The following is a 129,049-nucleotide window of genomic DNA, read 5'->3' as shown; positions in this document are numbered from 1 at the left end:
ATAAAGATTTGGATGGTTTGGATTTCCCAAATAATTTGATTGAATGTAGATCCGATACTCCAGAGAGTTGGGCTGTAATTCGAGTCCCATTCTAGTTTCACAACATGTGACACGTTCTTTGGCCATAGTCACAAAATTCTCCACAAATTTTTCAAAAAAATGGTAAAATCCTCTGAATTAGGGACTAGTCAATTAAATCAACGAATGAATTGGTGATTTCTAGATTGATCATGGAATATAATAGTATTTTTACCTTTTACCCTCAAAATTTTATTTTGTTTAACATTCAAATGTCAAAAACCATAAAGGTATTTAGGGAGGTTGAAAGATTATAGGTTTAGGAGAGAAATTTAAAAACTCATTTGTAATTCTTCAAAAAAAAATTTAAATACTTTATGAAATTATTTCAAAGCAACTGAATTGAATCATTGTTAAAATAATTACTGAATCCAAACTTTATTAATATGCTTCTAGCTTTACGGTAATAGATTTATATATTATAGATCTACTGTGTAAATGTCTTGTATTTTGTTGTGTTAGGCAAAACACAGAGTTGTTAGGGTGCAAGGGCAACACCTTAATCAGGGGAGGGGATTTTTTAAGAGATATGAAAGGGGAAATTGTGTAATATTTCTTTAAGAATTTTCTATTTCGATGAAATTTACGCGTGTTTAACAATTTCTGATTTTATAAATAGAGATCTCTACGACTGTAAAATATATGAGAAAATAGTAATTATTTTTATTTTATTCCACCTCTCACAAGTAGTATCTATTCCAAGTTTAAATCTAAGACACTGAAAGTCCTAGTGCCCAGTACCTTTACTCATTTATCCCGTTGAAACAACAACAATAGTTAGTAGTAAAGACAAGGCGACGGTTTTGGTAAAGAGACAATTGCTCGTGAATCAGTGCTACGTAGACATATTGTCGAATCACATAAATCCTTCGTTTGTTCGATTTTTATCTTTTTGTTGTTTAAATATTTTCACAAGATCCCCTTGATTGGTGATTTTCTTTGTTGGTAGAAGTAAGACACATCACCATCAAAACGCAGAGCCCAAAAAGAGAGAGAGAGAGGTGACCTCTTTGTTTCATTGGTTGGTATGGATAAGGCACATCACATCATCAGTGCTGCTCAGTACCACTCTATCATTCATCATCATGATGTAACGTAAACATCTCCAAGCAACCGCCTCACGTGCAAAAGAAAGCGTGCCGCCAGAGTTCGTAGAGAGAGAGAGAAAGAGAGAAGAAGATATTTTATTTATTTATTTTTTGGCTAAGAGCCAATAGAACCATATTACCTACTAATAAAAACGACATAATTATACACCTTTTCCAATAATAGACAACATTTTATGATAATCTTATTATTAAGCTCTAGTAAAATTTTAAAACTATAGGGGTATTACTGTAAATTCACTTATTGAAAAAAAATAATTCTCGCAACAGAGGAACAGTGGAAGAATGAAAGCTTGCTGTGAAGGGAAACCAGAAGAATCTCAAGCTAAAAATCTCTCATTTGTTCTCTCGATCTCTTTCTTTAATTCTTTAACCCACTAAAGAGAATGTTCGAGGAATTAGGGTTTCTGCAACTCGTTCGATCTCTGGTTCTCTTCCATCTGCAAACTTGATTCTCCATAAATACACGAAACGCTACAGAATCGAGTATCTGAATCTGCATTTATCACGTTAGAATCGAGAATTGAACTTGTTTATGCTCGAAATCTCTTCGAAGTTTAAGATCTTAATCTCACAGCACTGGTTTTGACTCTGTTGAAAGCATTTTGACTTCAAGAACGGTATGTTAAACTATTTGAGTGATTCCAGGAGAAAAAAATAATCAGTTTTTTTTGCTGTCTTTTACTGTTAAATTTTTTGATTTAATTAGGTCTGCTAAGAGTTCGAAGAGAATGTGTTTTGTGTGTGTTCAGCTATGAATTCTTAGATTGCTGAGGTTCTACAGTTTTATTCCAAGTGAAACTGTATGTTAAGGTTGTTGAATACTTGAATTTGGGTGTATTAAGGTTATGTTTCATGTTCAGGGACCTTGTTGAGATCACAGTGAGAGGTATTGTAGGGTTTTGTGAATGTTGAGTGCTCAAAGAATTAGGATTTTGTAAATTAGGGTTCTGTTACATTGGTGGTTGGTTGTTTGAGCTTTAAGAGATTGTGGCCTCGTTTTCAAGATCGGTGCAAAAGGAATTTAATGGCTTACTTGGTTAGTAGGCAAAAATGTTTTTTGGGTTATTTGTAAGAAGTATTACTTGAGCAGAACTTTAAAATTCCGAATTTTCAGTTTTTGGAGAACTTTGGTTTGATTTTGGTTGGTATGAAGAAATTGGGGTGAGAATAGATCTTTGTGTGGAGAATTTGGGTAGTGAAGATGTCTCCTTCTCCAGCATTAAGATGCTCTCCTCAAAGGGCACTCAGAGTAGAGAATCACAGGAGAGGGCGTAGTCTCGAAGGTGGATTAATCCTGAAAGAGAAAGACGATGATCTTGCTTTGTTCAACGAGTTGCAAACCAGAGAAAGAGACAACTTTTTGCTCCACTCGACCGATGATTTAGATGACTCCTTGTGTAAATTTCAAAACCCCGCTTCATTATGCAGTTTAAATCTTGAGATTTACAACATTTATGTCGTCCCGCTGACAATTATTTTTACTCTTTCTGAATTTGGCTTATATTCCACAGCAACAAAATTGAGATATTTTTCAGACTTCAAGCTTGCCATTCCAGTTCGAGGAGAAAACAGTGAACTGCTTAATGCAAGTGGCAGGAAAAAGGACTACGATTGGTGGGTCATGCTCCTAATCTCTTAAAACCTTTAACATAATATTCTTTAAGCATGGCTGATTCTGCAATAATTTTCCTATAATTCACAATTAAAAAAGAAAAGAAGCAATAGAATATCTTGAATGGTCGCTAAGAAAGAAAAAATTGCACATAAATATGCATCTTATCATACACTATTTTTTGCTAGTAGATGAAATATTTATCACAAAGCCCAAAGAAATTTTAGTGTCAGCGAATGGTTACCACGTAGATTTGATTTAATGAGAAATATAATTTTTTTTTCCTTTCCTCCAATGCTATTTTCATGCCATTAGAAATGATCTGTTCTTGCCTCAAATGACATAGTTGGTTTTGTTGAACTAAAGGCTATTGACTCCGCCCGATTCACCACTTTTTCCTTCATTGGACGATGAGCCTCCGCCTGTTAATGTTGGTCGAAGGGGTAGACCTCGAAGTCAACCCATTTCCATCTCAAAATCAGCCACAGTAAGTCATCACTTGCCCTTTATACAATTCATGGTTAATATGATCCTTCAAACTTCAAATTATAAAGTTTATCTGATACTAGTAATGTATATATGATGGAAGACTGAGAAGAGTTACAAGACCAGCAGAAGTAGTGCAAGCCCACAACGACTAAGCCGATCTCCTCGCTCTGGAAATAGTATATCTCAATCGAGGGGAAGGCCATCTTCGGCTCCTCATTCCAGTTCATCTCCGCTTTTAAGGCCAACTACACCATCACGTAGACCTTCTACTCCGCCAAATAAACCTTCAAATCATGCTCCGAGGTCTTCTACGCCGACTTCCCGGAGGATGAGCACGGGGTCAAGTGGTACTGTGGTCTCGCCTGGAAGAAGGGGAACCTCCCCTGTAAAGACAAGTCAGGGAAACTCTGCTACTACAAAATTGCTGGCATGGCAATCGAATATCCCGGGTTTCTCAATGGATGCACCTCCGAATCTCCGTACTTCTCTATCTGATCGTCCGGCATCTTATGTGAGAGGCTCATCACCAGCATCGAGGAGTGGGAAGGGTTCGTCCTCGAAATTTGGAAGGCAATCAATGTCACCAACTTCTTCTAGAAGTCCATGTTCACCATACAGTTTTGATCGGGATCAATATAGTTCCCAGAGTAAGGGATCTGTGCAATCATCTGGTGATGATGATATAGATTCTCTACAGACCTCCTCTATCAGTATCTCGAACCACTCAGTTGCGAGGAAAGTTGGAGCATTTTCAAATAGCAGAGCACCGGCTTTATCCAAGAAGCCATCGCGAACGCTGTCCTCAAGTTCTACTCCAAAAAGATCCTTCGATTCTGCACTTTGGCAAATGGTATGTTTCTCATTGTATAATGAATTCTGACTGCAATTACCATTTCTCTTACGATCAAATTTCGTTAAGTGGCTCACTGTAAGTTAGCAAAAACCCACAAAAGATGGCCCATTTTTGTTGATTTTTTTAGAACATGGCTTGGTCTATGCACCTCAATGCTGACCTCCAACCCTCAGTTTAAGCTAGGGGAATTCTCTAATCATTCCAAATTGTTAGAAGTTGATTCAATCACTTAAACAAACTTTGATGGCTTAAAAGCCTGCTGAAACTAACAATTTCGATCTCCTAGACATCCATAATCGCTTTGAAATAATAAAAAAATTTGGTGGTTAAAATACAAATATTCCTTCAAACAAAACATTAATTGATCCAAAAATTCCTCAGTCTCTGCTACAACCCCCTCCAAAAAAATAATAATAATAATAAAATAAATAATATATATGATAATTAAGGCATATTTACTTACCTTCTGGTTGTAACTAGTCGAACTTCAGGAATGTCCCTTTTCTTTCATTTTTTTGTAATGAGAAAGTGATTGGAATGAGGATCAATATGAGACTTGGGTTGTAACAACAAATGCAAATGGGAAAAGAGAAACATTACTTATTCTTCTTTTTTGATCTTTGTATATTCCAGGTTAGTTTGTTTTTCTAATACTATCCAAGTTCAGTTCAGTTCAGTTTGACAAATACCATGAAGTTCTTCCTTATTTATTATATAAATTTGCTGAGTTTTCGGTTTATTTTTTACACGAGTTGGAGACCCAGTCCATCAACATGCATATATAGTTTTACATACGCATACTCTTACCATTATGCTTGAATCTATGCCAGTTTTATCCTCACATCTTATGAAGGTTCTGTTTTTTTTGTATGTTTTAATGTAGGATCGAAAAAGTCCTCAAAATATGTTCAGGCCACTTTTGTCGAGTGTCCCCAGTACCACCTTCTACGTTAGAAAAGCAAGCTCTGCTCACCATCCTTTGATCTCTACAAATTCCTCAGTAACAACCAGCAGTAATGCGAGTTCTGAACAAGGTGGTAGTGTCGCACATGATACTGAGGGTAGTGACCATGGCCAAGATGATATGGCAATCGAAAAGGATAATGCACTATATTCCAATGCTCAAGATGAAATATTTATCCTTGATAATGTTGATGAGATAAATGAAGATCTTGGACATGAAATCCATGATGTAACAGGTGAAGTTGAGCCAAGTGAATCTGAAAAATTCAGCAGCCAGGATGCCACTACAGAAATAGTTTCAACTATTTCTAAATCCTTGTATGTTGAGGGTGACCTTTCAGGAATTGATTTTGTTAGAAATATGGCAATTTGTTCTCAATGTGGCAGGAAGTTGGATGTCATTGAGCCGATGGGAGGGAATGATGATATTTGTCCAGATTGCGTTGAGAAAGCTGGATGCATTTGTGTAGAAACTCCAGAGACCTCAGTAGTTGTCACCCATGACATTACAATTAACCCTCAGATGGAAGTTGAAGAACATGAATTGTTTGATGAATTGGCTCCCAAGGTTAGTGAACTAGAATTGCAGGAAAATACTAGTAGGAATGCAGCTATGCTTGTCAAACATGAAATGAATGTTGAACAAGACCAGACAATAGTTGGTTCCAAACAATGTGACAGTGACACCGTAGAGCCAAAATTGAAAAATCCCCATCCAAGCTTGAAGGTTGACGTTTCCGAAGGTGCGGGTATTTCCATACTATTGAACAGGTCAAGTAGTAGCAAGTGGACTGTTGTTCAAGGTAGGCCTTTTACTGCTACAAACATTCCTTCTTGTGATCCCTTGTTTGCAAGAGATACCATGAATAGTATGAGGAGCTCTACTGGACATGGTAGCGCCTCGACATCATCTTCTGTTGATTTGAGCTCGTTTAAACAAACAGGGGTTCATGTTCAACGGAAATTAGGTGGCAGGAAAGCTGAAAGCAGAGGATCGTCATTATCTGGAATTTCAAATCATGCATATCAAGCTTTGTTACTTGCTGAGATCACACAAGAACAAAACTTTGATTGTTCTGTTGGAAATCCAGAATACAAGGCCTTAGAAGAAACTCCTTTAGATGATAGAATACATGATAGAGATACCTCTTTTGTTGGGACAGATGTCCATGGGATTGATGAACTTGATCACACCGAGACATGTAGAGCAACAGATGCTTCTACCTTGGATTTATCTAGTCGTACACGAAGCATAAGGTTGGAGGATGCTTTAGTGGCAGAATTGCCAATCAACTTGGACTTTCTCATGTCTAGGAATGCTGAGGACCTCTCAAATAATGGGAGTAGTGTCTCAGATGTAGAAATACCAGTTATGACTCCAGATTTCTCTTACATAAAGGAAGACGATATTGTTGAGGTTCCCACTCATGGTTCTTCCGTTATAATATCAGGAGAACTTGAAAACGCTTGTGAAGGTTCCCTTGGCTCACAAAGTGATTGTGTAGACTCCCCAAATTCAAAAAGCATCATAGATGAACAGTATCCTTCGATTTCTACAACTTCAGAGAAGGATGCATCAGTTTCTGCTCCAGAATCCAGTGTCTCAAATCACACCCATGGCATCCTTGGTATGTCTTGCTCTATATGTTTTGCATTGACCTATTTTCTTACCCTTTAAAACTTAGATAATATTTGGCTTGAGAGCTGCTACTGGCACTCCAACTTTTTCCTATTACACCCCAATTTCTTAGATTACTTATCATATCAAAGTAGAGATTAAAAGCACACCATTCAAAAATTACAAAGGTTTAATTGAAATTATGATCTCAACATTACAAAACATTATAACACTCATTCAAACAATTTCAGTAGTTGTTTACAATTATGATTAGGCTCATAAAATCTTAAGCCAAAAAAATAGAAATCTAGCACAAAAAAGAAGAAGAGAGAACTTCTATTGGTACCCCAACTCTTACTTATTCTCAACCATTTACTTATTTTCTTTATTTTTAATTGCGGTGTAATAAGTGAAAGTTGGGGTGCCAATAGCAGCTCTCTTATGTTTGTGTGCTTCTGCTAAAACTTGGCTTCAGGATGTTAGAGTAATCTTTATCTTGTTATATGACTAATTCTTTGCTTTGCAGAGGAATCAATTGTAACAGTCCAGGGACCAGGACAACATAAGAGAAGCCTAACACTGGAAGAAGTAACTGATGTGACACTCTTCTGCCGCTCAATAGTTCACAACTTAGCTCACCAGGCAGCAGACATCGGGATGGAAAAGGAGAATTCCGCCTCCCTTAAGGGTTCCTCTCCAATAGTTACCATCTTTGGAAAATCCAGTTCTGACTGGAAGGATCCACGTGGCAGGAATTTCACGAAATCCACGCCTAAATCCCGAAAGACCAGACAAAGGCAGGCAGAAACAAACGTGAAGAACCCATCACCTAAAACTGAAATTGACGTGGAAACCCATGATGATTCCTTAAAACATGTTTCAGGGTTTCCAAGGAAGGTTGATAATGCAAGGCCACCTAAGCTGGAATCCAAGTGCAATTGCTCAGTGATGTAAGAATTCTTTATTCATCCACTGCATCCCTGCATAACTCGTTAACTCTTTCCTCCTTCAGCTTTTCCGAGGGTATGGAGTGTTTGTACTATAGAGATTTTTATGTTTTGCCATCATTTTCTCTGTTCCAATTTATTTGTAAGGAACATCACATTATTTTGATGACATAATCGTGTAAAGTTTTATTGTCTTTGAGAGATTCCACGAGAAGAATCAGAGGTTTGTGTCCACCTTTGCTGCAAGTACTCTTGTTATTCTTTCTACTCTGTTTCATCACTTAGTGAAAGGTGTGAGACTCAGAAGCTACTTTTAAATTTGAATAAATTTCTTCAATTTCTATCTTCCATTCCTGATTAGGAGGCTAGCATTGATGAAAATAGATAATATTATGACAGCAAAATTTTCAGTTTCGCCACAACATCTGCTGCTCTAGCTCATGGGAGCAACGTTAAATTTGTAAGTAAACAGTCACTTAGGTGGTGCTATATCGGTGAGAATCTACTTTTATCCTCAGAACTTGCAGTGGAACAGAAATGATTGTTGTTATACCTAGAGCATCCACGATTCGTGTCATTCTTGGGAAAATTATCGAAGGCTTATGGAGCCATTTTATCGATCAAAATGACTAGTTTTTGCAACTACTCATAAAACAAGGTTACTTGGGGCATTTTGGTCAATCTCCAAAATGCGGCACTTGTTGTAGGTCTGTTTCTTTTACTTATGTTGAAAGTGTGGAAATCTAATTTTATTGAGAATTCTTGGATGATTAATTACATAAATCCCAATAAGATATTTAAAGAGATTACGTAAATCAATATAAGGAAACTAACCCAATATAATTATTCCCACTTATTAGTATTTTCTAATGTAGAATATCCTAATTAATACTAACCCAATATAATTATTCCCACTTATTAGTACTTTCTAATGTAGAATATCTTAATTAATATTTCTACATATATTTTTCATTACTACCTTCCTTTTGTGATGAGATGCATTGTTAATGATATAATGTATCTCATGCATTATAATATGATTGCATCCATTTCTTTAACGGTAAATAAGTCTTTATCGTCATCAAGACTTATCCCAAAAGTTTGGAGTTGGCAGAACTGAGTTTGTTCTTCCGTTCAAGATTGTAAAGCAATGTCTTTTATCAATTCTATTAGATTTAGGGTGTGTTTGGAAACACTAATTCACTATGAGAGTTAGACTTCGGAGAGTTCAAACTCTCGAAAATTCCAATTCTTGAAAGTTGATGGTGAGAGTTAGTAGTATCTTAAGTGTTTGATTGCATACATGATTTTAAAACACGTTTTGACGTCTCATCTTGTCCACCAACGAGACTGAGTCATCTCGGATGAGTTTTCTGATTTATTCAAGTCATCTTGTTCAACAGTGACAGTGACTCGATGAGCCAATGGATTGACTTAAATCAACGACTTTTTTAGGATGATTTCACTATTTGAGATGACTTGTCTATCTGTATCGTTGGTGGCTGATACCAAGATGAACCATATGAGTCGTCTCAATCTTGGGCAAGTCTTCTCAATCTCAAACGAGATTTAAAACCATTATTGTGTACGATGGTTTTAAATCTCATTGGAGACCAAGACGACTCATCCGGTTCGTCTTGTTATTAACCACCAACAATACGGATAGACAACTCATCTCAAACAGTAAAAACATCCTCAAAAAGTCTTTGATGGTTTAAAAACTTGTTAGCAATCATGATTTATAATTTGGCCAAAAATTCGATCAATGGAAATACGACAAATTCAATAAATAGTTTTAAGATCTGTTAACAATTTAGAATACAACAAAAATTCGATCCGTGAAAATTTCGATTTTGGATTGCAAAAATCTAGTCTAAAATTTGGTCAAAAAATCGATAAATGGAAAATATTCGACATATGCTTCATACTTGTATTATCCATTTCATTTCAAAATTTTGAAAATAAAAAATTCGATCATATGACAATGATGACGATAATGAAATTGGTGATGGTAATAAGGTGATAATAATGAGGACATTGAGATTACTGTTCTATTGATTTTTAAAAGAAGACCAAAGTCAAGGGGATAAATCATCAATTTAGAAAATTAAGGTATAATCTCAAATAAATGTCGAGGGTCATGTCATTATTATTTTTTAAAGATAAAAGAGACATTTTTCATATAAAAATGTGAATTCCTCTAAAATTTTAAAGCATGGTCGCTTTAAAGTCAACTTGTGTTATACGTTACAACTTACAAGTTTACACTTTGCAACATATAACAAATTATAATAGTCATTTTTTTTTTCATCAAATTTTATAAAAATTCGTAAAAATCACGTTTATTTGAAAAAATTCACGAATTTTTCATTTTATTTTTCGAAAACGAAAAATTCGGGAATTTTTCAAGAATTGAATGAGAAATTACTAAACAAAGGTTAAAACCATATTTATAAGTCACGAAACGTGTAACGTAGCTAACATTCCATATCTACCCCTAGAATAATTTTTTAAGTACTAGCGTGTCCCGCTAGCAACGAAGGGTGGCATCTGGTAGCAAAGCATATTCTGGAAATCATTTGGACAAACGAAGCATATTCAGCTGAAGGTCCGCGCGAACTTGAGGAGAGACACACGAAACACCTTCATAATTTTGCCCTAAAATCCTTCTTGGTCGTTTACGAATCTCTTGACTTTTCTTCTTTGGATCTAAGAAAATTAAAAGTCAGAGAGATTCAAATTTCAAAGAGAATCACTGATAGATAAATTAGGGTTGAATTTCATAGAGAAAGATGGATGATCCATCGACATCTTCGATCCAACACGCTGTTTCTCCATCACCATCATCGATTCATTCTTCCGTTTTTACAAATTACGCTCTAATTTCGGCTCTCGTTTCTTTCGCCATCGCCCAATCTATCAAGTTCTTCACCACCTGGTACATTTCTCCGTCTTTTTCTCTTATTTTTTTTTATAGCGTGGATTGGATCTCTCGCGAACATATTTGCATTCTTGTATTATAGAGTTTGAGAATTAGTTAAACAGATAATATATACGAATTCTTTGCGTTATCTAAGTTGTTTAGAAATTGGATCTCATAAGAACATAGTTCAATTCTTGTATGAAAGAGTTTCAGAATCAATTAGACAGAAAAAAAAATTCACAGATTCTTCATATTTGTTTGAATGTCTGAAATGAAGGTTGTCTCTCGAGATTGTATAATAAACAACAACGAAGCATTATCCTAAAGATTTATGTCTAGACCTTCAATTTTAATTGGGCAATCATCTTCATATTTTTGCGTTATAAAATTTCATCTTGAGATTGTATACGGCTCATTAAGTATTTGCAGAGTTGGACTAATTTTATAATGTGTTGTATCGATATGTCTTGTGTTAGAACTTAGAAGTAATCAATACATATTGGTTTAAAAATTTGATGGACAAAGTCTTTATGATTCTAGGCTTTCTAAATTTAACTCTTTGTTAGTTGTGCAAAATTCCATATTGATCGATCGATCTTGCTAAGATTCCTATGTTTTAACTGGTTGGGATGTTTGGCCAAAGCAGGACTTGAGGGCCTCTTCTAAGGATTTCAAGATTTTAAATTTCATGGATTGATTAGGATTACTGGGCTAGAAATCATGCTTACTATTTTTACTCATTAGGGTTGGCTCCGTTCTCAGTTGATTGACATAAATAAGACAGTGCAACTTTGAGGTTGTGAGTTCAAGACCAGCTAACCCATAAAAATAAAATAAAAACTAAAATACTCATTAAACTTTTGTGAAACTTGCTTTGCACATACTTCTGCATACATGGATGAAGTGTTCTAAACTCCCTTCCCTATGAGTTTCTTATACATTTGTTTTGTTATTAATTTCTCCTAAGAGTTATAAACTTTGATAGATTTGCAGGTACAAGGAAAGACGATGGGATCTTAAGCAACTCTATGGATCTGGTGGAATGCCATCATCCCATTCTGCCACAGTCACCGCTCTAGCTATATCTACTGGGTTCCAAGAGGGCTTTGGAGGATCACTATTTGCAACTGCAATTGTCTTAGCCTGTGTTGTATGATCCCTCAATCTTTTATACAAGTTAAAATTTTCAAAAAATGTGTATCATATATATTATCTATAAAAGTTTGTGACTATATTGTTTGGTTTAATTTTATTCTCCCCCCAGCCCACCAAACAAAAAATGTGTATCATATATATTATCTATAAAAGTTTGTGGCTAAATTGTTTGGTTTAATTTTTCCCCACCCCCGACCCACACACACACTTGAAGCTCCATGTCTTGAATCATTGTGAGAGCTATTCCTTAAAGCCTTCTAGCAAGAAACTACGCTTTTTCTTAGTTGCTTAAGTTAACATTGTTGGCACGTGAATTTTCATATTCTAAAAATTTAACCATGGAATATATAGAAGTTTCCATGATTTGAGTTCCAATACATTATTAACTGTTAAAACTATCAATAAAAATAAAAATAAAACTGTTGAGACCTTCTTTGTTTACTTGTTTTGTGCAATTATTGTGTATTTAGAGTATTTGACCCATTTTCCAGCTTGTGATTAGATGTAAATGGGTTGTATATTATCCTTCTTTATTTGGTTCTGTTTCAGTATAATATTTTCTTTTGTATTTATTCAAAAGATAATGAAGACAAAAAAATTCAGTTATTGAGTTTATTTCTTTTTTGATTCTTGATTGCTAATTGTTCCATAATCCGTGGTTTGTGCATTAACAAATGTACACTGTACACCTTGTTTCAATAACTGACCTCAACAATTTGTTATGTTATTTCTGCTTCTAATAACAATGTAGTTGAATTTTTAAGGCTTATGCTTTTTACTGAAGGGTTTGACCACCTTGTGTCTCTCCAAGATGTACGTGCATCTTCTATATTTACCTCCTACGATAACAAGAATCACACTTCTAACCAGAATTGTTTGACCCATCCCACTCTCTAGAACCACTTAGTTGGAAGGCCCCTTTTTGGGATTCTATATAATATCATTAAAAAGATGGGGAGATGGGAGAGCATAGATTTCATCCACTACAACGCCCTCCTAAAGAGAGGATTTAATTTTGAGTTCCCAATTTATTCTCAAATCTCTACTCATGGATCACAAGTTGATTTGGAGGGGGTTTCTTTGATCCTCTGGTGATGTATTTAGTTATGTTTATTTTTTATGTACGTATTGATGTTAACCGATAATTTATATTTATAAACACAAAAATATAATAAACAATTTTTTTTACCATGCTTCACTATTATGCTTTATTCATTCAGGTTAGTTTTACTTCAAAAGTATTTTGAAGACTTTACTTTGCTCAGATTCTTAAAAATAGCTTTAAGTTGCTTCTTTTCATTGATTAAAAAAAAAGAGTTAGTTTGAGTGGTTCTTTGTCTTAAGAATTAAATTAATCTGATGTCACATTTTTTTGTCCTTTATAGTCAAGTTATTTAAGTATATAAAAGTCATTGGATTTTTTGTGTGTGTGTTACAGTTAATGAAGTGTTTTCACAACTTACAAGATGATTACATCCTGCTTCATTACTCTATTTTTAAAATCCTAGTGCTAGAGGTAATATGGTTATAGGGTTGTCCTCATCAATATAGAAGTTAATATATTGTACATGGCTTTGCAACTAATGTTGATGCATTGTTTTCGTCCCTTTTTTGTTGGTAACAAGAGATAATTGTATTAAATTGGGGTGGGGGAATTAAAAGACATGCTAGGGAAACACTAAAAAAAAACCCTATTTACATCACTCAATCAAGGAATGAGAAAAAAAGGTAGTTCACCCTCAAGTGAGATCCCTACTGTGCTTGATGATCTCTACGGTGCTTTCTCACTCATCCTGTTCCTCTAAAAATTAATGTTTTCCGTCTTTTATTTATAAAACCAGACTATTGGGGGCATGAAATTGTTCAATTGATGAAAGAGAACTCAATATTTGAAAATTTTATAGGCAACTTCTGTCTTTATGTTTATATTATTGCAGTCCTGTCTTATGTATTAATCTAATATTTTCAAAGTTAATGGATAACTACATAAACAGATGTTTACGTTCACGAATAATGTTTCTTATTCTTATATAATGCGTTCCTTGGCAGGTGATGTATGATGCGCTTGGTGTTAGATTACACGCTGGTCGCCAAGCAGAGGTGTGATTTTGGCTCTCATCCTTCTTCTCTATTTAAAATTTTGTTGTCTTTCCTTTTACATTCTCTATATGTTCTTATTTTATGACCATATAATATTTATCAAAAAAAATAAAATTAGGACCATATAAAGAAATGAGTGGACTGTTTTCTTGGTGTTTGCTGGAGCACGTTATAGTAGATCCCATTTGATTATGATTTTTATTTTTCAATTGTTATCATCTTCTGATTGGGTGTTATGCAGGTCTTGAATCAAATTGTATTTGAACTTCCAGCCGAACATCCTCTATCTGATACCAGACCACTGCGTGAGCTTCTTGGCCACACGCCTCCTCAGGTTTGTTTTCAATGCCTTAATAACTTTCATATTACATATTTATTGTATTTTTGAAATATCAATTATAAGTTTTCGTAGCAATATCTATTGTAGTAAATGGACAAGACTATATACTGCTCTCTAATTTAATATCGTGTCAATACATTAGTTTTTCTCCAGTGTTGGTGTCCATTTTCCATGAATCCGATCTTAAACAATTTAATTTAGTTAGTTTCAATGTTTTCCATTTGAAAATAAGCCTTACTTGATGAATTTTTTGTGGCAACTATTACAGGTTTTTGCTGGTGGGATTCTTGGATTTGTCACAGCGGTGATTGTCCACTTAATCAAGAAAGCTTTTACTCAAGCTTGATTCTTAACTAGATTGGTCAAGAAGGATTTTCATCCCTTGATCACCAATCACCATCACAAGATCTGTCAGTAATGAACACTTTCCATGCTTCTTTGTTGAACAATGTTTATAATTTGATTGGAGTGTTGGTTAGAATGAAATTTGTTGTTTACCTCAGAATTCCTAATAACCAATATCATGCCTTTATTGCAAACTGTTCCTTCTCCAACACTAATATTTTCCATCCAAACAGGCCCCAATCTGAAAATGGAAGGGTAATGCTGATTTATTTGTGAAGTTTTGATTAATTGATTTTTATATTGTGTAATATGAGATTTTGTTTAATATTATATTGTCAGGTGTTTGAATTTGTTAATAGGAGTAATACCTTTTAATTCAAGAGAAAACTCATATGATCATCAGAAATATTTGTCCCATGTATTGTTCATGCCAAATATTTCAGACTGATTTGTTGATTTTCATCAAAGAAAAAATCAGTTTGATTGGTTCCTGCAGAAGTCAGAATCCAAAACGGGTTAGAAGTCAAAACTGTTTTGAATTAGCTTTTGGATTCTGACTTCTACGATAATCTGGACAGAGTATGTTTTTATGATAATACCTATAATATACCAAGTTAAAAGCGAGCATAAACCCAAAATGGTTCTTGGGTTTTAAATTCGCAATCAAAATGTCTAATATTTTAAGTCATCCACATTGCAAATAAGAATTTCAGTTTCTCATTATTTCTGCCCAAGTTGATTAATAGATCAATGTTAATTGAATTGCAATTCTTATATAACTTGATATGATAATTGAGTGGTCTATTAATTCAATCAGATCCTACTAGATCTCTAATTCACTTTTGGAATTTTAAGAATATATTAATTTGAAAAATATATATTTATCCAATTATTAATTTGGGTGAACGATTCCATAAAGGATAGTCAAGTCTAATGAATACGCTTATGGCCAATTTAAAATGGAATTGAGCCATTCTGCAAGGCCATCCCTTGATATATGACTTCATGGAAACTGTTCATAAAAGATTATAAAGAACTATTAATTGTATAGTTGCACCTAAACCTTAAAATAATAATAATAATAATAAATAAATTGCCTATTTTTTATTTTTTAAATTCTTATTTTTAAATTAGCATTATGTGAAGAATTTAAAAAACCATCAAGACAAAATAAAATGAAGGAAAAAATGATTTGAAACAGTTTGGACAATTCTTTAAAAAGAACAAAATAAATAACAATGAGAAAGAGCACTGGTACCCAGCCCAAGGTTCTTGAAAGATAAATGGAGATTCACAAATATATGATTACATACGGCATAAATAAAGATATAGTTCAAAATAGACTTTAATGGTAAAATAGAATTCAAATTCTCAATCCGATTTTTATATTAAAACATTTTTTTTTTTTTTAATCATGCTTGAGTGACCTCAAGATTGTACCTTGCATCGCACCTCTTGATGCAAAAGTGTATAGGAACCATAAATGGTTTTTGACTTGTATCTCGATAAAAAAAAAATCTAAATCTTTTTGACTTGTATCTCCATAAAACAAGTTTGCCCTCCAATCAGGCATTTAGAATTAAGACTGTTTTCAACATGGGAATGCTTGGCCACAATCATAAATCTCACCCAGGTTGAACTCATGATTGACCACTCAGAGCCACCTTTCATATAGAAAGAAAGAACGCAACTGACAGAGATAATAAACGGCCAAACTTATATGAACAATAGCGTTGCCCAAGACATGAGTGTTCCAAGGTTTTTTTTAATACGAAGACCACAGCCTCACATAACTACCCACATCTTCCACACTTCATAAATTTTTAACTGCACATGAAGCTCCACAGATTCCAGCTAAAACTTACACGTGGTTGATCATATCCACTGTTGGTTGTTAAATGTACAACAGAAAGCAAATTGATTTGAGTCATAATCAAACCTGCAAAAATTTTAAAGAAATAAAACAGAATCATCAGAGTGAACATGATCTCTTGGTAGGAAGGAAAAATGCCCACGAAATTTTTTATGTTGGAATTACAATACTAGAACTCAGAACTAGCTTTCAGCCCATCGCATCGGGATAAAATTTACATTGTAAAGATGCTGAAACTAACATTATTATTATTTTTTTTTTTGGTAAGAAAACTAACATTTAACATTAAAATTTTCATGGATAAATATACCGATAAAGTTTTGCAGAGCTACATTCAGAAACCATCATTTAGATTGGGAATCTCTTCATACCCCTTTTATATTGGCCTTGAAGAAAGTTCCCTATCCACGCCCTGCCTGTACCCCCACCATGTATTGTAGACTCAATGACGAAGTGTAGCCTCATTGGATTCAAGAAAAAAAGAAAGAGCCAAAGCATCATGCCATTTTATTATATGGTGGAGTGCAATTAGGCTCTAACATGCTACAAGATGAGATGTTGAGATGGCAGAATGTGTGGGTTCCTGTGGGCCTGCTGCAACAGATGCCACATATAAAAGGAAACCCACCTACCCTGAGAAGAGTTCTGCAGTGTAGCTCCACAAAATCTGTCCCTCAAGCATATCCCATGCTACAAAGCAAAATCTTAACCTAGAATAGATGCACAAGTTGCATGTTATCTGATCAATTAGCTTCCAAAATAGGCATGAAGAATAGCAACACCATAAAAATAAAGAACCTATTATAAAGGACAATACACGTAGGGTACACTGGGCTGACTCTGTGTCTCACCTTTTGAATTAATATGGCCAACGGAAAATGCAGCTAAAACTTGCTTGATTGCAGGATCACACACAGAAACAAGGATTGGCAATTTTCTGTGATTCAGACAATTCAAAATGAATCCAATGGAAGAATATTTCTGAACACGCACCGCCCCCAAACACATGCACACCCGCACCCGAGAGAGAGAGAGAGAGATTACCTTTTATTTTAACCGAGGTGCATAAGGAGCAGGGCAGGGAGATATAGTGTGATCAGGCAATTGATTTATTAATTCAACTGTCATCTGAAGGCATGCATTTAGCATCTTCTTTTCTAACTTGACAAGCTGGGTAGCAACTCGTTTCTTTGGGTGTAAATTACAATCTGCCAACTGATTCATTACAAAATGGGAAATATCTCGTTAAGACTCAATATTAAAGTAGAAGGATAGGATCTGAAAAACTCAACTCATGTCAACATTACCAAAGTTTCGTCTTCGGACAAGGTAGTAGGGTAGCCAGCTAACCGAGCTATAAAATAATCAGAAAGTTGATCCAGAACCGCTCGTTCCATACATGGGCTCACCTGACAGCATGTAATAAATTTACTAGAAAGAGTTTATATGTCAAGAGAAACAAAAAAAGTTGGGTGGCATTTCAATTGCAGGTCGGGAGTTGGGCAACCACCCAACAGGTCCCTTTGTGTGTGTCACGTAGCACCCTTTTCAGCTCACTGGTCCATGAATGTTTGGTACATAATGGCTATACGATATAAATATTTTTTTAGAGTGGAGTGGATCTACGCTTCTTTTATTTTTTATTTTTTTTTGAAGTAATGGATCTACACTTATGAACATGGACTTAATAACATTTTAACGATGCAAGACCAAAATCTTATACATAATTAGCATGAGTTATGCCCATACTAATAATTACATGGAATTCATAAATTGAACTTACAGGACATATAGGGCCTTGAGAAGAAATAACTGATTGCATATCGGATGGATCTGAAACGTAACCTAACCGTATATAAGGAAGCATATCAAACACTGCTTCTTTTTCTTTTCCAGCATACACCTGTGGAAGGGCATATTGTGATGGTCATAGAAAATGGCGTAAGTTACAAATCATAAAAGAATTAATTTTCATACCTGAAAATTTTGTACGGTTAGTTTTCCATTTCTTTGGGCAACCATTCTCTTGTCCTGATATTGAGGATCTTCAGTGTTCAGGGATGCCTAGATTTAAAAGAGAAAAAAAGGAAAGGTAAGAACTTTAGTGGACACGAGCAGCCTTGAGATAGAAGACCAAGGAAGTCAGATTCCACCTCAACTACTATACGGTCATAAGGATTATCTTCATCAACAAAACCGTAGTTTAGAAGCAATCTTGAATTTGGCTGTGGCCCACACCTATATGACATACCAACTTTGAGACTTAGTAGCACAAATTATCACAGAATGCACTGACCAATCAGAAAACTACAAAACTATATCAAGTGAAGTAAATTGCGTACCAGACGACAATTGAATCCCCAGCCTTATAAGGACGATCAACCACAAGCTGAACAGCACCTTCCACAGCAGTGAGCATAGCCTTGCAGTTGCTTTTGTAAGCAAGCAGTGGGGGGCCTAGCGGAACTAAAGCAAATCTTCGCGCCAAACTGACTTTCTGATTCACCCAGGGTCAAATCATCAGTAATGATGCCTTCACAACCTAAAATAAAATCTGATGTTTGCACCAAGTAAAAGTATACTTAAGTTACAAGAAAAAGATAAACAGAAGCAGCATAACAAGGAAGAGTTAAGTGGACAGCGCAGCTAGCGCAATTGCAACTTTAAGTTCCTCCACAGTACCCAGATAATTAAAAATATGCTGTCAATGCTATCTCATGTTGCATTTGCCCGATACTCATTAACTGCTACATAATATCACACTAACAAGAATTGATGCTAACTCGTGCATAACTAGTAAAAAGAGACTGTGGTCACCACCTTATGAATACAGGCTATGGACCAGCAATTCACATAGCACACTGTGTTGGGTGAAAAAGAACAATGTCCCTCCGAGAGCGATAAATAGACCTCCTCATAACAACAATATTTATTATTGCTATCCAACATTGGACACAATAATTCTGCTGCGAATTGATGATAATATCAGGTCTAACTAGTATACCAAGTGATAAGCATTTTGGACATGATCATCAATGGTGTGTTAAATGAAGATCTTCTTGCATTATATGGCAGCCCTCCATCTCATTTGGCATCTAATATACCATGCAAAGCATAGTGAAGAGGTAACGTGTGTTTGAGAAACTAAAGAACTCTCTTGGGTTTTGTGTTAATTTCACATTTTAAGATGATCCAAGAAAATACACTAGTCGGGCCTTTGGATGATATACATGAAATGACACACTTAGAAGAGAACACTAAATCAGGATAGAATATTTCATATAAAGTTCCAGAAGAAATATTACCTGCAAATGTACGACACAAGACTGAACTGCAACAAAAGCTTGTTTGAAAATCTCAAATGAAAAGGCCTCGGTAGGTGTATCATATGGGTATTGCTACAAATACAAAATGCAAAATTAATAGTCATTTCAATCTTCACAATATAAAAAAGAAAAAAAGAAAAAAAAAGCAACTGAAGCTATATGAGAGAAAACCTTGAACAGTGACCCAGCCATAAACCAGACTGTATCAAGTTCATTATACTCTCTCTTGATTCCTTCACCCCTTTCGAGAACTTCCGCCTGAATTACATGCCAAACAACCATTTTCAGCATGCTGAATCTCTTAAACATTTTAAAACCAAATTTACATTTGTGAAGAATGGAACATATCTTGCATGAATTCAGCGTTCATTTCAAATCAACCTAAGCGACAATTACATAATATGGACAACAAATTATAGTTCAAGAAGCTATAGCAGCTACACTTACCTTTGTAGGGCTCCCAGTAAGGTAAGCCAGTTCAGTTTCTGACCATAGAAGTGGAGATTCCACTGCAAGTTGGCCCCTCCCTCGTTGGCGATCAAGCTCTCTAATAAATGGGTACCAGAAAGACTTCTTTCCCTGCTTCTTCTCATACATAAGATACAATGCCAAGCACGCCAATTCAGAAAGCTTGCTTGTCGTCAATAGTTCCGCTGCAGAAACAAACAATCATTCTTATAAGTTTACAACCAATCACAGCTTCTTCAAAAATTCGAAAACTGTAGTTTTTCTCTACGAGAATAAAGCAAGAATTTGAAACACATTATTAAAGGGAAACTGTACCAATCGTCTCGTTCCCCAAAACTCTCTCGAGTGTTACAACCAACGAATTCGGAACTGAGAACGCGACATCTCCTGCCTAAAAAGAAGCAATTTTTAAGAAAGTGAACAGAAATTCCACAATTAGACCCAAAAGAATGCAATTTTTAAGAAAGTACACAGAAAATCCTCAACTGAACCTAAAAAAGATGCAATTTTAAAGAAAGTTAACGGAGAATTTTCACGAAATTACCTCAAGATCTTCACTTGCTGCGATGTAGTGTATCGGACGATGTTTTTCATCATGCGAAGGTTTCTCCTTGAGAACAACCTTGCAAGGAGGAAGACCTTTGCTTTGCATCCAAGATTTCAAGTCTCCAAATTCCTCTACTTTCTTGGTCCCAATTGTATGAGGCTTCCCATCTTCCTTTCGTGATCCAGTAACTAAGGTATCGGCACTAGAAGCCAAACAGAGATTTCTACGACGAATCGATCGAAATGTAAAAGAATATCTAGGGTTTTGAATTGTTGAATGTGAAACCCTAGAAAAAACAGAGAGGGGACGAGGAAAGGGAGAGCGAATTGGAGACGAAATGGAGATGCATCTGTGCTGCATACACGCAGCATCCATGGCGCCTATTGTTTGGAAAATTAGGGTTAGGGTTTGAGGTGTGTCTGTGTTTAATGGACAACGTAGCTGTTGCAGAGAGAGACAGAGTTGCGTGTTTTGGATAAGAGAGTCAAAATGGTTTGAGCAGAAACAATTGCGAGTTTGTGAAGGTGACATCAGAATATCCGAAACAAAAATGTTTTTTACTAGACGCTACGTATGGTCTAGTAACATTTCGATATCACCCGAATTAAAGTGTTCGACGATCAAGAGTAGTGCTGGAGTAACTACACAAAAATTGCGATGATGTGGAGATTCTCACAGAACCATAGATTCCTTTCAAACGTATCTCGAGAAAAGGTATCTATGGTTCCACGCACATATCTATGTGAAATGCAATGTCTTGCGTAAGCACTTCAGAATTTTCCTTACTATATTAATAAAACCTTCGTGGGACCCACTTTCTCAGACGTCACATTAGTCTACTAAGATTTTTATAAGAAAAATTCCTTAATTGCCGTTTTACTAAGGAACCGTACACTTTCACTTTCACCTGAAGAAGTGCGATATGAAGTTCCAGTTTGATGTCACTTCATCATTATTCATAGTGTAGAAGATACCGTAAAGTTTAAATTATATAAGATAAAGATACAATGACTTTACCACGTCAGCCACGTACAAATCGCGTTTGTTTTCCCAGGTCGATTTATCATTAATCACATAAAAATAACGAGACTGGAACTTAAAATATGGCCAAAAGTTATCATTCTTCTAGGTATTTATTTTGTGGTGACTAATCGACTTATATCATTATTTTCAAGGGAAAATTATTTAGAAAATCAAAAAAACAAAATTTTAATTCATAACAAAATTAAATTTTTGTAAAATTACCGATAGAAATCGTTTTTGGCCATTTAAAGATCGAAAATATAAATTAAAAAATATTAAAATATTCAGATTTTTGACCTTTTAAAGATCAAAATAATTTTATATTATTTTATTAAGATTATTGGTCTTTGAAAGGTCGAAAATTTTCTTTCTCCTCTTCCGTATTTTTTATAATAAAAATTGAGATTTATGAATTTTTTTTTTCAAAATACATCATCACAGCCAGAATTTAGGGAATATAATTTAAATAAATAAACGTCTTTATACAATCTAAAGTCTGTTAATGTTGGGCATTTTAGACTCATTAGTATTTCTCTATCCTTTTGGCCCATTTAATCTATTCTACCATTGAAGTGTAGAAATATGGTTGATATGAGAGTCAGAAATCCATCGGGTTGTGGTTTTCCTTTGTCGTCTAATTCTGATTCTCCATTTTCATTTAATTTTACATGTTTTATTATTTCATCTCTTTCAGTTTGACTTAACATATTGTGCCACCAACCATATAGCTGTCCAGTAAATCCTCCTGCAACTGCAAGGGTCATATGTTCTACCGAAAGGTTGTATCTATGACAGGCGTTTCCAAAGACTATCATTTGAGATATAGTGTTCATTATTTGATAATCAGTTTGATTATCTATGTTCCATTCATATATTTCATTTCCATTATAATGTTTGGTTGGGTTTATTTTTTCCTCAAATTGGAGATCAACAGGTGTTGGTCTCCTATAATAATTCTTGTTTCTATTATAATAATTTGGCCTAGAATAAGAGGTTCTGAGATTTTTTTCTCTTTTTAGTTTATTTATTTGAAGTGTTTTTTCGTTATCACTGGATAATTGTGACTCAGATTCTGAAGAATCATTATTTTGTGAGTGAGTTTCTGAAATATTGTCTTTATTTTCAGTTAATACATTTATTTTTAAGTTTCCTTGAATTCTCTTTATTATTTCATCAATAAAATAAGTAAAAGTGTCAATTGGCGTTAAACCTTCTTGTAGATGAAAATGATTCTTTATTTTTGGTAATTTCTCAGGTTCTTTGGTTAATATTTTTTATGTTTGTCCTATGAGTGTTGGTCTTGACTTTTTATTGGCTATGGTTTCAAAGTGTTGTCCTAGCTGATTAAGATAAGTATTAGTATAATTGTTTTGTTCTATTATGTGAGATAAATCTTTTTGAGTACAGGGAATATCTTTCTGAAGTTGAGTTTCCAATTTAAGAGGAGTAGCAATAGAGCCCATAGTTTTTATTGATCTAAATGGGGGAAATATAAATTCTATTTTTTCATTTTTTTTACAGTTTCCCATGTTTGTATCTTTTGTTTTATCATATTTACAGAGAGCTTATCATTATTTTGAGCTTTTAACCATAAGAATAATGGAATATGGGCTTGTTTTTTATTCATTTCACCAAACCATTTTTCTTTAATGGCTTGTTGTTCTATTTTTGAAAAACTTTTAAAAAACCATTTGCTTAAAGGATTTTTTGTTATTTCTTCTTTTAAAAGTTCTCTATTTATGATAAAATTATTTTCTATTTCTATCACATTTACTTGTCTAGGAGGGCTTCCGAAATTAGATTCTGTGGGATTATATTCTGGTTCTGTTTGTTCTTTTTGTTTTGTATAGATGGGATACGATATATGAGTGGGAACTGTATTATATGTTTTGTTAGAGGTTTGATCAAACGATTTTCTTGAAGAAGAACTAGTAGAAGGTCTTGAAATCATATAATTCTTTTGACATATGTTTTCAAAGTTTATTTCAATTGTTCCATCTGGGTGTTCGGTTATGCTTTCAATTTGGTCTTCTTCTTTAGGGATGGGTTCTTGTGCTTCTTCTATTTTCCAAGAGTTATTTAGATCTATACTATCCCATTGAATTTGTTTTGGGGTTATCACTATGTTTCTAAAATTTGTTAGAAACAAGGTTGTTAAACCTTTTGTTTGACTTTGATAAGCAACATTTGGTATAAGTGACATCATAGATTTATAATAAATTCTGTAGATTATAGAAATATTTTCTGAATTAGGCATATTAAATCCTTTGGTTTGAACTTCTAGAGTTAAAGATTTTGTTATTGTTGGGTTTGTCAATATTACCGAGAAATTTGGGAAGCAGTTAAAGAAAACTGGTCCATCATTTAAAGGAGCTTGAATCATTCCTATTAATTGATCAGAGAATTTAAGATGTCTTCTATCTCTGACATGTGCTAAGGTGAAAGTATTAATGCCTGTTTTGTTAATGGGACTATGGCAACTTGTATTAGGCCGAAATGAATATAGTTATATTTTTTATTTTGAAGTTTTTCTAGCAGATTGTGAGGTAGTAAAGATATATTTTCTATTTTTGTTGATATTGGTAAGGATTGTTCTATAGTATTAATAATATAATCATTTTTTAGTTTTGACTTATCCTTATAAATTTCTTTTGTAGGAACTTTTGGAATTGTCCAATTTTTTATGGATTGTTCAATATTTTCATAAGATATTTCGTCATTTTGTTTGATAAAGATTGATCTTATTGTTTCAGGTTGAGAAGAAATATTTTCTATCTGTAATTTTCTTTTAAAAGGTTTTAAAATCATTTCCATTTAAAACTAAATTATAAAACTTGTTATCTAGTGACTGGTCAAGGTTTTACTACTCACCAGAAACAGAAGGTTTAAGAGATTTACTACTTGATTAGGAAACCTCGAGCCTAGATAAAGAAGTTTTATTTCTTTTAGTTTTTATAAAAACGATATTAAAGTCGTCAAAAGAAAATTAAACTTACAGGAAATGAATAGAAACAAAGATGAAATCTTAAAAATTTAAACACTGAATACATATAAAACATACCTTTACACTCACTTTTGAAACTTGGCTCTGATACCAATTTTCAGGATCGGAGAACAAATCTTGTTTTGTGAAAGATCTTTGTACTTTTGAAAGATTGGATTTTGAATATTTGATTTACTTTTGAAAGATTGGATTTTGAATATTTGATTTACTTTTGAAAGATTGGATTTTGAATATTTGATTTGGTTTGAGAATGGTAGGAGAAAGGCCAGAAAGTGGTCGGAGATAGGTCGGAGAGTGGTCAGAGAATAGTTTGAGATAGGTCAGAGAAAGGTCAGAGAGTAGTCGGAGAAAGGTCGGAGAGTAGTCGGAGATAGGTCGGAGAAAGGTCGGAGAAAGGTCAGAAAAAACTTGAGTCCCTTTGAAGAAATACATTGGCCCCTTTTAATGAGAAGGATATTCCTACAAAAGCCAGACCTATCCAAATGAATTCTCGATTTCTAGAATTATGTAAAGAAGAAATCCAAGATCTCCTCAATAAAAAATTAATAAGGAAATCAAAATCACCATGGAATTGTGCTGCTTTTTTATGTTGAAAACGCAGCAGAATTAGAAAGAGGGGCTCCCAGACTCGTAATAAACTATAAACCCCTTAACAAAGTACTACAATCAATTCGATATCCCGTTCCAAACAAACAAGACCTTATTGATCGCCTAATAGAAGCTAATGTCTTTTCAAAATTTGACCTAAAATCTGGTTTCTGGCAAATACAAATAAGAAATAATGATAGGTATAAAACAACATTTACTGTTCCATTTGGACACTATGAATGGAACGTAATGCCATTCGGACTAAAAAACTCCCCAAATGAATTTCAAAACATGATGAACGATATATTCTCAAAATTCTCAAAATTCATATTAGTCTATATAGACGATATCCTAATATTCTCTCACAACATAGACTCTCATTGGAAACATCTTTACATATTTAAAAAAGCAATCTTGCAAAATGGGTTAGTTCTTTCTTAAAGAAAAATCAACATTTTTCAAACAAAAATCCAATTTTTAGGATTCTCTTTAGAAAATAAAACTTATATTCCTATAAATCGCGTTATTCAACTTGCTGACAAATTTCCTGATGAAATTACAGATAAAAAATAATTACAAAGATTTTTAGGATGTCTTAATTATGTCCTCAATTTTATAAACAATCTAAAAGCAGAACGCAAAATTCTTTTCGATTTCTTAAAAACCCCAAAGAAAAATAGTCCCAAAAAGATATGGACTACAAATCATACGCTTGCAGTACAAAAAATTAAGCAAACCGTAAAGGTACTACCTTGTTTACATATCCAGAATCCTGAACTACCCAAGATAATTCAAACTGATGCATCCGAAATAGGATATGAGGAGTATTATTACAAAAAACAGAAAATGAAGAACAAATAGTAAGATTATCAATTACATATAATAACTTAAATATCCTCGTATTACGCATATAACAAAAACTCTCCATTTTTATCCCTTTAACCCATAGTTTCGAAACTTGGTTTGACATTTCGTCCATGGACGAGATCGAGATGTGTTGGATGAGTCAACTCATCTCAAAGGAGAAAATCCATTAAACTTGATTTATATTGATTGATTTATATATATTTAAATTAAAATAATTATAATTTTATAATAAAATAAGATAAATAAAAATATGTTTAGTCATAAAATCATATTTATTTATATAATAAATATTTAAAATATAAAAAAATTTATTTTAATTAAAATCTACAAGATTGTTCCAGACATCTCATTTATCTTATGAGATGAGATGGATGTTGAGACATCGTATATATCCGTATCGTTGTTAAAAGAGATCGAGATGATTTGGACAACTTGATCTCAAATCATGCTTTAAGTTCATGGATATCTATTTTTTTACCTTCATTTTCGACTAAAGATTTTATCTAATTTAACCACAAAACCTTAAGAATAAGATTAATGATAAATTGGCGTGATGAAACATACGCAGATGATATGGCATTGGTTGATCTTTTTTCCTTGCGTATCTCAAAGAATAAGATCAATGGTTCAATGCCCTTGCCACAACATCCACAAACAAAATCGTGTATATTTTGCCGTGTTGATTAATCACGATTCTAAGAAAATAATAATTTTTTAAGAATGTTGATATAAAGTCTTCACTCGATCAATGCTTGACTGACGTGTTATGAATATGGAATCATAGATCTGTTTTCTTGGGATACACAAATGCACATCGCTAGTCGAGTATTGACCGAGTCAAGACTTTCTAGTTAAAAAATCATTATTCAATTTTTTTTTAAAGTAAAAGATATTGAAAATAAGGGTATTTAGATATTTTTGATTAATCTATAAATGGGTGATTGACCATCTATGATTGACTAGATCGATATCCTTGACATTGGTCAACGACTTGGATCAGTTGAAGTAGAGGGGTTGGCGCTAGTTCCAAGTCCAACTTAACTCTAAGGTGCTGTTTGTTAAACTAAAAAAAATAAGTGCTGAATAGCATTAAGCGCTGAAACTTATAAGCGCTAAATTTAAGTGCTGAAAAAGTTGTTTGTTTAGATGCTGAATCATGTTTGTTACACATTGCTGAAACTGATAAATTGTCTTTGTTACCCTTACAATCATATTATACATTGTTTGTATGTTTCAAATGCTTATTTATTATCAAACACAATAAAATATATTATTTCTTATAAAATTAAAATACAATTTATTATTAAATAATAAATAATACTCAAATCTTCAATTTATAAATAATAATTTATATTTATAAAAGCCCACAAATTTCAAATTAAAAATAATAATGTCATACAAGTCATTAAAATTTGAAATCAACTTTAAAAAGAACTTAATTTTGGATGAATAATTTTCGATGGAAATAAAGGATGTGTAATTATAAAAGCACCCTATGAATTAATAAGGGCAACCCACACTATAACCATTTTTTATTTTGTTTTATATGGATTAAAGTTTTTGGAATGAGCAAAGTTTTAGTGAGGATGGTTTATATGGTTTAGAGATCATCCTCACAAAAAATCAGCCTATTTTGAAACTTCTAACTCGTTAAAAATAGTTTTCAAAAAAAAAAAAGGACAATTTACGATTCTTGAACTTATTTTGATAGGGTTAGAAGTTTCAAGATGTGCTGATTTTTTGTGAGGATGATCTCCTCATTGTAGAGATCATCCTCACCAAAAATCAACTCATTCCAAACTTTTAACCCATATAAGACAAAATAATTTAGCTATGGTGTGGGTTTATTAATTTGTGGGGTGTTTATATACTTATCCATGGGATATAAGAGGTAATATCCTTTTAAGAATAAGGGCATTCTTGTCCATGCTCAAAAAAATAAAGGGCATACTTGTCCGTATTGAAAAAAGCGAAGTGCTTACCGCTTCAGCACTTTTTTTCAGCATCAAAATAGTGCTGAATTTTTTTCACTTATTTTCAGCAATAAGCACAAGTAAACAAACGCGCTATTTTGATAAAAGTGCTGAATTTAATTTTTTTCAGCAATAAGCACTGAAAAATAGCGCAAACAAACACCGCCTAACTCTAACACTAACTCTAACTCTAACTCCAGGTTCCAGGCTGTATTAACGGGGTTTTTATAATATATGATACATTTCAAGGAGGAATTACCAATTTTATATATTATTACGCGGGATCAATCTCTCCTTTATAAAAAGCCATACGAGTGGCTTAGAGCCACGCGCCTCGCTTTACGATTTGGTTGGAAGTCTTCTTTCGTTCTTCGGATTTGGGTACGCTCTTCCCACTTGTTTGGCTCTTTTGCTTGTAAAATCCCTTTTCGTAAGTCGAGGTAGAGAGATCAAATTTCTAGGGTTTCTTAACAACTCGATTTCTAGGGTTCTGCTGTTGATCTCCCTTTTCTCGCTTCGTATTCTGATTATCTAAGAGAATTCTTGATTTACGGATTCGCGAACAGTTGTCCGTTGTTTTTTTTTCGCTTGATTTCCTCGACTATTTTCGTCTGGATTTCTAGGGTTTTATATTCGTGTACGTGAATCTAGTTTTTTTTTTTTTTCAAAGAATCAATAAGCTTTTCGTGAGGAATTGGTGATTGATTAGGGTTAGGGTTGGTTTCTTAATTTGAATAATTCAGAGGTATTTTTATCTTGTTAGGGTTTCAATTCTGTGTTCTCTCTGGGTTTTATTTCGAATTCGAGGAGAACCAAAGTTTTAGGGCATATATGGCGGCAGGAAGACATGGGGGTTACCGTGATAACGAGTTCAGAGACCGTGAGTCCGATCTCAATGTTACAAGGAGAAACTTTTATTACTCCAAAGAAGAATATTATCGTTATCACAAAGGTCGTGATCGTGAAACTGAACGAAGCAAAGAACGGGATGGAAAGGATAGGTTTAGGGTCAGAGAGAAGGATATCAAAGAGAAAGAAGTAATTAATGGCGGGTACTATTCATCTTCGAATAGTGAGCACAGACATAGTGGGGTTTCTGATAGTATAGTTGATCGAGAACCAGGTGAACTATCAAGTGGAAATGGGTCTGATGGTGCCATTGTTTCTGAATCGAGGGTTACGTATAAGGTAGCTTTGAAGTCTGAAAATGACGTCCGGCAGTCCCCGGGTAAGAAGCGCAAGTTTTCTCCTATTGTCTGGGATAGAGAGGAGAAGGAAACAAGCAATTTTTTGAAAAATTGGGTTGCCCCAACAAGTTCTCCCCTTCATCCGCCTCTTACGCTGTCTAAGATACCTCCAATCAAACCTAAAGAATTTCATGGCTCACAGCTTTCACCTGCCAAGCCTATAGTTGTTCCTTGTTCAGTTGGGTCTGCTGTAGCTGAGCTGTCGGTGGGCTTATCATCTTCATTGTTTGAGGAGAGGCACGGGAGTAGTGATCAAGGACATGGATTCCTGAGAGAGGAAGAATTTGCCCCAACACGCAATATCTCAGCCTCACGGTGGGCAGTTAAGGATGAAGATGAAGTTTCCGGCGATGGAGTGCATACAAGAAGGAAAAAGGTGGTTGCTTTCACAAGAGAGGACTCAGGAGGATCTCATGCCAAATCATCAGAATCTGATGAAGGAAACCACCGTGTTAGGTCTTCCAGCGAAGGCGAATTCCCTGAGAATGAGTTGGATAAGAATGGTATGGAGATAGACAAAGAAGATGATTCTGATGGGGAAAATGGATCTTGTCGGCCACAAAGAAATTTAAACATGCTTCAGGGGTGTCGTAGTGTTCATGAGTTTGAGAGACTCAACAAGATTGATGAAGGCACTTATGGTGTTGTTTTTAGAGCTAGAGATAAGAGAAGTGGGGAAGTTGTTGCTCTGAAGAAGGTGAAGATGGAGAAAGAAAGAGAAGGTTTCCCTTTGACTTCTTTGAGGGAAATTAATATACTTTTGTTGTCCCATCACCCATCTATTGTGGACGTTAAGGAAGTAGTCATGGGGAAAAATTTTGATGATGTTTATATGGTTATGGAGTACATGGAGCATGATCTTAAAGGGCTTATGGAAACGATGAAGCAGCCCTTTAGTCAAAGTGAAGTTAAATGTCTGTTGTTACAGCTATTGGAGGGTGTTGAGTATCTTCATGATAATTGGGTGCTCCATCGGGACTTGAAGACTTCAAATATTCTCTTAAATAACCGGGGTGAGCTGAAGATTTGTGACTTTGGATTGTCTCGTCAATATGGCAGCCCTTTGAAGCCCTATACTCAGTTGGTGGTTACCTTATGGTACAGGTAAATTGAGCTCAAAACTCTCTCCATGAACTGCTTGCATTTTTTTTTCTAGGACAGTTCTGTGATGTTTCTCTTTCTTTACCAGTGAAAAAAACCCTCCATCATCCCTATATACCTATAAAATATGGTTTTTAGTGGCCCGTTCAATTCAAATTCAATCCATATTAATATGATATATATTTGTGCAGCAATGCAGAAATCCGCTTCTTGCAGTGATTTTTTTTTCTCTAGTCTCTTTTGTGTGTTGTCTTGTGATATCTTCCATTATTATGGCTTTGCTCATCCAAATTGGGGTTTGGGCTCCTTTTGTAGTTAATGTCAGATGACCATGCATAGTGCTATAATACGCAGTCATTCTTTTCTTGGTTCTAAAGTGCACTGTCCAACAGATAAATTCCCTCGCATTGGTGATTAGGGTTAATTATAAGTACACATTTACAATGAACGGGGGCTTACTCTATTTTTGTTTGCTTACTGACATGGTTGTAGTATTTTGCTTCTGGTCATGTCTCTGTTATAACATTTATGTTCAGATTATTTTGGGTTAGTGGATTTTTGTGCTTTTCATTGCTAGTATAGTCAAAATTTCATCCCTTTTTAACCTTTTATTTAATCCTTGATTTTTCAATATTCTCTATTATCTTTTATGGGCATCTGCAGTTTTCTCTACGATCTCATGTAGTTATGGTATATACTTTGCAGGGCACCTGAACTTCTATTAGGAGTGAAACAGTATTCAACAGCGATTGATATGTGGTCGTTGGGTTGTATTATGGCCGAGCTTTTAGCTAAAGAACCATTGTTCAGTGGGAAAAGTGAAGTTGATCAGCTTGACAAGGTAACCTCTGTTCTTCTGAATGTTCTACTTATCTTTAACTTTGTCTGTCTGGTCTCATTAGTTTAGTCTTATTCTTCTTAATTGCAGATCTTCAGAGTACTTGGCACACCAAATGAGACGATTTGGCCAGGTTTTTCCAAATTGGCTGGGGTCAAGGTTAACTTTGTTAAGCACAAGTAAGTTAATGTTTTCTATGTTTCTAATTTTCTTTCTATTTCAAACAAGCCGTGTTCTTATTCTTGCAACTGTTTTCCCAGGCTTCCATCTTTGAGTGATTCTGGTCAGGTTTTCTGTTTGCCTTGGTGGCATTTTTCAGTTGCACACGTGTATTGCATGTTTATTGTTACCAGTGACGCGTTTCTTTCAGGTACAACTTACTGCGCAAGAAATTCCCTCCTACATCTTTTACCGGATCCCCAATTCTGTCTGATGCCGGATTTGACTTGTTGAATAGACTTCTAACTTATGACCCTGAGAAGGTAATTCTTATCTAGTGTAAATATATGTTAGGGCTGTCACATCTTTCACTATAATTGATGCCTTTGCCTGATAATAGTGCTAATTGAGCCCTGTTACTATTTAATGCAGCGCATAACAGCACAAGACGCTGTTAACCATGAGTGGTTTCGTGAGGTTCCTCTTCCCAAGTCGAAAGATTTTATGCCAACATTTCCCGCTCAACATGCTCAAGATAGGTATGCCACTCTGACAACCAAGCAGCAGCTACATAGATAAATTTTCAAACAGTTACCTCACACATCTAAGTTTTTATTTTTGACATTCAAGTTTTGTTTATGTTATTATTAGGCGGCGGCGGCGTACAATTATGAAGAGCCCAGATCCATTAGAAGAGCAGCGGATAAGGGAATTACAACAAGGGGAATTAGGCACTGGTGGTCTGTTTGGCTAGCGGGGCTAACAGAAATGAATGTGTACTATGCTATTTGAGTAAAGAAAGCTATTCGAGTTCCATTCTTTACATTCTCACAGGGCTTGCAGCGAAGCTGTTGAGGTGAAAGATATGCATTGTTTATGAGGTTGTGAATTCTTTGTTTGATGATCGCTGAAGCTGTTGTTTAGCAGGCCTCCGAGATGATTTGGGTGGTGAAAGAATTTCTTCCATTGCATCTCCCACCAATTAAATTTTTGTTGCAGGATAGTTTTTGTCCTTGGGCAACGATCAATAAAAAGTGCATCTTTGCTTGCTTTGCAAGGTGTGGGATAATGACTTTCTACTTTTCTTTGTTAGAAAACAGTTTCTGAAATTTGTATATCTAATATATTTTTTATCTGTTCATTGTAAGCGGTTCTCGTAAAACTTGATTTTGAATACCAGAATATTATGGCTTATATAGATTTACTGCCTACTCTCAGCGCTGTTTCTTTTAATCTTTGCATTTTTTTGCAAGAGACGATTGGTGGGAAGTGGAGGGGACGTTCTTTGCTTTTCACACCTGGAGAAGTTGATGGAAAATATTTTACTTTAAAGGTAATTTACTCGATGCTTTTGGGGTGTAAGAAAGACTGGGATTTTGCTTTCATTCAAGATCGATTCCTAAAGAGTGGTGTGTGGTTGTGATGATATTTCTATAATAAATGAGTCAGTGTATGCTATCTCAGCAGTATGGATAAATAAACAAGTGCTTTTTTTTGGGGGGGGGGGGGGGGGGTGTGCTTGAGTTACATATCCAAGATATCCAAGCATTTTAGGAATTTGTGATGCCTTTGGCGGTGTGGATGACTCCAATGGAGCAATAGGAACCAAACCTTCAGAACTTGTTTAAGGCACCTTTTGCATAGCTGGGCTAGCCCCTTTTTTTGGGTCCATTGAAAGATATAAAAATAAGATGATGGCAACTTCCCAAAATTAGCTTCAGATTTCTTTATTTGTACATGGAAATTGTAGTTGTTAGTTTGCACGTGGAAAAATATCATTGTAGGCTGGGGCCTCTAATAGTTTCAGTGTTTCACAGTAAATCATAGTGGCAAAGTCAGGATTCGGGAAAATTAAAAAAAAATGGCAAGTTGGGGAAAATTGAGAAAATAGAAAGGTCCACTTTCTTATGGATAATATAAAAATGTATATTTCATATATTAAACATATTAGTAAATAAGATTATAAATTTTCAAATTAAATATAACATTAAAATATATTTTTCAAACCTTTTCATGTATGTTTGGATAAAATCCCCGATTGAAAGTCTTGTGAATTAATTGCAACTTTTTCATAAAATCGGAGAATTTTGTCACTTTGCTGTAAATAAGATGCAACAACACAGTAATGGATTGCGAAACAATTGCATGGGATGTGAGAGTACTTCTCACTATTTTCTGCCAACTTTCACATTTTAAAGACCACCCGCACACAATAATTAATGTTTCTAACCCCAATTAAATGCCAAGGGTATATTAAGTCTCAAGTTCTTACATCTCCAATTTGGTAGGGTAATTTATTGTGTAATGATTTTCTGACGCCCCTTCTGACACATGCCCCCATCACAGAACCGTAGATCAATTGCCTCGGGATATGCATAAATATAATTCTTTCTTGTGTATCCCGATGCAACTGATCGATGGTTCTGTGATGGGGGTGTAGGGGGCGTGTGTCAGAGGGGGGGCGTCACATTATCACGACTAATTTATTCTCCGGTCTTTCCACAATTCCAGTTTATTTTCTTTTAATTGTGATAACTGTCCCTTAATTTTTATAAGCATTGTGTAATTTATAATATGCTATATTGATTTTGTACCCAAGATCAATATGTTCAGACCTGTAGAACTTTTCTTAGCTTGTTTCTGAATTCAATGGCAACGGAAGAACCTGCCCATTAAAATGTGTTTTTTACCCTACAACTGCAGTTTAAGTTGTCGCTTCCTTGAGAAAGCTTGAACTTTGATGGCTGCTAAACTGAGCAATATATAACTACTGATCTACTTTTTGAAGCTTTTGGTTGAACATCAGCAGTTTTTGCTGCCAATATGTTATTTTGTGGTCAGTATCCCGCCACCTCCCGTTTCCACTTTTATATGATGGAAGAGTTGTTTCGTATTGTTGTCAAGTTTCTCGCCCCCATGTATGATGACATGATGTGGCTACTTAATTGTGTTGGTAGCACCTGATTTCAGATGTTTATTTCTCTTTAATACTGTTCTGTTTGTTCCAAAATTTCTCCAATCTCTTAGTGAAGTACTGATTGGATGATAGAAATTGTGTTGTTCCATCCCGTGTTCTTTTACTTTATTTGTGTTGTGAGTAAGTTCAAGCTTTTGCTGCCACTCGAACTTTCTTGAGGAGGATTTCAATCATTCAAGAATTTATAGAACTGCATTGTTTTTTCATTCTGCAGAAATTGAATTCATCTTGTCTGGCTCAATAGAGGTGCTTTAACACCCTTTGCTTCATCGTCCCCTTGAAGTGTATGTGATTGCTCCTCTGTTTGGTATGCAGTTATCTTTTAAAATAGGTTTGCCAACTGGGATTTTTTTAATCGTTTTGTGGTTGAGGTCATCCCTTCTTATATTGTCATCTTTGGGATCTGTTGTGTTTTCGCTGCTGCAATTTAAGCAATGTGATTCTTTTTAATGAGAAAAAAGGAGAAACATTTGAAAACTTTTGGATACTTATCCATTAAATTCCTATTTTTTGGGTCGAGGATACTTTAAAGATATAGTTTGTATACCACTATGTATTTTTAAAGGAAGAGGTGATTAATTTCTCAACTTGCCCATCGCTCATCTCACTAGATAGCTTATCATCTTCCAAAGCTTCCACCTCTGCATCCATGTCAACCCTTTGCTTAGACATAGAATGCTCTACTGATTTCCCTCTTAAACTTCCCCTTTTGAGTTTGACACAATAACTTCTTGTGCATTTGTGTTGTTCTGTTGCCTTCTTTTTTTAGTAGTTATATATGCCTTCTGGTTTATTTGAAGGGGATGAGGTCAGGACATAAAGAAACAATTTGTGGGGAGGGAGGGAGGGAGAGTCATAACCAAACCAACTCAAATCAACACACACACACACGCCATGGCTTCTCTTCATTGTTTCCCCATCATTTCTGTGGCATTGTGCACTCTCTTTAACTGAAAATGCTGACTCATCAAACATGGTGGAATGTGGACTTCCACTTGCGCCTTGTGCACCATTTGTCCAAGGATCCGTCCCTTCACCATTTGTTCGTTTTCCATGATATTAGTTCATGAATCACAACTCTCTGTTCTATCTTTATGAACATATTAATGGAGAAAAGAAAGAATAAAGTTCATCTTTATTATATTTATTTATCATAGCAATTGCAGTCCATTTATTTCCTTCCTATTCTAGTTTTCTATTTTTGAAAACTAATTTCTGAGGATGACAATGTTCCTACTAGTTTTTTCTCTGGCTCACTCCCCTTTTTCAAAAGTGAATTTATTAGGTCCTTCCCAGTTGTACCTTTCTTAATTCTACCCCTATAATAACATATTACTATTTACTTCATTTAACTTGTAAATTTTATTTATTTATTTATTATTTTTGTAAAAATAAACTTTTTATTTATTTATAAGAATGTGATTTCGTTCGATGATCATTTAAATAAGTCATTGTTTCATTTAGTTGGTATCAACTGTTGAAGAAATTTTGCAGATTGTATACATTCTCGACAGCTCAATGTTTGTCCATGAGAGGTAAACATTGTGATCATTGAAGTCTTGTTCCGAAGATCATGAAATGCAATGGTGGCAGATTTTGAAAAATGGTGCCATGTCTTTCACTGTATTGAAATTGGGCAGTGGAGAATTGTACTAGGTACTTGAGGCATTCTAAAACCTTTTTCTTCTTCGAGGCTTGACATTAGGCGGGGGACTTTCTTGGAGGTTTTCCTTGAAGTTTCAAGAACAATGAGCAATTGAACTTGATACCTACACCTATTGAATATGAGGTTGGCATTCTGGATCACGTCTTATTCCACTATTTTATTCTTTCTAAATTCATGTCTCCAGTTAAGACGGTATCTTTCACAATGTCAATAAAACTGAATGATATTTGGCTAAACATGGGGATTCTTCTTACTCGTCGAAGGCCATGACCAGATTTGTGATATATATTTATTATTACTTTTGCTTATCCTGATATAATGTCATCTTATGTATATTTTGTTATTTTTTAATAATGCCTTGTGGAACGCTTGCCTAAGAACAGGTAAGGATTTTTGTTCTTTCTAAACACACTTGCAGCCATGGTGGAAAAAAAAAATAGTGCTCTTGCAGGTATCAGAAAAGAGTCAGCTTAGTAGTTTTTCTTTGTGGTATCAGAGTTCTCACTGGTGCTCCACCAACTCTTGATATTCCTTTTTTTCTTAGTTGCACCAATGTGCCCAGCTCATGAGAATTTGCATAGACACGCTTCAATTGGAGTCAAAAACACCCAAGTCTGCTAACCAAGCCGTACATGCAGCACAATGTGTTTCTTCTCCAACAAAAGCATGCCTTGCCATGCCATGTAGACACTGTTTCTATTTATAGGAATGGGTATCTGGATCGCGGCTCTTATTATAAATACTAGGTTGTGTTGTACTGCAGTTATATATATATATATGGGTCCCGTTCAGCAACAAACATTTTTCAAAACATGGGTTAGAACTTTTGGAATGGGCTGATTTTTGGTGATGATGATCTCTACAGTTAGAGATCATCATCACCAAAAATCAGCCCATTCCAAAACCTCTAACCCATGTTTTGAAAAATGTTCTGCCAAAATGTTTGTTGCTGAACATTTCCATATATATATATATATATGGAAATGTTCAGCACCCTAAGTTTTACCACACACTTTAACAAACGTTTTTTGTCCTACATGGGTTATAAGTTTTGGAATGGGCTGATTTTTGGTGAGGATGATCTCTATGATTAGAAGATCATCCTCCCCAAAAAGCAGCCCATTCCAAAATGTTTAGCCCCATGTTTACACGTTGAAAAATCGTGGACCGTCCATTTTTTGTAAACCATTTTTGATGGGGTTAGAAGTTTTGGAATGAGCTGATTTTTGGTGAGGATGATCTCCTCACCATAGAGATCATCCTCACCAAAAATCAGCCCATTCCAAAACTTCTAACCCATGTAAGACAAAACACGTTTGTTAAAGTGTGTGGTAAAGCTTAGGGTGCTGAACGGGACCCATATATATATATATATATGTATGTATGTATGTATGTGGCGTTTCAAGGGACAGATGTAAAAACATATGTAAAAACAATGGTTTTTCAAAATATGGGTTAGAGGTTTTGGATTGAGCTGATTTTTTGTGAGGATAGTCGTTATGATGAGAAGATCATCCTCACAAAAAATTAGCTCAATCTGAAACTTCTAAATCCATCAAAAGTGATTTACAAATTATTGATAAAAATTAGCAAAACATCGATGGTCCACATTCACTTTTAATGGGTTTAGAAGTTTCAGATTTGACTGATTTTTTTTTTTTGGATGATCTTCCCCATCATAGAGATCATCTTTACAAAAAATCAGTTCAATCCGAAACTTCTAACCCATATTTTGAAAATTTATTAATGTTACATTGTTTTTACATATGTTTTTTCATATGTCCCTTGATCCTGGCCATATATATATGAACCTGGGACATGCAAAAACATATGTAAAAATAATGTAATAATAATAATTTTTCAAAATAGGGGTTAGAAGTTCTAGATTGAGCGGATTATTTGTGAGGATGATCTCTATGATGAGAAGATCACCCTAATAAAAATTCAGTCCAATTTGAAACTTCTAACCTCATCAAAAGTGATTTAGAATGTGGACCGTTGGGTACGACTAATGGCCCATACATTGAAAAAATGTTTGGCTCTCTTTAAGGCCTCCAACACCTTTCACACACACACACACACATATGCATACATACATACAGAAACCCTAAAGAGAGTCCAACATTTTTCAAAATAAGGGTTAAAAGTTTCGAAATGGGCTGATTTTTGGTGAGGATAAAAATTAGGTCATTCTGAAACTTCTAACCCTACTTTACAAGTTGAAGCATGGATCGTTCGATTTTTGTAAATCACTTTTGATGAGGTTAGAAGTTTCGGAATGGGATGATTTTTGGTGAGGATGATCTCTACATCATGTATAAGGACTATTCTCACTAAAAATCAGCCTATTATGAAACTTCCAACTCATACATTGACAAAAATGTTTGGCACTCTTTAAGGCCTCCGAACGTCCTAAGGAGAGCCAAACATTTGTTCAATGTATGAGTTAGAGTTTTCAGAATGGGCTGATTTTTTGTGAGGATTATCTCTATGATGGGGAGGTCATCCTTACAAAAAATCAGCTAATTCCGAAACTTCTAACCTTATCAAAAGTGATTTAAAAAAATTGGATGGTCCACGATTCTTCAACTTGTAAACTAGGGTTAGAAGTTTCACAATGAGCTGATTTTTGGTGAGGACGATCTCTTCACTATAAAGATCGTCCTTGCAAAAAATCAGCCCATTCTCAAATTTCTACGTTTAATTTAACTACTATAAAGCACTTTTGACTTTGAAGCATAGAAATTTCGAAATTAAAATTAAATCCTTCGAAATTAAAAACAAGTCACTCTCTCTCTCTTTTTACCTCCTAATCACATCCACTATCTTGCACACACCAACAACAAGAGTCGAAACCCTCTCCCATTCGTCGAGATCTCTCCCCTCCGTTGCTTTGCTTCACCTCTCCTTGCTATCACAAGAATTCAAGTCAAATATTGACTAATTTACTTTGGATTGAGAAGAAATCAATTAAGATCCATCTGTGTTTCTTCTTTTATTTTGCAATGGAGTGGTCTCCCTTTGATTGACTTGATTACTTACCTCAAGATTAAGCACCATGGTTGATGAATATGTGTTTTGTTTCTCGGTTACAAAGTTTCCATTATCACTACATTGAAAAACTTCAACATCAATTGGAAATGGAGTCTCTTGAAAAGGCTCATATGACAATTAATAAGGAAAACAAGAGATGGAGGGGGAAGAAGATGAGTTGTTGATGAATCCTTCCTCTAATAAACCAGACATCTTAATGGGAAATGATAAGTGTTGGTGTGAAAGGCTGCCATTTGAGAGTTCTGAATTAAATTAAACTTGAGGGAGAAATTAATGACTCAAAAAAAAAAAAAATCTTTATTTTTTTGTTAAATTATTCTCAAAATGGGTGAAGTATTCTTTTCAGATTCCTGTTTAAGTTAATTGTTATGAGAAAGAATTCCTTCTTGTCTTTCTTAACAGAAGTATGTTCCATTTAGTTTAATTGAACATTGAAGAAATGTGTGTGTGTGTGAGGGAGGAGTTTCAGTCACTGATTTGCAAGGCCATTCTTTGTTCTGACCTTCAGCCACTGATTTACACTTGTTTTCCCAACCCACAACATGAATTTTCTTTTCCATCTATAAAAGATGAATGTGAGAGGGTTTCGACCCTCTATGTTTGCGTACAAAACAAAATGAATGTGAGAGATGCGGAGGTAAAAAGAAAAAAAAAAAAAAAAGAAGGGATAGGGATTTGTTTTTAAATTTCAAGGGGTTTATTTTAAATTTTTATGCTTAAAAGTCAAATTACTTTACAGTTGTCAAATTAAATGTAAATCGTGCGATCTAATGGTTGAAAAAACTTGGTATAATGCTGGGCACTCTTTAGGGCCTCAAATTAAATGTACAATGATTGGTAAAAGGTTATGTTATTTTAACAAAATCCTAGATAACATTCTAGATAAAGTTGTCTTATATGACTAAAATGTTTCAAAATTGACTAATTTTTTATGAGAATAATCTCTGTAGTGAGTAGATCATCTTTACAAAAAATTAGTCAATTCTCAAACTTCTAATCCCATGAAATGTGGTTACAAACTAACGGTAAAAAATTGACGGTTCATGATTCTTCAACTTATAAATTAGGGTTTGAAATTTCAGAATTAACTGATTTTTTGTAATGATACTTTTCTCACCATAGAGAACATCCTCACAAAAAATCAGTTCACTCTGAAACTTTTAGTCCTTTAAAGACAATGTTTTGTCTAGAATGTTGTCTAGGATTTTGTCAAAATATGAGTTAGAAGTTTTGGATTGAGCTAATTTTTTGTGATGATGATCTCTATGATGAGAACATCATCTTCACCAAAAGCCAGCTCAATGTGAAATTTCTAAATTCACCAAAAGTGATATACAAATTATTAGTTAAAAAACGACGGTCCACATTCTAAATTACTTTTGATGGGGTTAGAAGGTTCAGATTGGGCTGATTTTTTGTAAAGATCTTCTCATCAGAGAGATCCTCTTCACAAAAAATCAGCTCAATCCGAAACTTTTAACCCATATTTTTGAAAAATCATTATTTTTGCTTATATCTCTTGAACTCCTCCATATATCTACAAGAACGGATCATGGGACATATGTAAAAATATTGTAATAATAATAAAATTTTAAAATATGGTTTAGAAGATTCGGATTGAGCTGATTTTTTGTGAGGATGATCTCTATAATGAGAAGATCATCCTTAAAAAAAAAAAAAAAAAAAAAATCAGTCCAATTTAAAACTTATAATCCCATTAAAAGTGATTTAGAATTTGTACCATCCATTTTTTACCAATAATTTGTAAATCACTTTTCATAGGCTTAGAAGTTTTAGATTGAGTTGATTTTTTGCGAAGAAGATTTTCTCATCATATTTGACCATTCTCACAAAAATTCAGTTCAATCTGAACCTTTTTGTCCATGTAAGACAAAACATGTTGTAACTTTATGTGTATATGGATCTTGATCCTATATGTATATATTATTTATTTATTTTTATTTTCAAGATTTACATTTGTATTTTATATATTGGGTTAAAAATTACATTTTTAAATAATATGTGAATTATACAAGTATAAAGTGGGTAAGTCAAAAAAATCTGGAATGCTCACCATATTTTTGGATAACTGTACCAAATATCGTTATATAAAAAGCATAAAATTAGTAATTTAAATATGAATCAACACATGACCCATGAATATCATTTACTTTTTCATTTCGATTCAATATCTGTTTGATCTTCCAAAAGAATGAGAACAGTCCAATATGGTGTTCATTTAACCAAAACCCTAGAAAAGAATTTTTTTTATTTTTTCAATATTATAAAAAATACACTAATAATTCAAGACCCAAAATCTCCGATCCACCATTATATGTTACAACACGTAAATCTCCAAAGTACATAACATTGTGATATCTGGTTGTATGAACCTCCCCCACATTTCCCTTCTTCTTTGTCTAGGTTTCTCTTATTTAGATCTATCAAAGTCTCAAAACTGTTTCAAGATCAAGTTTTGGTGTGAAAAGCTTTAAAAAATTTTCTTTGTTGAGATGGTCATTCATTTAGCCCATCTTTGTCGTGGGAAAGTCATCGAGGAGGTTTGTGACTCTTTTTTAAGTGAAAACTATGGTTTTCCCTAGGACGAAAAGAACCAGTGAGAGCTCAATGAAGAAGATTGTGTTAATCAACGCTCGATCAACTGTCCATCCAAAAATAGTGACTCCTCCGGGATTGGACTGCAAATACATTACTGCATAGCCAAAGTTTTAAAAAACATCAATTTCATCTGAATAAATAGACTTAAGTTCAAGCTGAAGCAGAATTGTAATAGAGAATTGGAAATGCGTTTATTTTAATGACGAGGAAAATGGATTTAATGACATACTTCATACAGTTAAAAAAAAAAAAAAATTAATGTTGAAACAAATGGAACACTATTGCTAAAGGTTTCCCAAGGATCCATCTACTATGAAGAAACTACTTAGCTGCAATCAGCACTTTGAATGTTCAAAGAAACCACAATTGGTTAGTAACCATGAGGATTCTACTATCATCATAGGAGGGCGAGGAATGTGATTTCAAGTATGAAGAACCAAGAGGTTTACTTAAAAGAGGAATTTCCCTATGGTGACCCTACACCGGGTACACGATTGAAGACTTAAAAAGCTAGTGAAAACTCAAGTTCTTAAACTCATGAAAAGGGGTGCAAGGCTGCGAGGATTATTGTGAAAATTATTTGTTTGTTAAACAGAGTTCAACCAATGAGAGATGCTCAAGTCGGTGATGCTTCTAGTTGAAGAGCTATGGGTTTAATGAGATGAATGATGTATAAATATTCTAAGCTCAAAAGTTTGAGGGGAATAACTACTAAATTAAGAGTTTCACCCCGTTTACGATAAGAGTCATGCTGGAGTGACCTCAAGATTGTACCTCATATCGCACATCCTGATGTGAAAGCGTTCCGAAACCATAGATGCTTTCATCAAGATACAAGTGAAAAGCATCTATGGTTCCTATACACTTTCACGTCAGGATGTGCGATGTGAGGTACAATCTTAAACTCACTTCAGCCTTATTCTTACACTAAATACAATTACCAAAGGAGTGAGGAATACATTTAGAGTGTCATATATAAGGCTACCTTGAAATAAGAAAATTCCTAGGGACACATTGCTCTAAGTAACAAGGAATACATCGTGTCATTCCATGTCAGACTTTTTTTTAAAAACATGTCAACCCACTTTTAAAAAAAATTCTCAATTTATTTAAACATTGTTTTCAGATTTATTTAAAATTCTTTCAGTATTATAAACTTAATACGAGCATAAACTAATTTTGCTGGAGAGAGACACAATATACTTTCCTAAGCAAGATTAAAACCAGCTAAAATATAGTATAAAAATTGGTTCAACGTGCTTTCACATACCTAAGGCTTGTCTCTTGTGGTATGAGGACATATAAGAAGATAGTCGTGTATTAGTAGGCAACCCCATGTTATCCAACGACTCCAAATCGCTTTCAGAGTAGGTTGAAAAAAACGTTCCAACTGTATTGGCGGCCTCGAAGTTTCCCACACTGTTTGAGACTCTTAATTGAGATGCATCTGTAGAATTACATGTTACTAACGCATGCCATCTACTTGCAACAGATGCAATACCTTGAGCTCTATGAGAAATCTTTGCAGCTGCATGCAAACAAAGAATTATGCCAACAACTTGAACAATCGAGGTGACCTGTCAACATAAAGGAGAACGAAATAGTTGAACATCCAATGGACCGAATTCTAAGAGAAGCCAAACAAAGGCAAGGGAAATCTAGTTCACATAGTACGATACTATGCAAGAGCACGACCACATAGAAAAGTCTATATGTTTGATGGTTTTCATAAGCTAGGCTTAATATCTTTTCTCAAGGCAATGTTTTGGTCAAGAGAAAAATCAAGATTGTCTCAATTAAAACATTCCAAAACATTACGGGATATTCCAAAGTATTCAATGTTTTGGGGACAAAGTTTTGTTCCGGTTTTGGCCGAAAAATTATGAGACAGTATGGAACTTTAAAGTTTAAACCATCACCAGAAGTGCATCATCCATTCAATTATTTGTTCTCTTCCAAGTAGGAGATTTCCCTTGTTGGGATCCAATAAATATGTCTGATTCCCCCACATAAATCATTTTGACAATTCAAAATAAAATTAAATCTAGAACTGTACTTACTGCAAAATCCCCGCTGTTGATGAAAGTGATCATTCCACGATATCCCGTGGTCTGGAAAAGAGTGACAACTTGACTTGCTGTCACGACCAAACACTCCAAAATAAGATAAATCCGGAATCTATGGCTTATTTTAGAGAGATGGTGCCTTAGACGCATGTGTTCTTCCATAAATACTGAAACATCTAAATCGCTTTCCAAAAGCTTCCCGTAATCTTCGAAGTGGATAACTTGCAAATTACAAACCAAATTGAATAAAACACAAGCTGATAAAGAGATTGTAGTCAAATAAGTCCATGACACAACCAAAGCTAACAAAATGGTAATGGACTGCCACCATGTCTCATGTTGAACATATATAACGCGGACGACCTCACAGGCAGTCTTCAAAAAGAAGCATGGGAGTATCCACATAACAAGCAAGCGGAAGAAACCCTACGAAATACCCAATTCAAACTTTTCTTAGTATTGTACAATTTGGGAGGAATATTCCTTAATGTAGTGCTTTTATACCAAAAAATAAAAATAAAAAATTGATGATCAATATGCTAAGATCAAGCAACAATTTCAAATCTTAGGAACAAATTATTAACTCAACGACGAATTATGTAAAATTATACCGATAAATTGAATGTTAAATTGGGGACAAAATTATAAAGAAAAACACTTCAATGGGAGGAAATTCCTCACTCAAACTGTCAAGCCCAATAATCTTCACTTTCACAAACATATACAATTCATGTTATAGCTTCAAACATGAAACAAATCCAGACTATGAAACAACAAAGAAATTGTCTTAAAAAAGAGTTATAAAACCATTTCAATCAGTTATGAATTATGATCTTTCAACCCATCTATAAGAACATAGTATCCGAGATACTCACATAGTTTAAATCCTTGTGAGATCATTTTAAGTATAATTTCAACATTTTTTCCCAAAATAAATTTAATAGACCAATTATAGATCCAAATTGAACAAAAAAACAAAAAAAGGGGAAGTGGGATAACCACATAGTTTAAATACCTTGTGAGATCATTTGAAGTCTAATTTCAACTATTTTCCCCGAAATAAACCCAGAAAAAAGCGATCTTCAAAAGAACTATTACGGATCAAAATTGAAAAAAAAAATAACAAAAAGGGGGAACTGGGTATCGCTCACCTCGATCTTCTTGATGTATTCTTTGCGGAATTTGGCCATACGGCCATGAGACCGATCAACAAATAGGAATCTTCGAATACCGTACTTGCGAAGATTGTGTGAGACACAGAGCAGAGAAACAACAGCAAGACAAGCCTGAGATACGAGGATGTCGAGTTCAAATGTGTTGATCTGATACTTCTCGCAGTCAGAACAAGAAAATAACTCGAGAATCAAGACTGGTACTGAAACACCCACTATTAGAAATACAACCCAAGAGAGGAGAAAGCTTAGAACAGATGATTGATGGAAACCGAAGAAACAGAGGAAGATTTCTAGCCGTTGAAGGGTTTGATCCAAATGGGTATCATTTATTTCTTCTTCATGTGTATGGGTTCTTTCTGGATCAATCAGAGGGGTTGTTTGGTTGGGAGATTCTTCTGTTTTTATGTGAAGTTCAGCCATGAATTTGTTTTTACGTGGGAGCTAGATAGAGATCCGGACCTCAATCTGTTAAAAATTGAGTTAGAATAGAGAGCGATTTTATAGAGATTCGAAAGAGAGTTTTTATTTTTAAATTTATAGATTGCTGTCCTTCAGAAGCGATTTTTCAGAGACAAATTTGATGCAAACCCTTTGCATATTTGGGCAGAAATAATATATTATTACTTATTTATTTATTTATTTTGATTTTCACTAACTAATAACATTAGTGAAAGGATAATGCTAAAGTAACTTTAAAATGTACATCATATCGGACTATTTTGACGCAGATGTGTGTTAGAATCATAAATGATTTCATATATCGTATCTTGATTAAAAAAAAATCTATAGTTTTGACACACATCCACGTCATATACATCCCTCACGATGTACATTTTGATGAGGTGTTGACATATAATCATAGATGCTTTTCATCGAGATACGAGTTAAAAGTATTTATAGTTATACATGCACCACCACATTAGAATGTCAAGATCGATTTACATTTCAACGTTACTTCAACACGACTTTATTAAGATTTCAACTCTTACTAAGGGTTGTTGACCTCACCTTGTGGCATTCAAAAACATAATAGGGATGCCATAGGGAGGATAAAATTTATGAATTTTGATTTTTTTGTCTTCATATAAGTGTTATTTTTCGTCTTTGAATATTAATTTTAAGTTTGGGAGTTATATGGAAATTCGATTGCCAGACGTCTATTTTCAAAATCTTAGATCAACTCCAAAATACGTTGCATTTTGGGAAAAAAAAAATTGATCTGAGTTTTTTCCTTGAAATCTAGAAGGCGGTGTTGGATTGCCAATGTGGTTATCCATTTAAGCTCAAAGACTCTTAGTAAGAGTTAAAATCTTAATAAGTTAGTACGGAAAGTATTTTTCTTTTTATATAGATGGGCAAGGATAATTGAAAATAGATCTTCTATCTATTCAAGAGGAGAGAAATGATTTCAACCCTAAAAATGGATTTGATTAATACACGTGAACCAATAAGAATGTAAGTTCTTTTATTAAGAAAATGATAAATTTGTTACTCATTAATTGATACTAGCCTTTGGGGATCTCAGATCAAGCTAAAATTCAAACCAGGAAAGATTTTAAGCCTTAACCCAATGTCGTTTTGCTCAAATGGATTACCACATCAGCAATCCAACACCACATCTCTCTAAGTTCCATCGAAAAACTTAGATCAAAAATAAAAATTCAAAAATAATTTATTTTGAGCTTGATCCAACGTTTTAAAAAATAGATGGTTATCGAACTTCTACATAACTCCCAAACTTAAAATTGAAATTCAACAGTGAAAATTAAAAAAAAATAAAATAAAAATAAATTTTTTTTTCAAATTTCATAGAATTTTATCTTCTACAATCCTGAAGTATCCAATCATATTTTGGACGTCACAATGCGAGCCGAGGGACTCTTGGTAAGGCTAGTCGGACTCTTTTCTCCAAAATTGCAACATCTTAGGTGTGTCATACGTTTAATGTTGTGGTAGAGAATAGGATACAATAAGAAGTAGGTTTGAGTTTGTAACTCCCATTGTACTGAATGATTGCCCTTTGCTTGAAAAGATAGTATTAGTGAGTCGTGAGTGTTAGATAAATCACTTACAATAAAGAAAGGGTAATGTGTTTAGGCATCAAAGTCATTGGTGAATAAAAGATTTTTTTAAAGAAAGTTGCGTGTTTAACTGGGCATCAAAGTCGAACGAAATACATGTATATAGTGATCACGCTGATGCAAGTGTTTAATAGGAGAAGAGAATATGCAAGTCTTATTCGTACCCGTGGCTCAGCAACAACCACCTTATTAGACACTCCCTTCTCTCTAAGTTGAGTCGTGATTTTCTGACGCTGCCTGACGTGGCATGAGTTAGAACAAGAGAAAACTTTTTTCTCGGGATACACAATTATACACTCTCATAAATATGTGTAATTGTGTATTCCGAGGAAAAAAAGATCTATGATTCTAACCCATATACAGTCTCATAAATTCACTCTCATTATTCTTTTTAAGTTTTGATGAATATTTAAGATACTCCTTTGTCTTCAAATCAATGACCTACTTCTTAACTATGGACTTCTAGAAAGGCTGATCTTAATCTTTGAGGCATGTGCAATCCCCTCGCCCAATGGTTTCAAAACTCGTCCAAGATTGAGACGTATCGTTTGAATTAACTTGATATTAGGCATGGATGAGACGGATGGATGATCTGTTGGTGGAATCTCGTGAGATGTCTCGGACGAGATCTAGAAAATCTCGTTCAAGATAATCGAGACCAACAACTTTTACAAGTTTTAATGATTGAAACTCTATCATTTTCACTCACAAATCGAGTTTTGCTCATCTTCTCAATCAAGTGAACTATAAAACAATAGGTTTTGATCCAAATGGGATGAAAAACTTTATTTTTTTCATCAAATTTTTTAAATGATTAAAAACTGTTGTCTCAATGTCGAAATGAGACGTATAGTTTGAATCAACTCAATATCAAGCATGGATGAGACGAGATGCGAAACCGAGTTTTAAAACCATGATCTCCCTTCCACACACACACCAGGGGAGGATGAATCACTAAGGGTGACTTCTAAGGAGGACTCAAACTCAACACCTCGACTCTCTTAGGTGTGATCTTGGACTCTTGGCTAGGGGAGGATTTACGTGCCCCCACAAGAATTTTTAAAGTACATGAATTAATGAGTAATTGCAACAGATACATAATGGTTACAAGATCACACTTTGTCCTAAAAATGGATTAAGACCAATGATAAAATGACGTGCTGACACATACATGGTTGATGTGGCAAGTGCACAGAACCATAAAATCTTTTCCTTGTGTATCCCGAAGAAAAAGATCTATCGTCCAAGTACAGACAGCAGGTCATTTTATCATGACCCTTTGATCAATCGCTCAATTCTGTCTGTCTCCAATAAGAAAGCATTAACAAAGAATTGACTAATCGGTGATTGCAAAATCAATTCAATACTTCACCTTCCAAAAGATTTAGGATCAAGCAAAAAGTCATAAGGACCACCGATTCCTCTTTTTATCCCTATAGAAGGACCCAAGTCCATTAAGGTACTTGTCTTGTGCTTTTCTTTTATTATACGCAAAGGAGTTAGTCGAAGTTGAAGTTGGGTTTCCATCTCATGTCGGTGGCACATTAGTTTTACAAATTCAGTCAAGTCAACTCGATTGGATTTTGAAGCGATTCATCACCAAAGCTAAGATAGAACCAAGTTCCAAGTAAACTTGCCAAGTCAACTAATTTAGCTCGAAAATTCAGAATCTCTAAGAGTTATTTGGTTATATATGATATTTTTGTGGTCAACAAAATACACACACACACAGATATATATGTAAATTCAGAATCTCTAAGAGTTATTTGGTTATATATGATATTTTTGTGGTCAACAAAATACACACACACACACACACACAGATATATATATATATATATAAAATCGTGGACCGTTCATTTTTTGTAAACCATTTGTGATGGGGTTAGAAGTTTTGGAATTGGCTGATTTTTGGTGAGGATGATCTCTATGGTGAGGAAATCATCCTCACCAAAAATCAGCCTATTCCAAAACTTCTAACCCATGTAGGACAAAACATGTTGGGCAAATTGTTGGGTAAATGGTTGGGTGCAGAATGGGACCCATATATATATATAGGTGGTGTTCGGAGGCCCTAAAGAGAGCCAAACATTGTGCTAAACATTTTTCAATGTATAGGTTAGAGGTCTCAGAATGGGCTGATTTCTTGTGAAGATGATCTCTATGATGAGAAGATCATCCTTACCAAAAGTCAGCCCATTCCAAAACTTCTAATCCCATTAAAACTGGTTTATAAAAATCTGACAATTCACATTTCTTCAATTTGTAAACTAGGCTTGGAAGTTTCAGAATGAACTGATTTTTTGTGAGGATGATCTCTTCACCATAGAGATCATCCTCACAAAAAATCAACTCATTTCCAAACTTTTAACCCCTATTTTGAAAAATGCTAGGCACAATGTTTGGCTCTCTATGAGGCCTCCGAACACTTCCCTATATATATATATATATATATATATATATATATATATATATATATATATATATATATATTATTGAAAATAACTCGGAAAGCTAAGAATCTTGAGTTATTTGACTATATATGATATGTTTGTGGAGAATAAAATATCAAATACTCTTTGGGGTTAAAGGGGTAATAGAGGAAAGATAGTAAAATTAGAAGAGGTCTAATTGAAAAGTGAGTAAAAGAAGAAAGATAGCAAAATTAAGAGGATATTTCTTAAAAAAGGAGGGGAGGGGATGAGGAAAGATGAGAAAGATAATAAATTTGATAGGGTGAAGAGGAAAGGAAGGATAGTGTGGACCCCAAAAAATTGTAGCTGAGTTTATAATATAGATTTTTGCGGAGAACCAAAAAAATAAATAAAAATACTAATTTTAAAATATTAAAAATTATTTATTAAACATTTATAATTTCAATACAAGTTTGTTTGGCTCATTAAAGTTTTATTTATTTATAATATTGGCTGATTTAAGTAGAATCATGAGGTGTCAACTTGACTCGTCTAATGGACAGTCTAGAGTTGATTTTTGAAACTATGGTATTGCTGCCCTTATGGATTTTACCTACTGATTGACAAAGGAAACGCCTGAACGAAAAATCTGACGACCACGAGGACCCAAGAAAATAGAAATATCTTAATTTCTTATTTTAAAGACACCATTTGATTTCAATAATGTTAACTTACTGTTGAAGAAATAATGAGGATTAATATGACATTTTGAATGGTGTACCTACTATTACAGAAGGTAAGGCGCTCTGTTGCTGAGTAAAAATAAAGGATATCATAGTCAAGCTAAAAGACCTGAGCGAGCATGATCAACAAGTTCCCTCCTTAAAATCTTTCCTGCAGGAGATTTTGGAATGGATTCAATGAAAGCGACTCGACGTATCTTCTTGTATGGTGCAACCTACAAAAGATATATCATAACACATGAAATTCTGTTAGGAAGTAAACGAAGAGAAAGTCGACAGAGATGGTTTGGTCACATTCAAAGAAAGGCCCAATTATAAACCCAGTTAAAAGGAATGAATGAGAGAAAGACCGAAAGAATGTGGGGCAGTGAAAGTGGACAGAAGAATTGCTTTAGACAGAAGAGGATGGAGGAACAAGATTCGTTTAGCCGACCCCAAATCTTTGAGATAAGGCTTTAACTGAGTTATGATTGATGCATTACAATATGAATAATACTAAACTGACTCCAAAAAAAAAAAAAAAAGATACTCCAATACACTCAACTGACGTGGAATTGTGCATAGAATCATAGATTTTTTTTTCCTTGTGTATCTCGAGAAAAAAAGATTTGTGATTCTGTGCACATTCCACTTCAGTTGAGTAATGCGGAAGTACTTCAAAAATATCAACAACAACAAAGCCTTATCCCAAAGATGGTACTTGAGAAAATTATAGATTCAAATTGTTACTTGACGATAATTGGAAGTAAATATACCTGTTTTGCGATGAAATCCATAACTTGAGCATCACTGAGATTGCTTCCAGATTCTCTAACCACAAAGGCCATGGGAATCTGCCCTGCTTCTTCATCAGGGTACCTGTAATCGGATAATACAAATATGAGTTCTCATACATGAGCTTAGGTATTTTATTTGTACTTCATAGTACATGAGAAATTTTTTTTAGCATAATTAAAACCAGAGAAAATCTACGATGCCCCATGGATACTCAGTAAAGCCATTCAATAGTTGCTCCACACCAACACTGTCTGCTATAATTTTATTAATGATTCACCATTTTTTCTTTTTATGTTTTTTAAACTCTTTTTGGCGCAATTGTGTTCCATGTGTACAGCTATGAAATAATCTAAGATCATCTAGTTAGGTTGATTTTGGGTAGAGTTGGGGTTCAACCTATTTATTGCTATATCCTTGGTAGATTGTCCAACATGTCAGTACTTGGAAGAACGCCATCAACAAATAAAAGATGAATTAAGTTTGGCACATGAAAGCATCAAATACATACGGGATTACAGCAGCATCAGCGATATCTGGGTGGGATTGAAGTAAATGCTCCAATTCAGATGGGGGAACCTGTAAAGCATTCCAGATTGGTTTAGTTGATATAATGAGCTGACTTCCATAGCCATATGATTCTCAAGAGTTGAGAGTACCTGATATGCTTTGTATTTTATTAATTCCTTTAACCTATCAACAATGTAAAGAAATCCATTGGAGTCAAAATAACAAAGATCACCGGTCTTTAACCAACCCTCTGAATTCAATGTCGAAGAAGTTGCCTCATCATCTCCCACATAACCTGTAATATATCAGCATCCCATTCATCAAACAAGAGTCAAAAACATATAATATCTCAACTAAGTTTGAGCATTATTAATCACCGAATCCTCAAAATTGAAATATTTTGGTGTAAAATAACATTTAGAACAAAATACATGGAATTAAAAATGTACGAGCAGTGATTTGCTATGACAAAGAACTTGTAAGCTTTTTACCACGTTAAAAATACATGGGACATGTCCTGATACATAAGGCAGTGTGGCCCTTCAATGTGATAAATTTGTATAGAATATGATTTCTTAAAGAGGAATGGTGGGTGCCATCCTCGATGCCCACTTACTTCTACGGTTGGTCACAAAGTGCTAAACAGACCGGACCCCCACAAACCCAATACACTCACATGTCCATACATAATTATTCTATTATAGCATGGGGCACATGTGATGCTTGTGGTGGTTGACAAATGGAACTTCCTTTTTAAAATGCTGAATAACTATCTTAAATTAAAAATAACTAAAAAGTGGAACGTGCAAACGCACATGTATCAAAGGGGCTTATTTGTAATTTAAAATATTGGTTAAAGGGTTTTTGAAGATTATAGAGTAAAAAAAAGGAAATTTCTGTAATTTTGAAAATTATACGTGATTATAGGGTCATGGGTTACAATTTCTTGGTTTTTGACCAAATTGACCATGATTAAGTATAAATGTAAAGGTGGGGGTATTTGTGAGATCCACATTTTGATGTCTAATCACTTCTCCTCCGCCTTCTCATTATAATAGTAAAGATTTTTTTGATATCCATTTTAATCAATTTACTAAAAAGTATCATAAGAATTTATAATAATAATAATAATAATAAATACAAACTTATACATTAGAAAGATCACTGCAAGAGAACTCCAATTGACTCACTTTACTTAAATTGAATTATAAATTAAAAAAATTATGAGCTTTTGAGAAATCTAAGAGGGAAAAAAAGTAAAATTTCCTAAAAAGATGGGACTCAATTTTAAAAGGAGAGAAAATACTTGAACCACCAGACATTTTGTTAGCAACGTTTAAAAATACTTTGCATCGTATGACCTATGATCTATAGTTTAAAGAGAATAAAAATTGTGAGGGTATTAAGGAGAAAAGGAGTAGAACACCGTAACTAAGGGTGATTTTGGAAAAATATAGGCTCTAAAGTTGGCTCGAGGCTCTAAGGGTGAGCATCATCGTAGTGGTAGAAATGTTTTTATTTAAATAATTTAGTTCACAGTAAGAGTAAAACGTAGAAAGGATATGTTAGATAAGCTGTTAATACATCGATATCACATAACATCATATAAATAAAAAACAAATATTTGTTTAAACCGAGACCTGTCCACATTTGCAAAACAGAGCAAATATCTAGAAAATGGAGAATTCCTTGTTAGAAATAAAATCATCTGTCTTTACATAACCCCATAACCCCATCAAACACAAATTTTAAAAATGCTATGTTATCAAGATGAAAATTTTGGGAAAGACTATGATTTTCCATTAATAATCAAATCATGATGACTAAAAGTAAATTGGTCCAACCGAATTGAACAAGCATCCAATTATCCTTAAAAAGTTTAAAAAAGTTTCACTAGACACAAATTTTCAGATAAAAAAGATTGTGAAGTTATGCAACACTTTTAGTACTTAAGAACGGAAAATTTCAAATAATTGGCATTCTGTAAATGTTGAAGTTAGTAACAAAACTCGAAGTTGCATATAGAGATTATAGACATCACCTTTCATGATGGTTGGCCCACACAACGATAGCTCTCCTCGCTGACCAGGAGGCAAGGCCTCCCCAGTGGAAGGATCAATTATCTTTGCTTCCATATTCTCGATGAGGCGCCCTACAGACCCATATATCTTGGTCTCATCAGGGCCTAACATCCTTGTAGCCCCCCCTGTTGTCTCGGTCAAACCATAGCCCTATGAAGAATAAAAGTAGGGACGCCCACTACATCAACACTAGCATTACATATACAAGGTTTTTAAAGCAAAACTGAGAACAAAGCTCGGTTCCTGCCATGCTGATACCAGGAAGCACACTAAGTTGTCACAAAGAAAGACACCATAGTCCTTATTTTTATTCCCATCGAGCACACTTGATTCATCATCACTCTCAATGACACTTAGATTAATAAAATTATGCATAACACACAGTAAATAATGCTATGGGCACACCATTTTTAAAATTTTATTTTAGAGTCTCTCTTCTCCCTTTGTCCCAATGTCTCTCCTAGTCATCTCTCTTTCCACTCTCCTTAACTCTAGTTGTACAAGAATGATCATCAAGGGAAGAAATGGGGGGCCATGATGATAATTAAAAAGCAATTGATGATAAAAAAAGTAAATGTTCATTTAGTAACGACTAGAAAATAACAATTGAAAACATATTCCACACCAAAATTTAGATTCCATAAATGCCGCCACCTTTACATTTTAACTTAATATAATTAGGGTCATTTTGGTAAAAGACTAAGAAAATTACAATCCTACAATAGTTTTTAAAATTATAAAAATATCCTTTCTTTTATCTTGTAATTCAAAAACTTTCTAATTAATATTTTTAAATTCCAATAGGCAAGGATTTTATGTGTTTGCACATGTCACCTTCTAATAATTATATAATTAGAGACCTTAAGATGAGTAGGCCCGTATTTAGGTGCATTGAATACATCTAAACGTGAATTGGTTGATATGTAGAATCTTCAATATTGTAGTGGGCCACAAATTCTAATGATATGCCCCTTGACTTTGATCTTCTGTGAGAGATAATGCAAATGACTTAAATGTCCTCATCTTCGACCAACTTGATCCAGTCCAAGAGGGGGTACAATATCTTTGAAAAATCAAATCTTAATAGTAAAAAAAAATTATATATTAACTTTTAACGTATAATTTAACAAAGATGGACTGCATGGTTTTATATTTTTATTTAATAAGAGAATCTAATCAGCTCTTAATAGTAAAAAATAATAGATATATTATATTTTAAAATGCAATTTAACTAGATGACCTGCATGATTGAACGGCTACGGCTCTCCACGTAAGTTTATTAATATGTATCGAATTGAAAGCATGGTTTTTAAACTCGTCCGAGACGTCTCGTCCGAGTTAACTCGGTATCAGAGTCTAACTAGACCAACTCACAAACTCACAATGTCTCATGAGACGACAGCGTTGAAATTTTTTCAGAAATTTTCAGATTTTTAAAATGGTTAAACCGTTAAAAACCATCGTCTCAATGTCGAACGAGACGAGACGTATCGTTCGAGTCAACTCGGTATCGGAGCTGAACGAGACGGGATACCGAGTTTAAAAACCATGATTGAAAGTCGAACAACTAACTTGTGTGATCTGCACGTGTGGAAAGCGAGCGATGAACTTTTCTGAATCTTCCTTCCAAAGAGGCGCACCACCACAGCCCACCATAGTCAGAGAGCTAAGATCGAAGTTCTTGACCACTTCAAGCTTCGCCATCGCCACCACAAGTGGCAGCCAAACCGGCATGAAAGTCACCCGATACGTTTCAATCGCTTTCAACATTCCCACAAAATCGAATCTCTCCATCAAAACCACAGTTTGCGCCAAAGCTACAGCTCTTAAACACATAAAGAATCCAAAAACATGAAACAAAGGAACCGTAAACAACGCCACTGGGTGTGGTAACGGATTCTCCCTTACTGATTCAGCTTTAGTCGCGTGGAACCCAGCGATCAACGCGATGAAGTTTCGGTGAGTCAGTACAACTCCCTTGACTCGCCCTGTTGTTCCAGAGGAATAGAGAATCGCCGCTGTGTCGGACTGGTTTACTTCGACTCGGCTCGGTTTCTTACCGATTGGAATCGTCATGGATTGGAAATCGAGCGAGTCGAGAAGAATTGTTCCGTGGTGGAGTGAGGGGAGGTTCTTAGCGGTGTCGGATGTAGCGAAGGCGATTACGGGTTTGGTGAGATCGATTTGGCGGGAAATTTCGGAGATTGTGCTGGTTGGATTAGTGGGAGAGATGATGACGCCTAGAGAGAGGAGAGACAAGTAGAGAATCAGGATTTTAGGACTTGGTGGAGAGATTATGAAAGCTGTGTCGCCTTTGGAGAAGCCGAATCGGATTTGCAGAGAAGCTGTTAGATTTTCGGTCAATCGAATGAGATCAGAGAAGTAGAGGCGTTGGCCAGTGGTGACGTCGATGACTGCGATGGTGTTTTCTGGCGATGAGGGTGAGCTCTGGAGGGTAGAGAAAGCGTATTCAGCAACAGAGAGAGAGTTAGTCTCCGGTGGGAGAGGTACGGAAGGTCTGAGACTTCGGAAGATTTTCGTTTTAGAGCAGAATCCGCTTTTTGGGTCGATTTCCGCCATTAAAACTGCTTCTTTTTCTTCGAACTGGTTATCTGGTTCAGAGAGAGAGAGAGAGAGAGGAGTTGTTGAATGGTGATTTTGTTTAAATTTGCAGACAAAAACTCAAGCTTAAGCTTGGCGGTAGTTATTGACATCACCAACTTTTACTTATTAAACCACAATGAAAAATAATGAAAGTAAATCAATGAATGATAATAAATAAAAGTATGGGATGCCAATAAAAAATGTTTCAATTTTATTTTATTTCGACTAAAATTTTATATTTTGTGTTTATGATTTTATATGAGCTTAATCTTAATTGTAATTAACTACTAAAATTATTTGAAGGAGTGATAATATTTTGTAACATTGAGAGTATAATTTGAGCCAAATCTTTGTAATGTTTGAAAAATGTGTTTTAATCTTTAATTTGGTGAAAAACATTGAAATGACAAAAAGTATTTTTTGCGATTCTCGCAAGTCACATGGGATGTGCATATAACCATAGATGTGATTCCTCGCGATACGAGTAAAAATCATCTACAGTTATGTATGCATGTCAAATTTGTGAGAATCAGAGTCAATCTTGTGTCACCCTAACACTTCTCTTAATTTGGTGCGTTAAATAATTTAAAAATTAAGATATAATAAATAAAAGTTCGAGTGCCAATAACAATTTTCTTTATTGTTTTCCTATCACTAGAAAAGAAAGTGAAAACCCGTCAATTGATTTAAAAATGGTTGTTGACAAAGTGAGCATAGATTTATTGTTTTAAAATTTAGAGCATCTCATCCCACTACCCATAAAAAATCTTGGTGGCCACGCACCGCTTCACGTAATGGGGTATAGCCTGAGTGTGGGGCGTAGGGACTAGTCTGGCGCGCGCAAGTTGGGTTAATGGTTTCAATTGATTCAGATGCATAGTTCTTAAACTTGGTATTTCGTCTCGTCTCGTTTAGTTCAGCTCCGATACTGAGTCATATCGGACGAGTTTTCCGATACGATTGAGACATCTCGCGAGACAAATCAATAAATTGCACTGTAACTCATAAATCTTGATCAAAAAATGACTTTGTGAGTTGGTCTCGTTCAACTCTGATATCAAGTTAACTCGAATGATACGTCTTGGTCTCAGACGAGTTTAAAAACTATGTTCAAATGAGACAGTGAAAAATTAATTAAATATATATTTAATATTTTAAGATAAATAAAATATTTATTTTATTATTCACAAGAACTGGGATATGAGATTCCAGCTTAAAGTAAAAAAAGAATGTTAGTATAGTAATTTTAACTCTTTAAATTCGAAAGTAACAAAAATAAATAATCAATGATAATTAAAAAAAACACAAGAAGGTATGCTAAGATAAAATAGTAAGGATCAGAGCAGTTGATGGTCTATTTATCATTTCATACATCTTAATTATTATTGATTTTAGTGAGACAACTGAAATACATTTTTATTGTAATTCCCAATTTTTTCGTTTTTTTCACAGGAAAAAAAAATTAAACACATTCTTATTTTTTTAATGTAGGATTTGATACGTAATAGAATTTGGTGATTTATAAATGTAAAAATGTAGGATTTAATGATAATAACTTGATTTCATGGATTTTCATTAAATATATATTTTTTAACTTGATTTTATTTTTGTAGGGAATATAAAGCTTTTGCTATTTGTGGATACAAAAAAAGATAATGCTTTTGGAGATGTTTGGCTTTCTTTTTTTTTTTAAACAATATCATCCAAGCATTGGGCTTATAGCATTAATGAAGGCAACAAAAAATAATTGTAATTTTAGGACTAATCAAAGAAAGTAGATTAAACAGGACCGATAATGGATTATCATATTGAGAGAGAGAAACTATAATAAAGTTGAAACAAATAATTGAGGGAGAATTTTTTTGAACTTCAAGATAAATAAATGGTATCGAAAGCCTAGGATCTATCCTCAATAGAAGATATTTTATTATTATGGGTTTTGTTAATGTATGCTGCTCTTGCTCGTTTAAGGCCTCGTTCAGTCCCTTAACTCGCTGCTCGTTTGGTGGAGAGTGGGCTTGGAGTTGGTACGCTGCGCTGGCGGGCAACTTCCGACTACTAGATTAGGATTGATGATAGCTTGGAAGGCAAGGTAGCTTTTAGGCATTTTTGATACAAAATCCAATTTCCAAAGTGAATTTATTGCATTTTAAGGGCACACATTAACAAAATCCTGTTACTGTTACTATTACTATTATGCAATTATTAATGTATACAATTCATGCAACTAGGTCTAGATCATCCCGTGTAATGGGATAAGCATTTAATATCTTGTAGAGAGGAAGCACATGATTTACTAAAGAGTCACGATAAAAAATGGTGTCTATGTGGCATGTTTTGGTTGGAGATTAAATATATCAAGTTACATGTCATGAAAAAAATGGTTTGATTAGGAGTTGAAGTGTTTTAAACTCCAACAAATATGTGCCACATAGAGATCATTATAGGAACGAGACACCTTTCTTGATCCTGATTCTTTATTAAATTGAAATCTAGAAGATGGACATAATCTTAGATGGAGAGGTTTCCGATAACGTTTATATCAATTATTATCAAGATGATAATAGATTTAATATAAATCACTCATACACAATTAAATTTGAATATCTTAATTACTAATATTCATAATGTTGAGAATCCTAATTGATGTATTAAATACATCATTCTCCGGTACAACCTACTATTTGTGATGAGATACTGTGTATCTCATGCATCATAATATGATGCATCTTATTCTATAACATAACCAATAATGAAAATACAAGAATTGGATAATAATGAATTCTTGTGAACACAAAATGAATCCAAGAAAATAAATGTGGTAAAAGTAAAGTGAAAAATCGAGATGAAGGGATAAAAAGTTTTAAGGACATTTGGGCTAATTAGAGAAAAACTAATGATTTTCTGACTTGAAAAGACTTACTTGATTTGAACACAAATGACATGACAAGGGCACATAACCATTCATTTTCCTTGTGTATCCTAAAGAAAAATATCTATGTCGTGTGCCCTTGCCATGTCAATCATGTACAGGCTGAACGAGTCTTTTCAAGTCAGAATATAACGACTCTGGATGATTTTCAAGTATTAGTGATTTAAGGAGAGAAATCAACATCACAATTAATATTAAGGTGATCTACATACAAGGGTGGAACCAGAATTTTCTTGTAGTGGGGGCAAACTATGGTTAATTGTGTAGTTGAAGAATTTTGAAAATAAATGATATTGAGGTGAAATTCAGAAAATTTTAATTAGAAGATGAATAAAAGGATATTTAGATCATTTCAAATTAGTATCTGAAGTATAACATTGAGGTCGCTTTATCATTATTCTTGCAAGATATGAATGGGTTCACTGTGTTTTGCGTCATACAGCAGTACTGGGACAAAATCTGACTGCCTTTAATGAGAGTAGTTACACTTTTTCTTATTACACCCTAATGAAAAATAATGAAAATAAGTGAATGATTGAGAATAAATAAAAGTTTGGGGTGCCAATAGAAGCTGTTTTATTTTTTTAATTTTTTTTTAACTAAATTTTTATATTTTGGATTTATGATTTTGTATGAGCCTAATCATAATTTTAATCAACTATTAAAATTGTTTAAAGAAGTGATAATGTTTTGTAACATCGAGATTATAATTTGAGCAAATCTTTGTACTGTTTGAAGAATGTATTTTAATCTTTAATTTGATGAAAAATGCTGAAATGATAAAAATTATTTACTGCGATTCTCACAAATCTAACATGGGATGTGCATATAATCATAAATGTGTTTTCTCGCGATACGAGTAAAAATCATTTACAATTATGTATGCATGTCCACGTTAAACTTGTGAGAATCACAATAAATCCTTTGTCACCCCAGCACGACTTTTAATTTGGTGCGTTAAATAATTTAAAAAATTTAGGTGTAATAAATAAATATTGGAGTGCCAATAACAAATCTCTTTATCACTTTCCTATAACTAGAAAAAAACGAGAAGAAAAAAAAATGAAAACCCGCCAATTGATTTTAAAAATGGTGGTGGACAAAGTGAACATAGATTTATTTTTTTTGGAGATGTTAAAATCTACATGTTAAAGGTGCAAACCATGAATCAAATATTCCTTTGACTCGGTCAAAAGAAAACTCGAGTTAACTCAAATACAGTCGAGTCAAATTAATGATTTTCAATTGATTCAGATGAGACAGAGAAAAATTAATTAAATATATATTAATGTTATAAGGTAAATAAAATATTTATTTTCTTATTCACAAAATATTAAACACAGTCAGCCCACATCAATGTATTTTTGAGCTGACTCGACCAAATTATTGAGTTAATATTCAGCAAGTTGGTTCCATTGCACCTTGGCGAAAATGTATCTCAAAATTCAATTGAGTCGATTCAACAAGTTTTAAAATTTTGATTTATAATAAAAAGCCTTCAATAGTTCAATATATTTGAAATTTAGAAAAATATTTATCAATTGATGCACACTTGACTTGAAATGATTTGGAAGGAATACTAAGTTGGTTAAATTATTTTCAAAATCGGTAATTTATTATTTTTGGAATTAAAATATGTTCGTTAACGTAGGGAAAAGTTCACTTTTTCATAAAACAAAACGTTTTAAGTGTTATATATATATATATGTTCAGAGACCCTAAAGAGAGTCAAACATTTTTCAAAATAGGGGTTAGAAATTTTGAAATGAGCTGATTTTTTGTTAGGATGATCTCCTCATCATAGAGATCATCCACACAAAAATATCAGCCCATTCTAAAATCTCTAACCTATACATTGAAAAATGTTTGGCACAATATTTAGCTCTCTTTAGGGCCTCCAAACTCCAACCTATATATACATTTTTATTTTATTTTATTTTTGCTTTAAAGAATGTTTTTAATTCCAAAACCGTTCCATCTTCAAAATTAAAATGAATAGAGTATCGTTTTCATAAATTTTCAATTTTTTCGGCCTTTAAGAAATTTTCCTAGATTTTTTTTAACCCTAGATTTAAAGCATTACAAGCATAAGAAACCCTACGAAATACCCAATTCAAACTTCTTTATCTTCAAACCAATGACCTACTTCTTAACTATGGACTTCTAGAGAGACTGATCCTTCATCTTTTACTCAACTTATCCTTCATCCTTAGAACACCCAACTAATCCTTGGGGCATGTGCAATCCCCCCTGTGGTTTCAAAACTCGTCTAAGATCGACATGTATCGTTTGAGTTAACTTGGTATCAGGCATGGATGAGACGGACGGATGATCTTTTTTTAGTTAGTGGAATCTCGTGAGACGAACGAGACGTCTCGAATGAAATATAGAAAATCTCATCCGAGATAATCGAGACCAACAACTTTTACAAGTTTTCATGAGTGAAACTCTATCATTTTCACCCACAAATCGAATTTTGCTCTTCTCAATCAAGTGAACCATAAAACAACGGGTTTAGATCCAAATGGGGTACAAAACTTTATCTTCTTCATTAGATTTTTTAAATGATTAAAAATCATTGTCTCAATGTCAAAACGAGATGAGATGCATCGTCCGAGTCAACTCGGTATCAAGCGTGAATGAGACGAGACGCGAAACCGAATATTAAGATCATGATCCCCCTTCCACACACACACCAGATAATTTCTGGGATAAATTACTAAGGGTGGCGTCTAAGGGGAACTAGAACTCAACACCTCCACTCCCTTTGGTGTGATCTTGGACTGTTGGCTAGAGGGGATTTACAATGCCCTCACAATTTTTTTTAAAGTATATGAATTAATGAGCTATTGTGACAAATATTAGCATGGATACATGATGGTTATAAAATCACCTTTGTCCCAAAAATTGATTAAGACTAATGATAAAATGATGTGCTAACACATACATGATTGACGTGGCAAGTGCACAAAATCATAGATCTTTTTCCTGAGGTACCCTGAAGAAAAAGGTCTATGCTTCTATGCACTTATCACATCAACTAAGTACAGACAGCAGGTCGTAAGGACCACCGATTCCTTCTTTTAAATTACAAAGAATTGACTAATTGGTCGTAAGGACCACCGATTCCTCCTTTTATCCCTACAGAAGGACCCAAGTCTATTAAGGTACGTGTCTTGTGCTTTTCTTTTATGATACGCAAAGGAGTTACTCGAAGTTGAAGTTGGGTTTCCATCTCATATCGGTGGCACATTAGTTTTACAAATTCAGTCAAGTCAACACGATTGGATTCTGAAGCGATTCATCACCAAAGCCAAGATAGAACCAAGTTTCAAATAAACTTGCCAACTCAACCAAGTTAGCTTGAAAGTTCAGAATCTCATAAGAGTTATTTGGCCATATATGATATTTTTGTGGCCAACAAAATATATATAAGCTACAATGTATTTTGTCTTATGGGTAAAAAAATTTGGAATGGGCTGATTTTTTGTGAGAATGATCTATATGGTGAAGAGATCATCCTTGCAAAAAAACTCAGCCTAGTCCAAAACTTATAGTCCCATGTTTACAAATTCAAGAATTTTAGACTGTCCATTTTTTATAAATCACTTTTAATGGGGTTAGAAGTTTTAGAATACGCTGATTTTTTGCAAGGATGATCTCCTCACCATAAAGATCATCCTCACAAAAAATAAGCCTATTTGAAACATTTTTTTTCATATAAGACAAAATAAATTATAACTTTATGAGTAATTTTATGTGTCTACCGATCTTGACCCACATATATATATATATATATATATATATATATATATATATATATATATATATATATATATATATATATATTAACGAAATCAAAAGTGAAGTTATTGAAAAGAACTCCTTCGAAAGTTCAGAATTTCAAGTTATTTGGTTATATATATGATATGTTTTCTGGAGAATAAAATATCAATACTCTTTAAGGGTCAGAAGGGTAAAAGAGGAAAGATAATAAAATTAGAAAATGCATAATTGGAAAGGGAGTAAAAAAAAAAAAGATAGTAAAATTTGAGGGATATTACTAAAAAAAGGAGGGGGAGGGGGATGTCAAACAATTGAAAAGACAATAAAATTGAAAGATGAAGAGGAAAGAGAGGATAGTATGGACCTCTCAAAATTATAACTGAGTGGGACGCACCATTGTGTTTTATAATATAGATTTTTGGGGAGAACCAAATAAATAAATAAAAATAATAATTTTAAAATATTAAAAATTATTTATTAAACATTTATAATTTCAATACAAGTTTGTTTGGCTCATTAAAGTAATTGCGAGGTGTGGACTTGACTCGACTAATGGACAGTTGAGTTTTTGAGTTTTAAAACGATGGTATTACTGGGCTCATTGATTTTACCAACTGATGGGCAAAGGAAACGCCTGAAAGAAAAATCTGACGACCACAAGGACCAAAGAAAATAGAAATATCTTAATTTCTTATTTTAAAGAGACCATTTGATTTCAATAATGTTAACTTACTGTTGAAGAAAAAATGAGGAATAATATGACAATTTGAATAGTGTACCTACTATTACAGAAGATATGGCGCTCTGTTGCTGAGTAAAAATAAAAGAGATCATAGTCGAGCTAAAAGACCTGAGCGAGCATGATCAACGAGTTCCCTCCTTAAAATCTTTCCTGCAGGAGATTTTGGAATGGATTCGATGAAAGCGACTCGACGTATCTTCTTGTATGGTGCAACCTACAAAAGATATATCATAACAAATGAAATTCTGTCAGGCAGTAAACAAAGAGAAAATCAACTGAGATGGTTTGATCACATTCAAAGAAGGCCAATTATAAACCCAGTTAAAAAGAATGAACGAGAGAAAGACTGAAAGAATGTGGGGCAGTGAAAGTGGACAGAGGAATTGCTTTAGAAAGAAGATGATGGAGGAATAAGATTCGTTTAGCTGACCCCAAATCTTTGAGATAAGACTTTAACTAGGCTATGATTGATGCATTACAGTATGAACAATACTAACCTAACTCAAAAAAAGAAAAAAAAGAAGAAAAAAAGAAAAAAGATACTCAAAGACACTCAACTGACGTGGAATTGTGCACAGAACCATATATTATTTTTCCTTCGCGTATCTCGAGAAAAAAGATCTGTGGTTCTGTGCACATTCCACTTCAATTGAGTATTGCAGAAGTACTTCAGAAATATCAACAACAACAACAACAACAATAAAGCCTTATCCCAAAGATGGTACTTGAGAAAATTATAGATTCAAATTGTTAGTTAACAGTAATTGGAAGAAAATATACCTGTTTTGCAATGAAATCCATAACTTGAGAATCACTGAGATTGCTTCCAGGTTTTCTAACTACAAAGGCCATGGGAATCTGCCCTGCTTCTTCATCAGGGTACCTGTAATCGGATAATACAAATATGAGTTCTCATGCATGAGCTTAGGGATTTTATTTGTACTTCATAGTACATGAGAAATTTTTTTAGCATAATTAAAACCAGAGAAAATCTACAATGCCCCATGGATACTCAGTAAAGCCGTTCAATAGATGCTCGGCACCAACACTGTCTGCTATAATTTTATTAATCATTCACCATTTTTTGCTTTTTATTTATTTTTAACTCTTTTTGGCGCAATTGTGTTCCATGTGTACAGCTATGAAATAATCTAAGATCATTTAGTTGGGGTTCAACCTATTTACTGCTATATACTTGGTAGATTGTCCAACATGTCAGCACTTGGAAGAACACCATCAACAAATAAAAGATGAATTAAGTTTGGCACATGAAAGCATCAAATACATACGGAATTACAGCAGCATCAGCAATATCTGGGTGGGATTGAAGTAAATGCTCCAATTCAGCTGGGGGAACCTGTAAAGCATTCCAGATTGGTTTAGTTGATACAATGAGATGACTTCCATAGCCATATGATTCTCAAGAGTTGAGAGTACCTGATATGCTTTGTATTTTATTAATTCCTTTAACCTATCAACAATGTAAAGAAATCCATTGGAGTCAAAATAACAAAGATCACCGGTCTTTAACCAGCCCTCTGAATTCAATGTCGAAGAAGTTGCCTCATCATCCCCCACATAACCTGTAATATATCAGCATCCCATTCATCAAACAAGAGTCAAAAACATATAATATCTCAACTAAGTTTGAGCATTATTAATCACCGAATCCTCAAAATTGAAATATTTTGGTGTAAAAAAAAATTTAGAACAAAATACAAGGAATTAAAAATGTACGAGCAGTGATTTGCTACGACAAAGAACTTATAAGGTTTTTACCACGTTAAAAATACATGGGACATGTCCTGATACATAAGGCAGTGTGGCCCTTTAATGTGATAAATTTGTATAGAATATGGTTTCTTAAAGAGGAATGGTGTGTGCCATCCTCAATGCCCACTTACTTGTACAGTTGGTAACAAAGTGCTAAACACACCAACCCCCACAAACCCAATACACTCACATGACCATACATAATTATTCTATTGTAGCACGGGGCACATGTGATGCTTGTGGTGGTTGACAAATGGAACTACCTTTTCAAAATGCTGAATAACCATCTTAAATTAAAAATAACTAAAAAGTGGCATGTGCAAATGCACATGCATCAAAGGGGCTTATTTGTAATTTAAAATATTGGTTAAAGGGGATTTGAAGATTATAGAGTAAAAAAAGGAAATTTCTGTAATTTTGAAAATTATACAATGTGATTATAGGGTCATGGGTTGCAATTTCTTGGTTTTTGACCAAATTGACCGTGATTATATTAAGTATAAATGTAAAGGTGGGGGCATTTGTGAGATCCACATTTTTTATGTCTAATCACTTCTCCTCCGCCTTCTCTTTATAATAGTAAAGATATTTTTTTTTATATATCCATTAATCAATTTACTAAAAAGTATTATAAGAATTTATAATAATAAAAAAAAAAAATACAATCTTAAAACATTAGAAAGATCACTGCAAGAGAACTCCAATTGACTCACTTTACTTAAATTGAATTATAAATTAAAAAAATTATGAGCTTTTGAGAAATCTAAGAGGGAAAAAAAGTAAAATTTCCAAAAAAGATGGGACTCAATGTTAAAAGGAGAGAAAATACTTGAACCACCAGACATTTTGTTAGCAACATTTAAAAATTCTTTGCATCATATGACCTATGATCTATAGTTTAAAGAGAATAAAAATTGTGAGGGTATTAAGGAGAAAAGGAGTAGAATACCGTAACCAACGGTGATTTTGGAAAAATATAGGCTCGAAAGTTGGCTCGAGGCTCTAAGGGTGAGCATCATCGTAGTGGTAGAAATGTTTTTATTTAAATAATTTAGTTCACAGTAAGAGTAAAACGTAGAAAGGATATGTTAGAAAAGCTGTTAATATATCGATATCACATAACATCATATAAATAAAAAACAAATATTTATTTAACACCGAGACACATCCACATTTGCAAAACAGAGCAAATATCTAGAAAATGGAGAATCCTTGTTAGAAAGCAAATCATATGTCTTTACATAACCCCATAACCCCATCAAACACAAATTTTAAAAATGCTATGTTATCAAGATGAAAATTTTGGGAAAGACTATGATTTTCCATTAATAATCAAATCATGATGATTAAAAGTAAATTGGTCCAACCGAATTGAACAAGCATCCAATCATCCTCAAAAAGTTTAAACAAGTTTCACTAGACACAAATTTTCAGATAAAAAAGAATTGTGAAGTTGTGCAACACTTTTAGTACTTAACAACGGAAAATTTCAAATAATCGGCATTCTGTAAATGTTGAAGTAACAAAACTCAAATTTGCATATGGAGATTTTAGGCATCACCTTTCATGATGGTTGGCCCTCGCAACCATAGCTCTCCTCGCTGGCCAGGAGGCAAGGCCTCCCCAGTGGAAGGGTCAATTATCTTTGCTTCCATATTCTCGGCAAGGCGCCCTACAGACCCATATATCTTGGTCTCATCAGGGCCTAACATCCTTGTAGCCCCCCCTGTTGTCTCAGTCAAACCATAGCCCTATGAAGAATAAAAGTAGGGACACCCACTCCATCAACACTAGCATTACATATACAAGGTTTTTAAAGCAAAACTGAGAACAAAGCTTGGTTCCTGCCATGCTGATACCAGGAAGCACACTATGTAATAATAGTGTCACAAAGAAAGACACCCTAGTCCTATTTTTATTCCCATCGAGCACACTTGATTCATCATCACTCTCATGTTTTGAGAGTACCTATTTCCACATTAAACTTATCAATGGCACTTAGATTAATAAAATCATGCATAACACACACTAAATAATGCTATGGGCACACCATTTTTTTAATTTTATTTTAGAGTCTCTCTTTCTTCCTTTGTCCCAATCTCTCCTATTCATCTCTTTCCACTCTCCTTAACTCTATTTGTACAAGAATAATCATCAAGGGAAGAAATGGGAGGCCATGATGAAAATTAAAAAGCAATTGAGGGTAAAAAAGTAAATGTTCATTTAGTAACGACTAGAAAATGACAATTGAAAACATATTTGACACCAAAATTTAGATTCCATAAATGTTCCCACTTTTACATTTAAACTTAACATAATTAAGGTCATTTTGGTAAAAAATCAAGAAAATTACAATCCCACAATAGTTTTTAAAATTACAAAAGTATCTTTTTACCATGTAATTCAAAAACTTTTTAATTAATATTTTTAAATTACCAATAGGCCCTTATTTTATGTGTGTTTGCACATGCCACCTTCTAATAATTATATAATTAGAGACCTTAAGATGAGTAGGCCCTTATTTAGGTGCTTTGAATACACCTAAACGTGAATTGGTTCTTTGAACCAATTTGCCGTCCAGTCTAATAAAATAAAACACGCGATTTAAAAAGATACTGTGTTTTTTTCCTTTGTTTGATAGGTAGAATCTTCAATCTTGTAGTAAGGATATACCCCTTGACTTTGATCTTCTGTGAGAGATAATGCAAATGACCTAAATGTCCTCATCTTCGACCAACTTGATCCAGTCCAAGAGGAGGTATTTGTCAATCAATTTGGAAATATTTTCTAGAACAACAATATATTTGAATAATCAAATCTTAATAGTAAAAAAATAATAATTATATATTAACTTTTAACGTATAATTTAACAAAGATGGACTGCATGGTTTATATTTTAATTTAATAAGAGAATCTAATCAGCTCTTAATAGTAAAAAATTATAGATATATTATCTATTAAAATGTAATTTAACTAGATGGCCTGCATGATTGAACGGCTAGGGCTCTCCACGTAAGTTTATTAACATACTATCGGATGTATTGAATTGAAAGACAAACAACTAACCTGTGTGATCTGCACGTGTGGAAAGCGAGAAATGAACTTCTCTGAAACTTCCTTCCCAAGAGGCGCACCACCACAGCCCACCACAATCAGAGAGCTAAGATCGAAGTTCTTGACCACTTCAAGCTTCGCCATCGCCACCACAAGTGGCGGCGAAACCGGCATGAATGTCACCCGATACGTTTCAATCGCTTTCAACATTCCCACAAAATCGAATCTCTCCATCAAAACCACAGTTTCCGCCAAAGCTACAGCTCTTAAACACATAAAGAATCCAAAAACATGAAACAAAGGAACCGTAAACAGCGCCACTGGGTGTGGTAATGGATTCTCCTCTACTGATTCAGCTTTAATCTCGTGGAACCCAGTGATCAACGCGATGAAGTTTCGGTGAGTCAGTACAACTCCCTTGACTCGCCCTGTTGTTCCAGAGGAATAGAGAATCGCCGCTGTGTCGGACTGGTTTACTTCGACTCGGTTCGATTTCTTACCGATTGGAATCGTCATGGATTGGAAATCGGGCGAGTCGAGAAGGATTGTTCCGTGGCGGAGTGAAGGGAGGTTCTTAGCGGTGTCGGATGTAGCGAAAGCGATTACGGGTTTGGTGAGATCGATTTGGCGGGAAATTTCGGAGATTGTGCTGGTTGGATTAGTGGGAGAGATGATGACGCCTAGAGAGAGGAGAGAGAAGTAGAGAATCAGGATTTTAGGACTTGGTGGAGAGATTATGAACGCTGTGTCGCCTTTGGAGAAGCCGAATCGGATTTGCAGAGATGCTGTTAGATTTTCGGTCAATCGAATGAGATCAGAGAAGTAGAGGCGTTGGCCAGTGGTGACGTCGATGACTGCGATGGTGTTTTCTGGCGATGAGGGTGAGCTCCGGAGGGTAGAGAAAGCATATTCAGCAACGGAGAGAGAGTTAGTCTCTGGTGGGAGAGGTACGGAAGGTCTGAGACTTCGGAAGATTTTCTTTTTAGAGCAGAATCCGCTTTTTGGGTCGATTTCCGCCATTAAAACTGCTTCTTTTTCTTCGACCTGGGTATCTGGTTCAGAGAGAGGAGTTGTTGAATGGTTATTTGGTTTAAATTTGCAGACAAAAACTCAGGCTTCGCGGTAGGGGAGGGTGGATAAGGAAAATTAGATGTAATTACGAAAATACCCACCTCATTTGTTTGACTAGATATGGCAGAGCAGTGGGTGTTTGTTTATAAACCATGCGTACTCTGAGAATTGGACTTGTTCAACTCTTGAAAGTAGGGAGTGAGAGTCAATTATAACATTAGTCATTTGGTTGCCTATAAGAATTGTAAATAACTCCAATTTCAATGTTTATTTGTCAGCCGAGTAAACAAGTAAAATTAGCAAATTTGTTTGCTAATGAAATATAAAAAATAAAAAAAAATAAAAAAAGAAGAAGAAGAAGACATGAATCATGCATCAAGCGTCAAAGGGATCTATTCAAAAGCTTTTATGGTTCCTATCCACTTTCACGCAAGGTTGAATTAAGATTTTCTTGTAGTAGGGGTAAATTATATTTAATTATATAGTTACAGAACTCGAAGATGAATGATTTTAGGAAGAAATTCAGAGATTTTTTATTCGAAATTGAAGAAAATGATATTTAGATCATTTTCAATTAATATATGAGGAGACCCGGCCAAAAAGCAATGTCATCAATAACAAAAAAAAATTGAAAAGGGACTGGGGGGATTGGAGGGAGGTGAGGGTGTGGGGACAATAGGGAGTGAGGACAAATGAAGACATGTAATTAATTAAAAATATAGGAGTGTCTTAAAGTTTTGTGGGAGCAATTGCCGCCCCCCCCCCCCCCCCCCCCCCCCCCCCAACTCCATACTAGCTCCGCCCCTTTAATGTCAAGAAGTGGGATATGAGATTCCGGCTTGAAGTCAAAAAAGAATGCTAGTATGATAATTTTAGCTCTCTAAATTCGAAAGTAACAAAATTAAATAATCAATGATAATTAAAAACACAAGAAGGTATGATAAGACAAAATAGTAAGGATCAGAGCCGATGATGGTCTATTTATCATTCCATACATCTTAATTATTACTGATTTTAGTGAGACAACTAAAATAAATTTTTTATTATAATTTCCAATTTTTTCGTTTTTTCACAAAAAAAAAAAAAAAAATTAAACACATTCTTATTTTTTCAATGTGGATTTGATACATAATAGAATTTGGTGATTCATAAATGTAAAAATTATAGGATTTAATGATAATAACTTGATTTCATAGATTTTCATTAAATATATATTTTTTATTTTTTTTATTTTATCGTCTTTTTTCATTTTCACCGTTTTCCCTCGTCGATTTAAACCCATACCCCGACTTTGTGACAGGTAGGTGTACATCATGAATCCCTTAAAACGATCCACGTCAATTCACTCGATTTGATTGTTTGATGTATTGGATATTTAATAATGGATCAGATCAAACATGAAATCCACCCGATAACTTTGAATATGGATCAATGATTTGGGTTACAATAAGATCCGATCCAATAATTTCCAGATTTGATAAGGACCTATTCTGAATAAAGGACATGAGAAAGCATACAAATTTTATATACTATATACATTTTGTTTATCTATAATTTTTTGTTAGTTCAATTTTGGTTTGATTAAGATCCAATCCAATTATAATTTGATAAGATTTGGGTCTTAATCGTGAGATCCAATAAGAACCCAACTTGACAAGAGTCTAATCTGATAATTATCGATTCAATTTCAAGCCCGATCCAAAACTTGTTTGATTGGACTAGTCCCAAATCAACCTCAATTCGATATATCGATCGATAGCTCTAGTATTAGATTTAAGTACCAAAAAGTGATCCAACTAATCGTAAAGATTAATCAATTTTTTGCCAAATCTTAATATTGGATATTATAAGTTGTCAATCAAGTTGACATTTTGTGCATTTGGCCTGTAAAGATTGACTTTGTAGGGTTAGTAAACCCAATACGTTTGGGAGAGGAATATCAAGCTTTTGATATTTGTGGATACCCAAAAAAGATAATGCTTTTGGAGATGTTTGGCTTTCTTTTGTTTTTTAGAACAACATCATCCAAGCATTGGACTTATGGCATTAATGAAGACAACGAAAAAAAGTGTACTTTTAGGACTAATCAAAGAAAGTAGATTAAACAGCACCAACAATGGATTATCATATTGAGAGAGATAAACTATGATAAAGTTGAAAAAAATAATTGAGGGGAAATTTTTTTGAACTTCAAGATAAATAAATGGTATCGAAAGTCTAGGATCTATCCTCAATAGAAGAAATTCTATTATTATGGGTCTTGTTAACGTATGCCGGTCTTGCTTGCTTAAGGCCTTGTTTAGTCCCTTAACTCGTTGCTCGATGGTAGAGAGTGAGCTTGAATTTGGTACGTTGCGCTGGTGGGTGAGTTCCGATTACTAGATTAGGATTTATGGTAGGTTGGAAGGCAGGGTAGCTTTTAGGCATTTTCGATACAAAATCCAATTTCCAAAGTGAATTTATTGCATTTTAAGAGCACACGTTAACAAAATCATGTTACTATTACTATTATGCAATTATTAATGTATACAGTTCATGCACCTAGGTCTAGACCATCCCGTGTAATGGGATAAGCATTTAATACCCTGTAAAGAGGAAGCACATGATTTACTAAAGAGTCGCGATAAAAAACAATGTCTATGTGGCATGTTTTGGTTGGAAATTAAATACATCAGGCTACATGTCATGAAGAAAATGGTTTGATTAGGAGTTGTAGTGTTTTAAACTCCAACAAATATGTACCACATAGAGACCATTATAGGAACAGGACACCTTTCTTGATCCTGATTCTTTATTAAATTGGAATCTAAAAGATGAACATAATCTTAGAGGGAGAGGTTTCCAAAACGTTTATATGAATTATCATCAAGACGATAATAGATCTAATATAAAGATCCTAATTAACTTAAATCACTCATAATAATTAAATTTTAATATCATAATTACTAAGATTCATAATGTTAACAATCCTAATTGATGTATTAAATGCATCATTCTCCGTCACAACCTACTATTTGTGATGAGGTACATTAATATGATACAGTGTATCTCATGCATCATAATATGGTGCATCTTATTCTATAACATAACCAATAATGAAAATACAAGAATGGGACAATAATGAATCCTTGTGAATATGAAATGAATCCAAGAAGAGAAATGTGGTAAAAGTAAAGTGAAAAATCGAGATGAAGGGATAGAAAGTTTTAAGGACATTTGGGCTAATTAGAGAAAAACTAATGATTTTCTGACTTGAAAAGACTTATTTGATTTGAATGTGACTAGTGTGGCAAGGGCATAGAACCATTCATCATTTTCCTTATGTATCCTGAAGAAAAAGATCTATGGCTCCATGCCCTTGCCAAGTCAATCATGTATAGGGCGAGTGAGTCTTTTCAAGTCAGAATATCACGACTTTGGATGATCTTAAAGTATTAGTGGTCTAAGGAGAGAAATCAACATCATAATTAATATTAAGGTGATCTACATACAAGGGTGGAGTCATGATTTTCTTGTAGTGGGGGCAAACTATGGTTAGTTGTATAATTGAAGAACTTGAAGATGAATGATTTTTTTTTTTGATAGTGAAGGGTATTCGAACCAGCTTGCACGCACCAGACTAGTCCCTACGTCACGCACTTACCCCACTTAAGTGAAATAGTACGTGGTCACCAAGATTTTTTATGGGTAGTGGGATTCGAACTTGAGAGCAGACTCCTTAATCCTAAGTCAGTACCATTCAACCACCCTCTTGATGGTTAAGATGAATGATTTTGAAGAGAAATTCAGATATTTTTAATTGAAAGATAAAGAAAATGATATTTAAGTCATTTCTAATTAGTATATGAGGCACAACACAACAGGTCGCTTTATCATTATTCTTGAAAAACATGTCAACTGTGTTTTGCGTCATGCAGCAGTACGGATACAGCACCTGAACTGGACTGCCTTTTAATGAGAGTTGCTATTGACACCCCCCGATTTTACTTATTACATTCTAATGAAAAATAATGAAAATAAGTGAATAATTGAGAATAAATAAAAATTTGGGGGTGCCAATAGAAGTTGTTTCAATTTTATTTTATTTTGACTAAATTTCTATATTTTGAATTTATGATTTTATATGAGCCTAATCCTATTGAAATCAACTACTGAAATTGTTTTAAGGAGTGATAATGTTTTTAACATTGAGATTATAATGTTTCAAGGAGTGATTAATGTCTGAAGAATGTGTTTTAATCTTTAATTTAGTGGAAAATTGAAAAGATCAAAAGTATTTATTGCGATTCTCACCAAGTCTGACCTAATAATAATTGTATTTTCTCATAATACGAGTAAAAAATCTATGATTATGTATGCATGTTCACGTCAAACTTGTGAGAATCACAATAAATATTATGTCATCCTAGCACGACTTTTAATTTAGTGCATTAAATAATTTAAAAATTTTGGGTGTAATAAATAAATATTGGAGTGCCAATGACAATTCTCTAAAGCAAAATGTGAAAACCCATCAAGTGATTTTAAAAATGGTCGTGGACAAAGTGAATATTGTTTTAAAATTTAGAGCATCTCCCATGGAGATGTTAAAATCTACCTGTTAAAGGTGCCAACCATGAATCAAATATCCCTTTGACTCGGTCAAAAGAAAACTCGAGTTAACTCAAATACAGTCGAGTCAAATTAATGATTTTCAATTGATTCAGATGAGACAGAGAAAAATTAATTAAATATATATTAATGTCTTAAAGTAAATAAAATATTTATTTTATTATTCACAAAATATTAAACATAGTCAGCCCACATCATGTATTTTCAAGCTGACTCGACCAAATTGTTGAGTTAAATTCAGCAAGTTGGTTCCATCGCACCTTGGCGAAAATGTGTCTCAAAATCCAATTGAGTCGACTTAACAAGTTTTAAAATTTTGATTTATAATATTAAAAAAAAAAAAAAAACCTTCAATAGTTCAATATATTTGAAATTTAGAAAAATACTTATCAATTGATGCTCACTTTATTTGAAATGATTTGGAAGGAATGCTAAGTTGGTTAAGTTATTTTCAAAATCGGTAATTTATTATTTTTGGAATTAAAATATTTGCGTTAACATACGAAAAAGTTCACTTTTTCATAAAACAAAACTTTTTAAGTGTTTTATAGAATACAAATTTTTATTTTTTTTTACTATAAAAATGTTTTTAAATCCAAAAACGTTCCATCTTCAAAATAAAAATGAATAGAGTATCATATTCGTAAATTTTCAATTTTTTCAGCCTTTACAAATTTCCTAGATTTGATGTATTATAATAAGATATCTTTTGATACACTTTATCATATTCAAGCATATTAAATTAGGATTATATTATATAAGATAAAGATTAAATTTAATGAGATAGATTCTTTTATTTTAAGAATAATAATCTTCTTGAATATGATATAGTGTATCACAATGTATCATACATCGAATCAATCTACTCCAATACTCACTTCATAAAATATGATGACTTTGATTTTATTTAATATGATAAGGTGTTTCACAATATATCTTATTACCATGCATCGAATCTAACTATGATAGGGTATGTCACAATTCACCATATTACAATGCATTAAATCTAACTACTCTAATACTCACCTCATGGAATGTGGTAAAGGTTATTATTACAAAGATTCTATTGCCACACCAACCTTTTCTAATGCCACCCCAATTTACACACATCTCATAATAGCATTAACAAAAGACACATCCGCACATCCCTGTAAACATGTGCATTTGTGTATCCTGAAGGAAAAATTTACGATTCTTGTACATGTCACGTCAGTGAGTTTTTGAGTTATTCTATCAGATAGCCGAATCTAATCTAGAAGGTTTTGTCGGCCAATTTGATAATCCATGTGAGCCCAACACCCTATGTAAGATTTGAAATATCACTAAGTTTTTGTCATGTTAGCTTAATTCATAAAGTAAAGTTTGTGCCGTGACAAGCTTGAAGATGTAAGGTGGTTTTTGTAATAAAATTACAATAGATAGGTCTGCCTTGTAAATCTCTCTTAAATTTATTCAGAAAAGTAAAGAAATTTAATCGTACATTTCCAGTTTTGATAAGTACCACTGAATTGGATCCTACTTGGCTGAATCTCGGGTTGGTTGGTGGATCATGATTCGATTCAACTAGGTTGGTTGATACATTCTTGTTTTGGTTAAATATTAGAGATGGTCCCACATTTCTTTTCTTCAATTTCAAAATTCAAATTTATGGCCCAAATCGAGACAATGACTAATTTAAACTTAACTTATTGTGATGTAATCCTTCACCCACTATTTCAATATTTTAATTTTTGTTTAATTATTACTTAGAGATGTAAATAAATGATTAGTGAAGAATTTATTTATTTTTAATTAAATAAAGATATTTTATTTATTTGAGTTTCTATTTTTTTATTTGAGTCTTTATTTTGATTTTTAAATTTAGGGGAAATTATTAGAAAAAAACAAATCGTAAAAAAATCAAATTTTTAAAAAATTATAAAACATGAATCTTTTTCAGCCTGTTGAGGGTCGAAAATTACTCTCCTCCTTTATTTTCTCTCTCCTACTTTTTCCTCTTTTCTCTCCCTTGGTTTCATTCTTCCTTTTCTTATTTTCACCTCTTTTCTTTCATTTATTGAGATCTTGATCTTGATCTTAATCAACATGATCATGATTGTAATCTGCATCTTAGGATAATCATGATCACGTTAATTAAAATCAAGATCAAGATCATGGTCATGATTACGATCATAATCTTGAACATGATCATGTTGATTAAGATCATGATCAAGATCTCAATAATTGAGAGAAAAGAGATGAAAATAGGAAAGAGAAGAATGAAATCGAGGGAGAGAAAAAAGATGTGAAAGTAGGAGAGAGAAAATAGTGGAGAGAAAAATTTTGATCCTAAAAGGGCCAAAAAAAATGTCGCGTTTATAATTTTTTTACGAATTAATTAAAAAAATTTTTAACAATTTCCCCTTAAATTTAAGACATTTATGTAATTAGAATGAATTTCTTACATCATGTAAAGATATTCTTTATTTATTTTAGTTAAAAAGTCTGAACAACAGCCCAAACCCAAATTTGAACCCAGTCCGAAACCCGAAATTCAATGGGTATTTCGACAGGCTTTACGATTATATATCTAACCCGACCTGGCCCAATTAATCACCAATAACATAATAAAATTGTCTTCTTCAATACTTTGAAGTTGATGTTCTAATACAGGATTCATGTAAAACATAAGACAAATTTTGATTTACATATACAGTAAACCTGATCTCAATACACTTATTTCGACTTTATTTCCTAATTCATTTCATGTCGTCCTGACATGAAGATTTCCATAACATAAGTTAGCCAATGTTCATCCTTTTATGCTCGCATGAACATTTGCTCCTACAAAACATAAAAGAAGCCCAATACATAATATAAAACAATGCGAAATCATCTAACAGGCACAGCTAGTACGTCACCTAATTTACCGACACATTTATAGAAATTGTGGCGATACCAGTTTTATACGTCTGATTCAATTGGAAGAGTTTTCAGCACATGAACATCACTATATGGGGTGTCTTGCTTCACATCCACAAATCCTTGAGACTTCAAGACCTGCAATTACAAATTTTCATATGGCACACTTAGACAATTTCTTCTACCATTCCAACTCTATAGAGGGTATTTTTATTTACTCGAGAAGTAATGAAATGAGTTAAAATTGTAATTTGAAAACAACCCATAATCATACCAGAATGTCATAGAAAAATCTAGCATTTTCTTTTCTTGTTCTTCCTTCCAGAACTAACGCCAGATTCAGAGATTCCTTCTGGCTTTGGTCCTTTTGATTTAAAAAGCTTTTAAGAATATGACTTGCCGCTGTCCTGCAAATCACAAGGTTGTAGGTGGAAAGGGAGATTTTAACACGACGAACGGGATCCACTTTAAATAAAATAAAATAAAAAATCACAGAAACTCGATCCACCATACCCGGTTCTTGCTGGCCATCCATCTGCAAATCAATAGAAAGCCAGATGAGAAGACCCCACAACGGGAAAAAATGCACTATTTAATATAAAATACAGAACTATCAAAGCCTGGTTCAACTTTTCGGGAGTCTTCGTACCTGGGCTTTGGTTAACTTCTTCATGAGGACCTATCTCCTGCATGGAAAAATTAAGTTATATATCAACATCATAAGCAAGATCAACACGGTCATGAAGCTGGAGTGAAGATGAAGAGTAGATTGAGCTAGTAAAATAAATTTCAATCGATTCAACTTGTGTCTTATGGGCTTTAAAAAAGGGCATAGCCACATGTCGTAAATGATGCATCAACATGGTTTTAAATCTTGTCTGAGACCAAGATGAATTGCCTCATCCATAAATGTGACGGATAAGATGGTATTTCACATGTGCAGAATTTCGTGAGACAAACAAGATGACTTGGATGATATTTTGAAAATTTCAGCCGAGTCAGTAAAATTTGTCCAAGTCAATCGGGATTTTGTCTATTTTAATTAAAAAAAATATTATTTTTAATTTAAATATTTATTATTGAAATAAAATATAATTGTATTACGAAACATCTTCTAATCTACCTTATTTTCTTAAAAAAAGTATAATTATTTTCATATAAATATTTATGAACAAGTAATAAACCAAGTTCATGAACGAGATGAGATGTCAAACCGAGTTCTGAAACCATGTGCAGCAACAGATGTAAAAAACCAACCAAATCATTTCATTCTTTTGGATGATCAGAATAGATATGGTGGATGTTCCCATTCAATCAGTTACGTTAATACAGGATGTCGCGTGTTCATGCCATGTTCTTAGTCTAACTTAATGTTCTTCATACCTTTGATTTTTAATTAATAAAACCACTCAAAAATATAAAAGATGGTCACCTCATCCATCAGATTCAAACCAAGATCTTGAGTCTCAACTGCGGATAGCTCATCTCCTGTTGTTGCAAATGAGTTAATGGGTCCCATTGTATCTGATTTATCGGTTGTGGGGCTCTCGACAAACCCCACAGATTCTGAATGATTAACAGACTCGGAGATAGCCTTTTGATCTGAAGATTTACTAGGTGGTTCAAATCCTCCATCTCTTGACTTGATGGGAACTTCTGCAGCTTCGACTGGTTCTGGAGTCCTGAAGTTTGTTTTGTAAAAGAGATCTTTGAGTTGTGAAGACATACCTGTTGTAGAACTTGATGGTAAGTTATGGCACAACTCGTTATATGTATCAAAGTAAATGACGAAACTAACTCACAAGAAAATAAAGGGTCCATGAAATCCTGACGTAGCTTAGAGATTTTGAAGGCTTTCCAAGCATTCAAAGTTGTCAAAGGAGCTTTCCTTCGTACCAAGCTACTTGTGTTGCATAAGTTCTGCCTAACAACCCTGTGAGATTCTAACTTTAGCTCATTCAACTACCCTTTAAAATTGTGGAAAGAATATCATATTTTCAGTATGAATGCCTAATTACCTCCAACAACAAGACATGATTTAAAACTAAAGGCTGTTAATATAACACCACTTACTTGTTGGACAATGCTATGGTTTCCTCAAATAGATATTTTCTCTTCCTTGAAAATCGAAGCTGTTGCACCTTAGCTGGTGTTTGAATAACCATAAATTCAGGTGGAGCGGTTCCTGCATTAAAGGAAGCACTGTTGAACAACCACGCTGGACACTAACCTTGTAGAAAAGATAAAATTCTACTTTAAGTTGATTATAGAAAATAAAACTTGAAGGGTAGAGGAAATGTGACTTAAAATGTGAACTTGTAAAGTCAGGTCAGATGGTGATCCCTGGTACCATGTAAAAACAGATACCCCAGCATGCCTTAGAATCAAATTCACGAACTCTAAAATATATAACACTATTGGTTCATATATTTCATTGATATTCGGTATGCCCTTTTAGTTGATTGTATAAGATATAAAACCATATCACATACTAACACACATGCATCTAGTCAGGTTAGACCATGATGCCCAATTCCATGGCAAGACAAAAACACCAACATGGCGTAAAATCAAATTCACAATCTCCAACAGATATAAAACTAGTTCATGTATTTCTACAGTTTTTCGTATGAAATTTAGTTGGTACCATAAGATATAAAAATCATATCATGTACATGCCTATATATACATGGGTTGGGATTGGCGGACAGCATTTTTTACAACGCCCAGATGCCATCCTTACAATCCAACAATGTTGTAAAAAAAATGGGAAAAAATGGATGGCATTCAAGCGGTGTTGCAAAAAACATTGTAACAAATACTTGTCCTCTGATCCCATTGCATGTGAGTGAGTGTGTGTGGTGTGTGTGGATGGGTGGGGGGTGGGTAGGCGGGCGCACGTGTGTGCACGCATGTGTGTACGTACTTTTTAGATTATTTGCCAAGATTTTGTTTCAAAAGAATGTGATAGATTAGATGGTTGCAATCTTCCAAGAACATTGACAGAAGAGATGAATATGTGGGATCACTGAATGGTGTGGGCTAATAGAGCATGAATGACCATGATATTAGACCAAGTGATTTCATTTATATGTGTGAATTTTAAATAGATCCACGATAAGAAATGAAAATTGTTAATACCTACCCCATCGATTGCGTAGTTTGTGTTATAACATGCCTGTCCAATGTGAAAGTTTATCATGGGAAAGGACTGATGACCATGCTATTTAGTGTAGAAGAATACATATACTTTATATTGGAAAGCATATCTATAAGATTAAAATCAATGTGAGCACAAAAAAACAATTCCAGGAAGTTTGTAACTTGATGACCTGAAACATGTGGGAATTTAGACACGTCAGGAGTTTCATCTGCTGTAGTATCTACTGTATGGCCTTCACTATGAACATGAGATTGTCCAAGATCGGGTGGTGTGATCTCCAAAAGATTTGTCCAGTCTGCTTGATTATAAACGTCATTAAATTGCGTATTGAGGTCTAGAGGTTCCACAGCTCCACGAAAAAATTCAAGGTCTCTGCCTTCTTCTTCTAAGAATTCATTGCCTTGAAGCTTCTCCACGCTTGGTTCTAAACTGGTTAGAGTATGTGATGGGCTCACCATCATATCAATATCCATCCTGTGAGGTGAAAGAGCACTACAAAAGAAAAAGAAAGAAATCTGTAACTTCTGAAACTGAAAATTTCCCTAAAACTACAAAGTCAGAAGAAATGAGATCTATTAGCACGTACCCTTCAATTGGTGTATGGATGGCAGATGTGGTCTCCAAACGCGCAATGTCCTCCTCATGATGATACTGAATGTTTGCAACAACAAAAAAAAAAAGTCTTCTAGAATGATACTTGTCCATTTTGTAGATAAGAAACATTGATATTGCCGACATACACTCTTAAGTTCCTTTGGTATATCACTTATTTGCATTTCGGTCACATTATAGTATTGATGTTTATTCTTGTTTCTTATATTTAGAATATTTTTTCATTCTCTTTGGCTTATTCCTCAAGAATATACTATTAGACCTTGTCTCACATTTTAAGATAACAATTCAAGAAGAACACAAAGGGAAAGAGGTGTTGGTTTTTTTATTGCAAAAGAACTCTTGGTTACTTGGAGAGTGGGATTTCCTCGTATTTTGGGGTTGGATATTAAATAAGGTGAGCCTTGTGTATCGTGCATGGTACAAAAAAAATGTCCTTCAGACACAAAACATAAATTTTTACCTTTTCCAGAGTGTAATGTTCATTTACTGCATCTTTCCATGTTTCTGTTTCAAGAGAACAACAAATTATGCAAATGTATGTGGAGATAAAGAACAAATCAGACATTTAGAGAGAACTCAAAAATCCGATACCTTGAAGGGTAATCTGTTGATTGGTTTTCACATTGTCCCTGAAAAGACGGCAAACAAACCAAGGATGGGTGGAATGATTAAACAAAAAAAACAAAAAAAAAAAAGGATAAAAGAGAAGCACCAATTTGGATGTTCAACCTCTTACCTTCTCACATCTTCTTCCAAGGCCTCCATATTGAAAGCATCAAGATCAAAGTTGTCTGGAAGAGTAATAGAAAGATATGGTGCACGCATGGCTTCCATAGGTGGGTTATCTTTTGTAAACCGCACATGTTTGTTTAGTTTATTAAGAATCTCGTTACAATCATGATACAGATATTCAACTTTCTTCGAGTAAATTCTGACAACACCAAGAAGAAGGTAACTCAGAACTCTGTATGCGATATTATCTTCATTTAACATGATCTCATCTGCATAAGATGACAACAAGAGAGAAAATAAAAAAAACTTAGTATTTAATATACTAAAAAAAATGCAGACAATTGGATTGACTTAGATTATAATTTTTAATAAAACAAAGCTAATATCAAAGCTAACAAAAATCCGTCAATGTACATCCTAATGTCTTCAGCACGGAAACATTAGTAGAGTTCTCAAAAACCCACGAATCCCAAAACCAAAAAGAACATACATAATCTTGAAGTAACTAAGAGTTCTAAATCTAATAGAGATCAAACCAATGCAATAAGCTTACAAATTTAAAATATATATTCGATATCATCCTCATTTGCATTCTCGTTATCTAAAGCTTCACCAATAAGATGGTCACATTATCTTCATCAAGGTCATCTTCTCTAACTAGTGCTTCGATTTCATTTTTCGTTTTAGTCTCATTTACTCTGTAAAGTTTGCGATTTAATCATGAAGTTTGTGATTTAATCGGTAGGAGAAAATGCCAATCTCGCCGACTGGGCCAAACTAGGTTAGAGTGGTTGCCTATAAGAGAATGCATGAGATGCATTGTATCATTATCAATGTATCTCATCACAAAAGGAAGGTAGTGATGGAAAACAATATATGCAGCAATATTAATAAGGATATTCTACATTAGGAATATTAATAAAGTATAATATTTATACATTATGCTAGTTTCCATATCTTGATTGATATAATCTCTACAAGTACCCTATTAGGGTTCATGTAATATTAATCCAAGAATTACTCAATAAAATCAGATTTCTTCATGGTATCAAAGCTCAAGCTTCACTGAGCACATCGATCTTGGTACACCGTTCTTCGGCAATGGCGCCACCTCCATAGCCGAACCTAAATCATTTGTTCCCCGTTATTAGTATTTTTTTTTTCAATAAAAATACTATTTTTCTCTATGTTTCTACAAACCTCCCTACTTCACAAGTTAATACTTCGCGATTTCGATTTTATTTTATCTATAATCGCTTCAATGAGAGTTCTTGTATTTAAACCGTATGATCCTTATTTGTATGCTTATGGGAGAGATCATGACAAACCCGATCTAGTGGTCCACCGGCTCTGACAGACTCAAAAAAATGAGCGGGATGTGATAGTGATGGACATCACAGATAGGCGGTGACCACCATCAAACTCGATTGGACGTTTGCGGATATCCATCATCAAGTATTTCATGAGATCAAGATGAGTTATTCAATTAAACTAATTGCAAACTCTTTCTTTAAAAGACCATGCAATTGCGAGAGGATGTAAGAGAATATGATGTATGAGACACATTGTATCATTATCAATGTATCTCATCATAAAAGGTAGTGATGGAAAACAATATATGCAGCAATATCAATAAGGATATTCTACATTAGGAATATTAATAAAGTAAAATATTTATATATTATGCTAGTTTCCATATCTTGGTTGATATAATCTCTACGAGTACCTTATTAGGGTTCATATAATATTAATTTAAGAATTACTCAATAAAATCAGATTTCTTCATAGTATCAGAGTTCAAGTTTCACTAGCACATCGATCTTCGTGCGCTATTCTTCGACGATGGCACCATCGCCACAGCCGAATCTAAGTCATTTTGTTCCCGTTATTAGTATTTAAAAAAAAATAATACAACTTTTTTCTATGTTTCTACAAACTTCCCTACTTCACGATCTCAATTTTATTTTATCTATAATCGCTTCAATGAGAGTTCTTGTATTTAAACCACACAATCCTTATTTGTATGTTTATGGGAGAGATCATGACACAGACCTGATCTAGTGGGCCATCGACTCCGACAAACTCAAAAAAATGAGCGAGATGCGACAGTGATGGATTTCACAAATAGGCGGTGACCACCATCAAGCTTGATTGGACGTTTGCAGATATCCATCATCAAGTATTTTATGAGATCAAGATGAGTTATTCAATTAAACCAATTGCATACTCTTTCTTTAAAAGACCATGCAATTATGGGAGGATGTAAGAGAATATGATGCATGAGACACATTGTATCGTTATCAATTTATCTCATCACAAAAGGTAGTGATGGAAAACAATTATGCAGCAATATCAATAAGGATACTTTACACTAGCAATATTAATAAAGTAGAATATTTATATAATGCTAGTTTCCATATCTTGGTTGATATAATCTCTACCAGTACCCTATTAGGGTTCATGTAATATTAATCTAAGATTTACTCAATAAAATCAGATTTCTTCATGGTATCAGAGCTCAAGCTTCACTGAGCAAATCGATCTTCGTGCGCTGTTCTTCGACGATGGCGCCATCGCCATAGCCGAATCTAAGTCATTTTGTTCCCGTTATTAGTATTTAAAAAAAAATATATATATATATATATATATATACCACTTTTTTCTATGTTTCTACAAACCTCCCTACTTCACAAGTTAATACTTCACGATCTCAATTTTATTTTATCTATAATCGCTTCAATGAGAGTTCTTGTATTTAAACCACACAATCCTTATTTCTATGTTTATGGGAGAGATCATGATAGACTTGATCTAGTGGGCCACTGACTCCGACAAACTCAAAAAAATGAGCGAGATGCGACAGTGATGGATTTCACAGATAGGCGGTGACCACCATCAAGATTGATTGGACGTTTGCAGATATCCATCATCAAGTATTTTATGAGATCAAGATGAGTTATTCAATTAAACCAATTGCATACTCTTTCTTTAAAAGACCATGCAATTATGGGACGATGTAAGAGAATATGATGCATGAGAAACATTATATCATTATCAATGTATCTCATCACAAAAGGAAGGTAGTGATGGAAAACAATTATGTATCAATATCAATAAGGATACTTTACATCAGGAATTAATAAAGTAGAATATCTATATGGAAAATACTGGAATGTTACAAATAGAGACACAAAGGTGACAAAAATGATGTGGTGCCGTGCACATAACTGTAGATGCTTTTTACTTGTATCTCACGGAAAAGCATCTACGGTAATGTGCGCGACACCACATCATTTTGTCGCCTTTGTGTCTCCGTTTGTGTCACCCCAGCATTACTCTATTTATATATTATGCTAGTTTTCATATCTTGGTTGATGTAATCTCTATAAGTACCCTATTAGGGTTCATTTAATATTAATCCAAGAATTCTCAATAAAACTCAGACTTCTACAGTGCCAAGATCTTAACTTTAAATAACTAAACAAGAAATCTTTAACAAAGATGAGAAGGGTATAGCTGATTCGGCCATTCCATAAAAAAATAAGAGGTGGAGTATCTCCATTTGATCGAAAAACCATGAATACTGCTAGAACATAGAAACAGAATAAATGAGAAACAGAGAAGTACGTAAAAGAGAGGAAATAACAGAATTTGACAGAGTAAAACTGAAATGGGCATAATTAATTCATCCATTTAACCAAACAAAGAGATAAATTATCTCCATTACGGATACCCAGTACAAGTAATTTCTTATAAATTCAATTAATATTCAAGATAAATCTCTCTCTCCCTCTCTACATCTCTCCCCTGTCTCTCAGAAATGAATAATACCCATGTATGTAAACTAATCGAAGAGGAGAAACAAAATATTAAACAAACAAAAACAGAACAGCAGCACAAAGTTTCAAGAAATTTACCAACAGAAGAAGAGATATTAGTCTCAGAAACTTGGTCTTTTTTGAGCTTTTTATGACTATAAGCAGCAAGCCAAATGGCCCTCAAAGGCCCTTTTTAGAGAGAAGGCACTGTGAATAAAATCTCTCTCTCTCTCTCTCTCTACTAAAAACCAGAGCTTCTTCTACTTCTACTGATTGTAAGTTGAGAGATATTGATTCTATTTCTACTGATCATAGTTGAGAGATATTTGAAGAAAAAAAACGTTTGAAAGTTGATCAAGAGTCCCAAAGAAGGAACCTCCATGTTTTTATAACGGGAAAATATTAACCTCAAACGAGGGTTGATAGTCACCATCAAACGAGGGAAAATTGTAGTTGATTCTCCCTAGAGATACTCGAAAGGAAGGATTATAGGAAGTTGACACTGATCTGAATAAAAACAGTGTATATCTGATGTTGGAAATCAAACGCTGTAAGAGGTTTTGAATTACTATAATGACCTCAGTATCTTTTTTTTTTCACCGGAATCCCAATTCTGCATAGTATTTTTTATAGAGTCGTGGTGGGTGACACAAAGGAAGACATAAGGGTAATAAAAACTTGTGGTGTCGTGCACATTCCGTAGATGTTTTTTTGCGAGATACGAGTAAAAAGCATCTACGGTTATATGCGACCCACCACATCATTTTTGTCACCTTTGTGTCTTCATTTGTGTCATTCTAGCATTTTCCTTTTTTTTTTAATGTGATTCATAAAAACTCCAGATGGCAGTGGGTCACCTTAACGCTCGGCCCACCCATTAGAGAATATTCACAGATATGCTAAAGATTTGCTTTACTTTGTAGAATATTTTACATAACTCCTCTTAATGAAGAGAAATAATTAAAATTAACATCGATTCTCACATTGCTGATGTGGCGGTGCACAAATAGTTATAGATGTCTTTCACTCGTATCTCGATGAAAAGCATTTATGATTTCGTACATACATCCACATCAACAATGTAAGAATCAACGTTGATTTTAATGTTACTTTAACATTTTCCTTAAAATAATTTAAACACCCTCCTCATCTTCAAAACCTTTTATGGAAACTTTCTCTATGTTTTTCCTTCATTCTTTTGGAAAGTTAAATGAGCTTTTATGGAAGGTGAAAAGTGCTCCACTATTAAGGAGGGAGGGAGGGTTGAAAGGTGCATTTGCTTTTTTATTTTAGAAATATTTACGAAAAGGTGATCAATTTTTTTTACGAATTTACGATTTCAACTCATTGTTCATTTTAATTATTAAAAACATAACGATATCAAAGATTTTAAATTGACCATCTCACATGTTTCATTATTTTTACCGAGATTGTCACTATACAAACTAGTGAGTTTATCACTTTAAACTTGTGATTTCGCACATTCACGTTTTGATAATTAAAATGAATAATTAGTTGGAATCGTAATTTCGTCAAATTCGATTCACAAAATGGTAATTTACCCTTTACTTTAATAAATTCACACAATACAAATGATAAAAATGGTTAATTTACAAGAATTTTAAACAGCTTTCTAACAATTGGATGACTTTTAATTTGAAATTAGAATCAAATTTAATTCAATGGGATCTAACACCATTAGTCGGTGTAGATATTTCAAATAATAGTTAGGATCAAATTCACGGTTCTTTAACATGTGAAATGTCTTAAACACCCTATTAATTAACAGACATAACTATGCGATAGAGAAAATCCAATCCACCAAGATTGGGGCTCCAAAATGATATATATTTTTTTAATAAATATTCTAAAAGATACTCTTATTTATCATATAGTGAAAAAGAAAAAAAAATTATGTAATTTTATTATAACATTTATGTGTTCTTACCATCTTAATTAAAGTTGTAAGGGGTAATCTTGTCAACATAAAATAAAACCTGATTCGCGTAAGTGAGCCGACAGCAAAAGGCCAATTTGCACAAATCTCTTCCTTGAGAGTGCAAATTGTAACGCCACCTTTTACTAGACACGTGTTGCTAAAGGAGGCGCACGTGTATGACGGTCTTAACAAAATGACAAAACCGATACTTAAGATACCCCTGTTTATAAACATATGGATACCATAATCCCTTGACCTCGGTCTTGGCCGAAAGAAAAGGATCCAAATGCCTAAATTCTTTTACCCCCATCTTTAGCCTTAAAAGTCTTCAGAATAAAATCTGATTTTTAGGAAATTAGAAGATATGGTGGACATTTTGGTAAAAAAGATCAAAGATTTTTCACAAAAGGTTGGAGGTTGTAGATTGAATTGGTGTGGCCCTAAGACATACACGGCTGATGTAACAAGGGCACAGAACCATTAATCTTTTTTCTTGTGTATCTCAAAGAAAAATATCTATGGTTCTGTGCCCCTGCCATGTCAACCGTTATTTTTCAGCATGTCGCTTTATCACGACTCTTGATAAAACTAATTTGGGTGAAAGTACCAAAGAAGGTAAAGAAAAAAAAAGCACATGGTTACACGTTGATTTAGACTAAATTGAGAAATATAAGAAAAAAAGAGGAAAATATTGAAATTGATCTCGTTCAAAGGAGATCGGACTTCTAAATTAATTGATTCAAGATGGTTAATCTCCAAATTCAAAATGATTCTTAATAATTTTTACCCTCCATAATTTCATTTAGCGTGTGTTTGGAAATGAGAGTCGGAGGGAGTTGGAGTTACAACTCTTACTTTAGAATTCTAATTGGTTGTTTGGTTCGTCAATTATATAGAGTTGCAACTTCAAGAAGGTCCTCAACTCCCATTTTTAGAGAAGTTACAACTCCCACGTATGTAAGTGGGATTTACAACTCTAAGAAAAAATCTTTAATCTCAAAAATCGGGTTGACTCACTTGAGTCATCTAATATATAAATTAGGGTTGTCAATGGATCAGATTGGGTTGGATTTTAAATGAGCCAAGTCTTTTAAAGGCTAAAAAATCAAGTCCTAACCCAACCCTTCTAAATATTGGCTTGGCCCGATTTAATAAATAAAACCTTAGTCCAAACCCAATATACTAGGGTTGTCACTAGATTGGATCAGTACCAAATCCGATTTTATATACAAAATCTAAATCAACTTTACACATCTCAATAAATATATAATATGATTTATATACTTTCTAACATGTTATTGGATCGGAACGGATCAGGTTATGGGTATGATCTAATCTATTGATAGCCCTACAGTCCACTTCCACCAACATTCGGGCCATTTATAGGATAGGTCGGGTCAAACCCATTTTCAAAGACACTACAAAGGTAAGGGAATCATTATTAATAAGATTATTATATATTGTATTTAATATAGTATGGCAGGTCAGGTCACCCACCAAGCCTACATTCAAAACCCAAATCCAGCCCTATTATTAAACGGGTTGACTGGTCGGTCCCAATAGCTAATAACTAACCTAAACTCTGTCTATAGCTGGCTGGATCGGGCCAAAACCCAGCCCATTGACTGTGTTAATATAAATCATTCAACTTGATTTGCATTATTCATGATCTTGATCCCTATTTAAATAATTATTAATTTTTAATAAAATAAGATGATTAAAATAAATCATAAAATGGGTCAAATTTTAGCCGAAATTTGAATGATCCGAATTTAGAGGGTTTGGACCCTTGGGGTAGATCCAAACAAAAATATGGGTTGGATAAAGGTTGATGTCCCTTAATTCGAGTCATATTCAGATCACATGCTAATTCATCCTTATATCTCCCTAGATCCGAATGATATATTACTTTGCCAAAGGACAATTATTGAACTCCTAAATTTAAAATTAAAATTTAACTGTAGTAAATAATTTTTTATAAGTCTTTTTTTGTTTGATTTTTTTATATTTTAATTAGAAGGTTGTGGTGTTTGATTGCCAATATGATAATTCATATCGATCCCACAATACTTTTTAAGATTTGAAATCTAAAAATAAAAATTTCTACAGAATGGATGTGAGGGCATGAGAGAGAAATTTCCTTCTTATTACTTACATCATCAGCGCTACATGCCAAAAATAGTGTTGGTCTGTGAGCAAACAATCACTCACTCATATATGCTCACTCACAATGCCAAGTTGCCGACGATAAATGCTAATTCCAGCTGTTGAGATATAAGATGTATCCCAAGAATAAAATCACAGAATATTTGGAATCGAGCCTGCACTCCTGCCCATCGAGCATTTTTAGCATGGTGTTAGAAAAGGCAGTTCCCGCTTCAGTAGCTGAATGGAAGGTGTTGTTTTCTTCAGGTTCATGAAACTCATCGAAAACCCAGAGATCGTAGAAGTCGTTTATCTCCGAGAAATCATTCACCCTGGAACTGGCGAAGTATATTTTCAGTACCTTTGCTAGACAGTGAAAGATTAGAGTTTTTTGTGTACTAGGCTCTCCGTACAGGAAAAGTTCTCTAGGATAAATCTTGACCATTGGAATTCTACAATGCAAATTCCAAGGGATATAAGATGTATCCCAAGATTACATCTCAGATCTCTAGGATAAATCTCGACCATTGGAAATCTTATTGAGTGTATGGATTCCAAACCCTTTTCTGTTTGTCTGGAGCGGAATCACGGGAGTGCATCATCAGATTGAATAGGTTGATACCTCAAATATTCATTAAAATAATTCAAATAATAATCCGTTGAATTATAAAAATTTGCAAATTTACAATTTTAACATTGCAATAATTTGTTAATATGGTAATAAATTTGGTAACTTTTGCTTTAAGCAGCATCAGGGGAGCCCAAGTGAACCAACCAAGCAACCATGTTAAACAGACCCACATCGCCAATGGATAGGCTTGTTTTTGGTAGAACTTTGGATCAGTTTTGATGTTTCATAGTACATTTAAATTATTGTAAAATTTATTAATTCAGTTTCCAAAATACTATAATAGTAATAATAAATAAATTATATTCAATGACTAAATCATTTTTGAATGGATATAAAAATAGAATTGACTCGGGCCATTTCTAACCCAAATCAACCGATCCAAACCGGTATAAGCACCTGCCAAGTCCCATTCTTAGAAAATCAAAATCCAATCTCAAATAATGTGAACCACAACATGAATTACTCCATGAAAACAGAACCTGTATGCATATAATACTCAAATTCTACTTCAGTATTCTCAGCTTTTGTAAAATTTCGTTTTGGAAGTCACAGAACCAACCAAAGCGATCGGTCAAGATGAAAATGCAATGAAAGAAGAGTCTTTAAAAAAAAAAAAAAAAAAACACAATGGATCAGCCCATCAGACAATGTATTGGATGATTACATATGAGCTAAAATCCATGGAGGGAACAAAAGTTTCTATTTTTTGAAGTTAAATAAATAAATGAGGCTTACTATTATGAAGAAAGCACCTTCTGAACCTCATGGGTGACCTCTTTTGGGGGCTTATCTGCATGAACATTAGCGAGAACGCTCTTTTTTGCGTAGTAATCAATGACCTGTTTGTTCAATTGTATAGAAAGTTTGTTCAGAAATGTTAATTTAGCAAACCTCCAAAAAAAAAGAAAAAAAAAAAGGTAATTTAAAGTGCACAAACCGGCTCAGTTTGCCTATGGAAGGCCTCCAACCTTGACTTGAGAACTTCTGCAGTATCGTCTTTCCGTTGGATCAAGGGCTCGCGCGTGACCTTTAGGGGAAAGGGAGGAAAAAAAAAACAAATAGTGTTTATAAGAATAAACAATCTACTAACAAAGACAATAAAAGTAAAGACTTCCAATACATTACCAAGGGATCAAATATAAAAAATAAATAAAACCACTAAATATTTTTGTAGAGATGAAAATTAAAATAAGATAAACAAAACATCACTGGTGTTGATCCATAATTCTAAGATACTTAATGGAAGTAAAGCAATTGAAAAGTCGATTCTAGTTGCATGTAAGATACTGAGTAATGTGGAACCAAACCTAGGATTCCCAATAAGTTTAGGGTTCGGGCTATCAACAAAGCCGATACTTTGGTTCTATCACATGATATGCTTCCACGAGATCCACTTGACGGCACTTGCAAGACACATCCCAATTGGAATTGGTGGGGTTAGACACAACCAAAATTTAATAGGCCCTATTAATATTAAGAATTCAAACTAATCCGTTTGAATTCAGAAGTAATTGAGTTCTAAAAATTAGCAAGTAGCAGCACCTTAAAAGAGTTATTTTAATGAATGGAACCTTATTAGATTATAGCTAAGAAAGCTCTGAGTCCATAGGCATTTACATATGTATTAGACCATATTTTTTATAGGTACGTGACACATTTCGAGAGAGAATAACTTGCTCAAAAATCTCTACAAGTCAAACCATCAATCTGATTGATCATGGAATTTTTAAGATTTGGCGACACATCTCCAGTTCAAATACAGTCAAATCAAATTGGACTGCCAATTTAACTAATCAAGAGATTTTTAGATGTTGATCTTTGTATGAGATAAATTTCAAATGCAAATGGAAACTCACTCTGGAAATCTGGTCAATAAATTCCATCTTTGATCCGACTGATTAGGGGATTTTTAATACTGGTTTAGAAAATTCCGAAGGAAGGAAATTCATTCTAGAAATCTATTAAAATCAAGTCAGGCCTTCAATCTGACTAATCAGGAGTTTTTTCGATGAGGTGTAACTTTTGGTTCAAATCTAACGAATCAAATAAGCACATCTTCTCTTATACCAGAGAGGACCGTGTTCTGATTAAGGAAGAAAATACTATATAGATGTGCAGAAAGAGTTATTTCGTATAATAATATACAGAATTACACCTTAAAAAGCAGAATTATTTTCAATAAGACCTACTTAAAAAACATAAAAAAATAAATAAATAGCACCATCTTACATCATCAACACCAGGAACTTTGGGAGGCGCATATTTTGTGTGGTAGGTCCGACCACTAGAAGGATGGATTAAACGGCCAGTAATTCTCTCCTCCAAGATGCTATCATCAATCGCAAAGTTGATCACCTTGTCGATTTTAGTTCCCTGATTTGCAAGCATGTCATCAAGCTGTACAAAACGAAACAATAGGAGCATGAATATAAGGACATAAAGAGCACATATAGTTCCACAAACATTACAAAAAAAAGACAGAATTATTATTCCAAAAATAGATAACACAAAGAAAATGTCAGACCTTTTCTGCTTGAGTTACAGTCCTTGGGAACCCATCAAGAATGAAACCTTTCTGACATGAAGGCTTTTTCATTGCTTCATCAATTATCCCAACAACCAAATCATCGGAAACAAGCTCTCCCTGAGAAATCGTGATAGATTAAATTTTTATTACATTAACAAACAACAGTGTCCAGTAGAATCTTATGAGCAAATAAGAGTTATAATAGGCATTTACCTTATCCATGGACTCTTTAGCCTTAATCCCAAGGGGGGTTTTAGCAGCAACGGCAGCTCTCAGCATGTCACCAGTGGCCAAGTGACACAAGCAATACTCGTTCTTAATAATGGGTGATTGAGTGCCTTTACCGGATCCCGGTGGACCTGCCAGTCATCTACTTTTATAAAATTATGCTCATAAAAATTAACAACGATGCCCCCGTAGTTCACGCCTATTTCAAACAAGCGTCAAAGGGATGTAGTCATAGCTAAATAAAAGGGATGGAATTATTCAGAATCACAAAACGGGAGAGCAACCAAACAGTACATTGGTTATACCATTGGCTACCAGCCTCAAGTATTTTGCTACCTAGACTAACCACGATAGTGAGAATCATCCTGCTAACTATGAAATAAGTGGACTAAATGTAGTCTTTTGGCCGACTAGCGGCAAAATGTTGATCCAAGTAGGACGCCTTCACATAGCACAAATCTGATTAGTATTTGAGTTGAAAATTCCCCAATAGAGAAAGGATGCTTATTTTAAAAGTATTGATGGGTTAGGATACAATGTGGACCTAAAATTGCATAGAACAAGTAAACTGGTGGTTTACACTGACTTAACGCAGCTCAATAGTGGTTGTGACCAGAGCTATAAAGCTTGACGATCCTCACAGGCCTCCAAAGAAAAATGAAGCGCCACAAGCTTTTTCTATAAGTAATATGGTTATTCAAATGACAAAAGATCCTTGCCTGATTTTACAAGAGGTTTCTACAATAGAACCCTCAACTTCAGACCGACCCAAGCCTTTGAATCACTAAACTATGTGAAATGAAAAAATTACCCCTTCTAACATAAATTCTAAAAGTATCCTCTTTTAGGATGATATCCCACAAAATATCCCTTTTAAAAGGCCTTGTTCTCCAACTTGCCTTCTACGAATTGCCTTCACCAAATATCCAAAATGACATTCCTCGGATCTGTCTACACCAATTCTCCCACACTTTAGAAAAAACCTGATCTCAGGTTTTGTGTCAGATGGAACTTTTGGGAGAGAATTATTTTTCCATTCAGCTCAGTCACCTTTTGGCAACAAGAAGAATCCGTTCCATCACCACATAACCAAATGGCTTGGCGATGAGGAGCACACTAGCTTGGCCAAGTAGGTGAACTTGAGTTAATATCATGCACGGTCCACTTGTTTCCTTCGTCTTCATGCTACCAAAGAAGAAGTCGATGAGTGCCAAGGAGACTTTTTTTTGTGTGGATAGTTATAGGATTAGTGATTAGCAAATGAAGTTGGGTTCAAGGGGGTTTGAACTTAAGATGTGAGAACAACACTCCACACGTCTTAACACTTAACTAAGTTGACACTTCAAGACGAGTTCCCCCATCGAACTGAAATATTTCATTTTTCTATTAACAATGACCCACTGGATATCTCATCAAAGATCAGATCTAGAAACATGAACTGAAATTAATTACCAAAATTATTGAAACAAACACTATGAACAAATTGCGTTTTTTCACAATCAAATGTGAGCCCTTCATCAAAAAGATAATTTTCATGCTAAGTTGGAAGTGTCAAATTAGCTAAGTTGGTAAGATGTGTGGATTGTTGTTCTCCCGTCTTAACTTCAAAACCCCTTGAACTCAACTTCATCTTGCTAATCACTAATCCTTTACCTATAAAAGAAAAATCATTATAGTTTAACACAAACTCCTTGTCAATGCATCCTCCAAGTTAGGCATGGGCGCATTATAATGCTAACTATATAAGCCTTTATTGCAAAACTCCAGAAGCAAGCTGATTTCATCCTCCTCGATCAACACGTCACAAAGATTGCCATAATGCCAAGGTTAAGGAACTTTTTTCAATAAGTGAAGATGGGTATATTAGAGCATCTCCAACCCACATCTCTAAATTTTTCCTCCAAATTGGCATCTTCAATTTGAAGAAGATGCTCGCCTCCGAACCAATTTGAACTCCAATCGACCCCTTCTCTAAAATACTATTCATCATTTAAAACACTACTCGTTCACTTGAGAAAGTTGAAAAGAAAAGGGGACAAAAATGACATTTAAAACATGTTCCATGAAATGAGAATGTCAAACATGACATTTATGAAAAAAGAGGGGATAAAATAAGTATTTAAAAAAGGTGAATAGTAATTTAGAGAGGCCCTTCAAAATTTCTCTAGAACAGATCTCTATATTTGAAGATGTGACTAGTGATATAAAGGGGGATTATCTAAAATAAAGACCGGTTGGAGTTAGGTTCAAACATCTCCCCCTCTATATTTAGAGTTTTAGAGACCGGTTGAAGATGCCCCTAGACTATTAGAGCCAACAAAACTCTAGAGTAAGAAAGTGAAAGGAAAATCAAAATAAACAAATAAAAAGAAGAAAATTTTAACGAGAAATTAGGTCTCTGGTCAAGAATCGAAAAGAGGTCGGATATACCAAAATCCAAAGTGTAATCTTCGAGCAACTACAACCGGCCTTCAAATCTCTAAATATAGAGATGGAGGCTTTCAAGCCAAACTCCGACCGATCTTCAAAATGAAGATATCCCATCTATATCATCATTCACATCATCAAATATAGAGGGGAGAGAGTCTCTCTCTATTCTTATTTACTTTTTTTAAATACCTATTATATCCCCCTTTTTTCAAATATGCCGCTTTTGACCTTTTTATTTTCATGGAACATGTTTTAAATACCATTTTTGTCCCCTACTTATTATATTCCTCTCCTTTCATTTTTTTAAGTGAGTGAACAGTTCTAGAGGATGAATAGTGATTTGAAGATTGGGCTGGTTGGAGTTCAAAGTGGTTTGGAGTCATCAAATTTGAAGAAAATTTTGAAGACATGGGTTGGAGATGGTCGAATCTCCATGTCAAAACACTCACAACCTAAATACTCGCCTCACATTAGCAGAAAACCTCAATTAAGTGAATTCGGAATAAATTTGGAAATTAAACAACCAATTGAACTCCTCTTTTTTAGTCCTAAAATTCCCAATAAATGCCCCAAAATGCATCAAAGAACAACCTTCAAAGACAGAACCTTCATTAAAACCATAGATAAACCCAAGATTTCATTGTTGTTTCATATAATTAAGAAACAAAACCTAAAATTGGACTAAAAAAGAGGATTAAGAGAGATAAAGAGAAACCAATGAGAATAACGCGTTTGTCAGGTTTGGTTGAGCACTTCATGCGACGTAGGAGCTCCGCCATGAGATCTCCAGAGGGAACATTCTCCAAATCTACAGCTGAAGTCGCCATTTTTCTTCTCTCTTTCTCGTAATTTGATTTTCTCTGTGATGGGAAAAGCAAAAAACGTACTGGTTTTGGTAGTTTATTTATAGGACACTGAAGCCGCGAAGTGGTGAAGAACAACGGTTTCTTCCTGAACTTGGAAGCTAAACAGAGAGGGTTACAAGTTACTTTCCTTTTTTAACACCCAAATGACTATAATACCCTTAAAATTACACCAAAAGACATACATGACCCAACATCTTTTTTTTTTTTTTTTTAATGGATTGACCCAACACTTGTTAGCAATCTCTCGCTTGATTCTTGAAAATTTCACGAATTTTTCATTTTTTTAATGAAAATATTATTCTCTCCATTATTGAATTAGTTTGAATAATTCATGCATTTTAAGTGAAAAAAAAATATTATGATAATTTGTTGTATATTATAAAATGTAAACTTGTAAGTTGTGACATATAACACAAGTTGACTTTGAAGAGGTCATGCTTCAAAATTTTGGAGGAATATCCTTTTTATGTACAAATGTCTCTTTTATCTTAAAAATAATAATAACACGACCCTCTACATTTATTTGAGATTACACCTTAATTTTTTAAATTAATGATTTGTACCTTAGCTTTGGTCTTTTTTATATACCAATGGAATAATATATTCAATCCCCTCATTATCACCACCACATTATTACTATCACCAATATATCATCACTTTCACCATCACCAGTTTCATCATTTACCATCACTATCATATTATTGAATTTTTGCTTTTCGAATTTTTGAAATGAGACATATAATACACATATAAAGCATATGCCACATGTTTTCCATTTATTGAATTTTTAGCGGATTTTTGCAATCCAAAATCAAATAGAACTTGAATTTTTCATGAATCGAATTTTTGTCATATTCCGAATTGCTAACAAAGGACCCAACATCCTAATTTTAGGTGGGGCTGAAAATGTGTTGGATTTTATCCAAAATTTGAGTGATCCAAATCTGATTTTAGTGGATTTGGTTCTTTCAAGTATATTTGAAATAAAAAATTCGGATATAGATATGAATATATTCATATCCGACCCAAACTCAACCCCTTTTAGGTCCTAGTTTTAGGATTTCCTAGTAACCCAGTCTCAAGTCTCAATAATAACTAACAAGAGGCTCACACTACGCTCGTTGTTTCGCCCTTCCCAAAAATGCACCTAATCAGTCATATGAATCAGTTACCGATTGACTCCAAATGAATTTGGTAAGAGGTCATCAAATGAGTATTTAAGAATGGGTTTGATAATCAGTTATCGATTGATTTTGAATGAATTGAACAACTCCAAGGAAAAATTCCATAATGGGGAATGAGAATATTATGGACCACCATTTATTATATTCAAGGGATTTGCACGCCATCCGGGTTCCAAAGTGTTTTTCCATTAATATTTTAGTTTTAATTTCTTTTTTTCAAATTCTACCCAAAATGGACTTGGGACGGCGACTATGATGGAGCCTTAAAATTTCTAAATGATCCTCCAAAATAGCAATTGGGTTATGAAATCTTTTGGAGTCAAAAAGTAGAGATCCCAGGTCTCACCCTCCATTTTGGAGTTTGAAAACTTAATTCTCCAAAATGGAATAGGAGATGACAATTGTGTTGAAGACCTTTCAAATGGGTTTGACGCTACAAAACAGCAATTGTGAGGGGATTGCGACTGAGATAGAGTATGTGTCAGAGGTGCTCAAAGAGGTCATTGAATAAACACATCAATTATTTTTTTAAGTGCATTTTGAGAACAATGGGGGAGGGGAGGGATTGATACTTGTTTCTTAGGGATCCATTTGAGTTGAGACCCTTAGAGAATGTCTTCTCATCTCATAGTCTTAAACATTGTTTAATGTTAGAATTTGTTTTTTCCTCTAATAGTATGAAAACCATTGTATTAGTCTCGAGGAGAAGAGACGCAACAAAAGAATTATTTTAAGTGCTATTTGGTGGTCAAAGCCATCCTCGACTCTTCTCATCGTTTCTTTTCTGATTCCATATGGTGCCAACTACTAAGAAATGAAGCTTGTGATATGATGTGAAGGCATCAACCCAATCTCAGCTGAAATGTGCTCTAGAGTGCCAAGTCCGTGCCCACCGTTAGATGGGTCCGATTAATGATTTTTTACACTCGAATTGATCTAGACTGTCAACTCCGATTCAATCTTTTTTTTTCCTTTTTGGGTTGATTGAGATGATTTCGGTCATGTGTCATGAAGGCCAATTAAAAGAATTGGAGAAAGATAAACAAGATCATGGATTGAAGGATTCAAGAAGAGTGGATATATTCAAAATAATTTACAGTGAGAAATCAATATCGAAATCCTTTGTGTGCTTGAACCAATATACATTTTCTCATCCTAAGAAGCAATACATCCAATTTTTAAAGCTCAAGAAAATACAGAAATAATCAGTTTCTGACATGAGAATAAAATTGCACGATCTGACATTTCAAAATGCATGTGTGACACAATATATTGATATCTACAAACTACAGTCTCATTTCTTCCAAGTCCGAACCAAGATCATCGTCGCTGTATTTTACACTTGTAAGAGCCTGGCTTGAACCAACAATAGCCATGTTATTGCAGCAATATCATCAAACCTGAAAAAAAAAACATTGCTATAAAAATAAAAAAAAAACAGCAATAGTACTGCTGTCTAAGAGGTCTGAGAGGTTATCAAGTTATCAATCCCTTAAAAAACATACAATCAATCACTCATTCACAGCAGATTCAATCAAAGTCGTCATAACCCATGAAACATACCAACATATCACAAAGGTTACAAAGTAGTAGATTCAATCAAAGTCACTAAGTTCTTGGATCCGTTTACAACAATACCAACATATTACATAAATTTATACATCATAATTACTAACATAACGATAAAAATAGCAAAAACACACAAAGCCGTATTCTTGGATCCATCATCTCTCTTGTAAGACAACTCTGTTTCGCGAACTTGAGTCAGACGCACAGAACAAACTTGATGGTCTTCAAGAAAGTGTTTCTTGACATCTTCAAAGTTCTTAAATGCCTTGTAACATGCTCCACTATAATCAGTTACGTACCTGTGACATTCTTCCCAAGTAGAATATATTCTTGGCTTACGCCAACGAATACGACAGAGAACTTAGCTATTGAAATTTTCATCCTATAATTATTAATATGTATGCCAAAATAATAATAAAAAACCACACAAATAATATGCAATTTAGTAAACAAAAGACATATAAGTCTATTTTAACAAAATGATTCACATCATAAAGACATAATCTAATATTATATGTTCATAAACTAACAAAAGATATAAGTCTGTATAAATATGTTCATTAACAAAAGACATAGATGTTCATCATTCGGAAATTCCTATATATCTCCGATTTGATCCCGCAATGATTTCAACTTTCTCACTCTGTATTGTTCATTCTTCACCAGAAACTTATTCGTTTCGCAATCATTTTCGGTAATGATATCAAATGCAGCATCTAAATATTCTGTACTGAATCCCTTGCACTTCATTATCTCATCATATAGCATCTTCGGGATAGATAAGGCATCAACAGACTTCGCCAGACCATTGAGACAGTGAGTTATACCTTCTAACATGCCCCTGAGTTCATCAGAAATGCGTGGCTTTTTACCATGTTGCTTCTTTTGGTTAGAAGATGTTGCCCTCTTTCTACCACTATCAACAGACATAGATGCATCTTCTTTAACATCGTCTAAGTTTTGAGTCTCTTGCATGTTTGGTAAGTCAGTCGTAAGATCAACACCATCATTGATGTCTACATAGACATGTTTTGATCCCTCATAAGTTGCTGCCCCCATAACATGATCATTGCCTATGACCACTGAAATCTTATCAAAATTCCATCTCAACCCCCGATCACGAAAGTGCTTGAACTTCTTGTCCGCCCCCTAAAGTAACATACATAAAAAAAATATTTCAACAAATATTTTCTAAACCAACTTGGATCATATTCAAAGAGGAATCATTTATAAGAAACAATACTTAGCTGGAGTTTGCAACAGTGTATCCCAAATGTTATCAGGGGCAGTCAATGTTTTCCGATCTGGATCCCACCCAAAGCCACTCTTGGCTTTTAACTCTAGGAAGTTTTTATACTCTGATTTCATGGTACGTAGACGACTTTCAATATGTCTTTTGTTAACCTCTTGTTGACATTTCTTAGTTAGAGCATCCATGATGGGGATCCATACACTATTATCCCATAAATTTCCATGCTTCTTGCCTAGCTTGGCTTCTTCATACAACATGTCTATAAGCATTTTGTCCATAGTACCATTCCATCTCAACTGACTCTTAAAACCATTGAGATTGGATTTGGCCTGACTATCGTCACCACTCTCCATACCTATAAATGACTTACTTAAGACAAGTACAAATATAACCAATAAAATCCACATTTATTTGAAAGAAATAGTACAAAGAAATATGTTTCAATAAAAGTACATCCCATAAGATGTTCCAATATACCAAGATAACAAATTAGGTTACATAGGGTTTAACATACAATCAAGCAATGTTATGCCGATGTCTATAGTCATCATACATTTTGTGCACAATATTATCCCTAAATTCAGCCCACTTCTAGTGATCCGCTCTATAAGTTGATTGAGTAACTACAGTAGTACTCGAAATAGGTTATCGTCACGTTCTTGGAGGGGATTTAAGTGAATCCGAAGTAAGTGTCAAAGCCCTAAAATTCTCAAAAGGTACCCTCAAAATGCATAAAAGAACAAATATCAAGGACAAAGCTTCCATCAGAACCATTGATAAACCCAAGATTTCATCGTTGCTTAATATAATTCAGAAAAGAAAGAAAAAAAAACCCTAAAATTGGACTAAAAAAGAAGATTAAAAGAGATAAAGAGAGTGACCAGTGAGAATAAAGCGTTTGTCAGGTCTGGTTGAACACTTCATGCGACGAAGGACCTCCGCCATGAGATCCCCAGAGGGGATATTCTCCAAATCTCCAGATGAATTCGCCATTTTTAATCTCTCTTTCTCGCAATTTGATTTTCTCTGAGAAAGTAAAGCGAAAAATGGACTGGTTTTGGTAGGACACTGTAGCCTGTGAAGAACAATGGTTTCTTCCTAAACTTGGAAGCTATGCAGAGAGCCAGAGACTGCAGGGCAAACCACCCTCCTTTTCTCTTTAAGATCCAAATGACTATAATACCCTTCAACTAACTCTAAAAGACATGGATTGCCCGAGGGATACCCAGCAAAAGTTGCCGTGGCAAAATTTTAATTTTATTTAAAATGGCCAAAATGCCTCCAAAGATTTGCACTTCTTTTTTTTTTTAATTTATTTTATTTAAAATGGCCAATATACCTCCAAAGATTTTAATTACTAAAATGCCATTGAACTTTTTTTTATTTTTAAATGAAAATGAAAAATAGAAACTTATACATATCAGATTTTATAGAATCGAATTAATTCTTCATCCTTACTTATTTTCTTTCAAAATCACCTAGTTAAAAGTTGTGATAGTCATTTTTGTGCAAAAGAGATACAGATACCCATATCTATTTATGGGTCATCAAGTGGTTACTACACAAAAATTGCTTCTTTTAGGTATTTTAATATTTTCTTAATTCAACTTAGATTTCAAACCGTCTAAAATTGACTTTTTTTCAGCATAAATGCCTAAATTTTTTCCCACCAAAACAGATGGGTAACCAAGTGAAGGTCCTAAAAATGCCAAGACCCAAAACCTACATCCTACGGAGACACCCATTCTGGACTCCACTACCCAAAACGGCAGCTGAAAGGGGATGGGTAGTGGGATAAGTCCTGCGTTGGAGTTACACATAAGAGTTCGGATTTTAAGTGTTTTTTTCAATACACGTACATTTTCTCGTATTAAAAAGTAATTCATCTAATTTTAGAGCTCATGAAAATACAGAAATAATCAGTTTCTGACACTTCAAAATGAGTGTGACACAGTATTGATATCTACAAACTATAGTCTAACTTCTTCCAAGTCCGAACCAAGATCATCGTCACTGTATTTTACACTTGCAATAGCCTGATCATCAAGCATTTTCTTCATCTTCTTCTTCAAGGCTTTCTCAAAGTCACTATCCGAAACAGATAACACCTGATTCAGTAACAACTTCACCCCACTCTCTTTCACCACCGCATATCTCGGTTTAATTCTGTCCTCCAAACTGTACCCAAAATATTGAGGGAATTTAACCAACTCCGACCTCGGATAATCCATAGTTAAAAAGAAATCCCACTTCGGTATCAAATTCTCAACCAAACTAAAAGTATACAAAGCTCCATATCTCGAAACCATGGTTCCGACCTGCTCTATACTATATCCCCTCTCCAAGAAAAATTCTGTCACGGGCTTTAAATTGGCTTCAATACTTAGACCAAAAGTTTGAGGCGATCGGTGGAGAAGAACAGTAACATTGACTCCCATTGAGCGGAAGTACTCAGCCGTGGGACGTAGCTTATCGTTGACATTATAACTTACTATGTGTGGACAACGTGTAAGGATCTTCCCTATGCTCTCCGCCGAGAGACCCATTTCGCAAAGGTAGTCGACCAATGCTTGCAACTTCTGTCTGCTATATGTAAGCAATGCAGGAAACCGGTGGATCACCTTAGCCCATTGTCTCTTGTCCAAACCCAAGTTCTCTAAGTACGTCATCGTGGGTATTAGATTATCTGAGAGACTAATGCCGCACAACTGAGGCCTTTTGTTGAGGATGGTGGCGATGTCTGATTGGGGTACGCCAAGGTCAAGGAGGAACTCAACCACAGGCTTGATTTTACCCTCCAAGCTGTAGTAGGCAAAAGCTGGGAACTTCCGGGTCATTCCCTTGATCTGGTCAAGTTCCATGCCAAGGTCTATGAGGTAGAGTACATGTGGTGGGAGCTGCCCATCGGGACCTATCTCGCTCACTCGTGCCATTGCCTTAAGTTTCTTGGCATTGAGAGTTGAACTGGCTGGCGAATCTGGGGCGACTTCTCTTTCTTTCCCAGGTGGGTTTGGAAAACTTTCCACCACATCCACCATAATGTCGCCGTGTTCTTCAAGAAGGGATTCTAGGTATGGAATAAGCGCATCTCGTATCTCGAGGGTAGTAAGCTCTCTTCCTGCAAATACAATGAAATCATAATTAGTTGGGTCAAATATGGGGGCACCCCTTTGGTGGGTTCATGCAAAGGATTGACGTGTTGGGAATCGAACCTACTAGATACCAAGTTTTATGGACAGAATGCAGCCTTGATACAAGGTGGTCAATGAAAAGGTCCGCTTTATTGATTGTTCTTGCTGCAACTGCATTGCTCAGACCTTGTTTTTTCAAGAATATGGTTAAAACAGCCTTGGCCTCTTCTTTTTCTGCTGTTAACACAGTTGAAGGTACCGTTCTGAAGCTGTGTACTCCATCGACCCCAGATTCGACTGCCATTACATCAAAATGTGGTGATACACTTGATTGCGTACATACAGAAAGAGGAAGATTGTAGGTGTTTTTTGGGATTTTTTATTGGAGTTATGGGGGTATGGAAAAACTCATAGCCACAAAAGAATGGAAAATATTTCTTACCACACTTTGCTCGAAAGAAGAAGTGTTGTCGGGGGAAACAAATTCGAGTCCTGAACAAAATTTAAAGCATTACTTCTATTGCAATGTCAGGTATAAAATGAAAACGAGTACCATAATATTCACTCCTTGACAGAATGCAAACTTTTTTTTTTTTTGAAAAGTATAATATATTGAAATGTGGGAAAACAAAATACAAGGAGACCGAGACAGCCTCACACAGAGCAACAAGAAAAAATAAAACTACAGAATCAGTCGTTGCATAGACAGTATGCAAACTTCTTCAATAATATTCACTCTTCCAGTCAAGAATAACACCATTTTGTGTGTGTGTGTGTGTGTGTGTGTGCACCTGCAGCCATGGGTTTGGGGGGGTTAATCATCTTTAGTGGGAAAATTTGGGAAAAGAAAATTAATACCCACCAACACAAGTCAAAAGTCATATTACAAATATAGTACCAATTCTCTATCAGCCATTTCAAGTTTGCATACAAGTTTGTTGTTCTACAAGTGATTAAGCAAGTATTCACTCCCAGTTCCCTCCTCAGATTAAATAGCACACTAATGAAGCTCATATTTTGAGTCTTAGTCAACAGAAAACCTCCTCAAAATCACCTTCTAACTTCAGAAGCCATGGGTTTGATTCAAACATGTCCCCTCTCCACTAGTTAAGAAAACAAGGGAAAAAAAGCTGCTTGAAGCCTCGAACCATTGATAATTGTTTTTCTTCTAATCAAGCATTGCACAGATCAGATTCCAAAGAACCCAAGTTGAGTTTTTTTATATTTTATGATTAGTAAAATTTTTATTAATGGGAGGACAAGGAGTCCTCAAAAGCTACAAAGAAACTAAGAAGACAACACAAAGACAAAAGAAGAAGAAAGAAAACACGTGATGGAAAGAAAACTACTCCCTAGTCACATTATCCCATCTAAAAACCAAATCTTCAAAGAAGACGCCCCGAATATTGGTGATCTCAAGCAACCCCCCCCCCCCCCCCCCCCCCCCCCCCTCAAAAAAAAAAAGGGAAATTCCCCGATAAATTGCCAATGAGTGAGATAGAAATACAAAGCTAATGTTATAAAGCTTCCTTGTCAGGGAAAAAGGAGAAGCAAATCAGCCAGAGAAGTGCAAAAGCAAAGAAAAAGAAAAGGATATTCTTTGATGGTAATCCTTTTCAATAACAAAAGCTTCCATAACCCGCACAAGAATCCAAATGAAGACCTCTCAAACTTACTAATGCAAATAGGAGATCCCAATAGACCCACCCAAGCTAAAAACTCAAAAACTTCTAATTCCCAAAATTGAATCTATTTCTAAGAAACCGTGAAGAATACAATTTAAACACCACCATTGCTCGAAAACCCAAACTCTTAAATTAAATTACTTATGAAATCAAGGAAATAAACTACTGTAATGTGTTGCCAATACAAGTTTTAGCTGCAGTTTCAAGAACCTAATTTCATTAAAATAAATGTAAAAAAAAAAAAAAAAACTTCTAATCTCTCACACACCACCAAAAGATAAAGCCAAGGACAAACTTTTCCTATAACATCCGCACTTGTAAATTCTAATCTAACATAATAGAACTAAAATTCAAAAATTAAAGAAGAAATTGTACAATATTCCTTAAAGAACAAAAAGAACCCAAATGCGTTTAAAGCTCAAAAAATGAAACTTTCTCAGCAGACATTGTATACAAAAGAGATTCAAATTGGAACACAAACAGTCAAAAATTAAGAAAGAAAAAGAAAAAAAACAGATGTAACAGTCATAACTACCTTGTAATTGAAAAAATTTCTCTCGGTATGAGCGAAAGCTTAGGGAACTGTAAAGCTGAGAAAGCTCTCATTTTTCTCTCTAACGAGCTTCGATTTTAAGGATTTGGGGTCTCTATTAAGTTCAGATATCTCTTAAGTTCCACGTCATGGGGTTTTTCGAAGGATTAAGAGACAGATATCAGAGAAGGAAGAACCACCATTGCCTTTCCCATCTCATGAGAAAAATATCTTCGTGGGTAGGGTTTTTGGATGTAGGCGTCTCAACTCTCAAATATCATCCGTTTGAGGAGGTTACGCCTGCGATTTACACGTGACAAATGTGGAGGGCATTTTAGGTTCTGTTTGTTACATATTGCAGTTTCTGCTTCATGATTCTGTGTCTAGGAGAAGCAGAACCTCAGAGTCTAAGAGGCTATTTTCAAAAGAATCTTGTTCATTATAGAATTTGACAAAAAAGTATTGGATACTAAATAGAGGTTGAATTGATTTTGTTGTTTTGTTGATGAGTTAAAAAGAATAATGGGTGAAATCGTCATATTACCATCATTTGCTTTTCAGTATTGACTTCTATTAGTGACTCTGGTGCAAAAGCAATCCTAGTAAGAATTTCATAAATGCAGTTTTGAACTTCTTGCAAAAGATGTTAAAATAGAAGTCATTATCAACGAATGTGTTTTTCCAACTTTTTCGATTCAAGATCCAAAAGATCATAACAAACAGACCCTTAGTGATTCCATAGATGAAACATGTCTATCTATTGAAAAAGTTATTTTTTTTGTTGTACTAAATGTCTAGTCTGATTTAGATATAACTCATCATGAGTTAGTTATCCTCTTTGGGATAAATGAAAATAAAAGATCATATCTTTTAATTTTTTATGAAATAAAAAACGTAATTACTATATCAATAGTTTAATATCTATGATCTATTTAAAAAATGTTTTATGATTATAAAAGAAAAAATGATAATTGTTTTATTTTAAATATAACTACATGTTTGAAAAAGAGAGTTGTTATTGGCACCCCACTTTTAATTATACACTCTAATTAAAAATAGAAAAATAAGCGAATGATTGAGAATATGTAAAAGTTGGGGTGCCAATAGAAGTTCTCTTGTATTTTTATTTTATTTTTCTAGGTTTTTATTTTTTGGTTTAAAACTTGTAAAGGTATTTTTTCAAATGTACCTTAAACACCTAAACGCTAGATTTGATGGTGAATCCATCTTTTACACTGAGCTGGGTCGCTAATGTGGTACCTATCAAATGCCTTTCAACACTTGAGATGATCCTCCTCTCCTATTGTTCAGCTAATTCAATTGGGAAACTTAACTCATAGATACGTCACCCCTTTCATTATTTTAGGGGATCTTCTTATGTGACTTCAGGTTAGTTAAATGAAATCCCTCACAAGATACAAAGTTATCCATTTAAGAAATATCGTGATTGACGCAGTTAACTACTCTTATGATATGTTTGATTGCATGGAAAGTAACTTTTCATGGAATTTGAAATCCATGAAAAAATAGTAGTGGAAAATAGGTAGAGTTGGAAAATCAAATTACATTGTTTGATTTTACTTGAATAAAATCATGGAAAAAATATAAGAAAAAAGAAGAAGAAAAGATTATGAGGAAGAGGAAGGGGGGAGGATGTGGCGGCGGCGACAACAACGGAGATGGTGGTGGTAGTAGCGGTGACGATGGTGGTGGTGGAAGTAAGTGAGGAAGAAGAAGGGAGAACGTGATAGTGACGGCGACGGAGGTAAGTGAGTAAGAAGATGATGAGAAATATGTGAGGAAAACGTGGTGGTGGTGGTGGTGGAGGAGAAAGTGAAGGATAGAGAAGAAAAGAGAAAAGGTGGTTGGAAATGGTGATGATAGAGACGGAGACGACAACAACGACAGTAATGATGATGATGACGAGGTTAGTGTAATGGTGGTGGTGGTGATAGAAAAGAAGAAGATATGAGTGGGGAAGAATTGATGATGAAAAATATTGGTGGAAAAGTGAAATTCATGTTTTGGTAAACTTTTTGATTAAGGTGAAAAATGAATTTTTATTTCTACGTGCAATCAAACACTTGAAAAATGTCATTTTCCACGAAAATTGATTTTCCACGAAAATTGATTTTCCACCCTATTTTTCATGTGCAATCAAACATACCCTTAAATTCTTAAGATACTCTCCCAATCAAACCAGAAGAATTGTTGAGCTCGTCCCAGCTATCTATTCTTCTATTCTACTAATTAACCAAGCTGCTAATTAGCAAGGTAGGTATCTCAGGGTTGAACTGTGTTGGAATTCAATCATTCTTGTCCCTTGAACCCTTCTTAGATCATGCTATGTAATGTTGGGACTTAATCCGAATTATTGAAATTATTTCAATGGGTGTTATAATGTTTTGTAACGTCAAGATTATAATTTAAGCCAAACCTTTGTAATGTTTGAAGAGTGTGTTTTAACTTTAATGGAGGGGTTGATGAATAATTTAAAAACTAATAGTTACATTCTTATTACAAAAACTCCATTGGAGTTGAGAACCTCACTTTATGAAGTTTATTACCCACCAAACCTTACTTTATCAAGTTTTTTGCCTTGCAATGGGGATGCACTTCATAAAATTCAAATTGATGCGGTTAGTTAATTACTAAACATACCTTGGAGTGGATCCTAAGAGCATCTTCAATGTTCTCTCAAATTGGGATGGCAAATCCAAATTTTGAAATAGCTTCTCAAAAATGCACTCCAGTACACGTCTCAAATGGTGTATCAAATACAACAAATATTAGAACCTATGTTATATTTAACATTGATTTTAACATATCTCATAATTTGCTAAAGTGACTTTTAGGTTATAAAAGGTATCTTTTAAATTATTATTTTTTGATTAAATTACTATCAAAACAAATGAAAAAATTTAGTTTTGGCATTCAAAGTCAACAAATGACATTTTTTCGAGATGATGCATCGGAGAACATCGTTTCAAATTTGACATTTTTTCACTTTTTAATCTCAAAAAATAGAATTACTATTAGAGATGCTAAGAACTTCGATTAAAAAAAATTAAAAAATTAAAAATAATTTTCACTATTGATTTTTAGTTTTAAATTTGGGGGTTTGATTGTCTTTCATTTTCAATACTTTCAACCAAGCTTAAAAATGAATATTTTTTCTTTGTTGAATCTGAAATTTTTTATGAAATATAAAAGTATGTGGTGTTGGATTGCCAATTTGATCATCTATGTGGGCCTAACAACCTTTACTAAGATTTGAAATCTTATTAAATAGTCATGTTAGCTTGATTCATAAAGTAAGTTTTGTTGAGTAATAACCTTATAAAATAAGAAAGTTTTTGTAATAAAATTAAAACAGATTAGTCTACCCGGTAAATCTCTCTTTAAGAAATTGCGTTGAAATAAGTAGAAGTAGGAATGTCAATTGCATCTCTCTTAAAAAATCATTCCAACTTGACTCAAACGAGTTAACCCGTTCCGAGTTGAGACGCGGGTTTGAAAACCACGATTCCCATAAACCCTATTGGGATTTCGGACCAAAAAAAAAAAAAAGTTGAAAAACCCTCGCGGTTTTACGTCTCCAGTATCCACAGTCCACTCTCGGCTGCTGCTGTGAAGGGATATGAAACCCTAGCCATGGCGATCTGTCTAAGGCGGTCTCTCTCTGCAAGAAACCTAATTCTTCTTCGAACCTCACTTCACCAATCTCGCGATCTCTCGTGCATTTGTTCTTCCAATATCTGCAATTTCGTATCAGAAACTCCTCTGTTTGGAACAAATCATGAAGGTTCCAGTCGTCTAGGTTTGGATTTTATCAGAGACAGTCGAAGAGGATTCGCCAAAGGAAGGAAATCAAGTAAGTCTTCACAGATCCTTTCATGGATCATGACCTTATGTTTGTTTGTTTGTTCTTCGTTCGTGGTGGAGAGAGTATTTTAGTTTCATGGATTTTATTCTAGGGTTTTTCTTCTATTCATGAGTTTACTCGTAAACATTTGTGTTCCATCTCTGCGTTTACACTTTTTCTCGAGTAATCATTTGGTGATTCCGGAGAAAATGGATCATCAATGTTTGACTGCAAATTTCTTTCAAATTTTTTTAACAAGATTATGATCAATGTTTGCTGATAGTTCTATTTTCCCGAGAAAATTCCTCAAGAGGCATATACAAGGAATTTGGTTTCCGTGGGAAAATGATTTCCCGAGCAAAAACAAAACAAACACATGGAAAAGCGACGTTTCCCGTATGTTTGTTCCTATCATGATTGAGCATCAAGTGGCAATCTGTGGTAAATCACAAAGTTGTTTTCCGAGAGAAAATGATTTCTTGGATCTTTTTCTTGCTTCATTTTTTCGATATATATATATATATATATATATATATATTAGGAAAGGCCAATGTTGCCAAGATCACACGATTCAGTAATTGAATGTTGTGTGATTTGAGTCAAACCATAACTAGGCAATTTGTTAATTGGTGTATTCAAACTACTGTGAAGAATCTAGGATACCCCTCAGTCCTTTAGGTACAGAAAATTAAATAAAAAAAAGATGGTTGTGTCCTGTACAAGGTGACTTGGTCTGGTCTCCATCGTTTTCATTTCAAGTTGATTTCTTTACCTGGATGGGTAGTTTTTACAAAATCCTCACCATTGATCTCTTGGTGAGTAGAATTTTTTCCTTCCCAAGTAGATGTGTGATGTGTAAATGTTCAGAGAATGCAGTGGATCTTCATTCATTGTCCCCTTGGAGTTATTCCAAGATTTTGGGATAGGTTGCATTATTCCAAATTTTCTACTGAACTTTTTTGAAGGTTGGCCTGTGAAGCCTTCGAGAATAGAGGAAAATTTCTTTGAATCTTGAAGTTGTTTTGTGTTTGGTTGTCTCTTTAGAAGGAAAGGAAAGAAGGGAGACTGCATTTTTTAAATCTATTTTGTTATATTGGGTTTAAGATGTAAAGGAGATTAGAGGATTTTGCTTTGAAGACTTTGTTTTTAGATGGAATAATTTGCTTTGTGATTGGATTTGGATCCTTTTGTTGGTTGCTTTTGTGTGTTCCTTTCTCACTGGCCAATCTTTGTACTCCATCTTTTCATTGTTGGCTTTTCATGATAAACATTCATTTTATCGATAAAACAAAAGGCTCAGATGAATCTCAGGGACCTGATAAGTCTACTCGTGTCTTGGTGTCATAGACTCAAACAAGTCTTAAGTGGGCGTTGTTTTTCAAGGTCCATTGCTTGTACTTCGGTCCTATATGCGTGTGAGTGATTCTCTTTAACCAATTAGGTGACATGGTGAGGATTTCCTATGTAGTATCTCATATGCAATTGATGATATTCAGGATATGATAGTCTTTATTGACGTATTCTTTCTCGAGCTAGTAAAATGGGTGGTCTTGTAGTTCATACTTGGTAGAGGATGGGGTTGGTCCTGGGGTTTTCCTTTTGCTGCATTTCGTTCAAAGGGTTGAAGGGAATGGTGTGTCTAGCGGTTCACAAGATTCATATATGTTTTGCTCTCTTCTAGGGACTTTTGCTCTATTGCTAGGACAAACTTGACCATGTTGAGGAGGAAGAAGGCTGTGTGCAAGTGGGAGGAGCAAAGCTTGCAAAGTAGAGTCGTGTATTACTGTTGAAAACAATCTATGTATCATGGGAAAGTAATAAGGAATGGGCTCATTTTTGGGTCCTATTTGTTTGTCTTCAATGTTATGTTTGTTAATACCTCCTGTGGAAAAACAACATAAATTTCAGTTTTATAATTGCAGATGTCATCTTCCAATTCAGTAACCTTCCTATATGTTTTCCATCAAAGCTTGAATCTTACGAATCATCGTAAATCTTTTGTAGAGGATGATGATGGTGCAAATACAGTTGAAGTCATGCCAGATATTGGGCCTACTGTTAAGGGAGCTGCTTTGTCACAGATGGAGGCTGCAATAGATGCTTTATCTCGAGAGCTGAGTAAACTACGGACAGGAAGGGCATCAGCAGGTACTGTGTTGTGGGACATAGTATGAATGCATTTCTGAATTTGGTAGTCTAGTTAACACAATCATTTGGAAAATGTCTGCAGGAATGCTTGACCATATCATTGTAGAAACAAGTGGTGTAAAGATGCCTTTGAGCCATGTTGCTGTCGTGTCCGTTATGGATTCAAAGACCCTCTCAGTAACCCCTTATGATCCAAATGTAACAAGCAGTACCTTCTCTATAACTGGTCATGGCTTATTTAGTTGCATTGGCACCAAGTCTGCTATCTTGATCACGCTTAGATTTCATATTTTGTGCCCTAGGATTTTACAATGGAATTTTTATTGGTACTTACGTTGGTGGGCAAGCTCGGGTGGTTTAGATTCTTATTAAAACAAAATTGCAGTTTTTTGACTGGTACAGTTGGTAAATTTTGGAAGAAGCCTTACAGCTTTTGGTGTATCACACGTGTACCTGGATAGTTTCTATTGCAGTATGCCATTTAAATACCTAAATGAGATGATGAAGATGAGCCTTATGAAGTGATCATTTTCTGCAGGCCCTGAAAGAGTTAGAGCATGCCATTGTTTCATCTCCATTAGGTTTAAATCCACAAGTGGAGGGCCAACGACTAATTGCAGCTATCCCACCGTAAGTATCAAGTCTATCTAAAAAACTCAGTTTTGCTGTTTTTTTGTTTTTTTTGTTTTTTGTTTTTCAATACACCCACTATTAGTCTCTCTGATTGAATTATTTTTATGTTTTGCTATGGTCTATATTACCAGGTTAACCAAGGAGCATATGCAGGTCAGTTTGTTCTTGACTATGTTTTCTTTCCTTTCCCTTTCTCCCTGGTGTAACCCCTTCAACTCATAGTTTGGTTTCTTTGCCAGGCAATATGTAAGGTGGTTACTAAATCTGCTGAAGATGTTAAGCAAAGTATAAGAAGGTCACGTCAAAAGGTACAGCAAACAAAAATCTATTGTCTTCACAACCAATTTTGTTGTATTGGGTATGCTTTGTATGAAGAAATTAAATCATTATTTTTATAATAAAAAAAGGACTAAAGAAAATAAAAAAATTTCCCTAGAAAATAATAGTAACAATCGGAAAATGGGTGAACTGTGGTTGCACTTCTATCAATGAATGGCATGGTATGCTGGATGCACCATCTGATGGTTTCATCTTAAAGAGCTCCTGGGTCAAAATCAATTTCTTGATGGATTCTCCAATTCTCACCTTCAGCATCTCTTCAAAATCAACCAGTTCAGATACCCCTCCCCACCAAATAAAATAAAATAAAATAAATAAACCAATATATATATATATATATATATATATATATATATATATATATATATATATATATATATATATATATATATATATATATGTGTGTGTGTGTGTGTGTGTGTGTAAAACTCTGGGGCATTGATTCTACTTTTGAGCCAAGATAATGTGATAGATCAGATTGTTCATTGTTATAATCATCTAACATTTATGATTTTCTAATGCCTACATAACATAAGTGTAGAGTTGTTATGTAGGCTTTTGATACTATTTCATGTTGAACTGCTGTAGAAGTCATACGTTCTCACTCATTCATTCTCCATATGGTACACATGCAGGTAGTTTTAGGGTCATTTAGTTGAGGTCTTCACCTTGGAGACCCCTTAGCCCAAATGGAGTCTTTGTTTTTTATCTTTATCTTCTATAAAATTGCATTTCTTTTTTGCAACACTGATCAGACAAATCCTGGAAATAGTTCTTTTTATGAGATAATTGGGGAACTTGGGGTCATTTGATTTGGGCATGGCCATTTCATAAGTAGTGCTCAGCTTTCCATCATTTGTTGGCCCAGACAATTTTCATGTGTGTGACATAGAACAGCAGATGGGTGGGGAAGATGAATTTCCTAGTGCCGTGGTATGATATAATCTGCCCGACTGCCTCAATAGTTTTTATCCCATGTTGTGTAAGTCTGTTCAGATGGGCACTTTGGTTTTATAGGCATTGGATACGATAAAGAAAGCATCATCAAGTATCTCCAAAGACGACGCAAAGAGACTAGAAAAAGAAGTGAGTACCACTTGGATAACATTTAATTGTTTTTTTTTAGAAGGTTTGTTCTTGTCATCAATTCAATTTGTGTGAATTTCTTCCACAGGTGGATGAGTTGACGAAGAAGTTTGTCAAGTCGGCAGAGGATATGTGCAAGGCAAAGGAGAAAGAAATCCTTGGGAGCTGAGTTATGATTTTGGTATTTTTCTGAACTGCACCACAATTTTTACGGGCTGTTTGTTTTCATGCTCATGTAGATTAAGCCTGATCTTTTGGGAATGAATGCTCCCCAAACTTTAATCTGTTGGAACTTGTGAGTTTGATCCCTTTATTTAGGGTTTGATCATCGGAAGCAGGATATGGTGAGATGAAAAGCTATTGTAGGAAGAGTGGGAGATTAAACATGCAGTTTTATCACAGTTTTGAATTCATTTATATGGATAAAGCTTTAGAAGAGCACTGTAACCTGCAGGATCCAAAATTGCTTATCTTTTATCTTTGGCTCTTATTACCATTATTTCCAAAAGCAACTCCCTAGTGTTTGATGAACATATAATAGTGTAGAGGGCCTTTGCTCTTATTTAGCATTAATTTCTTTCCCCAACAAATCAGCAGGAATGGGGGGATCTTGAGATGAATGAGTGGTTCCAATCATGGTTTTAAAACCCGTTTTGATGTCTCATCTCGTCAATGAGAAAAATGAACCATGGTTTTTAAATCTCATCTGATACAGTTGACTTGTCTATCCATCTCATTGGTGGACAATACTGAGACGTGTTCGACAAGTCATCTCGGTCTTGGACAAGATTTAAAACCATGGTTCCCATAGATGTTAAACTAAGTGGAGTTGGTTTGTGCATACCATCTTTCTCTTTCAATGGATAGATCATTCTACGACAATCATTGAAGATCAAAACAAAACCAATTTACAGTAAAAAAAGAACAACATACTTCGAGTTGAAGTACTTCTCAAAAACACCTTCAAACCAACTTTCACGACTCGATCTGCTTCTTACCAAAGATAGCTTCCCTTGTCACAAGTTTTATCCCTCTCACCCACTGCTCTGCAATTTCAACACCACCTTCACACACAAAATGAAACTCTTTGTTCTTCGTTGTTACCACGCGAAACACCCCAACTTCATCGCTATCATCACCACTCTTTCTCCTCCTGCGGTTCCTCCTGAACACAGAACTTGGTCCCACTTCTGCCTCCTTACACAATACATTCCTCCTATTTGACTTTCCCCAACGTAGCACCCCCGCAGCTTCCACCATCCTCATCACCTTCCCATGCGGTGATCCTTTCCCTCCCTTGGTGTGTTTCTTCACATGTGCCCCATTTAACACTAGTTTGCGGGCAAGTTCATCCAGTATCACACACACTGCTTCACTTCCAATACCAGCGTTCTTTCTTGCAAGTGAAAGTGCAGTCTCACCTTTTGCAGTCTTAACATCACATCTGGCTCCACATGATATCAGAAACTCACACAGGCTTCCATGGCCTTCCCTTGCTGCTAACATGAGCGGTGTGTAATCGTCGCCATCGGGAGCATTGACATCATAACCCCTATTTATTAACAAGCGAATTGCGGCCAAGTTCCCTCGTCGGGCTGCACAATGTAGAACATAAAACCCTCCATCCGCATGGTTGCCCTTTTCTAGAGCAAATTCAAGCAATACCTTCTCGAAGAGATCACGGTTCTTGTTTAATTTCGATAAACTGATTGCTGTCTCACCAGAGTTGTTGCACAGCTTTACATCAGCCCCTTCGTAAACAAGTAACCGGAAGGCTTCCACGTGACCTTCCATGGCTGTAACCATCACAGCTGAGATCCCTCTCTCGTTCTGATCATCTATACTAATGTCAGGTTGCTTGATTAATGTTTTCAAGGCTTCGGTATCCCCAACCCGAGCAACAAACATTAGAGGAGAGAATACAGAGAAATTGCTTGATTTACAAACATTCCCAGAGTGAATTACATCTAGCACAGCATGTTGGAAACCCAGACTCCATCTGTTCGACCCAGCAATTGAACTAGCACATTGTCCAGCTGAATTCACTAAACCAAAATCAGCACCAGCCGAGCCAAGAATTCGGAGGCACTCATCCCATTTATGCTTTGCACAGATCATCAGAGCTGTATCACCAAAATCCGTTCTAGAGTTAAGATCACAGCCAGAATCAATCAAGCATTTAAGGATTTTATCTAAACCAAGTCGGGCAGCCATGTGTATCGGGTGGAACTCAGTTCCTCTAGTTGTCCTCACTGGCAATTCTAGGTCGGCACCACAATTCAACAACACATTGAGGGCTCCGACATTGCCACATAGGATGGCATGGTGGATGAGGGCCCTCCCATAATGTGGGATATTTGGGGAGTAGTGTTGGAGGAGCATGCGCAAGATAGCACCACTGGCTTCAAAATACTCCACTGCGCAAAAGGTAATCGCGTAGGGCTCTGCTAATCCTGCACCCACCCTGAATTCTTCGCCATAATTTGTGTCCCATGACCAGGCTCCCAGTCTCACCTTGACATCCTTTCTTACGCCAACCTTAATTACAATGTGAGAGAAAACACCAAATCAGGTTATATAGAACATTTATATGTGATGATGATGTTGGTTTTACACTTCTAAGTTGTTACCTGTAATAATTGGCTGACAACAGAGACCTGCCTATTAACAATAGCTGCCACAAGAGCCGTGCAGTCAGTATTGGTGTGCAGCGAAGGCTTTGAAGACTGGAGCAGCACACGATCAGTTGTGTTTGCATCAACCCCACACTGAACACAAATTAGATGCAAATATGGATGCGTGAGTATCTTTGTTGCCAAGAGTTCTATTGTCATTTACAAACTGAAAAAAAAGAGTATTGGTTTACAAAACCACCAGACCATCTAGCAATTTATATTTTACTATACTATTGTAAATAATTAACATGGGAAATTACACAACAGTTATATTTAGAAGATTTAGCGACTTTCCTAAATCTCAAACTAAAACAAAGGTCGGGATGGGATGAAGAAGCACAGGTTTCCTAGGGATCATTTGAGGCTATAATTTTCCTAGTCTTAGAATGTTATTAATATAAGATTTTGAGTGGCTATTGTTACTCCAATATTAGGGAAATGGAGGGAATTTTTTTCTTGAAAATGCTCAAAATTTCCCAAAAAAATCGAAGTTTTCTTTTAAGGAAAAATTATCTAACATTGACAGACCAATTTATATGAGCAATCGCATGTGCGATCTCACACTTTCAATTGATTGGTGCCATAGGATAGAACCACAGCAGATCTCTCTGAATCCAATGTTGCGATCCAACAGGCATAAGTGTTTATTTTACCTTCATGAGTGTGTCCACGACATCCACAAACCCTCTGCAGCACGCTGTCACTAGTGCATGCACTGAAATGTGGGCACGAATCATGTCTGATCCCATGAGCAGTTCAACTAGTCTTGCTCGCCCATGGCAACTCGCCTCCAACAGTGCCTCTTCACATGCTGGCTGTGATGCCCCAGCCTTGATAAGAATCTCCAAGACCTCGAGATGGCCCTCCCTCACTGCTGCCGTCGTTGCAAAGCCTCTGAAGAGTTTATAGTTTACATCAACTCCTGCACTCTAACATCAAGAAAATGCCAAAGATTCAGTGCACCAAACATACCTTAAGACAATTCTCTTTTCCTTCTTCTCTAATGGAAGAGAGGAAGAATACAAAACTACCATCAGAGAAGGAATCTTGGGTGTTTGCTGGTGCAACATGAAATGTTTCACACACACACAGTCGGTGCTGATACAGATAATGGGGCAAGGTACATGGATAAATGACCACTAATGCAAAAAGAGGATGAATCATGCTTGACGCGAAAAGGGGATGAACCACGCACGTATAATGTAGTAATCTAGGAAGTGGTCTCTGGTCAATGGTCAGAGACAAAAAATAAATGGGATTTGCCAACCCAATATTAAATTAAAATATCCAAAACATATAAATGCTTTCACTTCTTTCTTCGAGGCATTGATTTTCTCCATAAATAAAGAAAAAAGAGCAGGTATGATGGGCCTACCAAGGACATCATTCAATGGATGAGTCATGTCCTGAAATGTACACCCATAAAATGTTTGTAAAACTTAGACATACCTCACTACGTGCAATATTTGAGATACCCATGTTAAAAACTGATGACGTGCCCTGTTGACCTAGGTCTTCTGTGAGAGACAAACAGAAAAATGATCTAAATGCCATCAAGTTCAACTTCTAGGAAAAAGCCCTGATCTGTCATTTTACAGTTCTTGTCCGGTAGGGTAAACCATTTTTAACCTATTCAAACCTCATCTCACCTAAACTTGTCCTCCACATCTAGTAGAAAACACTTGATTTTTCTACCCAAAAAGCCTATCTTCCACTTCCCTAAAAATCCAATTTTGTACTTGAGGTATGAAGGTTGAAGAGATAAAATCTTAAGGTCGACGATTAGGATAAAGAAACTCCCTCAGAGATTGAAGATGAATAGTTTTGGGGAAGAAAATAAAGAGTCCTTTAGGCAAGAAATTGAGGACGAGGACATTTATTTCATTATCCATCAATCTTTTAGAGAGCACCCAGGTTAAGGGTGGCATGCTATTGGTTTGAAAATACAAGGGCGCATCTCAAATATTGACCAAAATGTGGAGGTACATTTCTAAATCACCCTAAACTTCTTTTTCCCTCATGTAAAACACTTCCTCCAGAAGTAGAAAAGGTTCATTGACCTGATAAATGAGGTCATGGCCGCCTGAACCATGGTACACAAAACAAAGCTATTTGTATGGTAGCGTTACAGGTGTAAGGTGGTGTACCAATTTACTTTGTTTGTATGTGTTTTTCTTGGGTGACTATTACTGTCACCTAAAATGTGAAAAAAAAACCTGCAGAGAAAAAGACAAACAACAGCAAAACGCAGGATGGCAATGGCGGATGCATGAATGCATTTATTTTCACAATGAATATGGTATCCGTCCAATGAGAAAGAGATGGGCGAACCTATCCAGTACGAAATTAATATTAGTAATATTATAAAAGGACAAACACCATGTCCGACATAAACTCAAGATGTATCAAGAAGAATATAGTGTAAACTAGAGTCCAATTGGACACCGTTTGATATCGACAGGTTCCAGTGATGTTTCGGCATCTTTCAGATATTTAAAAAAAAAAAAAACCAACAGATTGGTAATATCTAGAAGTTTGATTAGAGGATACCACAACATGAAAGCTCTAACCAGTGAAAAATGCTGAAATCCAAAGGTTTGAAATTATCAATGAGGCTGAATTATTTTGGAGCTAAAGTTCAACTCTCTTATAATTATCACCAGTAAGGAAAATCTCCTGAACAAAGAGTATTTGTAAGGATTTTTTCTGTCGGGTACAGAATTGAATAAAATACAAAGAAATGGGGGCACTTACCAAAGAAATCACGAGAAACAGATGAATTTGTATTTCTCCTTTAAAAGATTACTGACATAGCAAATATTTTAAATAAAAAAAATAGAGTAAACAGACGAGTGGTCGAAAGAAAAAGCTTCAAATTATCACTGTTGAATTTCAAAATTTAATATATATTTTTCAACTGCGATGACAGGAAAAAAAATGCCATGTGGGCATGTGGCACACTATTTTAAGCCCAACGGGGGACGAATATTTGGCCCACAATTTCCTAATTGGAAATGTTCAGCCCTGGGTTTTCTGCAATTTTCTTCAAATGTTGCAGAAAATAAAACAATTTGAGATTTGGAAGAAGAAAAAAAAATGAAAATGAAAATGAAAATGAAAAAAGCGCCACGTTGATGGTATGACACAGTCGTCCTTTCAACAAATAAAAGACAAAAAAGTAGAAAAAGATAAACAATAAAATACATATTACAAAAAATAAAAAAAATCTGATGTGAGGTGGAGTTATGCGACGTACAAGACTAATGAATCAATTCGATGTGCCAATCAACCTTTAATAGGCAGTCATAATCACAATCAGGACCGTCAAATCAATATCAAGTATATCACTTGGAAAAAAGAACCTTCAATCAATGAATGAATGACCGTGACTTGATTGACTAGACTCCATATTATAAACAATAATCCAAAGAAAGTCAGCCAATCTGATGGGTCTAATCATCTATTCTGCTGTGACCCACAAAGAGATGCTCGTCATTGAAGCTAATGGGACCAGATTATCGCCCCGATTAAGCAACTAAGATTTAAAAAAATTAAAAAACATGATTGATTGAATTATTTTTTGACATGGAAGTAAATGATACAGGAAAATACACAGAAAATCACTTATGGTTGAAAATTGTAATCATCTGTTGAAGATTTCTGTGTCAATTGTCATGATCCGCAAAGTAATTCAACTTGTACAGATAAACGGCTGTACAAGACACACATTGGTAGGATAAATTAAAATTTCCATTCCCTCTCATGTAGCATATTCTAGTCGATCCCTTTATGTTTGACAATTGCACTACCTCCCCTGTTATTAGAAAGGGCAATAAGCCCCGTTCATCTTGCTATTTTTAGCTTCTTATTAGTCCTTTTGAATCATACCCAACTCGCTTTGAGATCTTGTCCCGTGAACGACCGGGTCGTCTTGGATGAGCCACTGATTTATTTGAATTGTCGAAGATGAGATTTAGAACAAAGAACGTTGCCTTCAAGATAAAATATGTCTTTGAGATCATGACATGGCTTGTCAACTCATCTCATCATTTGACGAGATTTCAAAAGCATGATCTTACCATATTATTAAAAAAAAATTAAAATTTCCAAAAGACAAAAAAAGCTCTCATACGAGCATTCTACAACAATGAAAGGTAAAATAATCTTTATAAAAAGTAAAACAATATTCTTTTAATACAGATATTTGAGGAGTGAGTAGGGTAAGTGCAGTTACCAGAATGTTAGGGAGTTAAAATAAAATTATGCCAAACTAGAGGGGTTAAATTATAATTTAGGTGCAAAGGTTTAGCAGAATAATTTAGAGAAATTGAAAACTGAGGTGTGTTGGTAATTAGTTCAATCCAATTATTATGTCAATGATAAACGATAATAAAACTAGAGAGCTTCTATCATCACACCAACTTTTACTAAGAGCACCCCAAGATTGTGTTAATTCGATTTCATATGAATTGGGGTGATTTTAGCAAAAGTTGGTGTGGTAACAGAATCTCTCGAAAAACTAGGAAGTCTAGAATCAACGTTATAAATTTTTTTTTAAATGCAAAATTTCCAAGCAATAACACAGAATCATACCAAAAGAAATGACAATCAGAGCTAAAAACCTCAAGAAAAAGTGAAAAGACAATCAAACACTTAAAAGGAAAGACGAGGGACATGAATTCCTAATAAAATGCCAACGGAACTTGAATCATTTAGTGTCGGTAACTTTTAATTGTTTCCAAGTAGAGAAACTCAACGCACCCTGATTTCAGCAAATCTCCAGAGATCTATTAAAAGCCAAGAAATAAGTGAAAGAGACAGAACGACAACATCAAATTTCCGAAAAAGGCCGAAATTTCAATTTTCAAATTTCAAGTTTCACAATTATGTATATGTACAATCAGGAACCTAAAAAGGCCAAATGCGAAGAATCGAGTATCTGAAAATGGAAACGAAACTAAAAACTCCGAAAAAACCCTAAATCCAACAGATCAACAGATGTAAAACAGTATCAAATTCAGAGATCACGCTAAAAACATCAAAATGCAGATTAGTAAACCTCTCTCTCTCCCCCCCCCCGACCATCAGAAAAGAACACAGATGAATCACAATACGCACAAAAAAACCCCTAGTTTCAGCAGAACTGTTGAAAAAATAAATTAAAATAGTGATTCAATCTCAAGTTGTCGATTTCAACGACAATGGACTTACCAAAAAAAATATATATATAAAAAAAAAATCAAAGATTAAGATTAGATTACCAGTAATTTCCTCACGAGTATCAGATTTCCGCCATGAGCAGCGAGAAACAAAGCCGTAACATCTGATTTGAACTCCTCATACTCGATCCGAACTTCACTCGTTGATTCATCTTGTAAAACAACTTCCGTCTTCCTCGTCTTCAAGCTAACAGTTCCAATGAAGTTTACGTCTACAAATGGATCCGCTATACATTCGAATGCCAACTTGAGATCGTTAGTATGTGAAGCTTCAACGAGTCTCTGAGAAACCTCTGCTTCGTAATCCACCGGAAAAACCTGTTTTCCGGCTAGAAATCCGCCTCCATTGTGGCCGAAAACAGTCATTTTCTGGTAAAATATGAGGTTTCCGGCGATTTTTCTGCAAGTTTAGGCGCCAAGAATCGAGAAAACTCGCATTGGTTCTCTCTCTCTCTCTCTGGTTCTGATCAGAGAAACTTGAAAGAAGTGAGCGCCAGAAAGTGCGGAAAAGCGTGGATTTTATTGGAAAAATATTAACCATGGTTAAACGTTTTGACTGTGAGAGGGTCAAGATTTATTTAGTGCGTGTGGGCCCCACATGCTTGGTGTATGTTACTACCGTTTTTTAATATTTCGGATCTGAGGCATGGAAAAGCGGCAGATCATGTCTCTTGATTTGAGTATCCCTAGAAGATTAAATGCTCACATCGAGATTAAAATCGTAGATAAAAATGCTTGAATCCAACAGTTATATAGGCATGAAAGATACTGTGTAGGGAAATTGTCTGGACCGTAACTCTACGTGTTTCATACTTTTTTAGTGAACTTTAGTGTGGTAGTTAGTACAAGGTTAGTGTTTCCAACTTTATTTGAGAAAAGGACAAGGTGGATAGTGTGAATTACGCATTAGATTGTGGTTTACATTTTGATCTATTAATAATTAACAAAGAAAAAAAATTAGAATTTCTATTGGTCCGATGTGTTTTAATAATTAATACATCAGACTCGGTGTCATTTAGAAAACAGCTAGCTAGAGTACAATGCATGGTTTTTAACTCGTCCAAGATCGAGACGTATTGTTTGAGTTAACTCGGTATCAGAGCTGAACGAGACCAACTCACAAAGTCATTTTTTTGACCGAGTTTTATGTTTCGCGTTATATTTTTTGAGTTAACTCACGAGACATCTCAAACGTATCGAAAAATTTGTCCGAGACGACTCGATATCGGAGCTGAACTATATGAGACACGATACCGAATTTAAAAATCATGGTACAATGTGTTTTAAACTCCAACCAAAACATACCATATAGGCACGGTTCTTATTCTACGATTGTGATCTCTTTAATCATGCTTAGTGTGTAATTTATAATTTAAATAATCATTGCAATATAAACAGTGTTTGATGTGCTAATACAATGCTAAAAAATATTGCTGAGCATTTTATTATTATACATTGATAGATTACGCTATTAACATGAGCCGTGATTTTCTGACTCTCCCTCTACTCTCGTGACATGGTATGTGCATAGAACCATAGTTTTTTTCCCTTGAGATTCACAATCACACATGTTCATGAAAATGTGCAGTTGTATCCAAAGAAAAAATCTATTATTCTATGCATAGCCACATCAAGAGAATAGAGGGGGAGTATGTTAGAGGGTGTGCCAGTTTATTAATAGAATTGTACTAGAGTGACACAAGAGTTATTGTGATTCTCACAATTTTGATGTGGAGATGCATGCATAACTGTAGATGGTTTTTACTTGTATCACGAGAAAACACATAAAAACATCTACGATTATGTGCACATCCCACGTCAGATTTATGAGAATTACAGTAAATACTTCGCGTCATTTCAACATTTTTCTTATCAATATTCTATGAAAAATGTTGAAGTAACATTAAAATGTACATTGATTCTCACATTGCTGACGTGGATGCATGCATGAAATCATAGTTATTTTTCATCGAGATACGAGTGAGAGCATTTATGATTATGTGTGCATCTCAACTTTAAGAATGTGATAATCGATGTACATTTCAATGTTACTCCAACAGGACTCTTATTATATTAACATGTGAGCTACATATTATGCTGATCCATTCTATCTGATTGGTCAAAGTTCATTACACATCTATTTTACCACTATACAGAGTTGTTACTATATACGTAGGCCAATCAGTCAAAACCCTTTTGACCAAAAATCTCGCGTTTTCATCAAAGTATTTTATCGTGTGGTTAGGATCTTACAGACAGAACAGAATTTGTGCTATACTGTAGCGAAATTGTAACATGGTCAGTACTGATGGTGGACCTATAAGAACGTCACTATAGGTCAAGACCAATGGATATTCCTCGAGATCGATGCGTAGTATCGATCGAGGATTATTGGCTTGGTTGACTTTTTGGCTGACACCGCTCGCGTGCTTGGTCGGTACGGACACGTGGACATCTATGTAAGCGATAAAGGCCGGATTACGCCTGCATGTAGTCTCTTTCTCTCGTATTAAACGATTTATAAGAGGTATAAGCTAAATAGGAAATTTAATTTTATTAGATTATTTAATAAATTAAAATAAAACAGTGTCTGACGTGGCTATTGGAGATCACGCCATTTTACCAAGGAGGAGAAAGCAAAAGAAATCTTGTAGTCTCCGCTCCCCCAACCATTTCTCGTTTTCTTTTCTTTTATTAATTTATTTTATATATTTTTTTAACTTTTAAGTCAAAGAGATCCCTCAATAATTGATCTATTGAGATCTTAGTGGAAACATACTTATTAGTTTGTCAGTTAAAAAAAAAAAAAAAAAAAAAAATATATATATATATATATATATATGATAGATGGGAATCTAAGGATTAAAGATGCTGTCTTATTTATTAAAAAAAGAATCCAATATTAACTTTAACTTATATAATTTAGCAAAATCTTATAAAGTGACAAGAAACATATATGATTATATATTATAAATCAAAATTTTGGATAATCAAAAAATAATATATGTGAATATTGGATATCACTTTATAGGGTATGCCACTTGTGTGTGTGTGTGTGTGTGTTATAACATTTAACTATTCATCGATACTTAGTATAAGCAATAATTTATCAGGGGTTATCGTGAGGGCACACCCTCACTTACTTGGTGCGTGTGATGTGTAGGTGTTGCACGTTCCCCGGGACTAATCCTTGGACAAGATTATGGTCTATGGATTGGGCAAAACCCAGACACAAGTCTAGTCCATTCTTTATAGGGATATCTTGTTAATAAAAAATATATATTTAACTAATCTAGATACTCATTTTTTTTTATAACCGGACATCCTTATAAACGATAGACCGAGCCTATATTTGAGTTTTTGTCCAATCCATAGACCATGATCTTGTCCAAGGACTAGTTCTAATGCACGTGCAACACCCTGCACATCACACGCATCAGATAAGTGAAAGTGCGCCCTCATGAGTAGGCTTAGAAGAATTAATGTTCATATTGGGTATCGAACTCAAGATCAACCTACGGGAATTAACAACTTATCAGTCCAAAATTGCCATTGAGTCAACTCCCCCGGGGTTATTACATACATCCATTATATGTATTAGATTTGTCCAATGGATTGAATTCTTGAATGACAAATCTCGTATAGTTAGAGATTTTCCCTAAAAAATTGATCTTGAGAAACTACTAGCGTGGATAGATTATAGGTTTGCTAATAACAAATTAGAGTGCCAAGTTTTAAATCTAAATCAAGAGTGAGTTTAACAGTCTAAGATCTTCATTTGTTAGTAGAAAGTCACTTGCTTGAAAAGGGTGTCAAGTAGTGAAGTTTATAATCTGAAGGGGCACGTGAGCATCTAATTATCAAACTAGTATTTTTTCTTGACTAATAAGATGGATAGGCACGCGTGGCATAGTTTGCTAAGCCCTTCTAAGTCCCAAACCTCATCGATTCTTCACTCTCACTTTTTCTTCAGTGTAGATTCTGTACTACCAGGAGTTGGGTGGCTACTCAACTCCACATATCCTTTGTGAGTCAAATGGCTCATTGTTTCACTCATGTGACCCACAAGACATCACACTTGTTAGGATCTAAAGGGGAATCATTCAGAAACAAATTTATATGATCTTCTCTAATTCACTCGAAATTCTATTAAATTATGGATTAACTTGATTGTTGGAGTAAAATCACAGACTCTTGTGAGAGGTAAGAAAAAAAAAGATTGGACCTAGTTACTTGGCACGAAGAATCTTGAATTACAAGATAATTATTTTCTTACAAAGACGATGACAAGAAAATGTTGGATAGAGTTGAGGGAAACATAAGTGAGATGTGGCCTAAAATCCAAGATTATCAATATTTTCTTTTTGAAGCTACCTACTTTATGTGTTGCTCATTTAAGTTTTCCCTTAAGGGTATGTTTGATTGCACATGGAAAATAAGGTGGAAAATCAATTTCCATGGAAAATGACATTTTTCAAGTGTTTGATTGCACATGGAAATGGAATTCATTTTCCACCCCATTCAAAAAGTCCACTAAATCATGGATTTCACTTTCCCACCCATATGGGTAGAAAAATGAAATCCACCCATGTTTTCCATCATCAATTATTCCCTACCACCACCACCACCACCATTACACTAACCTTGCCGTCGTCGTCATCGTCGTCGTCACCATCGCCGTCGCCGTCGGCTCCGTCTCCGACCACCTTCTCTCTCTCTCTTCTTATTTTTCTTCTTCTCCATCCCTCACCTCCTCCGCCACCACCACCACCACCACCAAGTTCTCCCCCCATTTTCCTCACTTACCTTCATCGTCGCCGTCGCCACCGTCGTCGTCGTCACCGCCACCGCCTCCACCATCGTCATCGTAGCAGCCACCGCCAGCGCCGTCGCCCTCGTCGTCGCCACATCCTCCTTCTCCTCTTCTTATTTTTTCTCATATTTTTTCCATGATTTTATCCAAGTGAAATCAAACAATGGAATTTGATTTTCCAACCCTACCTATTTTCCACAACTAATTTTCCATGGATTTCAAATTCCATGGAAAGTGACTTTCCATGCAATCAAACATACCCTAAAAGTGAGGCGCATGGTTTTAAAAATGTTCGGGGATCAACATGACTTGGGTAAGGCGTCCTGACCCTATAAGCATTTGGGAGATAACTAGGATGTGTTTGTTAACTATTTTGAAATCTGAAGTCTGGAACTAGTTTATGTTTTCTGATTTTTAGTTTAGAACTTCTGAATTCATCCAGCATCCTCCATCGTTGGTTTAAATCTTAAAGATTTTGTTTTTGAAATGAAATTTGAAACAAAACGAACAAGATTAAAGCTTCTGAAGTTTGAATTTTAAAGGTGAACCACCTCCTTTCAAACTTTAGACGTGTTACCAACACACACTTAATGTAAAAGTCCATCACATTTACTCGTTTGATATCCAAGATGACTTATCCAATATACGAAAATAGCTATGAGTTCACGAAAACTCAAATGAGTTTAATTCTACATAAATTCAATTTTAATTTTTTTAGACTAATCAAGTTACTACATATTATTTTGTCTAATAATTATTAGCAAAAATTCTCAAATTTGTTACTTGTAAATTCTAATTATAAATTTGTTGCATCTTACAAATTATTTGTCTACAATCAATCAACAAATTCTTCTAAGTGGGGATAAATAAAATTAGAAAAAAAAAAACCTCAAAGTAGGAAAATCTAATTTCATTATTTTTTCTAAGCGTTTATAAATAAAGTCATGATAATTGACTCCCCCCTTTGACATATTCCCTCATACTCTCCTGATGTGGCATGTGCATAAAATCATAGATTTTTTAATAATGATAGATCGACGGGGCAAAACATACGTGGCTGACGTGGTAAGGGAACAAAACAGTTGATCTTTTTCCTTGTGCATTTTGAAGAAAAAAGATCTATGATTCTAAGCCCAGCCACGTCAATTTATCATGATTGTAGATTTTCTTTTCTTAGGATACACAATTGCACATCCCCAAAAATATGTGCAGTTGTGTATCCCGAAGAAAATCTATGATTCTATGTATATGCCATGTACATTGCATAATCTATTTCAATAATGATTTTCTAATTAGACAGTCTTCACCCAGTCAATAAATTTTTCCTTGGGGATACATAACTGCTGGATGTGCAGTTGTGTATCCGATAAGAAAGATCCATGGTTTCGTATCGACCGATTGAAGACTTTGTAGATAGAAAATCAGCACTCATCGTATTTTACACACGTTACCAATATCTCAACATGTCCATGTTCTACTTCTCACATGTCTAACATGTTAACAAATGTGTACATGTATGCAGCCACACATGACAAATGTACCTAGCTTACATATTCACTGGTACTTTCACACGCGTACACGTGTACGCACGTGTAGGTTTTAACTTCCCATATTTGATTCTATAAAGGACTTGATGACATTGGCCTCTTGTGTCCTCCACAATTGGAGACAAAGGGGACACTTGTAGCCACTAATTCAACCATGGTGGAATGAAATCGTGTGCCATCTGGGCCATATCTACTAGAAATATGAATCCAAAGGTGGACCCAATGAAATCAAACATAATGCACAATGGACCAAAGGTTGTGATCATTAGTCAGATGAGATAGTCCACACGTTTTAAACTGTTGTGGCGCCATTTGTTGAGCCAACTAGGCGTTAATGAAAGTGATGTAACGGCCCAATATCATTAAAATAATATCCAATTTTTAACACATTATTACAAATTCCATATAATTACGTTATTTATTTAAATAAGTTTTTCATTATTTTGATGTCGGAGAAAACAAGAGTAAGTTCAACATATCTGTCACAAGAGTACAATTTCGATTCGTTGTATCATAGAATCATTTTGTAAGTAATGACCAGTTGTTGATCGCCAATTCTCTCATGTTGTGGATTTATTTTATCGATTCTTACATTCCTGTTATTTATTATGTATTATTTCTTTGACAATCCTCTACAATCACGATAAACATGATTGGTTATTTCTAGCGATTGTATTTCTTGTGCACAAAACCCAATAATTTTCTTAAACATCAACCAACAATGATGAAAATGGTCAAACTCAATGAGAACGAACAAAGCTACAAGCAAGCCTCAAGGGGATGTCTTGTAAACTATTTTTTTTTTTTTTTTTAAATATTGTGGGTATCCCCACCCTTCATGTTGGACTAATCCACGGTCATGCCCACCACCTCTTTGGAAAGTGATACGTGCAACAAATTGAGTCAAGGGTCAACCGAACACTAGAGCCCCAAGAAACTCATAGCTTCTTGGGGTTTCGAACACTTGACCTACTGTTCTTGAAGAGCTTATCAAGGCTTGGCTTGCCACTAGGCCAACCCCTTGGGGTTGATGTGTTGTAAACTATTGAGGTGCCTCAAACACAATCAAATGTTATCTTGTAAAAATGTTTTTTCTT

At 34.6% G+C, this 129,049-nt stretch overlaps 13 protein-coding genes across 30 annotated transcripts; 4 read left to right on the top strand and 9 right to left on the bottom strand.

Annotated features, from left to right (window-relative positions):
- The first annotated feature begins 1,459 nt into the window (after positions 1 to 1,459).
- LOC147400892 (uncharacterized) lies at positions 1,460 to 7,903 on the top strand. Of its 2 annotated transcripts, XM_086441951.1 has the most exons (7): positions 1,460 to 1,804; positions 1,894 to 2,584; positions 2,699 to 2,801; positions 3,166 to 3,286; positions 3,389 to 4,138; positions 5,025 to 6,732; positions 7,249 to 7,903. In XM_086441951.1, exons 2-7 carry the CDS (start codon positions 2,389 to 2,391, stop codon positions 7,674 to 7,676), a joined length of 3,306 nt encoding a protein of 1,101 aa, XP_086298077.1. In that variant the 5' UTR covers positions 1,460 to 1,804; positions 1,894 to 2,388; the 3' UTR covers positions 7,677 to 7,903. The 2 variants fall into 2 exon arrangements, with proteins under 2 accessions (XP_086298077.1, XP_086298076.1); XM_086441950.1 differs by having other exon boundaries at positions 1,460 to 2,584.
- Positions 7,904 to 10,211: 2,308 nt separating this feature from the next.
- LOC147400891 (Acid phosphatase/vanadium-dependent haloperoxidase-related protein) lies at positions 10,212 to 14,888 on the top strand. Its single transcript, XM_086441954.1, has 5 exons — positions 10,212 to 10,607; positions 11,586 to 11,742; positions 13,797 to 13,847; positions 14,089 to 14,181; positions 14,456 to 14,888. The coding sequence occupies exons 1-5, from the start codon at positions 10,462 to 10,464 to the stop codon at positions 14,531 to 14,533; spliced, it is 525 nt and encodes a 174-aa protein (XP_086298080.1). The 5' UTR covers positions 10,212 to 10,461; the 3' UTR covers positions 14,534 to 14,888.
- A 1,340-nt stretch (positions 14,889 to 16,228) lies between these two features.
- LOC147400890 (Rubisco methyltransferase family protein) lies at positions 16,229 to 21,259 on the bottom strand. 4 transcript variants are annotated; one of them, XR_015178287.1, is made up of 14 exons: positions 20,744 to 21,256; positions 20,515 to 20,590; positions 20,179 to 20,384; positions 19,903 to 19,989; positions 19,711 to 19,803; positions 18,748 to 18,902; positions 18,559 to 18,643; positions 18,383 to 18,469; positions 18,189 to 18,308; positions 17,713 to 17,814; positions 17,450 to 17,620; positions 17,257 to 17,342; positions 16,777 to 17,115; positions 16,229 to 16,471 (listed from the first exon to the last, which is right to left on the bottom strand). XR_015178287.1 is itself a non-coding variant. In XM_086441952.1 (12 exons), the coding sequence occupies exons 1-11, from the start codon at positions 21,119 to 21,121 to the stop codon at positions 17,453 to 17,455; spliced, it is 1,557 nt and encodes a 518-aa protein (XP_086298078.1). In that variant the 5' UTR covers positions 21,122 to 21,257; the 3' UTR covers positions 16,229 to 16,471; positions 17,450 to 17,452. The 4 variants fall into 4 exon arrangements, 2 of the variants coding, with proteins under 2 accessions (XP_086298078.1, XP_086298079.1); XR_015178286.1 differs by lacking the exon at positions 16,777 to 17,115; XM_086441952.1 differs by lacking the exons at positions 16,777 to 17,115; positions 17,257 to 17,342 and having other exon boundaries at positions 20,744 to 21,257.
- Positions 21,260 to 28,480: 7,221 nt separating this feature from the next.
- Positions 28,481 to 36,497, top strand: LOC147400889 (Protein kinase superfamily protein). Of its 9 annotated transcripts, none has more exons than XM_086441941.1 (9): positions 28,481 to 28,582; positions 28,965 to 30,552; positions 31,255 to 31,390; positions 31,478 to 31,566; positions 31,758 to 31,869; positions 31,979 to 32,085; positions 32,198 to 32,879; positions 34,250 to 34,382; positions 36,018 to 36,497. In XM_086441941.1, the coding sequence occupies exons 2-7, from the start codon at positions 29,033 to 29,035 to the stop codon at positions 32,298 to 32,300; spliced, it is 2,067 nt and encodes a 688-aa protein (XP_086298067.1). In that variant the 5' UTR covers positions 28,481 to 28,582; positions 28,965 to 29,032; the 3' UTR covers positions 32,301 to 32,879; positions 34,250 to 34,382; positions 36,018 to 36,497. The 9 variants fall into 9 exon arrangements, with proteins under 9 accessions (XP_086298067.1, XP_086298071.1, XP_086298070.1 ...); XM_086441945.1 differs by having other exon boundaries at positions 28,528 to 30,552; positions 32,198 to 32,402; positions 32,474 to 32,879; XM_086441944.1 differs by adding an exon at positions 34,738 to 34,807 and having other exon boundaries at positions 28,528 to 30,552.
- A 4,802-nt stretch (positions 36,498 to 41,299) lies between these two features.
- On the bottom strand, positions 41,300 to 45,687 carry LOC147400888 (zinc finger CONSTANS-like protein (DUF3537)). Its single transcript, XM_086441939.1, has 4 exons — positions 45,080 to 45,687; positions 43,923 to 44,354; positions 43,133 to 43,439; positions 41,300 to 41,956 (listed from the first exon to the last, which is right to left on the bottom strand). The coding sequence occupies exons 1-4, from the start codon at positions 45,521 to 45,523 to the stop codon at positions 41,820 to 41,822; spliced, it is 1,320 nt and encodes a 439-aa protein (XP_086298065.1). The 5' UTR covers positions 45,524 to 45,687; the 3' UTR covers positions 41,300 to 41,819.
- Positions 45,688 to 50,270: 4,583 nt separating this feature from the next.
- Positions 50,271 to 56,424, bottom strand: LOC147400887 (4-coumarate--CoA ligase-like 9). Of its 3 annotated transcripts, XM_086441938.1 has the most exons (7): positions 55,279 to 56,424; positions 53,667 to 53,856; positions 51,775 to 51,920; positions 51,627 to 51,694; positions 51,097 to 51,199; positions 50,437 to 50,556; positions 50,271 to 50,399 (listed from the first exon to the last, which is right to left on the bottom strand). In XM_086441938.1, the coding sequence occupies exons 1-6, from the start codon at positions 56,284 to 56,286 to the stop codon at positions 50,437 to 50,439; spliced, it is 1,635 nt and encodes a 544-aa protein (XP_086298064.1). In that variant the 5' UTR covers positions 56,287 to 56,424; the 3' UTR covers positions 50,271 to 50,399. The 3 variants fall into 3 exon arrangements, 2 of the variants coding, with proteins under 2 accessions (XP_086298064.1, XP_086298063.1); XM_086441937.1 differs by having other exon boundaries at positions 50,271 to 50,556; positions 55,279 to 56,423; XR_015178285.1 differs by lacking the exon at positions 50,271 to 50,399 and having other exon boundaries at positions 50,519 to 50,556; positions 51,515 to 51,694; positions 55,279 to 56,423.
- Positions 56,425 to 63,736: 7,312 nt separating this feature from the next.
- On the bottom strand, positions 63,737 to 69,785 carry LOC147400886 (4-coumarate--CoA ligase-like 9). The gene is made up of 6 exons (XM_086441936.1): positions 68,610 to 69,785; positions 67,105 to 67,294; positions 65,208 to 65,353; positions 65,060 to 65,127; positions 64,551 to 64,653; positions 63,737 to 63,984 (listed from the first exon to the last, which is right to left on the bottom strand). Exons 1-6 carry the CDS (start codon positions 69,615 to 69,617, stop codon positions 63,859 to 63,861), a joined length of 1,641 nt encoding a protein of 546 aa, XP_086298062.1. The 5' UTR covers positions 69,618 to 69,785; the 3' UTR covers positions 63,737 to 63,858.
- A 7,078-nt stretch (positions 69,786 to 76,863) lies between these two features.
- Positions 76,864 to 85,843, bottom strand: LOC147400885 (sister chromatid cohesion 1 protein 2-like). The gene is made up of 13 exons (XM_086441538.1): positions 85,608 to 85,843; positions 81,695 to 81,959; positions 81,550 to 81,587; positions 81,419 to 81,462; positions 80,930 to 80,994; positions 80,513 to 80,835; positions 79,254 to 79,365; positions 78,983 to 79,113; positions 78,613 to 78,908; positions 77,830 to 77,866; positions 77,694 to 77,715; positions 77,455 to 77,587; positions 76,864 to 77,318 (listed from the first exon to the last, which is right to left on the bottom strand). Exons 2-13 carry the CDS (start codon positions 81,949 to 81,951, stop codon positions 77,223 to 77,225), a joined length of 1,554 nt encoding a protein of 517 aa, XP_086297664.1. The 5' UTR covers positions 81,952 to 81,959; positions 85,608 to 85,843; the 3' UTR covers positions 76,864 to 77,222.
- Positions 85,844 to 90,621: 4,778 nt separating this feature from the next.
- Positions 90,622 to 96,381, bottom strand: LOC147400884 (adenylate kinase 4-like). 2 transcript variants are annotated; one of them, XR_015178284.1, is made up of 7 exons: positions 96,124 to 96,378; positions 92,964 to 93,109; positions 92,748 to 92,867; positions 92,453 to 92,620; positions 91,531 to 91,626; positions 91,161 to 91,250; positions 91,035 to 91,062 (listed from the first exon to the last, which is right to left on the bottom strand). XR_015178284.1 is itself a non-coding variant. In XM_086441935.1 (6 exons), exons 1-6 carry the CDS (start codon positions 96,233 to 96,235, stop codon positions 90,961 to 90,963), a joined length of 738 nt encoding a protein of 245 aa, XP_086298061.1. In that variant the 5' UTR covers positions 96,236 to 96,381; the 3' UTR covers positions 90,622 to 90,960. The 2 variants fall into 2 exon arrangements, 1 of the variants encoding a protein (XP_086298061.1); XM_086441935.1 differs by lacking the exon at positions 91,531 to 91,626 and having other exon boundaries at positions 90,622 to 91,062; positions 96,124 to 96,381.
- Positions 96,382 to 98,982: 2,601 nt separating this feature from the next.
- Positions 98,983 to 101,388, bottom strand: LOC147400883 (uncharacterized). Its single transcript, XM_086441934.1, has 3 exons — positions 101,161 to 101,388; positions 100,276 to 100,634; positions 98,983 to 100,176 (listed from the first exon to the last, which is right to left on the bottom strand). Exons 1-3 carry the CDS (start codon positions 101,270 to 101,272, stop codon positions 99,625 to 99,627), a joined length of 1,023 nt encoding a protein of 340 aa, XP_086298060.1. The 5' UTR covers positions 101,273 to 101,388; the 3' UTR covers positions 98,983 to 99,624.
- A 759-nt stretch (positions 101,389 to 102,147) lies between these two features.
- Positions 102,148 to 105,912, bottom strand: MDA1 (Mitochondrial transcription termination factor family protein). The gene is made up of 4 exons (XM_086441933.1): positions 105,631 to 105,912; positions 103,853 to 103,902; positions 103,492 to 103,707; positions 102,148 to 103,397 (listed from the first exon to the last, which is right to left on the bottom strand). The coding sequence occupies exons 1-4, from the start codon at positions 105,699 to 105,701 to the stop codon at positions 102,250 to 102,252; spliced, it is 1,485 nt and encodes a 494-aa protein (XP_086298059.1). The 5' UTR covers positions 105,702 to 105,912; the 3' UTR covers positions 102,148 to 102,249.
- Positions 105,913 to 109,177: 3,265 nt separating this feature from the next.
- Positions 109,178 to 114,191, top strand: LOC147400881 (Ribosome recycling factor). Of its 3 annotated transcripts, none has more exons than XR_015178283.1 (9): positions 109,178 to 109,501; positions 111,497 to 111,640; positions 111,723 to 111,838; positions 112,179 to 112,270; positions 112,405 to 112,426; positions 112,513 to 112,581; positions 113,481 to 113,545; positions 113,630 to 113,698; positions 113,787 to 113,858. XR_015178283.1 is itself a non-coding variant. In XM_086441932.1 (9 exons), exons 1-8 carry the CDS (start codon positions 109,282 to 109,284, stop codon positions 113,865 to 113,867), a joined length of 813 nt encoding a protein of 270 aa, XP_086298058.1. In that variant the 5' UTR covers positions 109,178 to 109,281; the 3' UTR covers positions 113,868 to 113,879; positions 114,017 to 114,191. The 3 variants fall into 3 exon arrangements, 2 of the variants coding, with proteins under 2 accessions (XP_086298058.1, XP_086298056.1); XM_086441932.1 differs by lacking the exon at positions 113,481 to 113,545 and adding an exon at positions 114,017 to 114,191 and having other exon boundaries at positions 113,787 to 113,879; XM_086441930.1 differs by lacking the exon at positions 113,481 to 113,545 and having other exon boundaries at positions 113,787 to 114,191.
- Positions 114,192 to 114,538: 347 nt separating this feature from the next.
- LOC147400880 (ankyrin) lies at positions 114,539 to 122,334 on the bottom strand. The gene is made up of 4 exons (XM_086441929.1): positions 121,635 to 122,334; positions 117,027 to 117,302; positions 116,329 to 116,466; positions 114,539 to 116,236 (listed from the first exon to the last, which is right to left on the bottom strand). Exons 1-4 carry the CDS (start codon positions 121,956 to 121,958, stop codon positions 114,674 to 114,676), a joined length of 2,301 nt encoding a protein of 766 aa, XP_086298055.1. The 5' UTR covers positions 121,959 to 122,334; the 3' UTR covers positions 114,539 to 114,673.
- Positions 122,335 to 129,049: the final 6,715 nt, after the last annotated feature.

The sequence above is a fragment of the Akebia trifoliata genome, chromosome 5 (genome assembly GCF_017979445.1).
Source record: "Akebia trifoliata isolate Shusen 1 chromosome 5, ASM1797944v1, whole genome shotgun sequence".
NCBI classification, from domain to species: Eukaryota; Viridiplantae; Streptophyta; class Magnoliopsida; order Ranunculales; family Lardizabalaceae; genus Akebia; species Akebia trifoliata.
This window is presented reverse-complemented; position numbering and strand designations above follow the sequence as displayed.

Excerpts from the sequence above, each read along its gene's own strand:
- LOC147400890 (XM_086441952.1), bottom strand. The coding sequence starts at position 21,121 with ATGGATGCTGCGTGTATGCAGCACAGATGCATCTCCATTTCGTCTCCA. Across the intron at positions 18,470-18,558 it reads ATGACCGTATAGTAGTTGAG|GCATCCCTGAACACTGAAGA; the intron begins GTGGAATCTGAC and ends TTTTAAATCTAG. Across the intron at positions 18,309-18,382 it reads TAACCGTACAAAATTTTCAG|GTGTATGCTGGAAAAGAAAA; the intron begins GTATGAAAATTA and ends GCCCTTCCACAG.
- LOC147400880 (XM_086441929.1), bottom strand. The coding sequence starts at position 121,958 with ATGACTGTTTTCGGCCACAATGGAGGCGGATTTCTAGCCGGAAAACAG. Across the intron at positions 117,303-121,634 it reads TACTCGTGAGGAAATTACTG|AGTGCAGGAGTTGATGTAAA; the intron begins GTAATCTAATCT and ends TCTTGATGTTAG. Across the intron at positions 116,237-116,328 it reads TTGTCAGCCAATTATTACAG|GTTGGCGTAAGAAAGGATGT; the intron begins GTAACAACTTAG and ends ATTGTAATTAAG.
- LOC147400886 (XM_086441936.1), bottom strand. The coding sequence starts at position 69,617 with ATGGCGGAAATCGACCCAAAAAGCGGATTCTGCTCTAAAAAGAAAATC. Across the intron at positions 67,295-68,609 it reads CACACGTGCAGATCACACAG|GGCTATGGTTTGACTGAGAC; the intron begins GTTAGTTGTTTG and ends TATTCTTCATAG. Across the intron at positions 64,654-65,059 it reads GCTGATGCTGCTGTAATTCC|GTACCCTGATGAAGAAGCAG; the intron begins GTATGTATTTGA and ends ATCCGATTACAG.
- LOC147400891 (XM_086441954.1), top strand. The coding sequence starts at position 10,462 with ATGGATGATCCATCGACATCTTCGATCCAACACGCTGTTTCTCCATCA. Across the intron at positions 13,848-14,088 it reads ACGCTGGTCGCCAAGCAGAG|GTCTTGAATCAAATTGTATT; the intron begins GTGTGATTTTGG and ends GGTGTTATGCAG. Across the intron at positions 14,182-14,455 it reads TTGGCCACACGCCTCCTCAG|GTTTTTGCTGGTGGGATTCT; the intron begins GTTTGTTTTCAA and ends CAACTATTACAG.
- LOC147400889 (XM_086441941.1), top strand. The coding sequence starts at position 29,033 with ATGGCGGCAGGAAGACATGGGGGTTACCGTGATAACGAGTTCAGAGAC. Across the intron at positions 31,567-31,757 it reads GTTAACTTTGTTAAGCACAA|GTACAACTTACTGCGCAAGA; the intron begins GTAAGTTAATGT and ends CGTTTCTTTCAG. Across the intron at positions 32,086-32,197 it reads GCTCAACATGCTCAAGATAG|GCGGCGGCGGCGTACAATTA; the intron begins GTATGCCACTCT and ends TGTTATTATTAG.
- LOC147400883 (XM_086441934.1), bottom strand. The coding sequence starts at position 101,272 with ATGGCGAATTCATCTGGAGATTTGGAGAATATCCCCTCTGGGGATCTC. Across the intron at positions 100,635-101,160 it reads CAAACGCTTTATTCTCACTG|GTATGGAGAGTGGTGACGAT; the intron begins GTCACTCTCTTT and ends AGTCATTTATAG. Across the intron at positions 100,177-100,275 it reads ATACACTGTTGCAAACTCCA|GGGGCGGACAAGAAGTTCAA; the intron begins GCTAAGTATTGT and ends ATGTTACTTTAG.
- LOC147400885 (XM_086441538.1), bottom strand. The coding sequence starts at position 81,951 with ATGTTAAATGAAGATAATATCGCATACAGAGTTCTGAGTTACCTTCTT. Across the intron at positions 81,463-81,549 it reads TCAACAGATTACCCTTCAAG|AAACATGGAAAGATGCAGTA; the intron begins GTATCGGATTTT and ends CTCTTGAAACAG. Across the intron at positions 78,909-78,982 it reads CATGGACCCTTTATTTTCTT|GTATGTCTTCACAACTCAAA; the intron begins GTGAGTTAGTTT and ends GTTCTACAACAG.
- LOC147400892 (XM_086441951.1), top strand. The coding sequence starts at position 2,389 with ATGTCTCCTTCTCCAGCATTAAGATGCTCTCCTCAAAGGGCACTCAGA. Across the intron at positions 4,139-5,024 it reads ATTCTGCACTTTGGCAAATG|GATCGAAAAAGTCCTCAAAA; the intron begins GTATGTTTCTCA and ends GTTTTAATGTAG. Across the intron at positions 6,733-7,248 it reads TCACACCCATGGCATCCTTG|AGGAATCAATTGTAACAGTC; the intron begins GTATGTCTTGCT and ends TTTGCTTTGCAG.
- LOC147400881 (XM_086441932.1), top strand. The coding sequence starts at position 109,282 with ATGGCGATCTGTCTAAGGCGGTCTCTCTCTGCAAGAAACCTAATTCTT. Across the intron at positions 111,839-112,178 it reads TAACCCCTTATGATCCAAAT|GCCCTGAAAGAGTTAGAGCA; the intron begins GTAACAAGCAGT and ends CATTTTCTGCAG. Across the intron at positions 112,582-113,629 it reads TAAGAAGGTCACGTCAAAAG|GCATTGGATACGATAAAGAA; the intron begins GTACAGCAAACA and ends TTGGTTTTATAG.
- LOC147400884 (XM_086441935.1), bottom strand. The coding sequence starts at position 96,235 with ATGGCGACTTCAGCTGTAGATTTGGAGAATGTTCCCTCTGGAGATCTC. Across the intron at positions 93,110-96,123 it reads CAAACGCGTTATTCTCATTG|GTCCACCGGGATCCGGTAAA; the intron begins GTTTCTCTTTAT and ends GATGACTGGCAG. Across the intron at positions 91,251-92,452 it reads AAGTTCCTGGTGTTGATGAT|GTCACGCGCGAGCCCTTGAT; the intron begins GTAAGATGGTGC and ends TTTCCCCTAAAG.
- MDA1 (XM_086441933.1), bottom strand. The coding sequence starts at position 105,701 with ATGAGAGCTTTCTCAGCTTTACAGTTCCCTAAGCTTTCGCTCATACCG. Across the intron at positions 103,903-105,630 it reads GAAATTTTTTCAATTACAAG|GACTCGAATTTGTTTCCCCC; the intron begins GTAGTTATGACT and ends AATTTTGTTCAG. Across the intron at positions 103,708-103,852 it reads CTTCTTTCGAGCAAAGTGTG|TCGAATCTGGGGTCGATGGA; the intron begins GTAAGAAATATT and ends ATGTAATGGCAG.
- LOC147400888 (XM_086441939.1), bottom strand. The coding sequence starts at position 45,523 with ATGGCTGAACTTCACATAAAAACAGAAGAATCTCCCAACCAAACAACC. Across the intron at positions 43,440-43,922 it reads TCAACAGCGGGGATTTTGCA|GTCACCTCGATTGTTCAAGT; the intron begins GTAAGTACAGTT and ends TTATGTTGACAG. Across the intron at positions 41,957-43,132 it reads CCACAAGAGACAAGCCTTAG|TAATGTATTTGCAGTCCAAT; the intron begins GTATGTGAAAGC and ends TTGGCTATGCAG.
- LOC147400887 (XM_086441938.1), bottom strand. The coding sequence starts at position 56,286 with ATGGCGGAAATCGACCCAAAAAGCGGATTCTGCTCTAAAACGAAAATC. Across the intron at positions 53,857-55,278 it reads CACACGTGCAGATCACACAA|GGCTATGGTTTGACCGAGAC; the intron begins GTTAGTTGTTCG and ends TATTCTTCATAG. Across the intron at positions 51,695-51,774 it reads TAAAATACAAAGCATATCAG|GTTCCCCCATCTGAATTGGA; the intron begins GTACTCTCAACT and ends AATGCTTTACAG.